Source organism: Mytilus trossulus, chromosome 1 (assembly GCF_036588685.1).
Source record: "Mytilus trossulus isolate FHL-02 chromosome 1, PNRI_Mtr1.1.1.hap1, whole genome shotgun sequence".
NCBI classification, from domain to species: Eukaryota; Metazoa; Mollusca; class Bivalvia; order Mytilida; family Mytilidae; genus Mytilus; species Mytilus trossulus.
The window spans coordinates 54,314,671-54,458,849 of record NC_086373.1 but is presented as its reverse complement, the minus strand read 5'-3'; the positions used below and the strand labels follow the sequence as shown (position 1 = coordinate 54,458,849).

At 31.8% G+C, this 144,179-nt stretch overlaps 4 protein-coding genes across 7 annotated transcripts; 1 reads left to right on the top strand and 3 right to left on the bottom strand.

Moving 5' to 3' along the window:
- Positions 1 to 32,978: 32,978 nt before the first annotated feature.
- LOC134727505 (uncharacterized) lies at positions 32,979 to 40,181 on the bottom strand. Of its 2 annotated transcripts, XR_010108759.1 has the most exons (3): positions 40,035 to 40,181; positions 33,615 to 39,473; positions 32,979 to 33,053 (listed from the first exon to the last, which is right to left on the bottom strand). XR_010108759.1 is itself a non-coding variant. In XM_063591889.1 (2 exons), exon 2 carries the CDS (start codon positions 39,367 to 39,369, stop codon positions 33,883 to 33,885), a length of 5,487 nt encoding a protein of 1,828 aa, XP_063447959.1. In that variant the 5' UTR covers positions 39,370 to 39,473; positions 40,035 to 40,181; the 3' UTR covers positions 32,979 to 33,882. The 2 variants fall into 2 exon arrangements, 1 of the variants encoding a protein (XP_063447959.1); XM_063591889.1 differs by having other exon boundaries at positions 32,979 to 39,473.
- Positions 40,182 to 44,821: 4,640 nt separating this feature from the next.
- Positions 44,822 to 78,915, bottom strand: LOC134727494 (guanine nucleotide-binding protein G(i) subunit alpha). The gene is made up of 9 exons (XM_063591877.1): positions 78,599 to 78,915; positions 70,824 to 70,866; positions 67,560 to 67,701; positions 58,236 to 58,393; positions 55,594 to 55,722; positions 54,043 to 54,172; positions 50,613 to 50,766; positions 49,032 to 49,227; positions 44,822 to 48,154 (listed from the first exon to the last, which is right to left on the bottom strand). Exons 1-8 carry the CDS (start codon positions 78,714 to 78,716, stop codon positions 49,037 to 49,039), a joined length of 1,065 nt encoding a protein of 354 aa, XP_063447947.1. The 5' UTR covers positions 78,717 to 78,915; the 3' UTR covers positions 44,822 to 48,154; positions 49,032 to 49,036.
- Positions 78,916 to 83,372: 4,457 nt separating this feature from the next.
- On the top strand, positions 83,373 to 101,253 carry LOC134727479 (TBC1 domain family member 22B-like). 2 transcript variants are annotated; one of them, XM_063591870.1, is made up of 12 exons: positions 83,373 to 83,593; positions 85,572 to 85,628; positions 86,221 to 86,435; positions 88,276 to 88,464; positions 88,838 to 88,908; positions 89,934 to 90,062; positions 91,668 to 91,733; positions 94,946 to 95,066; positions 95,592 to 95,774; positions 96,228 to 96,355; positions 96,666 to 96,761; positions 97,600 to 101,253. In XM_063591870.1, exons 1-12 carry the CDS (start codon positions 83,514 to 83,516, stop codon positions 97,732 to 97,734), a joined length of 1,470 nt encoding a protein of 489 aa, XP_063447940.1. In that variant the 5' UTR covers positions 83,373 to 83,513; the 3' UTR covers positions 97,735 to 101,253. The 2 variants fall into 2 exon arrangements, with proteins under 2 accessions (XP_063447940.1, XP_063447933.1); XM_063591863.1 differs by lacking the exon at positions 91,668 to 91,733 and adding an exon at positions 90,946 to 91,011 and having other exon boundaries at positions 83,384 to 83,593.
- Positions 101,254 to 104,526: 3,273 nt separating this feature from the next.
- Positions 104,527 to 128,621, bottom strand: LOC134727461 (glucose-6-phosphate 1-dehydrogenase-like). 2 transcript variants are annotated; one of them, XM_063591853.1, is made up of 12 exons: positions 128,269 to 128,621; positions 122,917 to 122,954; positions 121,204 to 121,312; positions 119,699 to 119,907; positions 118,615 to 118,776; positions 116,856 to 116,981; positions 115,961 to 116,054; positions 115,609 to 115,735; positions 114,468 to 114,557; positions 113,692 to 113,900; positions 112,510 to 112,679; positions 104,527 to 107,565 (listed from the first exon to the last, which is right to left on the bottom strand). In XM_063591853.1, the coding sequence occupies exons 1-12, from the start codon at positions 128,488 to 128,490 to the stop codon at positions 107,466 to 107,468; spliced, it is 1,656 nt and encodes a 551-aa protein (XP_063447923.1). In that variant the 5' UTR covers positions 128,491 to 128,621; the 3' UTR covers positions 104,527 to 107,465. The 2 variants fall into 2 exon arrangements, with proteins under 2 accessions (XP_063447923.1, XP_063447916.1); XM_063591846.1 differs by lacking the exon at positions 104,527 to 107,565 and adding an exon at positions 110,358 to 110,799 and having other exon boundaries at positions 128,269 to 128,615.
- Between the last annotated feature and the right edge of the window lie 15,558 nt (positions 128,622 to 144,179).

Here is a 144,179-nt window from a genome sequence, read left to right as displayed (position 1 = left end):
ATTTAAAAAAAAAGTGTTGAAAGGAAATACTGGAATCCGAAGGATCAATCCCGAAATCCTGAGCTAAAAAATACCCAATCCACACCTCCCGAAAAGGTCCTCTAGAAAAGGTAATACTTATACACACCAACAGATGTTTGGAAAAATTTTCTACTTATAAATTCATTTACTTAGTATTTAAAATTCATCACCATAATAACATATCAACCTTTTTAATAGATATAAATAATGTTTAAATAAAGTATAACGTAATATGCAACATTAAATAATCTTACAGGTATCTGTTATTTAAAAGATAACTTTTCATTCAATCATTCATATCTTTAATTCTTCATACCAGTAATTGATAATAAATGTATCCAACGCCAATAAAACCTGGCCACAACACCTAGCCAATACTGAAGGTGGCAAAAAAAAATCAACAATAAATCACATATTTTTTTTTTTAGCATGGAAGGAGGGACAGAATTTATACTTTCCTACTGGTGAATATTTCATATACCTGAAATCTTTAAAAGATATTTTACATGCCCACATGCACTATTCAGCAAAAATAATAGTACTGTTGTTCACATAGACAAGGGTCTGGATGGGGTGTTCTGCATTTCTTTATCATTTAATCTTTTAGTTCATTGGTCTCTATTTTTTTTTATACTTTTTGTCCATAATTTCTCTTTCCTTAATATATAAATTAGCACATCAATAGTTCAAAATGATTATGACCAGACCTAAGGCTTGCTGCTAGGTATATTTTGATTTTTTTTCTGGGATGCATAGGAAGTCGTCCCAGAAAAAAAAGTAGTCTTGTGAGACTTCATAATTATTTTGACTAGCATGTCATTTGCTCTATTTTTTACTTATTTTATGGTAAATTTTCTCTATTCTTGTTCCTATAGTAATAATTCTCTAATTCTTTATACGTTTTAAAAGTCATAGTTCCCAGTGGCAGATACAGGGATTGGAATCGCCCTTTTTTGGGGACGATCAATGCATTTGAATGGGGGCATATAGTTGGAACCCCCCTTTATCCTGGGGATAGTTATTTTTTTCCTATATTTTTATTTTGTTTGTTTTTTGTGTTTTTTTTCACACTATTTGGGTTCAAAGATAAAAATATTAACCTTTTCACTATTCGAGACAACCAAACAAATCAGCACATATGCATTACACAACTGTAAAACTTTAATTAAAATTTAAATGCTAACATTGACCTGCCAAAATTGAAGTTTTATTCAAATTGAAGTCTCACGCTGGAAAAGGGGCGTTTATTTACATGTGGTCTACGGAAATTTACTGGATTTTTGAATCGAAAAGAGGCAATTATGTAGCCATAACCCGATCAGATCAATAAATTATGATATGGATAGTATTAATATCTTTCTACTAACCATTAAAAGTAATACTACTAGGATTTTCGTGAGCTCAGAAACCTTAATCTGTTGAAAAATGGCGTCGATTTGTGTGCTTCCTTTTCGCAGCCTCAGTTACAATTTGACACGGAGTGATGGGTATTTATGCAAATATTGAGGGACTCCTATCATCATAGATACTATTTTTGGTCATTTTATATTTAAATAGCCAATAGGATGCAAATGTGTCAGTTATTTTCAGAAGGGGGAAACACCCGCCATATTTTTATCTCCCAAATTAACAACGTCACTTGCCATTTTCAGATGTTCATTTCTTGTAAAATAAAATCTTCTAAGAAGAAAAAATAGCATGGTCACCTGTAAAACTTACCTATATAACTAATTGATGATGAAATGACACAAGTTTAATTGTCTTTAATGATAAATTTCTCGAAAAATCACACGTACACGATGTAAACAAATTGCCGCGATGGCGCGATACTGTCGACCTCTATGAAAAATCGCGATTGTCGCCCTTGATTTTGTGGCAGTTACGTCATACAGAAGGAGGCGCAGAATCGATCCGTGGCTTTCCCACTGACCAGTATCTGTAAGGTCTTATATTATTACAGATGATAGCCTACGTTTTCTGCTGAGAATTGTCTTTAAAAGTAACAGTCATGTGATATTCAAGTCTTGTTTAGTTTTCTATGTTGTGTCATGTATACTATTGTTTTGTCTTTTTCATTTTTAGTCATACTCCTTCAGCAAAAGTTACTGATGAAAGTTCATCGTCAGATTGTGAGTCCTCGTGTTCAAACTGGTATATAGATGCATCAGTTAATGGGAGAGAAAACATTGGCGTAACTGATCACAAATCTCATAATTCGCAGTTTATGTTCGATTTATTAGTTTGACTGTCCCCCTGGTATCTTTCGTCCCTCTTTCGCAATGATATGAAATTCAAATGTTGGACGTTTCCAAAAATGTAAGTTTGATATTGAAGAATGAAACATCGCCCTCGATTCTTTGACGTGTTTTCTAAGAATTTGATGCTTCTTCTTTTCATATTTTTTTAAACAATTTTTATTTGGTTTGCATAAAACAAAGTATCAGACACAAGTTTTCACAACTTAGATAGCCCTCTTCTCAGTGTAATAAGTTATCATCTATGACGTCTTTCCATCCGTCGCATTTACCTTTAGGCAAGCGGGGACATTCTTATATTATTTGAACATACCTTAGAAAGTTGTGCTTCCGTTGTAATAGAAAAATAGTATTAACCTCCTAAATATATTGTTTGTATCGCTAAATTCAATTTACAATTGAAGCACGGTTAATAAAAATGTCATGATTACCTTTACTTCAAAATTTTATTAATATCTAATCGGGAGATTTTTTCCCATGTTGACCAAGCTGGAACATTAGGTTGAATGAAAGGTGAGACAATTAGATTGTAGGAGGATTCTAATATCAATACTACCAATTTGTAAGTAAACAAAGGATGCAAAATATCCTTAACAATAGTAAGTGTTTTGTAAATTGCGAATTTGTATTGTCAAATACAAAGTGTTATCCTTAATTAAGTGTTATCCTTAATTTAAACCTACTGTTTCCAAATATTATAGAGCAAATAAATTTTAGATATGGATTAAAATCTTTGTCTTATCTACCGTATACATATTTGACAAACATTTCCATTCGCTTGGTCTATTGTCTTAAACTAGACGGAAAGTCCCTAATAAAAAGATTTAAAAAAAAAAAAAAAACTCCAACAAATCAAACGAATGCTTTTTGTGCAGTAATTTTTAACAAAATCGTGTGTTTAACTTAGTTGTATAGCTAGCTGAAATTCGCGCTAGTATGGCAGTTGCAAACATCTCCATTATATATTGGCAACGATGGATGAACAAAGCAAACAGACGCAATAGGTACAAAAGTCAAAAATGGGGGTACATCAATCAACATTGTTATAATCTTAATCATGTTTATTTGGTAAAACTGAAAGACAAAAAAATCACAAATATCTAATGTAGTACAATAATGGGATGTTAAAGTACAGAGCAACGTCAAAAAAAAAATAGTAACAGTTATCATCTTAAAGGCGAGGCTAAGATACTATATCACGTTCTGTTATAAGAGATGAAAAACAACAGCAGTACCTGTAATCTGTACGTCAAGACCATCGTGTAATATTAGTGAAGTAGATGTGAATTCTTTATCAACATTAATTTCGGATATGAGATCATGGTTGGATGTACCAAGTCAGAACTATAGTTGTTTACTTCGCAATGTGTTCGGGCTATTCAAATATGAGTTAAGAATTTCAAAAGTGGCCGCCGTAAATGTAAAAACAATGAAAATTCTTCAAATTTAACGAAACTTTTTACCGGGTTATCTGGCATCTTGGAAACCAATGACAATGATTTGGGGTCCGTTTTGGTGACTTTTGTGTTAGCATCCAAAAATAAAGGCAACAGTAGTATACCGCTGTTCAAATCTCATAAATCCATGGACTAAAACAAAATCGGGGTAACAAACAAAAACCGAGGGAAACGCATTAAATATAAGAGGAGAACAACGACACAACACCGAAACGGACCAAGCATCAGACAAAACACCACGAGAATAACAAATATAACAAGAAAACCAAATACATGAATTTGGGATAGACAAGTACCGTGCCACGTCTTATCTCAATATCTAAAAAATAAGAGAAAACACAAACGACTCAACGTTAAAATACAACACACACAGAAACGAACAATAATATAACAATGGCCATCTTTTAAAGGGGGATTAAAAGTGGTGGGTTTAAACCTGGTTTTATGGCATGGCAAACCTCGCACTTTAATGGCAAAGTTAAATATAACATTGAAATGACAACATAATATTACAGGACTACAATACAAATAAATAGGAGAACATATTAGACAAAGAAAAACATGATTAATAGATAACAAAAAGCATCAGGTTTAAAATTCAATAAGTCAAAACAAACGCGCCTTTTCCACACAAGACTCACAAGTGACGCCCAGATATAAAAGATCGAAAGTGAAAAAAGTACAAAGTTGTACAGCACTGAAGATCAAAAGTTGAAAAGGTTTCGCCAAATACGGCATTGTTTTTATGCCCGGGACACAGGATTACATATTTATTTATAGTGAATTGGGAAACATGTTTTGCAACTTCAATAAACTCCCTTCCACTTTGCGGGTAATTTCTTCTTGAGAGAGTTATTTTGGTATTTGATTTATTACCACCGTTCATTTTCTTTGAATCGTTATAGAATCGGGATAGGTTTTCAAAGTTCTTCTCGACTGTTAACTAGAAAATCAAACTAGTGTACCGTATATTACCACACTCATTCAAGCTTAATAACGCAAGTATTGTAGCCTGCTTGGTGCTTTTTTTTTTGGGGTCTTTGTTTTTTTTAATACTTTCAATGTCCTGACACCAACAAGTGCCAAAATTTAAGGTGACTGCAATAATTTGATTTCATCAGATTATTATTATTTTGAGTTCAAATGTGTTTTCGCTACGCGGATATTCATTAATAGTTTTTTTCATGTACGTGCAATCTGCCGCCTGGAAAGAGAGTTATTCTCTTGAAAGATGAGAAAAATACTGGGAACGTGAGAACTGAAAAATAAAATTTTGTAGCATATCCATCCACCATAAAAATCAGTGGTTTAGTTAAAGTTATCCAAGAATTTACTCATTGGAAAATAATCAATGATTGACTGTACAATACTGACAGGGGGTAATTATAAAGGTGTTATATGCATATTGTTGATATTTTTATATATTTTGATTTATAGTTTAAGGTGGTATGGGAGTCTAAAATAAAAATGATAGTATTTGTTCATACTTTGCCAAAACGTAGTATCTATTGATATATGTTAAAAAATATAATAAAAATGATAGGTCACCGCGCATTTTCTCAAGTTACAGGACGTGACAAAATGACACATTTTGTATGGATTATACAGGAAAAATCACCATTTTGGGATTAGAAACTAAACAAAATGATAGAATTGTTAAATACTTAAGAAAAAGATAGCTTTCGGACAATGCTTTGAGAATATCAAAAGAAAAGATAGGGTCACCGTACGTTTTTCCCGGTTAAAATACAAAATAGGGAAATTCCATGTAGATTTCTTCAGAAAATGCACTGTTTCAGAGTTACCTCCCCTTAAAATGCCAATTTAAAAAAAAAAAATTATAACAACCAAAATTAATCAACATTTGCAAAAATATTAATATTTATAAGTTATATTCTTATAAATTGGTTCTTTTAAATGAAAATTCACATTAAATATCTGCATTCCTGCATCAAATTTTGCTGACTTGATAGAAAATCTGGACCTTTGGTTCTCTGTTTTTTACAATCAAAGATGGAGGAAGACACCCATACCACCTTAAAGGCTTTTTCCCTAGGCTTTTAACACCACTATAACATGTGAGGCAAATGATTCATTCACCTCTTTTGCACTCGAGAGGTCGTTGTTGTCTTACCGGTTATTATCGAAACGCGTTATATCGTTTTGACGCTTGTCACTACGACAAACTAACGGAGGCGGAAAGAGCATGTGGACGGTACCAAAGTTAAAGAATTAATGTTTGTAATGGGAGTTGTGACGACATGACGAACAACAGACCTGATTGACAGGTACGTGTCCAAAGCTAAATAAGATCTTCAGTATTAAATAACCGTAAATTAAATGTTTTTGACCATGCAAACTGAGACGCTGTCATTTGCAATTTATTTTTCTATAAAAAATATAGATATGACATCACAATTTTTTAAAAAGATATTGTGGTATCATTACTGAACAGACAAATGACAGATTTTTATCAATTTAGTACCATTTAATTCAGACTTTTTACATTTTTGTTTGGTTAACGTATTTGTTTTAAAAGCATGACCTTTTCTGATGATTTAAAAACATAACTTGTGTTCCTTCCCATTTCATTTAATAGTGGTCAGTGTGTTTATGTTTTCAGAACAAGATTTTTTTTAACAATCGTTGCAAACAAATTGAGACAATTAATCATGCATTTTTTAACACATGGTTGCATCCGCTAGATATCTCTATATAAATCAAGACTTTATACTAATTATCCGACGTAAATTGTAACTATATTTAAAAAATAAGTTACAAACATATTTTGTAATAAATGAGGGTAAACTAATCTAATAACGTGTTTTTGTAATAGGAGATAGTGAAATGGTTATGACACACATGATGATGTTTTCCCGGTCTTTAAAGTGCTTTCGTCTCGTTTCTTCTCCGTTTTACTTTTACCACTCGCAACTTTTAATTTAGTTCCTGATAGCTGGGGAATTTAATACCTCCACAATTTTCCTTGGATATCAATACTTGTGTAATTTTACTTTTCCCTGGCAACCGGGAACACAATAAAACTACGACATATAAATCAATTAAATCACCTTGAAAACCATGTTTACCTTGGATTCAAGCGTTGAAATGACGGAAGGAAAAATCCGTCCATGTAACAGCCAACGTTACACCAACTCCCTCCTTCTTTCTTTATTAAAGCAGATCAGTCAGTATTTATACAGCATTAATGCACATCCAACACCTTTTTGTGAAAAGCAGCAGATTCGTTAGCCTTAAATTACGTGAAAGTTTTCACTATCTACACTACGATACAATCAGCTGTCATATTTCTGACTTGGTACAGGCATGTTTATGTGTAGAAAGAGGTGGATTAAACCTGGTTTTATATTTATAGCTAGCTAAACCTCTCACTTGTATGACAGTATAAAGTTCCGTTATATTGACAACGGTGTGTGCTCAAAACAAACACTTGTAGTAGGTGAAAATGTCTAAAATAGGCTAAGTAATTTTACTGAATTAAATTGTGAGTTTTGAGAAGTGTTATTATTTTCAGTTTATATTTTTATATAGGAAGAAAACAATTTTACATTAAAAGAACTAACATATAACTTAACTTTGCCAAATAAGATTATCTTATAGAACTTGCATTTTTTAATTACTATTCAGCCTTAACAGTATCAGGTCTTTAATGAATAGTTATGAAAAGGTGCACTCTTCAATGTAGCTGCACGTTGTCGTACTTGGATACTGTACAGATATTAGCACATTTCATTAATAAATTCTACTTTCTTTAAAACTACCAGATGAGGTGGATTAGGTATTTATTGCTGTCTTATTTTTAAATTGTAAATATAACGTTATACGAATAAAATTTCTGAAGCAATGAATGGAGCATGATGACGAATGAAAAATTACCAATCTGAATTTTCCTTGGAGGTTATGATTATTTTACTTAATTTTAGTTCTAAATACACATTATCGCTATGTGTCCGTCATTTTGCTACTCGGGGAAAATCTCGTTTTCATAGTTCTTAGCACGCCTCGTCCTTAAAAAGATGTTATTCGAATGCCACATTGGCGGAATTTTGTAACGCAAAATACGAAACCGTCAATTTTGCCGGGAACAATATTTTTGGCTGAACATTAAAAAATAAACAATATATCATAACACCGAAATAATACAATTTACAAAATACATACGCTTCCTTGATAATTATTTTCATAATCTTTCAAATTTTGTTAACATGAATCAAATTGAATTACATGATTTAAGAGTAAATTTCTGAAAATCAGTTGAAAAGCAAACGAAAACTGCAGTAATTAAAAACGTTTTTCTAGGATGGTTTAGAAAATAATTCATAAAAACCATAGATTTATTTGATTTTTTTTTAATTCCCTATTTTACAGGGTATAAATGGAGCAGGCAAACACCTCGCAGAGTAATTATAACCTTTGCTGCTGTTTAACTTATCGTATTTGTCATTGGAATCGAAATAAAGCACGCAAGCCACGTTATTGATAAATAAAGGCAACAGTAGTATACCGCTGTTCAAAACTCATAAATCCATGGACAAAAAACAAAATCGGGGTAACAAACTAAAACCGAGGGAAACGCATTAAATATAAGAGGAGAACAACGACGTAACACACACAGAAACGGACCAATCATCAGACAAAACACCACGAGAATAACAAATACATGAATTTGAGATAGACAAGTACCGTGCCACGTCTTATCTTAATATCTCAAACATAAGAGAAAACACAAACGACTCAACGTTAAAATGCAACACACATATAAACGAACAATAATATAACAATGGCCATCTTTCTGACTTGGTACAGGACACTTTTAATTTTTTTATTACTTTTTATTGAACCAGGCACAACCCACGAAGTCCAGAATTAAGCAGTTGTTATCAAATTGTTCGTTTCTGTCCATGATAGGTTCTTTTTAACATAACTGATAAACGCCATCCCTATCAATAAACTTATCATAGATACCAGGACTTAATTTTGGATGTACGCCAGTGCGCGTTTCGTCTACAAAAGACTTATCAGTGACGCTCGAATCCAAAAAAGTTAAAAAAGGCCAAATAAAATACGAAGTTGAAGAGCATTGAGGACCAAAATTCCTAAAAGTTTTGCCAAATCCAGCTAAGGTAATCTATGCCTGAGGTAGAAAAGCCTTAGTATTTCAAAAATTCTAAATTTTGTAAACATATCATTTATAAATATAACCATAACAATGATAATATCAAATGCATCAATATAATAATAACGTTGTGTATTTTTAAAAGCATCCAGATGAATATAAGTAGATCCGGTTCTTCTTCTTAGGTTAATAGTTCCGGGATTTTAATTTTGTACGCCAGACGCGAGTATCGTCTACAAAAGTCTCATCAGTGACACTCATATCATAGGTTTAAATTAATAAAAGAACATGCTAACAATCTATTATTTTAAAAAATCCTCTTCTGAAGTGCTGTGATATTGAGAATAAGTAAATATATTTGTTTGATCTCAAGTGAATAGTAATCACATTCTTATTAAGGCAGTAAATCTGTCTTATTTTGTGCATGACTCTCAGTTATTGCAAATTTGGACAGAAGCTTGTTTATGATCAAAAGTTACTAGACTAAGGCTTCTAAGTACAATCAAAATATAGTATCGAGAGGAAATTTGTAATAATATTCGCCACGTTTTTGGCCTGTGACTTACAGAATTTCCCATTTCTCATCAGTAACATACGCTCTGCCCCTTCGTATGGTGTTCACATATCACAATTGATACATTATTCTCGTGCTTGTTCACACTATACGATTAAAATTGACACTCCGTAAATTTTATGGACACTATTACGAATTAGTTGATCCATACGATGTGTCTTTAACCAAACTAGCTAAGGACATTTTTACCACATGGTAGATTGTGGTTTGTCATTACGTCGTCTAATCTTTTAATTACCGAACGTGACTGTATTGCTGAGTGTGAATTCGCATTACTAAAAGACGTGTTACGGTACTTGTCTATCCCAAATTCATGTGTTTAGTTTGATGTGTTTGTGGTTCTCCTCGGATATTGTATTACTTGTTGATCTCTTTTCTATTATATTCATGTGTTCTGGTAAAGAAAATTAATCACCGCCTTCATTTATTAGATTTGATTTTGTTCAACGTTTTTAGTTTCTTATCCCGATTTTGTTTTTTTTGTCCATCGATTTATGAGTTTTGAACAGCGGTAACCTACTGTTGCCTTTAATTAAATGTAATATCAGTATATAGTTCTATTATAATCTTAAATCAATCCTAATTCTATCTTACTTTTGAAATATAGTTTTTCAAATGTGAAGTCATTTTTATACTGTTGCTGAAATTCAAATGTGACGTAATTTTTGTGCCTTTTCACCACTTCGTATGTGACGTCATTTTTATGATTTGTTGCGTTGAGGAAAATGAGAAACGACGCATTTAATATGTGATCATATGTCACAAATTTCTTTCCAACCATTTTGCGGTATCGTAGAGATTTTCACATCCCAACAACCTTTCATCTTCCCGAAAAGAACATCATCCCTTTGATTTGCATGATCTATCAGGGCTATCTCCTCATCAGTGGTCCAGTTTACCCCTCTCTTGGTTTTTTTTAATGCCATTCTGGAGGCACTGTCAACAGAACTTACCTTGACAGACTACTTAATCTTCAAATCTCACCTGCATTTTCGCGGACTTTAGCACTTTTTTCTTTATTTTTTTATGAATATTTGTCATGCAAAGAGGATATAGCATCCACAACCTCCGGATTCTTGAAAGGATTAGAAACTCTAGTACTCATATTAGATCGTAGTTTTTTTATGCGCCTCTGAATGCATGATCGAATAGCTTTGATCCTTTCAGACAAAGTGTCCAGTTCTGGTTCGTCTGATCGCGCTTTACCCATTTTCTTGCATAGTTCTCAACTGCATCCATCAGTAACTTGAAATTTCCTAAAAATTAAATCTTGTCAAATGTATGTAAGTTTATTAAATATGAATTTTTATACTTAAAACATCCTGAAATCTCTTTAAAATGTCATAGGTCTTTTACGCAATCATGTATTTTATTACTACCACTGGGTCGATGCCTCTGCTGGTGGACTATTAGTCCCCGAGGGTATCACCAGCCCAGTAGCCAGTACTTCGGTACTGGCATGAACATACGGATTTTTTGTGTTCTTAAATTTGCTGTTTCAAAATATTAGAAATTATTATAAATTAAGGAATGCATCTCCCTCATGCCAAGCTCTGGTTCCTTTCTAGAATTTGACTATACTTTTTTTTTGGACCTTTTGGATTATAGCTCTTCATCCTTTATATAAGCTTTGGATTTCAAATATTTTGGCCACGAGCATCACTGAAGAGACATGTTTTCAAAATTGGTACCGTTGATTTTATGTCATTCAATTTGATTGGTATTTTCCTCAATGTATATAGATGTTAACTCTTAACTAAGGCCATAATTGTATTATACTTCACTTAATTCAAAGCTATATATGTTATTAGGCGATAAAATAACGTTGACTGGAACTTATGCGTTCCACTCCATTTATATTAAATGCTACATTAAAATTGACAGCATAGTCAGTAATTGACTGACATTTAAAATACCAAAAAAAATCGAACTCCGAGGAAAATCCAATACGGAAGTCCAGTATCAAATCATCAAACACATCAAACGAATAAGAAACAACTGTGCAGGCATTTTCTTGTGTAGATAATGGTGGATTAAACCTGATTTTATAGCTAGCTCAACCTGTAACTTGTACGACAGTCGTATTAAATTCCACAATATTGACAACGATGTGTGAACAAAACAAACAGACACAATAGGTAAAAATTGGGGTACAGCAGTCATCATTGTTTATTTATTTTAATCGCCATAAAAGAAATATATTAACAAACAATTACTATGGCACAATGACACAACATTTAACAATGGCGGGAAAAAAGAGCCATGTCATTTGTTAGGGGAAAAAAATAAAAAAAGGCATAAAGACAATAAAAAATATAAAAGCCATAAAGACCATGCATATAAGCTAAAATAAAGACTTTATAATAGAACATTTATTTAAAGACGGGATGTACAAGTGCTGAACTACGTCATGTGTTACAAAGACGCGCCTAAATGCATACAAACAAGGCATATGGGCTAAAATAAAAGACAAGAATAAAAGAATATCATAGAATAATGACGAGAGCCACATCAAATGAATACCACCAAAAGCTAACTAAATATTAAAAGTAATATGCATAAAGACAAATAACAGAATTCAATAACTCGTTGGCAAGATGATACTACACGTCAGTAGCCAGAATGTATACTTCCAGATCGTCATGTACTATTTGTGTACGGAATATTTATCAATATGGTCTTGGAACCTTTCAATGAACTTTTTTTTAGATAAAGGACGAGACGTTGTTTGACAAACCTCTAGTTGGCGTATTGAATTTTAAACCTGATGCTTTTTGTTATCTATTAATCATGTGTTTCTTTGTCTAATATGTTCTCCTATTTATGTGTATTGTAGTCCTGTAATATTATGTTGTCATTTCAGTGTTATATTTAACATGGCCATTTAAGTACGAGGGTAGGCATGCCACAAAATCAGGTTCAACCCACCATTTTTTCCCCTTTAAAAATGTCCTGTGCCAAGTCGGGAAGATGGCCATTGTTATATTATTGTTCGTTTCTGTGTGTGTTACATTTTGACGTTGTGTCGTTGGTTTTCTCTTATTTTTTAGTGTAAATTCACATTGCGATAAGACGTGTCACGGTACTTGTCTATCCCAAATTCATGTATTTGGTTTTGATGTTATATTTGTTATTCTCGTGGGATTTTGTCTGATGCTTGGTCCGTTTCTGTGTTGTGTCTTTGTTCTCCTTTTATACTTAATGCGTTTCCCTCGATTTTAGTTTGTTACCCCGATTTTGTTTTTTGTCTATGGATTTATGTGTTTTGAACAGCGGTATACTACTGTTGCCTTTATTTATCAACTTTTTTCTCAGACACTGGTGACGTTTTTCAAAGTCGTGAGTAGTTGATGCATGCACTAGAATACCGAATAATGCAGTTTAAGTTGGTATACTGCTACTTAAAATTGATAATTTTAAAATTAAAACCGCCTTGTGTGTCATAGATACTACAAATGATTTGACAGCGTATGCTAAATACGAATGTGAAATTGAATAATCTGTCTTCATAGAGAGTGTCTGAGAAACTTCAACTCATTAGATTTGAAGTGAAAGTCAAAAGCCAACCAGCATCTGACAAAATAAACTATTTAAGCTGAATTAACTTAGAAATTTGTACTGTAAAAAAAATTATATTTTCTGAGATATAACAATGACCATGAAAATAAGCTAAAGGCTATTACTCAAAATTATTTCTTGCAGCGCTGAAACTTGGCCATGTACTTCGTGCAACAAGGAATCCTTTAGCAACATACTGCTGACTGGTGGGAAACAAACGCATCCTCAAAAGTTGTTTAATAGATTTAATGCCATGTCTATCCATTTGACACATAGTTATCATACAAATATCCAATTACAACATGAACACGTAATTCTTGTGTGATCGACCTCCAGTGGCATCAATTGAGAATGACAATACCAAATCTGGGAATTTGATGTGAAACCAGAGATAATAAGTTTTAACTATGCACATCATCATCTAAGCTGCTGCCAGAAAGATAACATCTGTTAACCTTTCCGTGTTTTAGACTTTGTCAGTTTGTTTTAGATTTGTGAGTAAGACTGTCCCTTTGGTATCTTTCGTCCCTCTTTTATACACGATCATCAAATGGTCAATGCCCCTTACGTTCTGAATCCCAGTATATCCACAGTCCGCCTGCTTCTGCCTTTGAAAACTAATAAAAAGGTTGTCGATCTCTTTTCAGATCCTGGTTGATGTTGAGAAGAGAGCAAAACGTCTAAGGCATTACATTTCAGCATTTCTAGCATGCTGAAGTGGATTATTTTTGGTTGAAAACATAATACTGTATATACTGGTCTGCCTTATCAACCCCACCAACGAAAAATGTATCATCACAGATGATCCATGAACATGGTATCATTTGTCGTTGAAATACACTCAGTTACTTACTCAGTTACTTGTCTCACATTTCTCTGCAATGCATCAACGGAGAAGTCAGATATGCTTGAAAATAGGTTAACATTTTATTCTAAAAACAGCATCTAATACTAATACATCATTCAGTCTGAAATTGTGTGCAAACGAATATTTTCGCCGTCCGGTTTTTAGTCATGATAAACATTAGATCATCTCTTCTTTTCAATCTTTCCACATGCCCCAGTTTTATAGTTTGGAATTAAGTCTGTACATAATGTAGTAGACTTGACTAACATATAATTAGGTTCACCTAGCTGTGGGCTTGCTCACTGTTGGAGAAATGAATGTATCTCGTGTTTTGCATTAAGCAATCCCATTACTTTTTCAGAGCAAGGAGTTACAAGGATGATATATGTGGTCCGTAAGGATTGTATTACTAGTTTTACATAGATACACATTATGTAACATAACACAATAAAATTGAGAATGGAAATTGGGAATGTGTCAAAGAGACAACAACCCGACCAAATAAAAAACAACAGAAGGTCACCAACAGGTCTTCAATGTAGCGAGAAATTCCCGCACCCGGAGGCGTCCTTCAGCTGGCCCCTAAACAAATATATACTAGTTCAGTGATAATGAACGCCATACTAATAAAGGCTTCAATAGTTAGTGTTATCATCGGGATTCCTTAAGTTTATTTATGTCTTGTCTCCTATATGATGAATAGCATGATTTCATTTGTTAACAAAAATGAGAAAACATCCTACGACTATTTGGCTCGAATACTGTTGAGCTTTATCCCCACATAGTAGAAACAGGTGTGGCGAATCCCTTTATGAATCGAATTTAAACAATGTAATTAAAATTGACAACAACACTTCAAATGATCAGTAATTTTATTAATCGTGTCTACTTGTTTCGACTGCCAGGCAGACGTCAGTAAAAAAATATATATAATAAGATAGCATCTACTGCAGTACCCGAAGTAGTGCATATAAAGTGACGTAACAAACAATAAAGGTAGGTATAAGTAACGGTTAGTCGATTGTTCATCATTTAATATATTATTCAAGTGAAGGTGTTTTTATACCCCACACAACGAGTTGCGGAGGGTATAATGTTTTTGACCCGTCCGCCCGTCAGTCCTGTTTCTTGTCATCGCAACTCCTCTCAAACCACACAACAGAATTTCATGAAACCTTTTCAGATAATAAGGACATACTATGTAGTTGTGCATATCGACGGGAAATTGCGATTCAATTTTTTTTCTAGGAGTTACGCCCCTTTGAACTTATTTACTTCAATGTACTTCTGCAACAGTTTGTCATCTCAACTCCTCTGAAACCGAACAACAGAATTTCATGAAATTTTGTAGATAATAAAGACATTCTTTTTAGATGTGCACATTGGCAGGAAATTATATTTTCTGGTACAATTTTTTTTTTCTTACACTTATTTGATTTCTCCAATGACAATGTGGGGCCGTGGGGTATGTGAGCGTGCTCACTAAGGTTCTTTTAATTCGTAATAAATTACCAAGTGGTGATATTGTTTACATTTTAAGTGTCCTTTTAGTAGTTGTAGTCATTCGAGGTGTACTGTATCCAACTATGTTTGTTGTGGTTTGTATTCTTTCTGGGGTTGTTCTTCTCCATAAAAAATATTGGTTCCTGTTGTTTGGGTTTAGTTCTCTCATACCCTCGTATTTACTTCGAATGTGCTGTTGAAAGGAATATATTCCATCTGGAAAATCGTAAATGTTCTCTTTCTCAATCAGTAAAACTACAAGTTTTCAGCAGTACAATATTACTCTCTCTACCTCCAGTTAGTGTTTGCTCTTCCTTCACCCAGCTTTTCTTTTCTTTGTTTGTCTTTTTACATCATTCCATTTCTTCCTTACCTCATCCATTGATCTAGGGACATCTGAAGTTGCGTTGACAAAGGTTTCTACCTCGTCCGATGACTTTTTTTTCTTATTTAAGTGATTGTGTCACTTAATTTAAAACAAAATATACATCAGAATTCTAATGCACTTTCAAAATGAGGCATTTACCTCTTTTTCTGTGAATCTAGGCTTTCGCTTCAAAGTTCTATCTTTCTGCTCCAATTCTTCATAGTGTTCATCGTTTTTTCTCTTTCTAATAAACTGAACATCATGTATATTAACTCGCATGTTAGATGTTGGATAACTTTTGTCTTTTATTTGTAACAGGAACGTATGTTATTGATATATCACCGTATATAGGTCTACCTTTTTGTACAACCTGTAATAGATATCAGTATTGCATCTCCAAATAATATATAAATTGAAAACAATTAAGACCTTATAACTATTCAAAGCGCATGCTATTTACACTAGCATTTCAGAAAAAAAATATATAGCCTGTCTTGTCTTTGTCTGGTATACTATGGCTTTTTGTCCCGTCTTACACATAGCCTTCTTTTTTGTGGTCCTCCTGACGTCGTCCAATTTTTCATCCACATTCATATACATCATAGATGTGGCGTTTACGGAGTTTTGAACCTCAAACCATGCCGATTTCTTCTTTTTGTTTGTCAAAGTGTCACGTGAAAAAAGTGTGTCTGGTTGACACTGAACCTTCTCTATGAGAACATCCACCTCCTTTTGGGAAAACGTTGGCTTTCATTTTCTGTCATTTTCATTCTCCATCTTTGTCCCTTCTGGTTTTTACAAAAATATGACGTCAACGAAAATAACGTGAGAAATTGTCGAAAAAGTGACTTTTTGCGTTTTCGTGGATGTATCAGTTTGGATACAAAAGAGAAAATTGAACTCAAGCTGTTCATCATAAACTGATACACATGTTAATAATATTTATTGTACCACCCAACTATAGAAGTTGTAAATATTATATTATTATATTACCCACGGAAATTCCTTCAAAACAGTAAAAAAAAAAAAAAGAGAAAAAAGAAATCACATCAAGGCATCATGCTGAAATTACCCCGAAGTTGTGACGTCAAGATCTTAACTAATATTTTTTGCATTCGAGGAATGCAGATGGGCTTTCGTAAGTAATGCGAATTGTGTTTGAATATTTTATTTCTCTATGTTTTCATGTATACTCAATTATTCTGCCTCGAATCGCGACATTTATATAAATTTTGAAGGGATTCTTCAAAGGAAAATTCAAGAAAGAAGAACAAAACATATTTCATATGAAATCAAATGAAAAGTGTTTTTCAGTCACATATTTCAAAATATATTGCTACCGTTCTATGACCAACGAAATATGTATTTGTTCAATGATTGAACATTTAGTTTGTTTCCGTATTATAAAATGACCTTACTGGCAATAAAGAGATATTACAAACATACAGTCATGTATATAACAGACATTCAACCTAATAGTTATGTTTACAGGTTAAAATATACATAAAAAGGACTAAAAGTAGATGAATTTGGAGAAGAAAAAAAATATTGCTTAATGGAACTGAAATGATTTTGAAATTGCTAAAAGATTATTTACCAATCATCCCTAAAGTAACATTTCTTTAAAATTGTTAGGGTTATTTTTTTTGGTATTTTGTCTTTTTTCAGGGTTCGTTTCCGGATGGTTATTTCTCTACATGTTGGTATGAAACCACGGTGATACCAGAATTAAATTTTGACAGTTGACGATCATACTACTTTTCAGTTATTATACCCCACGCAACGAGTTGCGGAGGGTATAATGTTTTTGACCCGTCCGTCTGTCAGTCCTGTTTCTTGTCATCGCAACTCCTCTCTTTTTCTCTCGCCCCTTTGAACTTATTTACTTTAATGAACTACTGCAACAGTTTGTCATCTCAACTCCTCTCAAACCACACAACAGAATTTCACGAAACCTTTTTAGATAAAAAGGACATACTATGTAGTTGTGCATATTGACGGGACATTGCGATTCAATTTTTTTTCTAGGAGTTACGCCCCTTTGAACTTATTTACTTTAATGTACTACTGCAATAGTTTGTCATCGCAACTCCTCTCAAACCACACAACAGAATTTCACGAAACCTTTTTAGATAATAAGGACATACTATGTAGTTGTGCATATTGACGGGACATTGCGATTCATTTTTTTTTCTAGGAGTTACGCCCCTTTGAACTTATTTACTTTAATGTACTACTGCAATAGTTTGTCATCGCAACTCCTCTCAAACCACACAACAGAATTTCACGAAACCTTTTTAGATAGTAAGGACATACTATGTAGTTGTGCATATCGACGGGAAATTGCGATTCAATTTTTTTCTAGGAGTTACGCCCCTTTGAACTTATTTACTTTAATGTACTACTGCAACAGTTTGTCATCGCAACTCCTCTCAAACCACACAACAGAATTTCACGAAACCTTTTCAGATAATAAGGACATACTATGTAGTTGTGCATATCGACGGGAAATTGCGATTAAATTTTTTTTCTAGGAGTTACGCCCCTTTGAACTTATTTACTTTAATGAACTACTGCAACAGTTTGTCATCTAAACTCCTCTCAAACCACACAACAGAATTTCACGAAACCTTTTTAGATAATAAGGATATACTATGTAGTTGTGCATATTGACGGGAAATTGCGATTCAATTTTTTTTCTAGGAGTTACGCCCCTTTGAACTTATTTACTTTAATGTACTACTGCAATAGTTTGTCATCGCAACTCCTCTCAAACCACACAACAGAATTTCACGAAACCTTTTTAGATAGTAAGGACATACTATGTAGTTGTGCATATCGACGGGAAATTGCGATTCAATTTTTTTTCTAGGAGTTACGCCCCTTTGAACTTTTTTACTTTAATGTACTACTGCAACAGTTTGTCATCGCAACTCCTCTCAAACCACACAACAGAATTTCATGAAACCTTTTCAGATAATAAGGACATACTATGTAGTTGTGCATATCGACAGGAAATTGCAATTCAATTTTTTTTCTAGAAGTTACGCCCCTTTGAACTTATTTACTTTAATGTACTACTGCAACAGTTTGTCATCGCAACTCCTCTCAAACCACACAACAGAATTTCATGAAATTTTGTTGATAATAAGGACATACTATTTAGATGTGCATATTGGCAGGAAATTAATTTTTCTTATACAATTTTTTTTTCTTACACTTATTTAATTTCTCCAATGACAATGTGGGGACGTGGGGTATGTGAGCGTGCTCACTAAGGTTCTTTGATTCTTTAGTTGTTTTAATAAATTAGTTTTCACAAATTGAAATTGTAGAGTCATTTCACTAAAAATGTGTAAAAACACCACCACAGAATTGTAGAATTATTCAATAGATAACACTTACAGTTATTGTTTACGGAATGAAACAAAGTGAATCAAATTAACGGTACCAATTGTCTTGCACCAGATGCGATTCATTACTTAATATTTAATAGTCACCAAGATTAAGCAAGCAAATCGTAGGGATATTCCTCGTCAAACAATACAAATTAAGACGATACTTAAAATGACTAGCTTTGGACAATTATATCCTAACTTAAAAAATCGCCGTTATTACAATTACTAGTGATGTGCTTTTAAACTACATGTATGTAATAATCGGACGCGTATAGAGAAACAATAGAGACCTTGTCGGTAGATCGGTATAGCTATTTGCTAATAGATACCTAAATAACACGTTTCTCTGATTACTTTTTTGTATAGAATTCGGATCAGAAAGTATAATCATTTATACCAAAAATTTGTATTGGATTAGCGTTTGAATACTGGACGCAGACCTTTATAGTTCTTCTCTAAAACTGAATGGTATCTTTTATTGTATAATTAAATTAAAGACTCTGGTAACGAGTTAAGTATATTACGTCAACAGAAATTGAGTCCGAATATTTACTTTAATGACTCGAAAAAGCTTATTAGATAAGCAAACATTGAAATTAATGTATCACGTTGTTTTTACAATGGAAAAGGTCGGAAAACTCCTAAAGTTGCTTTATTAGAGTAGTTTGGAAGTTGGCTTTTGGCTATTTGTTGCCTTATGCCCAGTTGAACCACAACTTTGTTTGTTGTTGGGTATTTATTGTAAAACCTGTTATCTATTTTTCCGACGAGTCGTGTGTTGGTTGTAGGGCTTGCTCATTGTCGGAAAAATTAATGTTTCTCTTGATTTGCATGAAGCGATCCCTTTCCATGAACTTTCAAAATAAAGGGTCTCAAGGATATAATCATTGGGTCTGATTTTATATCTAGTGAGGCATTGCTGTCCGTTAGGAAACATTATCCTATCAGTGCTCTCATTTATTTAGTAGTTGTGTCACATATTGGGATATATTTTCATAAGGGCACGGTTGTTCAAAGGTGCCGTTAGGCTAACGATGTCGTTAAAGTGTTTTTAGACAGTCGTTAAATCAACGTAATCATTAAGTGTTCAAAATGTTTAACGCTTCTTAATGCAGTTAAACTTAATTACTTCAACTACATCGAGTAAATCCCTAACGCAATGTTAAAGATGGTCGTCTTAGCTCACTTTCATGTATAAGATCAACGCAAAGAAGACATTTCACTAAACTACACTGACACAGAAATAAAAGCACGTAACCGATTTGGGAGGGAATGTTTTTATAATTACTTAGTATCCAATCTAGTCAGGGACAAGTTATCTCATCAGTGTAGAGCAACATATGATTACTGAAATTTCTTGCCAGTATGTTAAGGATATCTGAGTGTAAGGAGCGTAAGATGATGATGGAAGTGTTTAACGACCTTGACTTGATAAACATCTCTCGCACGGTCGGATCGGTGCCCGAAGACGTTTCAAGAGCATTTAAATATTTTCTGCAGTGGGTTAGGAACGCCATTTTGGTTTTGATGAGCTGGGCATCCCGCTAACCACGACGATGTGTTGTTGGTAGATGAATCATAGACTGTAGAAAATGACTGCAAATTGCACAGTTTATAATTCCAAAACTACGCTACACATAGTCGTCGGACGTCTGGGCAGCATATGACACTCTCCCATCCACAATTCTGAGTGTCGCTGACTGAATGATCCTGAATCATCGGGATTGGTAATGAGGAGCGTAAGTGGATGATTCAATTCTTTATATACAAAAGACTACTAATGACACAAATGTATCATTAGGAGTGCGCAAAGTTTTAGAACACGTCATGGTCAAAGATATTTATAGCGAGGAAATCCCATGAAATTGAAAACTCTTTGTCAAAGCAGGCGATCGCTAGCGTAAACTTATTTCTGCATTTACAGGTTAAATAAACTCTTTGAAATTTCAAATAAAATAAATTTAAGAAAAAAAACTTAATAGAATTTATAAAAATACCTATCATTATTTTGTAATTTCTTGGGAACTAATGTGTGAAGTTTTTGATGTGTAGATCTCAAGCGTTTCCGTTCGTGTTTCCTATTTTCCCTGGTTCAGAGATATTTATAGTAATATAAATAATCTGTTAAAAGCTTCGATGGCTTGTTAAACTATTGTTTACATTTGTATTGCTCTTACAATCATAAAGTGAGTTTTAAGTTAGACAGCAACCATTTGATTTTATGGGGGGATGGGGGCTATGGTTTTTTTTTTTGGAAAAAAAAGTTTGTTTCCAGTTTTTGACCCTGAGAAAAAAAAATTGTTTCACCCTCACCTGCCACTATATGTAATGCTAACATTGAAAGAAAAAAATTGTTTTCGACTTGTCGCCAAAAAAATAGATTGTTCTTCGCCAAAGGCGGAAAAAAAGTTTGTCAAGAAGAAAAAAAAACATAGCCCACCCCCAGAAAATCAAATGGTTGCTGCCTTACAAGGTTTGAAGTAGCCGTCAGTTATGACGTTTTAATCCGACCTATCCCGGGACATTGCGCAGTTGTTTGTGTACTCCCAAAATTACCCGACGGGAAGTACAATATAACTTAAGGTGGGGGGTGGGGGGCTTTAACGTCAACCACTACAATGCCCCTTAAGACCAAATTGGCAACAGCCAATGCACATTAGTTCCCGAGAAAGTACAAAATACAATTAAAAACATGCATTCAACAATTATAACAATTTAAAACAAGTAATTAATGTTCATCTAGAGAAACTTCAATGTACCATCTCATCATTACAACGGCACATCACTATCCAACGTCATGGTGTTGAATTTATACTATAACTGGTTAGTATAATAGTTATCAAATGTAGAGTGGGGTGTTCATTTTCGCCATATCTTCCCATGTTTTCTTCAGTTTATGCTCAGGACTTTATGTGTTTGAAGTATACTGATATTTCTATATGAAGATAACTTCAAATGCAAAATATTCTGAGCTTGAAAACGTGTTTGTTTTGAGTAAAATCATCCGAAAAGTTGGATTAAAGGGTGTTTGAAATTTCCTAATTTTTTTTGGCAACAGGGGACACATATTCGCCGTGTTTACATATCTATTTAAAACCAAATAACTGCAGCTTAAAACAATATTTATCAAATAAATATCATTATAGACGAATAGCAGACATTTGAAAGGTGTAAAAAACTGAAATTTAGGGCAATCAGTCAAATAGTTTCTAAGGAATGCTTCCTTGAAGTCGTTTTTGTCATTCAGGAAATTGGCTGAAAAATCGTTGTTCATTTTTCGGTCCTTAGCCGTAAGTGCCGAAATTTAGTCTCATTTTCAAAAATAATCATTATGAAAATATAACTAAACGGCATATTTCGTCCATTTCAACCATCCTTTGAAGTTTTTACACCTCAAAATCATAAAACGGCGAAATTGTGTCCACGGCGAATATGAGCCCCCCCCCTAATCTATTCCTAGGATAAGAAAATCATTAGTTTTTTTTCGAAAAATTCAAACTTTTGCAGCAGGAAATTAAAAAAAAATGCCCATATAATTGATATGCATGTCAACACCGAAGTGCTGACTACTGGGCTGCTGATACACTCGGGGACGAAACGCTCACCATCAGTGGCATCGACCCAATCGTGTAAATAGTTATCAAAAGTACCAGGATTATAATCTAATACGTCAGACGCGCGTTTCGTTTACATAAGACTCATCAGTGACGCTCATATGAATATAGTTAAAAAGCCAAACAAGAACAAAGTGGAAGAGCATTGAGGACCCAAAATTCCAATTAATCAACAGTAAAATATATACAGCAATTATAGTCACATTTGAAATTAACCATTCATCATTATAATATAAGGCATACGGCACACGAAGAACCGGAATGCAAAATTGTCAATGTAGTCGGTGATAAAGTCAAATGGTTATTAACTTGAATTTACAAAATAATTAGACGATATGTTAGACTGTGACGATGATGATGGGTTTTGAAGAGTTTACATCTTTTGCGTCCTCCTCTTATATTAGAAAGAATCCATGGTTTATAAAGTTCTTAATATGCTCAATCACCTTCTTAGTTTTACTGCGACATATTCAATTCTGAGGTCGTTCTTCTCTACATGAACAAAATGTTTGACTTGAGATCCGCCCTTCTCCTAAGAATACTGTGGGAGTATTGAATCGGGCACTTATACTTCTGCATAGACGATATGTGCCTCTCTTGCCAGTGCCTAGAATATTTGGTTTTCGTCGAAAATCTTCCCCCAAAGTCGTAATCTGCAACTGTACAACGCATGTCGGTAGAATAATAAAATTCCAACATTTTTTTCTTGATCAAAAGTTTCAATTCCTCAACCATTACATTAAGTGATTCTTCTGTAGACATTTATAATCAGCTGAAAGCAAACATAATATAAAATCATTGAAATTATCTGTTTCTCGCATCAAGATGGTTCATCTAGTACACTTAACAGCAATTATTTAAAGTAAACAAATGCTTAAAATAGTCCGTAAAAAGCACACTTTAGAGCATACGATACAATTACAGTTGATTTTACTGTTTTTGATTTAAAACTCTTCTGACATGTAGTACATTCAAAAACTATATGTTTATGAAGAGTCAACGTGGCGAGATAAATCAAATTTGGTGTAAAACACCTTGTTGCATTGCTGACATTTTTCCATTGTATCCCTGTGTTTTTTCCTATGACGACTCAGATAGCATTTTTCTGTGAATTCTTTATAACAAACGTTTCATTTCTTGGGATTTAGTTCAATTGGGCTATTTGGATTATCTTCTTGTTTTTCTAACAAGTCAGCACTGGTGATTAGATCTGTGATTTTCAAATCTGATGCAAGTACTTGCACTCCTAAATAATCCAACATTGTTTTGTCATGATTTAAGTTCATCTGAAATACAGACAACAGAAATACTTCATGAAATTGTATATGTATATGTATTGCCTTATTATGTTATTATGGAGAAACCATTTAACTTGAAAAACGGGGGGGGGGGGGGGGGTAAATAATCATTTAGTTTTTTTTGAGAACTCCGTGGAAAATTAAAACGGAAAGTCCTTAATCACATGGTAAAATCAAATGAAAACATAAAAAACGAATGGACAACTTATATCCTAAATAATATTTCTTTGACAGCTGTATGCGTGACCAGAACACGTGTTTTCCATCGAATTGGGGATCGGAGTAAAAAAAAAATTAGAATAAAAAGCATAACCCCCCTCTCACCTGGAAGTTGAATTTTTCGTTTTCTTTACATAATTTATTCAGTGTTTATTTGTGGTATGATCAAAGTAAAGAGATTGGTTATTCAACGCTTAGTCTTGGCTTATTTATTACAGTACTATTAGCTGTATTCTGCTTTCATTAACAGTTACCGTGCAATATGCTTTAATTTTATGTTATATTGGGCAATATCATTAATTCGTATATTTTAACCAATTTGGTTTGTTCAGGAATAGTCACTTGTTAAACTATATTTTCGACGGTAAAAAATCTTCAAATACATTAATAATATAACAATTATTGACCTCGTCCTCAGTCAATTTACTTCTTTCAGATCAATATATCCTTGTATCGACCTCATACAAACGCCATATTTGTATATTATAACATAAAATTTAGGTCACGGTCTGATGAACCTTCCCGGACAGACATGAAACCAACACATATACAAAAGATGTGGTTTAATTGGCAATGAGACAACTCTCCACAAAGAGACCAAACGACACAGAAATTAACAACTATATGCCAACGTACGGCCTTCTACATTGATCAAAGCCAATACTACAGTCAGCTATAAAAGGTACCGACCTGACAATGTAAAACAAACGAGATAACTAAAGGCCTAATATATGTACATTTTACACACCAAATATTTGTTTTCGTATTTCAAATAGTATATTACAAGAGGAACAAACCACAAAACTTGACCAATGAACCGTGAAACTTTTTTATTTGCTGTGGTAGTTATTTGAATTTTATGCCTTGATTTTATTTTTGTATTTTGTTTTTATAATATTCATTTCTGACTTTGCTACTCCCATTATATTTTAAAAAAAAATAGCTCGTTGGAACCGTTCAAAATTGGGCCTAAGCCCCTTTTCTACAACTAACCCCATATTTCGTACTCTTTGGATCAGATCCTCAGAATATTTGAATGAAAACGACATTAACTAGAAATATTGCAACAAAGCCCATTACAATGCATCAGTGTCCATGGACAAAGAGAGATAAATCTTGTTACGGGGATATAGAAGTTCCTCGTTGTCAGAAGCACCTGTTTACTGTTACCACGTGTTTATTTTGAAATGTTAAAAAGGTGGATATGACACCCATTCTTATGTTTCATGTAAATTAAGTGCTATAGATAGATATTATTTCCTTGAATTGGACAATACAAGTAGGTCATGTTAATCATATTTTTTATCTTACCTCCTTTACATTTCTAGGAATATGATTGGTTAAAAGCGACCTCGTGGAGACCGTGTATATTCAATATTAGGTTAGTAGGGAGGCGGGGCTTATTTTAATACACGGTTAGTAGTGAATTTGCGACTTGGGCACTGTCTGATTATTTAAAATATTGAAAGTTCTGTTAAATATTGCTATATCAAGGTTGCTATTATAGATATTTATCGTTTACATTAGGTTTTTTTGGTGCAGATCAATTGAAGAAGGTTCTTAAAATTTAACACCTGAACACTTTAAAACAGAAATAAAGAGATGTGTTATGATAGCAAATAAGACAACTTTAGTCTAAATTAAACAAATAAAGATTGTCGGTAAGATAAATTCGTTACATAGTGTGCTAGTGACCTAATATGATATTAGGTCACTAACACACTATGTAACTAATAATATTGATAGTTGATATAGGGTCTAGTCATAAAATTATTTGCTGATAAAGTAGCCCGTTTTTGATAGAACTCCTTTTTTTTTATTACAAACATAGGTTTTCAGTGATTGCGAAGAACAAACATCATTAAAAAAAAGTTCTAATTGCATATTGCATGCACATGGTTAAGTCAATAAGCAAGTTTATTTAGTTTCAGAGCTAAATTGAACGAGTCAATTACTTCAATTTTTTTGAAATACTAAGGCTTTTCTACCTCAGGCATAGATAACCTTAACTGGATTTGGCAAAACTTTTAAGAATGTTGGTCCTAAATGCTCTTCAACTTTGTACTTTATTTGGCCTTTTAACTTTTTTTGATTCGAGCGTCACTGATGAGTCTATTGTAGACGAAACGCGCGTCTGGCGAATATACAAAATTAAGTCCTAGTATCTATGATGAGTTTATTATCAAAACTGTATCGTATACCCTTAAAACCGTTATATAGTCTGGTCAGTACCGGGGCTGCATAACAGAATTAGGTATCTAGATTCAACGTTAGTAATATACACAACTGAAAGCTTGTTTGTCCATGGTTACCAATTAAAAAAAAGGTAAATAGTACTATATACATACATATAAACCATATTACCTATCCTAACCAGTGTACATGATGATTTAAAGTGGTCTACGTGGACAATATTTCCCTGGACGAGCCCTAAATGAAAACGGGAGTAACGTTTTGGATGTGTAGATCGTCTATCTCAAGCGTTTCCCGTCGTGTTTCCTATTTACCCTTGTTCAGAGATATTAATCATTTAATTAATCATATTATTAAAGTGAAATGTGACAATCTGCGGTACAGAGATCACATATCCGTTCCGTTCAATACTTTGTAACACTACACTCAATATTAAGTGCCGTATTGCAAAGCATGTATGGAACGGATATGAACTCTGCGCCGGAGATTGGAAATGGGAGTGAAGCTTAGACATAGACATAGAAATTGCCAATGTTTCTGATAACATCACCAAGAAAATCAAAGTTAAAAAGAAAAGAAACGTCAAGTTCGTTAGATGCTATAATTGTCAGTATCTTGGCCATCCTGCTAACCAGTGTCAGATCAACTGTGGATCAAATTCCTGTTCGGAAACTTTCTGTACAAAGCCAGCGACCTGTAGAAACTGTGAAGGAAACCATAAATCGTCATCGTCTCACTGCCCAACCTTCATTTGCTTTATCAACCAACATAAATTTAAAAACTGTATTTAACCATATGTATATATTCAACATGAAAATCCTTTTCCTTAATACGCAATCTTTTAAAACAGCAACTGGACTCAAAAAACTTTGTGAAAAATATAATGTTGACATTTTATGTATAAATGAATCATTTGAATCTGAAAAAAAATCCACTCTTATTTGGTGATTGGAAACCAATTACATCACCTAGACCAAACAAAGCAAGGGGATGATCTGCAATATTATTAAAGCCAATGAATCATTTCATAGGACAAAGACAGGAACATTTGGAATTACAAGACATTGAACTGGTCAGTATTGAAGTAAAAGACAGCAAAAACAAAACATTTCATCTTTGGGTTCCGTATATCCCACCAGAAAAACCAGAGTTGATGAAAAAGCTGTGTACACTTATTCAACAACAAAATTTAAACAATTAAATATTGGTAGGTGATCTGAATTTTAAATCCTTCGAATGGAACAATACAGTTGAAAATAAACATGGAGAATTACTAGAACAGTGTATGACAACAGCTAAGCTGATTTGTGTTAATGATGAACAGGCTACAAGAAGAGCAAGTACTTCTGTATTATACTTATTTCTAATTTCAAGGCAATGATGTTAAAAATTGTATAACCCTAACTCATGAAAAGGTTAAATCAGACCATATTGCAGTTTTGTTAGATTTTAATGCAGGTAATCCTCATGAAGAAAATACATCAGAAGAGGAATATTGGAATATAAAAAAATGTGATTGGAATGCATGGAAAGAAACGGCAAAAGACTCATTTTCAAAATTATCCTTTGCACAAAATGAAAATATAGAAAGTAACTACAACCGATTTGAAGAAATTTTAACAAACTGTATGACAAAATGCATTCCCTTAGTCAAACCAAAGAAAAAGACAATAATACAACACCCTCCATGGTGGATTGATGATATCAGAGAAATGAAAGCAAAACTTTACAAAGCTCAAAAGAAATTTAAATTAAGAAGTACACCAGAAAATTTTGAATATGTTGTAAAAGCAGAAAATGATTTGAGATGACAAAAAAAAGGCCCAAAATAAATGGTCTGAAAACTTGTGTGAAAAAAATTGGAGAAGCAAAATTTTTAAGGGAAAAATGGGCGAATTTCAAAAAATTAACTAAAAAGAAATCTGAAAATTTTGTACATCCATTGCAAGGAGATATTGGAAATATTCTTTTCACTGAATCAGAAAAATCTAACATCCTTAAAAATACCTTCTATAAAGGTTACCATTTAAAAGCAAATAATTTGAATCAACAATTATATGATGACATCACACAGCAATACATCAGCATTAGTACTTCTAATCAAGAAGAAAATACAGATAACAACAAGTACAATGATTGTATTTCAATGGAAGAGTTGGAAGGATTCATTAAATTAAAAAAAGAATCAGCACCAGGTCCAGACTTCTTTTTTACTGAACTTTTCATCAATGGTGGAAGCCAATTAAAATCCAAACTTTTGGACATCATTAACCAGTCATGGGAAGAAGGAATTATACCATTAAATTGGAGAAGAGCAAATGTCAAATTTATAAAAAAAAATAATATATATAAACCAAATTTCAATTTACCATCATCTTACAGACCTATCAGCTGAACTAGTGTAGTGGCAAAATTAATAGAAAAAATTATAACATACAGGTTAGAAGGATTTGTAGAAATGAACAACATCTTGGACCAAGAACAAGAAGGTTTTCGACATTTTAGAGGTACAATAAATGCCTTATTATCTTTAACACAAGCTATTTTTAATGGATTTAACAAAGACAAAACCACTATTGTAATTTTTATCGATTTTGAAAAAGCTTATGATAGCGTTTGGAGAGAGGGTCTAATGGTAAAGTTGTACAATGACGGCATCAAAGGAAAAATGCTGTTATCTCCCCAATCCTGTTGAACATTTTTATAAAAGATATTTTTAAATCCGTGTCTGCAGACTGCTGTAAGTTTGCAGATGATGCAACTATTTGGCATTCACATTCAGATCCAAAAGTTATTCAAGAAAAATTGCAAAAAGATCTTAATCAAGAACAAAAATGGGGCAATGATTGGAGAATGAAATTTAGCATTCAAAAACAGAGTACAGTATATTCAGTAAAGAAAGTTCAAAATATCAAACTAAAGCTAATTCTAAAATACAACCCTAATCCAGTTATACTTGGATTAAAATTGGATGAACAATTAAATGTCAACAGTCACATAGATTCTACAGTGAAGAAAGCCAAAGATCTTTAGGAATTATAAGCGAAATCTAGGGAATAGCATTAGTACCAACCAAGACACTTTTTCAAATATATGACAGCTTAGTATGTTCAACTTTTAATTATGCTAGCAGCATTTGGCAATCCAGCACTTCAAGTCATCTTGAAAAATTTAATGAAATACAAAGAAAAGGGTTAGCATTGTGTTTAGATTTACCATCTCACTCATCTCTTGAAGCATTAGAAGTACTAAGTGTAACATTACCAATAGATTTAAGAAGAGAAGAAATGGCCATCAGAGAGTTAGGAAAAATTAATTCATACAGTAATAATGTCCCAATTAAAAGAAAGTTTGAAATTTGGAAAGAGGAGGAAAATCCAGACAAATTTATATCACCATTAGGGAAAATGTATCAACAAACAGAAGACATGAGAGATACAGAATTGGTTGATATAAACAGGATAGAACCACAGTATGAATACCAAGGTCTAGTATCAGTCATTAGAGCCCTTGACTACTGGCGTAACATAGGCAGTTCAAAATCAAGAACAACAGTCCAAATAGAGGAAGGGAAACAAATTATCTCTGAACAACTCAAATCTTAAACACCAAACACAGCAGTCGCTTTTACAGAATGGTCATGTTTGGGAAAGCCAGGCCCCTGCAGTGCAGGAGCTATAATTTACATCAAAGATCAAGAAGAAAAATTAAAAAGACCTGTCTCTAATAAAGGAGCAATCTTGCTAGCCGAACTTTTTAGCAATAAAAATTGTACTGGCTTACATAGAATCTTTTTCAAAAGCGCAAATTGATACTTTAACTTTATTTTCGCACAGTCAGACCGCATTTGGTATCTTAACTCTTAATTGGAAAAGTGACAGCTATCATCGAACCATTAGCGAAATCAAAGGAAAAATAAAAAAATTAAACGAACATGGAATTTTAATTAACTTAAACTGGACACCAGGACATGCCAACATAAAAGGAAATGATGAGGCAGACTCCCTGGCAAAAGAAGCTGCTAAAGAAGCAGAAACACTAGCAGTTGATGACATAGTATTTACAAAACAAGATGTAAAAAAGCAGCTAGAAATTCAGTTACAAAACAATGGCAATGCAGATGGCAAAACAGTAATGCTGGACGTCATTATTTCAGATTTCATCCTGAAGTTAAAAATAAAATAAAAAAAGACTTCCCGTTAAAAAAAAATGTACAACATAATCAACAGTTTACGAACAGGTTATTCTAAATTAAATGCATACCAATTTATAATAAACCAGCACATCAACTCGGAAACATGTGATCACTCCAAACAAAAAGAAAATGTTCAACACTACCTTTTTGAATGTGATCTGTATTCAGATGCCAGAGACAAATTATTTCATCAAATCTACTTCATAACAGGACAAATTCCAACAGATTTAGAAAATTTATTAACAATCAATTTGCCAAATGCAGAAAATACCACTCAACTATTAGCGGAGTACATAGAGGAAACAAACCGTTTTAGTGGATAATTTGATACAAATTTCTTTTAAATTTTATTGTTTCATAATTTTTCATGTCATTTCGACTACCTAATTAACCTTTTTTTTTTCACTACATACATTGATTCTATAATATTTTTAAAGCGCCACCTGCAATATCTAAGTACAAAGGAGAAACTACATATGTGATTATAATTTTACAAGAGAGGATAATTTACAAGAGATATTACTCTATCATCACGACATAGATTGAAGATTGAAGCTTCCAATGGCTACGTAAGTTCCCGTTGTCTACCAAAGTTCAGGGATATTAGACAAACTATAAAACCACGTAAACATGACGTTGTTTAGTTAAAAGACATAAATGTTTGAATATAATTTACAATGAATATACAATGGAGGCTAGTTTACTTGTTATTGTATCAGTCCCCAAAGTGAAGGCCAAAAGATGAGCGTCTTCTCATTTCAAATCCTAAGTGTAAATTTCCCTGAACCCGGTGAGTGATGTCATACTTCTAGTTCCTAGGGACAACGAGCCTGGCCGGGCACGTGCAAGTATCAGGCAGTCCCGACAAGAATAATTACTAGTTCATGGCCGGTGTCGACGAAAGAGTTGCGGAACTATAACTAATACTAACTTTAACCAAATTCACCAAATAAATGGGGTAAACAAAGTGACCACCATTATACTCCCCTTCTCTTAATACATTATGTGCCTACATATTAGTCCTAAAATCTATGAGGCATACTGACCAAAATTCCAAATACAGACACATATATTTAGCCACTAATTAATAGATTTACTGTAAATGTCATACAATAATCCTTTAGAAGTATCGATGGTTTATTAAACGATTGTTAACAATTATATTGTACATATAATCATAAGGCATTTGAGTTGTTTACGTTCTTACCAAATATCGATGTTCGTTTCAAGGTTTGAAGCAGCCTTCAATTTATGACGTTTTAATGCGGGCTATCCCGGGAGTACGCGCAGCTGTTTGTGTACCCACAAAAAGACCCCAACGGCTCGGGACAACAGAAAATGTTCCCAATGGAAGTACAATATAATTGTACTTGGTCTAGAACGTCAACCACTACACAATTAATATAAGTTTCAATGCCACCAACTCAACTGAATGGGACACTATCGTTCATTGCATTTAAAAATGATTTCCTCAGCAATGCTAAACGTTGATGGTGTTGGTCCACTTCCTGCCTTGTCCATTTCCTCTCTGGAGTAAGTGATTTCTATTCCTCTCCACGACACAGATGTCTATACTTGTAACTGAATTCTGCTTCACTTCTGAAGCAGACAGCCACTGGACGTTAAGCAACCAACAATCAATCAATCTAAAGCAGACAGCTAGATCATTCACCTCCTCTGATATTTTTCCAGACCTAATTTTTCTTTTGAGTGGTTACTTCAGTGATGAATCCCCTTTCAACAAATACTTCAACTCAAATTAGATTTGCCTCAATTAAGGTGAAGTTAGCTTCGCAATTTCTTTGCGGTGTTTACAGACAATTCAACCATCTTTGTAAAAAGGAAGTGACTATTTTGTGCCTGGTGGGTAACGATTTTACTATTAAAAAAATAAATTCTAAAGATCCACTGCTAAATCTCAGATCACAATCTCTACAAATTTGCAGCAAAATTAAGATCTTTGATTTTTCTACGTTCTCATACCAGGCAGAAAACCTTAGTCGTATTAGGCACAACTTTTGGAACTTTTGGACCTCAATGCTCTTCAACTTTGTACTTGTTTTGGCTTTCGATTTTTTTTTCATCTGAGCTTCACTGGTTAGTCTTGTGTAGACAAAACGCTCGTCTGGAGTATTAAATTTTTAACCTGGTACCTTTTGTTAGCTATTATTCGTTTGTTTCTCTGTTCTGTATATTCTCCCATTTATTTGTATTGTAGTCCTGTCATGTAATGTTGTCATTTTTAATGTAATATTTAACATTGCCATAAAAGCTGGAGGTTTGGCATGGCACAAATCTAGGTTCAACCCTCCATTTTTCTTAAGATGTCCTGTACCAAGTTGTTATGGCTCACAAGAAAGACTAATAAGACGTCAAATTCTTTACTTGATAAACAAACCTCCGGAGAGGGTGAAAAACTGAAAAATACAAAATAAGCAATTCTTACTAACAATTAGCACTACAAAAATTTAGCATAACAGTACACAATAAAGTATCAATACTAAAAACACAATATTTGGTTTTAACAATGTTTAAATAATCTTTTTTTTTCTCTTTGTCAAATGCAATGTTCAATATTCAACTTGTGTTATACAATGACTGTCATAATAGTCTAAGCAAATTCAAAGTTCATAATAGATGTAATAAAATAATTCAGTTACATAAAAAAACAGTAGCACACGTGCTTGTGGTTACAGTAGAAAATAGTCGCCTTTTTTCATGAATCGAAGTGAGCAGTTTACAATAACAAAAACCGCAAATTAAATACTTTTCAAGAGAAAACATCTTAATCAAAGCAAATGAAATACAAATCAGCACACTGGATTTAAGAATTAATGTAAAAAAAAGGTATGATAAACAGTACATGTAAAATGACCGAAAAGAATGTTTGTCAACTGTTTAGGACGACTTAAAAATAGTACACTTGTCAAAAAAGGTTTATACATATATAAAGAAAAATATGCTACATATTAACTTACGCTTTGGTGTCGTGAAGTTACAAATTTCATGAGAAATTGTACAAAATTTTGCTTGAACAAATTTTCCAAACGTGCCGGATATAAAAATAAGTGTATAAATCAAGAAGATAAAAAACAAAGACGTGAACTCCGTTACATTTCCGGAAACACGACACTCCCCTTCTGATTTTTAAAAAAATCACCACAAAAAATACAAAATTTATGCTTATCTAGCAATATACATGTACTGAACAAGAAGATGGTATAAAGTTGCAAAAATAACTGACTGTCATTTTGAATCAGTAAGAACGAGAGGAATGAGTTCAACAATTGGTCTTATGAATGAACTGGGTTTGTTGTCTCTAATAGTTCGAATTTCCACTTTTCGGATTTTCATGTCAGCACTGGGGAAAACTTTTGTTACTATTGCCATCGGCCACTGTGGTCTTGGTAACTCTCGGTCCCTCATGAGAACTATGTCTCCTATATTTAAGTCCTTTATCGGCAATTCCCACTTTTTCCTTACTTGTAGTGTATGTAAATATTCTTTATTCCATTTTGACCAGAATTCACCTGCCAGTCCTTGAACCATCTTCCACTGACTACGTAGCATGTCCTTAGTTCCAAATTGTAGCATAGATTGTTCATCCTGTCCTTTCTTGTGTGTTAAGAGCATAGACGGAGATAATACTTCCGGGTTATCCGGGTCAGTAGAGACAGATACTAACGGCCTTGAATTCACAATAGCACTGACCTCTGCCATTAGAGTAACTAAAATTTCATGTGTGAGTCTATTTTTCTCACGAATGAGCATGCAATCTAAAATCCTTCTGCTCAAGCCTATCATCCTTTCCCATGATCCACCAAAATGTGAAGCATGCGGAGGGTTGAATTTCCATATAGTTCCGTATTGTGATAGCATTGTATCAACAGTGCCTTTTTCAATGAATTCGGCTGTGATTCCTAAATCTTGTATTGCACCAACAAAATTTGTTCCTCTGTCTGATCGAAGAATTTTAACAGATCCTCTGATAGCAATGAAACGTCGATATGCATTGATAAAACTGGCGCTACTCATTTCTTCTATGACTTCAATATGTATCGCTCTTGAAACCAAACATGTGAATAATATTGCCCATCTTTTCTGATTGATTGATGAGCCTCTAGTTTTTCTATGGATGATTTGGTATGGTCCAAATGTATCAATTCCCACAAAGGTAAAAGGAGGTCCTGGAGTGAGTCTATCTTCCGGAAGGTCAGACATCTTTTGTACTTTAAACTGACCTCGCAATTTCTTACATGTGACACATTGTCTGATGATTGTAGAAACTAACCTTTTACTGCCTATAACCCAAAAGCCTCCTGAACGCAAGGCTCCTTCAGTCATGTGTCTTCCTTGATGACATGTCAATTCATGATAGTGACGCGTCAGTAACACAGCTAAATGATGTTTCTTTGGAATAATTATTGGCTGAAGATGTAGCTCAACATTTTTTGCATGTCGTATCCGTCCACCAACTCTAAGAATATTATGTTTGTCTAACACAGGTGAAAGCGACAATAAATTTGATGTAGGAAGTAACTGACCAACAGAACTAATTGCATTGATATCATTTGAAAATGCCTCTGCTTGCACTGTTTTGATGATAAATTGTTCCACTTCTTGTCGAGAAGGTGGACTCTCTTGATGCAACTTTCTAATAAAGGCTTTGAGAAACTGAATAGCTCTCAATAGACTTTTCCAAGATGCAAGCCGAGAAAACCTGCTTGACAATCCTACTTCCTCATTAATGTCAGTTTTACTAGTAACTACAGACGGACGGACTTCTTTATCATCATTTGGGTCGACAAGTGGATACATTTGTTTTCCAATATCTGAATCTTGACTCAAGAATGTTGGTCCCTGTAGATAGACTGAACTGGGTAAATCTAAAGTATTAAGACTTCTTGTTGCTACATCTGCTGGGTTCAGATCAGTTGAAATGTAGCTCCATTGGCTGGGAGAACTTGATGTTCTTATTCGGTTTACTCGGTTGCTCACATAAACATAAAATCTACGTGTTTCATTAGTTAGGTAACCTAAAACAACCTTACTGTCAGTATAAAAATGAAAATAAGTTGAGTCTAATTTGAGTTGTTCTTTCAAAGTATCTGCAATCTCGACTGAAAGGACAGCTGCACATAACTCTAAGCGCGGTATTGTGTGGCCGTGTACTGGCGACACTTTAGCTTTGCCCATCAGAAAGGAGACTTCACTTTCATTTTCACCAAACAATTTCAAATAAGCAACAGATGCTATCGCGTCCTTTGACGCATCACTGAATACATGAACCTCCAAACGAGTAGAGTTTAAAAATGATATGTCTGAATATCTTCGTGGTATTTGTAAGTTTTGAAGATGAACCAATGAGGATACCCAATTTTCCCATCTTAATTTCAAATGATCAGGGAGATCTTCATCCCAATTTGTAGGTCCAGATTCTGACATCATCTCTCGGAGAATTAGTTTTCCATTCATTGTAATTGGAGACGCAAACCCAATAGGGTCAAATATGCTATTAATGACCGACAAGGCACCTCTGCGAGTGTACGGCTTTTTCTCTGAAGACACTTTGAATGTAAATTGATCGACAGAAATGTCCCATGAAAGTCCTAGGCTGCGTTGTACAGGAGGAGTTTCAGATCCAAGGTCCAGGTTTTTGAGGTCCGAAGATAAGTCTTCCGATGGGAAGCTTTGAAGAACATCTTTACTATTTGACACTATTTTATGGAGTCGTAATCCACCACCATCTACAAGAGCCTTTTGAGATCGCTTCATAAGATCAACTGCGGACTCGACATCTGGGCATGACATCAACCCATCATCAACATAAAAGTTGTTATAAACAAAGTCCTGAATGTCATTATCTGCATTTTGCACTGCTCTCCTTAAACAATATGTGGCAACAGAGGGAGAAGGGCTATTCCCAAAAACATGTACAGTCATTCTGTAATCAATAAGAGGGCGATGAACTTCATTGTTTTCATGCCATACAAAACGCAAATAGTCTCTATGTGAATCTGTTACCTTAAAGTTGTAAAACATTTGTTCTACGTCTGCTGTCACTGCTACAGCCTCTTTACGGAATCTAAGTAAAACACCTAATAAATTGTTTGTTAGATCTGGTCCTTTTATTAAGACATCATTCAATGAAGTTCCGCTAAACTTAGCCGACGAATCAAAAACAATTCTCACTTTTCCAGGTTTTTTGGGATGATATACCCCAAAAAAGGGAAGATACCAACATTCATTTCCTATGGGTAGATTTGGTGCCTTCTCAGCATGTTTGTTCACAAACATCTTATTCATGAATTCAAGTATATGCTCTTTTTTGTTAGGGTTCATGCGAAGACTACGTTCCAACGAGTTAACTCTCTGCACTGCTTGTACTCTATTATTAGGCAACATAGGTCTGTCTTTGCGAAACGGAAGAGGTGCAGTCCACCGATTATCTGATCCTTGTTTCACTTGAGAATCCATCAATTCTATAAATAGTTTATCCTCGATTGAAGGTCCAATAGTTTCATCGTAAGGTGTTCTCTCAAAGATAGATTCAGGTTTTACAGTAAAGGCATTTGCACAAGGTTGAAAATGAGAGGTGCGTCCATCTGGCAAAATAAATGTTTTGTTTACAGTTACAGTGTCTGTTCGGTGAATCTGACCGAGACAAGATTCTCCTACGATCACCCACCCTAATGGCAACTTTTGAGCATAGGGTAAGTTGTCACCTCCCAAGCGTTGATCAAGAACGTGATGGGCTTGAATCACATCTCTACCAATAAGTAATTCAATTTTGATATTCTGGTCAATGGGTGGTATGTGCGACGCTATGTTGTTAAGATGTTCATGACTAGCTGCAACTTCTGGTGATGGTATCTCATCACGGTTGTTTGGTATGTCATTGCATTCAATAAGTGATGGAATGTTTATAGAAGTACTATGATCTAAAGCTTCAATTGTATAATGTCTTGCTACTCTACCCATTGTAGATACTTTGCCTGAGCATGATGATAATGTAAAATTTATATGTTCAGCATTCTCATTAAATATATCGAAAAACTTTGATGTACCTAATGAATGAGTACTTTGATCATCTATGATTGCATATACCTTTTGAGCCATGTGTGTTTTATTTTTTGGATAAACATAAATTGGCAAAATCTTAGCGCAAGACTTGCTACTACTCAACGGATTTCCACAAATCTTTGTACAAATAGCTGATACATGTGATAAGTTATCAAGCTCCCCTTCGTGAATCTTCTCACTTTCACAGTCATTTATAGATTGAGAGCCATTATATGGATTTATGTTTTGGTCTTGTTGGTAAATGTGCAAAGCTGTTGGGTGATTTGAACTTTTACAAATATTACAATGTATATTTTCTCTACAGTTTCTTTGCAAATGTTTCTGAAGACTGCAGCAACGAAAGCAAAGCCTGTTTTTCTTTAACAAGTCCATACGTTCAGTCATTGGCTTTTGACGGAAAGCTCTACATTCGTTAAGATCATGATTTGTGCCATGAATAGGACAACCTTGCTTTTCATCTATTGTGTATACATCAGTTTTTCTAGTAGATACACGCAAATTAGATTGCATATTAGCAGGATTAGAAGTTTTATTTGTCTGAGGAGCAAACTGAAAACTGGGATCTGTACGCCATTTTGCCATGTCGTAAGTAAAGTCAACAAAGAATGAGAATGGCGGGTACAACATGTTGTGTCTTTTCTTGTATTTAATAGCTTCTGTTGACCATTTTTCCTGTAAGTTATGAGGAAGACAACTTACGATCTGATTAACGCCAGTTGAGGAGTCATAATAAGCGAGAACTTGTGAATATTGTGGATTGTTTTTAACAAATTGGATTTCACATAAAATGTCATATAGTTCATACAGGCGTTCATAATCTTTGGCAGTATTTGTTAACTTTGGAAAGTTAGCGAGTTTGGTTTTTAAGCATTGCTCAATCAATTCTGGACTTCCATATCGAACATCCAATCGGTCCCAAATTTTGTGTAAGCCACCAACATGATCACTAGCACTGGCAGCTTTGATACTTTCTGCTTGTCTTGCTGAATCTGGACCAAGCCATTTTATGAGAAGATCCAACTCTTCTGAAGGAGTCACACTAAGTTCTTTCATAACATCTTTAAATGTCTCTTTCCAAGATAGGAACTGAAATGGGCTATCATTGTATTTGATAAGTCGTGATAAAACAATATCCTTCCGAGCCATCATCTTTGTGATCAAATTACACAGTTCAATTTGTGAATTATTGTTGTTAACATTAGGAGGCACATATGGTGTAGATGTGTTTGCATATGTGCTAAGTTGTGGAGATTGCTTTTCTGGTGTATTCACTATCGCAATTGGTTTTGTATCTGGTATATGTAGATTTTGAACATATTCTTTTGTTCTTTCTTTTTGAAATTCAGATACAGAGTCTAGATCATCATCCTCTCCTACCATGGACTCATTTTCCAATATTCTGATCTCTGACTCCAACACCTCAGTCTCTTCTTTAATCTGAAGGATACTTAATTCTGCCTCTAGGGCTGCCTTTTGTCTTATAAGATCAGCCTGTTTTGCACTGTATTTAACCTTCGTCTCTAATTGTGCTTTTTTCCTTAATATATCAGATTTACTCGATGAGTGACTGTGATTTGAAACTGAACGACTCGGTTTTATCTGAGTAATGTCTATCTGTTCATGCTGCTTTAGTTCTCGATAGGTTGCCATTGTCACAACTGGTCGAAGCTTTTTCACTGTTATGGCTCACAAGAAAGACTAATAAGACGTCAAATTCTTTACTTGATAAACAAACCTCCGGAGAGGGTGAAAAACTGAAAAATACAAAATAAGCAATTCTTACTAACAATTAGCACTACAAAAATTTAGCATAACAGTACACAATAAAGTATCAATACTAAAAACACAATATTTGGTTTTAACAATGTTTAAATAATCTTTTTTTTTCTCTTTGTCAAATGCAATGTTCAATATTCAACTTGTGTTATACAATGACTGTCATAATAGTCTAAGCAAATTCAAAGTTCATAATAGATGTAATAAAATAATTCAGTTACATAAAAAAACAGTAGCACACGTGCTTGTGGTTACAGTAGAAAATAGTCGCCTTTTTTCATGAATCGAAGTGAGCAGTTTACAATAACAAAAACCGCAAATTAAATACTTTTCAAGAGAAAACATCTTAATCAAAGCAAATGAAATACAAATCAGCACACTGGATTTAAGAATTAATGTAAAAAAAAGGTATGATAAACAGTACATGTAAAATGACCGAAAAGAATGTTTGTCAACTGTTTAGGACGACTTAAAAATAGTACACTTGTCAAAAAAGGTTTATACATATATAAAGAAAAATATGCTACATATTAACTTACGCTTTGGTGTCGTGAAGTTACAAATTTCATGAGAAATTGTACAAAATTTTGCTTGAACAAATTTTCCAAACGTGCCGGATATAAAAATAAGTGTATAAATCAAGAAGATAAAAAACAAAGACGTGAACTCCGTTACATTTCCGGAAACACGACACAAGTCATGAAAATGGCCATTGTTGTAATTTAGTTCGTTTCTGTGTGTGTTACATTTTAATGTTTTGTTTCTGTTTTGTCCTAGTTCTCCTCTTATATTTGATGTGTTTACCTCAGTTTTAGTTTTTAACCCGGATTTGTTTTTTGCTCAGTCAATTTATGAATTTCGTATACTACGGTTGCCTTTATTTACACTACTATTCACCATGCTTAATTGAAAGTTTGACATCACATTTTATTCAACAGAGCTTTTTCTATAAAAGTGGGAATCGAAGATATAAATTTCTTGTGGGTTATGATAATTGTTCTTTTGTGAAGAGCCGTATACTGACTCTATCAGAAAATACATTAAAAATTATTATTAAAATGCTGCACTTTTTAATAGACAATATTTTTATTGAGTTTAAAGAATTGATATTTCAACAAAAAGTCGGTATTCCAAATAATGTATAAGTTTTGCACCCCTTCTGTCCGTCTTGTTTTTGTACTCGTACGAAGCAGAATTCATTCAGAACCCTCTTAAAGACTAATAGAAATAGCAACTTGCAAAATTCTTTAATTTTAATTTAATATATATTGATGATTTTCTATCACTGAATTACCCATATTTCAGTCAGTACTTGTGTAACGGTTTATTTCTTCCTCTGTGATATCTTATCCTGTGGATAATTTGTCTCAGTAAAAATTTTCCAGGCATGTAATTTCACAGGTAGATTTTTTTCAGAGTGAAAATCTATCTGTGTTATGCGGATAGTATGTACCTGTACCAGTATATAATTGCCGTACCATATTTCACAGAATCTTGTGAAAAAGAGTCCTATTAACTGCAATTTAAGTTACACAATCAATATATACCCAACTATAATTATAAAATATTTCACAAAGGTAGATCAAATTTGCATAATTTATCAATCAAAGGGAGGTAATTATTATGAGCAATTTATATTGTAAATTCCTGAATCTATTTCATATTGGATTTTTTTTCTTAAATCTTATTTTTTATATATAAAATATTATAAATCATTTGTAAAAAAAGGTGACTTACAACATGATTAACATTACATGTAATAAGATAGATATATTTCACAGATAGATACTATTCAGCTGTTGAAATTGCTTTGTTCCAATATATGGTTATGCTATGATTTATCTGATCTACATCTTTGACCCCAGACAGAACTATTTGTATAGTTAAAATATCATCATACTCAAATTCTTCCATTACTGTTAACAGTAGTAATGCTGTTATATTTCTACCTTTTCTTTTTTAAGTCATGATATTATTTCACAATTATGATATTTGAAATTACTTCTGGTTTTCTTTCTTATGTTTCATGATAATTTTCTTTATAAAAGAGGGATATTTACTAAATATTTCAGGACATTTTTTCACTGATAATTTGTGAAGTTATTTCCCATTATAGTACAGTTTTGTTTTAACAATTTAGCTTTAATTCAAATACACTATTATTATTTCATAGTATTTGTACAGGTTAAGTTTTTTCGAATAACTATTTAATAATTTAACTACCCAGAAAGAATTTCATGGCGAGCGAAATATTTTCCTCCGGATAAAAAAAAAATAACAAAAACTACTGTGACATTGTTTCCTCAGGATCAAATTTCACCCCAATATAATTTTGACTTACACTTGCATCGCATATATCCCAGTGAACTTGAATAGGGATACAAGTGATTCAAGAAGGACTGATTCATATAATGATCTGTTTCCTCAATATGGACACAGATGGACGACTTCACACTAAAATCAATGACATTGGGATCATATTTACTTCCAAATTACCAATTTTCCATTACCCAGCAGTAACATACCCTTTGCTCTGTCATCTAGTGTTTCCAATTTGTTCACAGTAAAGTGACCTATTATATACAGCAGTGTACTTCTTCCGCAGAATCTGCTCAAACAGAGTTAAGAGAAGGAAACATTATGACTTATACTGATTATAACTATATGTGTCTCAGTATTTTGTACATCCAACATTCATTTATTTATTTTTTATGTTTCTGTTATGGTTTTAGTTGAAAAATGTGTTGTGTTAATGCTTGTTGTCCAAATAATATAAAATTGACTTTCAATACAATCACTATCCTATTCATGAATATGGTTTTTATACCAAGTGTGAATTTGAATTGCTATGAGACGTGTCTCGGTATTTTGTATATTCAACATTCTTGTATTTTTTTTGTATTTTTCTGTTTGATGTTGTCTTTTTCACTCGTGTATGTAACAATGTTTTAGATTTTTAGATTTTAACGAGAGAAATTTATGTATTACTGAAAAACTATAACACCAGGGTTTTCGATATCACAAACTAGTCAAAACATTTACTAAATTTTATCATCGGTATAAGGACATCATTCGTAAATATAGCTCAACATGCAGACTTCTTATAAGTTCAGGTATTTCACATCCAATTTTTTATGGAAATATTCTTTATAAAGCACAAAAATGTCAGTATTCACCTCAGAAACTAACAAAACCTTTAAATAGACTTATCAAGAAGGGATATAGTTACGATACTGTTGTCAGGTCATTAAAGATTGCTTTATTTGGCGTTAATATTGATTCACTTGTGGGGTCTTTGCGTCGGAACTAAACACATTTATTCAAAAACCAGTTGTTGGCTTGACACGGGTTATGTTCTTCTCATATATGTTATGATGGTATGATACTAAACCCCTAACAGGAAGGATTGTGCCCGAGATTCATATGATGAAATCATAGTCTTTCAATCAGTTTAACTGAAGTCTGGAGCTGGCATGTCAGTTAACTGCTAGTAGTCTGTTGTTATTTATGTATTTTTGTCGTTTTGTTTATTTTCTTTGGTTACATCTTCTGACATCAGACTGGGACTTCTCTTGAATTGAATTTTAAATGTGCATTTTGTTATGCATTCACTTTTCTACATTGGCTAGTGGTATAGGGGGAGGGTTGAGATCTCATAAACATGTTTAACCCCGCCGCATTTTTGCGCCAGTCCCAAGTCAGAAGCCTCTGGCCTTTGTTAGTCTTGCATTTTTTTAAATTTTAGTTTCTTGTGTACATTTGGAAATTAGTATGGCGTACATTATCACTGAACTAGTATCTATTTGTTTAGGGGCCAGCTGAAGGACATTTTCGGGTGCAGGCATTTCTCGCTACATTGAAGACCTGTTGGTGACCTTCTGCTGTTATTATTGTTTTTTATATGATCACGTTGTTGTCTCTTTGACACATTCCCCATTTCCATTCTCAATTTTATTTTTGTTTGTAGTCCAAAAAACTATAAAAGTGCCTTTCAATAACAAATATCATTGTAATGTAAATTGTTTGGAAGTGTATTGTGTAAATAGTTATACAAGTTCCAGATTGCATGTTATTGACATATGCACATCACTGTTTTGCATGGGGTTGATGGAATATGTTCAGTTTTCATGTTGTGTCGTCTATTATATTATTTGTTTCTCTGTAATGAATGTTCCTGCCTGTTTTTTTCTGCAATATATTTCTGTCACCTCCTGTTTTTTAACGATATTTTATAACATTGTCATAAAGCAGTATGTTTAGCTAGCCATAATATAAGGATTAACCCACCATTTCTATTCAAATGTCCTGTACCAAGTCAGGAAGAGTTTTTGTAACATCTTATAAATTAAGTCTCAAATGAAAAATCGCTATAATAAATGCACCCAATAATTTCTAAATTTACAGTAGTTTGTTTTATAGGTGTTGTCAGTGCTTCTTTGTTGCACTTCGGTGTTCCTGTTGTTCCATTGTTTTCCTCTGTAAATGTGTTTCCCTCGGTTTTAGTTTGTAACATAACTTTGGAACACCTGTATATACTGTTACCTTTTATATAATGCACATGTCTGAAAAGTTCGAACTATGTGTGCACAGAAATGCAAATTAAAAGATACAAATAAATGACATAAATATGTCTTTTATTGTCAAAATTTCGACTTTGTATAAAACTGAAATCTGTGTTCATACTAGGGTTAGATGCTTCTTGTGTCTGTTTCTAAAGCAAATGTTCATTGGCATGTCAATGTTTAATTTTATTCCTGCTTCGAGAAATTTATTAAACTGGACACAACAATTTTACACCTCAACAATGAAGAGAGTACAAGTGTTGCCATTGGTTGAGAATGGTGTCATCAATAAGGGCAGGACTTTTATCTATCAGCAGATGGCACATCATTGTAATCACAAATGTTGGTTTAATCACCAAGGGTGGAGAGGGAACTGGATCATAATCCTGTGCTAGAGAGGATAAAATATGATGGATTTTCACAGAAATCTGGTGTTACATGTCAGGTCAACAAATCGTGAAAATAGTTTGCTCACTAGTTCTCATCAAATTCCAAATCAAAAAATTTGATCAAGGCATTGATTATGCATACCAGTATCTGCAACAATAATGTTTAAACTGCAAATAATTGGGGATTTTGTTGTAACATGTGAACAGCGAAATTAAATCATCAACGAAAAACAAATTTTCCTAGTCTTATTATCAGACTTTGGCGAAACCAATAATTCAAATATCCAAAAATACAAATTTTCCTATCCACCAAAATTGGTACCCAAGAAAATCTACAGTACCTTCCACTAGTCCTAAAGAGATATTAAAGACATATCACAAGACTTTATGCTTTATTTCTACATCCATGAGTAGTACAACATTCACACAGTTCACTGATAATTCACAATTGTTTGCACATTTGAACTATAAGTAATAGAATTCAATTATAGAATTTTCAGTTATCAAATATTTTTTATTCTAAATCACCAAAAATATTGTTTCTAACTTTTACCGCTTACATGAAAAGCATTTAAGCAGACAGAAAAATTCCCAGCAGAATATTTAGATAATACTGTTAATATAAAAATATAGACAAAAGCTGTTTTTCTAAAAATATCCAAAAAAAAATAAGCATGATTTTTATTTTTTGTCTTTAGTATACATCTATTAAACGAAATGATTTACTAAATTGTTGATTTTGCTCTACTACTGTTCCCTAACCCGAAAACTATAACTGTAGTTAAAATTAACCAAACCACTGGTCTATTCCATCCCATTTCTTTTATTTCCTGTAGAGTACAGGTATTAACTATGTGCAATGATTCAGTGATAATCAAGTATTAAAACTACTTATCTTAACATTGAAATTTCCTATCACTATCAAATAAACCCTATAAAAAATAATTATTTTTTTCCAAAGGCATTTCAAAAGTACTCATTACATTTACAAAGTTCAAATTAATTATCACTTGCCATTTATACAATTTACTGAACAAGGTCAAAGGCATTTATTAAAGTTTTGGAATGTCATATTATAAGTAGATTATATTGTATAATGAGGGATAACATTTCTTTCTTTTAAAAATAATTATGCAAATTATTGAAATGTTGCAATTTTAACTCATTATCTAAAAGTTTTATCTTTCAAGTATATAATTAAGGAATAACATTTTTTCTCTTTAAAATAATTATGCAAATTATTTAAATGTTGCTCAACATCCAAAAGTTTTACATTTCATGTATATGTCAATCCAATAATTTAAAATACTTCAATTCTTTTGCAGTTAATGATCACATGAATTCAAATTTATTTTCCCATTTCATTTTATTTTGCTCATCTGGAATTTAGAGCAATACACATTCCCCCAACACAAAAATGACAATACCATTATATTTAACATTGGTTTTGTCTTGAATAATGATATATAAATATCTCTCGAACTTGTACAAAAAGTACTGGTATAGTTGGAATGATATAAAAAACCAAAAGAACTTCTCTTTTCACAAAATATAATACAGTTTCTAGTTACATCTTCAAAGAAATCACTTCTATCAATGATATCATGGAAATCACTTCAATCAATGATATCACGGAAATCACTTCTATCAATGATATCACGGAAATCACTTCAATCAATGATATCACGGAAATCCAATGATATCACGGAAATCACTTCAATCAATGATATCACGGAAATCACTTCAATCAGTGATATCACGGAAATCACTTCAATCAATGATATCACGGAAATCACTTCAATCAATGATATCACGGAAATCACTTCAATCAATGATATCACGGAAATCCAATGATATCACGGAAATCACTTCAATCAATGATATCACGGAAATCACTTCAATCAGTGATATCACGGAAATCACTTCAAATGATGAAATCAAATAATTTGAAGTTCTCCCTTGGAGGGTTTTCTGTCCCTACAAACAAAAATAATATAGTAGACTTTACACAATTAAATAACATTGTTTCAAAATGAAAATTTGTTCATATATTTTTACTTTTGTTCTATATTCCTTTAATGAATACACTTTCTTTTATCTATACCTGAAAAGTAAATATATTAGAAATAAAAAAAATCATTCGTTTTTTGAAAATATACAAAACCTTGAAGTTTATGAATGACAAAAAAAGAATTTCTAACAATACATATCTCTGACAGAAGTTAAAGATAGAAACAAAGAATTATTCAATATAAATATACAACAGATATTTACAATTAGGAATATTTAGTAAAGAAATTAATAATAATATTGCACTTCTTCTTAATTGCCTACGTGTGTATCAATGCTCAACTTTCAAAAAAAAAATCCTGACAATTTTAATATCTTTTAAAGTAATCTGCAATGCAAAACAGTGGAAAACAGAGATCTGTTTATGGCAGTAACCATGTTAACAGATGTTTTGTCATGGTGGTCTTTGTCAAATAAAATAAAAATATAGTATGTTTCTCTTCAGAAAAGAAACACTGATAGCATGATTTTTCAAAGACATACAAAGCAAGTCATGGCACTGTAAGCAATTAAGATGGATAAATATATTTTTAGGCAAGTACATTGCATCACAACATCAAAATAAGTAACTAAAACCTTATGACATAAGTATATCAAAATAACTTTTTTGTTAATATCTGGTCAAAATCTGATAAAATTCATTTACTGCATTAACCGTTCAAGTATATATTATAATCCTGACATGTTTTCGTATTCAAACTAGCGTTTGCAGATTTTTTTATTTATTTTTTCAACATAGATAAGATCCACAAATATTCAAACTGTTACTAAGGGAATAGTAAGCATTTTTTTTTATGTTTATGTATTATTCAAATTTATTAATGCTGAATTTAAATACTTCTCGCAATTCTTAGAAGGAGAAAAATCAGCAATAATAAATATATGGATGCAACATCATTTTAAAGCATGATATTAATCGTGTACGGTTATTGTTTGATCTGTTTGTGTGCAATATAAGCTAAATACTTTGTTCTAGGTTCTAAGTGATAATTCAAGTTTACAAGACATATCGGTAGGTTCCAGGCTCAATGTATTTATGAAGCTTAAGTCTAATACCAATACTTATGTGAATTATGTATATGATCTTTTTATTTTTCCCTTTCAATGATATCTTAAGTAGTTATATATAAGGAATGAAGTTGTATGTTTTATACCTTGCTCCCTGCATACAAAGTACTATATTTGATTGTAACCATTGTTATAAAAAAATTACTTTAATTTTCTTTCAACTAAAGAATTTTGAAACTCTGTCCACATTTGTATGAAAATTGAAATCCATGATTTTGATTTAAAAGTTAAAATTTATCGATGAAAGAACAAAATTCATCAACTATAAAAAATAAAATGTCTCATAATTTTCTTAGCTATTCAATAAAAGAACACATAAAATATATTTTGTAAAAATATAGAAACAGAAAAAGAAAAACAGTAAGGTAAAAAAATAATCTGGTCCCTTTTCAGCAATGTGTACCCTTTCTGATATAATAAATAGAAGGACTGCACAACATATACAAAATGAGCATCACTGTTTATGAGCATGTCTGTACATGACTATTTACATGGTTTATATACACAAATATCATTGTCTACACATCTCCTCAAGCCTTATTGGTTCTTTTTGTCACTAACTGTAAGTATCTGAAAAAAGTAGAATAGAATATAAAACATTAGTCTTTTTTTTTCAAAAAAATCTATTCAGGTAATGCAAACTATTAAACATTGTTAAAAACATATTGAAATGTATGATAATCATGATAATGCTCACACTTGACTTAGTAGCAGAAATTGGTTATGATGTATGTTAAAATGCATAACGCTATAGCATGCTCTCCTTAATACTTGATTCCAATTTTCAGAAAGTCTTCATTTGTAGTTCATGAGAAACATGTGCCAAAAATTTTAATCACTTTTAATATGTGAAAACATATACGTATTATATTAGCAGGAATTTGTTTTGTGATGAATCTGAAGATATATACATTATCTAGAGAAACATGCTATTAAATCAAACATGATATAAAATTCCAGGAAGCTATGATTTGTAGTTCCTTGATAATGCAACTTCTATCATATCATCAAGGCATTAAAACTTATAAATTCCACACATCTCTCTATTCAATTTATAATATGCCATATGTGTGAAGCAGAGTTGAATTATGTTTAGTTGTAATTGTTTGTTATAAACATTGCAAGAAATATACATGCATAGTTCTTAACACAACTCTAGTGCAATGTAATATTTTACTGAGAATATAATTAGTATTCTTCAAACCATTCTTTGTGACATATGGGAACGTTTCAAGATAACATATTAGACTCGTCTTTTATTAAAAAAAAAGTTTTTAGTATGATTTTTTCTTGTTCACATGCGTTTTACATCTATTTTTGGAAATCATCCAAAACAAGTTTCTTGCTTTTTTGAGGATTTTTTTTTTCTGTTTATAAATTTTGTTTTTGAAAGGTTTACTTCTCTAAGTGTGGATAATCTTAAGTAACGTTTTTTTTAAATACCAACCCTTCTTAGAAAAGTCCACAGTCTTTAAGATTGTTTTTAATGATGACATCAGTGACCGCATCAAACACAAACTGTACATTGTTTGTATCTGTTGCACATGTAAAGTGGGTGTAGATTTCCTTCGTATCTTTCCTTTTGTTCAGATTCTCAAATTGTAACTGGATATAGGCAGCTGCTTGTTCATAATTATTGTCACCTGTAAAAGAAATATTTCAGATGTTTTCTCCAGAAAAATTCTAAATCAAGAAAACTCGCTGCATAATACAAGGATGCACAAGATGAAATGTGTGGACTACTTAACTGATCATGGCTAAAAAAAATGTTTAGTCTTTTAAGATTAAGACCTCATAAACATTATCAATGAATAATCATTTTTGTGATTTTAAATATGTTGTAGGGTGAGAAGATAGTATTTATCACACATGATAAACATTGGTTTCCTTGCTAGACAATTATTGATGTGTAATAACACATATTTCATGATATAGTTACCTCACTTTCACTTTAAAATCTTTTTTCAAAGTTTTATTTTGTTATTTTAATTTAAAATATGTTATTTTGCAAAATATTTCATTTTCTTTAAATTTTAAGTCTTTGACTACAAAACTCTTTCTAAGATGTGATTATATGCACTTTTCACAATTGAAAATGAAAGTACATTGAATTTTATCTTTGATTTCAAAGTTATCTCCCCTAATACTGAATCACTTATCTAAAGAAATGAAATGAGACATAAAATAGTGTAGCCATGCTAATTTTTTATAAATTTACAGTGGATAAATTCATCTTTATGTGTATATCATTTTCATTATTTGGACAAAATTGTATTCCAAGGGCACTGAATTTCTAGGTTTGATACCTTTCTGTTTAAAGCTTACAGGAAAAAAAATGCACTTTGTCAAATATTTGTTATTAAATTTTTATGGACAAAATCCATAGTGATGTTGTTACATTTCAGGAAAGATTCAATAGCTATTGCTAAAGATGATGTGAAGAAATACTTTCTTGATGTCCGTCACCTAAGTAAAGGAATCTGGATAAAAACTGATCTGAAACTTTTTAATTTTGAACACATTTTATGTGGTTTCTTAAGATTCAGTAAGAAAATGATAGTAGGGTCATAAAGATGTGAAAACTATAGATGTACTTTCACATTGCTTTCCTTGTACCATTAATCAAACCCTTCAGAAAATTACCTCAATTTGGTGAATATAACTTATCTATAAAGTGCAAAATAAATTTTGATGGTTTATGGCAGGAATGAGGCCACACTTAAAAATAATTTGCTTAGCCCAAACCGTACCCAAAGGTAGAGACAGTGGGTAGGTAGGTGGGCATTTTCTTTCTTTTATTTTTCGGCAAAGAGAAATTGAAGTGTCAGATGTGTTGTAAATCAACATGCCCATCTGATTAAAAAAGAAAATCACATCAGGACAGTAAAAGATTTTGAGAAGGCAGCTATTTTCTGGATAGGTAGGGTTAGGGCAAAATACGTCTTCTTTTGTATGGCCTGACTTTTATTTCAATATAAAACACTGCATATATATATCAGTAAATTTGCATCGTGGCTGAATGACTTACCTGCAAATTCAGGGAAACAGAGTGTAAGTTTGGATTTCTTAATTTTCTCTTCAAATAAATCTTTCTTGTTGAGGAAAAGGATGATTGATGTATCTGTAAACCATTTGTTGTTACATATTGAATCAAATAATTTCATACTCTCCATCATACGGTTCTGTAAATATATAATTCTTTCATTAAATATATCTTTTGGATTTTAAATATGCACAAGCTTTAAATCTTCCTGTATTCATTAATCACAAAAAAATCCATCTTAAACCTCTCTTGGTCGATGACCTCAGATGGTGATATGTTTCAACTTTGTTTTCTGTCATTGAATTGGTTTTTTTCTCTCTCTCTCATCCTGGTCGTAACACTTTGCAATGTATTATTTCCCTTTAGTTATAATATTATATAATAACTGTCTTTTGAAAAGGTAAATGTGTGGTTTCATTGACTTTTAGAAGACTGACCAATGGCTATAGTGAACATTCATATTTTAAATAAACCCCATTTTTTTTTTCAAAACAAAAGAAAGTAATTGTTTTATTTCATTTCCCAAGAAAAAGTGATTTTACTGACGATTATTTACCAAAACCAATTGTTACTTGCAGGGTTTTAGCTAGGATTTTGAGGGCTTTAGTCACTTTTGCGCGTGATAAAAATCAGCCTTATTTTTTATAATAGCAAGGGGTCTAGGATGTTTATCAAACTAGCTATACATACATGTATATGTCCAAGTCCTTCAAGGACTAGTCTAGGATCTTTGAAGACTTTAGGATTGCTAATATAGGCAGTTATTGGCAATATTGCATGAATTAACTGATGTGATGCTAAGATTTAAAGATAAGAACAGGGATCTGGTAATATGGTTCACAATATCACTTCAGTAATTTTCAGTGGACAACCCTGATCAACAAAAGTTGGGTGCCTCTATTTTTTTAAACCACTGCACAAATGAACCTGTAACGACTTTTTCACTTCACAATCATTTATATCCTTGAAAATACGTTTAAATCGATATTTGGAATAAATATCTTTAATATTGGATAGAAGGATCTGCATCTATACTTAATGTGACGATTCTAATGACTGTAGACTGTAGATCACGTTTACTTTCGATTTTTAAACGAAATGAAATGAAAACGGGAAGTGACAATTGAATAATAATTTCAGAATAAAACCTGATTCATCTACGAACTTTTACGCATGTGCAATACACAGCACAGGAAGCACCTGTTTGCAAGTGAAAATATTAACGTTTTTTAAATAAAGTTCATTCTTTTTAATCGAAGTTGCCGAAAGTTTTTGATGAATATTTATATCAAGTATGACGAAAATACGTTCAAATGACGAAACTACGACAAGCAAACTGCAAATTATGATCGTAAGGGAAATATTGAAATTAAAATAAAATTGAACTGTCCGGGAAGATTATCAAATTCTTGAAATTGTTCAAATGACGAAAATACGACGGAATTGTGAGAAATGATTAAAATGAAATGCTGACTTACTGATTTAACTTAAAAAGATTATTATGATGGTCAATTATGAGGTTTAATAATAATTAAGGGATTAGTGACCCATCTGATTGGCAATAGGCGGATTACTTGTCTTCACAACTTTTAATACCTTTGGTAAACGTTAATTACCTGAGGGTCATAAACTTGTCAGAAACGTAAAGACAGGTAGAATTCAAGTAATTTGATGTGTAAATATTTTTACACTTTCCAATAACACTTTCCAAAAAAAGTGACAAAATTGATATAAAACACTTTCGTCATTTCAAAAACGTTTTCGTAAAATACGAAAGTGACGAGCGCTAGCAAAATCACTGGTTACTTGGTACATTTTGCAATTATTATACAGTTAGAAGCATATTATGTTAGGCATGGTGATTATCCCTTTTGTTCAGTTGATTATGCTGTTTATTTAAAAGTACAATTCATATAAAAAAAACCTACAACGGTAATTCCACTGTGGAATAATAAAATTTATTTTCTGTCTGCTTTTTATATATAATGTGATAATTTGAACTGTTTATGTAACTATAATTTAAACTGTGATTTTCAGGTGTGTTCTGTAACAATTCAATTAAACTTTGAACTATTCTTTTTGCCATTTGACAAGAATTATTTCCCTTTATTTGCTGTTTTAGTACTTTAAACTATGTTATCTCTCCATGTTTTCAGGTAACAATATTTAGAACTGTGTAATTTCACTATGTTTTCAGTAACACTATTTAGAACTGCGTTATTTGGTTATGTTTTCAGTAACACTATTTAGAACTGCGTTATTTGGTTATGTTTTCAGTAACACTATTTAGAACTGCCTTATTTGGTTATGTTTTCAGTAACACTATTTAGAACTGCGTTATTTAGCCATGTTTTCAGTAACACTATTTAGAACTGCGTTATTTGGCCATGTTTTCAGTAACACTATTTAGAACTGCATTATTTGGTTATGTTTTCAGTAACACTATTTAGAACTGCGTTATTTAGCCATGTTTTCAGTAACACTATTTAGAACTGCGTTATTTGGCCATGTTTTCAGTAACACTATTTAGAACTGCATTATTTGGTTATGTTTTCAGTAACACTATTTAGAACTGCATTATTTGGCTATGTTTTCAGTAACAATAATTAGAACTGCGCTATTTGGTTATGTTTTCAGTAACACTATTTAGAACTGCGTTATTTGGTTATGTTTTCAGAAACACTATTTAGAACTGCGTTATTTGGTTATGTTTTCAGTAACACTATTTAGAACTGCGTTATTTGGCCATGTTTTCAGTAACACTATTTAGAACTGCGTTATTTGGCCATGTTTTCAGTAACACTATTTAGAACTGTGTTATTTGGCCATGTTTTCAGTAACACTTTTTAGAACTGCGTTATTTGGTTATGTTTTCAGTAACACTATTTAGAACTGCGTTATTTGGTTATGTTTTCAGTAACACTATTCAGAACTGCGTTATTTGGCTATGTTTTCAGTAGCTTTTTGGAACTCTGTTATTTGGCTATGTTTTCAGTAACACTATTTAGAACTGTGTTATTTCACTATGTTTTCAGTAGCACTATTTAGAACTGTGTTATCTCCCCATGTTTTCAGTAACAGTATTTAGAACCGTGTTATTTCACTATGTTTTCAGTAGCACTATTTAGAACTGTGTTATCTCCCCATGTTTTCAGTAACAGTATTTAGAACTGTGTTATTTCACTATGTTTTCAGTAACAATACTTAGAACTGTGTTATCTCCCTATGTTTTCAATAACAATATTTAGAACTGTGTTATTTCCCCCATGTTTTCAGAAACAATACTTAGAACTGTGTGCTATGTTTTCTCTAACAACACATAGAACTGTGTTATTTTCCTTTGGTTTTTTTTCACAATACTTATAAATGAGTTATTTTGCTATGTTTTCAGTATCAATTTTTTGTTATATCCTACCATTTCCTGATCTTCCACTAATGTCAAATCATATTCACTCATGGCTACAATAAATATAATGGCTGTTACTCCTTCAAAACAATGAATCCATTTCTTTCTCTCTGATCTCTGACCTCCTACATCAAACATTCTGAAATGAAAACATCAAATTTAACAAAATGTCAAAATTACTTTTCATATGCTGTGAAATATTTTGTTATAAATGTGATTGAAGAATTAATTCACCCAATTTAACATACTGTTGATTCATTATTATTCGTTGGATACCAATTTTTGTGGATTTCATGAGAACAGACGAACCACGAAATTAAATGTTCAACGAATACCAAATTTTCTATAGGCGTGTATGCAGAGCTTACCAAAACCACGAAATTAAATATCCACGAACATATAAGTTTTCCTCAATCCACGAAAATTGGTATCCACGAAAATAAATGAATCCACAGCATTTCAAAAAGGGTTTTTTGATTATATTGCAATAAATTATTCTAAGGAGTACAGTCAGTTTTAATTTAATTCTGATTCTATCAACACATTATCATAATGTATCCTAATATACAGCACTTTTTCTTTATACATAAATTCAAACCATTTGAACTGTTGAACTGTTATAAGGTCATCAAGTTTACGTTAATAAGGAAAACAATAAATCAAGACAACAATTTATTTTCTAGTAGTTCCAAGGAAAGATTTTCTTGTCTTCAAATTGTTACTGTTTCACATGTTTCACTTCCTTGTTATTTTTCTGACAGAAAAAAATGAAAATCTGTAATTATACAAAATTTTCGTTAAATTTTCATGATTAATTACTCCTATTGTATTTGCTGATACCTGTAGAACATGGCATTTTCATTATGGGTGGAGATTATGAGGTAAAATGAAATAGAAAAACTACTTTTATGGCAATTTATGCATATAAATTGTTGGGATAGTTATTCAGATGTATGAATGAAGTATTGTGCATTTCATTGATAAATAGATACAGATGATGACCATCATGTCATGGCCTTATATTTTTTGGTTTACAGTCCTGTCCATGACATAAACAAATATTGGGCAGTATGATCAAAGGGAAAATGTACAAATTGCTGAATAATCTTTATATCCTATATTTTTTATACACTAAAAATTATAATGTAATGGTAATGGGTTTTTGTTTTGATGTTTTAATACAAATATATATTTAAGCAATATACCCACACCATTTGAAGGGGTGGTATAATCACTATAACAATTTTTAATCAGAGTTAAAGCATTATAAAAATCATTATACATATATCAAAATATGAGCAAAGAATATTTACAGTGGAATTATTCTTCAACAAGCTTAGAAAGGTTTCTCGCTGCATTGAAGACCTGTTGGTGACCTTCTGCTGTTGTTTTTTTATTTGGTCGGGTTGTTGTCTCTTTGACACATTCCCCATTTCCATTCTCAATTTTATGTAACTATCTTCTTTTTTTATATGTACATGTACAAGGCCTTGGGCTATAGGAAATGAACTTGTCAAAGATATAGTACTGTACAGCATCTATAGTGTACAAGTTCCTTACTTGAAATGTAGATCTTTAAATGTAAAATGTGTTTCTACAATTCCTGTGGTTTTAACTCTGGTTCGCAATACATCCTGTTCTGTGGGAATATATGAAGGCTGAGAGATTCTATCTAAGGCATTCAAATAACTGCAAGTAAAAAAAAATTAATACAATGTACTGAGTTTTTAAAAACTTGTTAAAATTAAATACATGTACTATCATGACTACAGTGTCTATAATTAGGGTAGTGCACTTTTATTGACATAAACTAAACATATCTTTTTATTCAAACATTGTTGCACGTTTTGCACCACTGAATCTTTATTTCTTATTATCAAAAGTATTTGCGTGCTGAAACAAATATTTATGACCCCTTCTTTTATTTTATAATAGGGTCTGGATTTATTGGAAGCACAATGATATCATACAAGCATGACCAACACAACGGGTACCACGTGTGGACTAGGACCTGCTTACTCTTTCAGAGCACCTGAAATCACCCCTAGTGGGATTCATGCAGCTCAGCCTTTAGTTTTCTATGTTGAGTTTAGTGTACTGTTGTTTGTTTGTTTTTCTTCTTCTATTAAGCCCTATTATTGTCAGTTTATTCTCATGAGTATGAATGTCCTGTTGGAATCTTTCTCATAATAACACATGCTTTGTTTGATGTTGACTTCCAATACCTTGTCTTTGCTTGTATACGTAGGGTGTAGGTAAATAGGGATTATTTTTGTTTGCCTTCAACATAAATGTAAGCTATATGTTTTAGACAAGAAAATGATGTAAGAGCATGTTTAAAAAACTTAACTGTTTGTGTCTTTTTTCGGGTAGGCTGTTTTTTAGGTGGGTAGGTAGGCAACATTAATAAATTAAGCCAATTGTAAAAGTCTTATAAAATCTTATATATTTTTAAATAGTTTTTGAGAACTTTAACTTGTCAATGATAAAGCTATGAAAAATCAAGAATGAACATATTCCCGCCAACATGGCCAAAATTCCAATAATTAATATCTCGAAAACAAGCACATTGACCCCTATATTTTTTTGGCTTTTTTTATTCCTCAATCAAGAAAAAAAATGATAAATACCCTATCAATATATATACTAAGTTTTATGAAAAGTTATTAATTTTGAAACTGAGCAGCAATCTTTCTTAAAATAAACTTCAGACCTTTCCACCATGTCCAACATGTGTTCTCCAATAAAAATAAAGCATAACAAAATAACAAAGAAAATTCTGTATTTTTTTTAAATAAGTTACATAAATAATACTTCCTGGTAATTATTTAAAGTAGACAGTACCTTTGCCTTAATCAAAGTTTAATCAAACATTTTCTGAGGTGGCAGTCATACTATATTTAGTATTGACGCAAAAACAACTAATTAATTAGAAAATAATCTTCGTCAGAAATGATGTAAGGAGGAAATAGATGATTATACAACATTATATGTAATTCCTCAATTGAAGTTTTGGTTTTTCAAAATGTTCAATGAAAATAGATTATAAAGTAAATAGATTATAAATGGTAACAAAACCTTTCAAGCAAATATAAATTTGTTAATGAGGAGGACAATTTCTTCTAAAAACATTAGTATTTTAATGATCAACAATTTTCATAAAAGTTAAATATGAAAAAAATATTATCTTTTCATAAACTTAAAATGGGTTTGGTTCCTTTTACTTATTACTAAGCAAACTTCCTGTTTAAATTGATATATGATATACATGCACATGTATCTACGAAATAAAGGACATGTGGTATGCAGGACTGATAGGTATTTATCCCTAAAATTCAACAAAAAGACAATTTGTATGTGAAACTCTTCCCGTTAAATCTTAATCTAGCCACAAGTTTTTTCATAAACAACCTTTGCCTAGTTACAGAAATATTTTTCATTTATTTCATCAACAAAGAGAGATTTTTATTGGATACAATGCAAAATCACATCAATTCAACGATACAAGCATAAATTTCTTGTGAAGTTACATTTTTTTTTTAAAGTGAACTATAATGTACAATAGTCCACAATTGAACAACTACTCATCACCGGGTTTAAAAAAAAACAATTAATAAAAAATTAAGTGCAATTATTGTTTATACTTTAAGTGTACCATATGATAACACTTTGAGCATCTCTTTATAAGATTTATTTTTAGAATCTATATAAAATAATATTTTGAAGTGATGACTACCCCACAGGTTTTTGTTAATAATGATTTCAATCATTTGGCTTTCTAAAATATGTTTTCAAGAAGTTTCATACACTAAAATTAAATATAGAATGAAAAGGCAAGATTTACTTAGACTTAAAAGAGGCTAATCAAATATTATTTGAAGTGACAGTCATACAAGTTTATAAATGACACATTGATTTTTCCTGGCAAAGTGGGTTTCCTTACTTTTATCAAGATTGTCATTGTGATGATGTTAAGAAAGATGATGCTGATCTTGTGACGTCACCAAGAAAAGGAAGATGTCTTTAATTACATCAGTTTAAGAGTTCATAAGCTATGTATTAATAAATCTTGAAAACATAAAAAATAAATGATTCGAGAAACCTATAGCTACTAAAGGACCCCCCTTTTTCCAAATTATGGCTACATGTTGCAATATTTGAACAACTGTGGCAAAGGTCATCCTGACAATTGCATCACTTACTATTCCGCTGAATCATTTAGTTGGTATTCTCTTGATCGACTAAAACATTCCGTTACTCCAGAATCTTTCCAAAGTCTTTTCATGATAGCTGCTAGTTCTGGTGACAGCTCACCCTCGTCAGCATTACCCATTAAGGCAAATAACTGTCTAGCATCATCCTGAAAATGATCAAATAAAGACATGAAACTTCACAACAAGAAACAGAAGATGTACCAAGAGCTACAATGGAAAGTTGATAGACATTCGATGTAATACCAGATCACATGCACAGTAAAGCATGCTCATGAAATCACATCATCGACACATGTGCAGCTTGATTCCAAATGTCTAATTGCTCTTCATTTGAAGTTTCTATGGAAAATGCAATAACAATTGTACTTGGTTAACTGGAACTTGAGATGAGTATTAAGTTGGATACCATATTATTTCAGAAAGTTTTGATTTGTTCCATTACAAATTGGCAGAATACAATTTTTCAACTGTGAATCCTTAAAGTTAGAATTCGAAAATTTTACATGTCAAATGCATGTATTAAATCTTAAAATGCATGTATCATTTAGTCCACAGTTTTTTTTTCTGTTGTACATGTTGTAAGCTTAAAATCAGTTAACTGCAAGAATTCTTTGATATAATACATTCTTTGGTGTTTTGACTTTGCCACATTTCATATTTTGTAATAAGACTTATTTCTATTGTTCACTTTTTACTTTAGAGAACAGCCCGGATTTTCACTGATATTTTATCTAAATTTCTTTTTTTTCTATGGCCATTCTTCAAGTTGGTTTCCACATAACAAAATGCAACTAAATCAAACTAGGACAAACTGGGTTTTCATAAAAAATATATATAACAGGCTATTATTTGAACTTGGAATTATTTTTAATTATTGAATTTGCTTGATTTCTTGTTATTGAAATTTTTAATTAATTCCATGTTTATTCTGTACTGAAATTTTCTGTGCTGCGCACAACACTTGCTATTACAAAGAAAATAGTATATTTTCAATAGAATGTCTGTGCCGCGCACAACACTATCTAACCAAAATCCATTGTATGTATTAAAAGTGTTATTTATAACCACTCAAAAGATTATAATACCAAATAGTCATGAAATTTATTTTAAATTTTAAAAACAAGAAATTATGCAAATTCCATAATTAAAAATAAATTCCAAGTTCAAATAATAGCCTGTTATATATATATACAAAATGTTATAATCCAATAGTCAGCTCCATTTAATTTCAATTTTACATGACATAATTCTGGTTCATTTAACACACTGAATATTTCTAGCCATTTAGATATATAATACAAGTGTATTTCACCCATTATTGACTAAACCAAACCATTGGACTTGTTTCAATATTACCATGTTTATATGCCATATTTAATTTTGTACAGAAGTTTTTTTACCAAGGAATATTATTTAACTTTTCTATTTTACAGGAATTTTTAATTTCATTTCCTTTTGATAACATACAAAGAAATTTCTATCAAATATTTTTTATTGTCAATATGGCTCTTCTTCAACTTGCAAGTATATAATTTTTAAAAGTGTAAGTAAATAGTCCTGATATTTATTTAGAACACATTTACAAACAGATTAAGTTTTCACACTCCTAATTCCTTAAAGAATTTGATACAAACAATCATAAACTGTGGTTTAAATTTCTAATCCAATCCATCTATTATAATCATTTTGTGTTATTAATATCTACATTCATACATGTCATAAGGAAGGAAAAGCCTTTTGTATAAGGTACTATGTCATTTGAATGATCAAACAGGAACTCAAAGGGAAATTACGTAAATTCAGGCCCAGGATCAAATATCCTTATGTATGAATGGAGCTTAGAATAGTGTGTTATCATACAAAATAGATACCCGATTTAAAACTTTAATAAAAATTGTATACACAAATAAATGTCGCATATGTTTGTGTTTTATTCACAAATTACAATGGCCAAGGCTCTTCCATATATACTGAAAGCTACTATAAACATGATAAATAAAACACACAAAGTTGAGAAAAACATGATGTTGCTAGCATATGGGTTTCTAAACCAGAGACTTTCTAACAGATTGGAGTACTTTATTAAGTCTAGAATAATCTGAATTTAGTGCCAAAAGTCTTAATGGGAATTCTGACTGTTTAGTCTATCATTTCTTCTTTTGATTTTGCACCCAATTTATCTCAAATTTCAGTGAAAACATGAATAACTTAAATTTGATTTACAAACTTAATTTTCTAGAAAAAAGCTTTTTATTACATTTTTTTCTCTGACAGGGTCTTTGGGCAGCTTTCAATTCTTTTTGTCGTAAATAAAAGTTTGAAAGATATAGTGAGAAATTCTAATATCAAGACCTCAAAACAACCAATGTATTACTTTAACATTTACATTTATAAACAAGTGTTAAATATTCTGAGTTGACAAATTCCACTAGCATAGAACATTTTTTGATAGTTCATGTCTAGATAACATGTCATCTAAATATCCGCAAGTTTTGTTGATATTATCAAGAGGTGTTTCATATGGTTTTAAGTTTTGTCAGAAGCGGCTAAATGGTGTCAGATCATTAATGGTAAAGGAGCAGGCCAGGACGATAGTTAACACATATCTTTGTCCTTATTGTCTCGATAAAAATATGTTTTGCCTCATTTGCATTCATACCACCATGACAACATCTCTTCTTTTTTTTTAATAATCTCAACTAAAATCTTGACCAATGAATAATCCAATGACTCAAAACAACTAAACCAAATTTTGAAAATATATATTCCAAAACTCTGAACAAAGTTAGTTTTGTGACATAACTAATACAGTATATACCTTTTTAAAACAGGCTAGATGTATTTCACAAATTTGAATTAAATCTTAAACAGGTCAAGTAATTTTTTAGTAAAAGTAATAATAAACACATGATAAAGGACAGAAATATTTGTGGTTAAATATTTACTAAATGCAAATCTTACAAAGAAATGTATAATATTTCTTGTGTACATGGTGAACATGAACTAATGAAGACCGAGAACCTTGTAATGTTCAATCAGATGCTGTATGACTGTACATGTACACACTAGAATTTGTAATCTCAACACTTTTGAATTTGTAATCTCAACACTTTTGAATTATCTTGCATTTGTCTAGGTAATAGTATAATCTTATAGCTATGACAGGGCATATATGTATGTCTTGCATTGTCCTGTGTGATTTTTTTAGAAGCAAGTATAATGAGGAGGTATATCAGGTATATTGTAATCCACTTGTATGACTGGAAGCACAATTGTAACAAATTTAAATTACTTATTTATAATTTGGTATGAAGTGTATTCATTTTCTAAAAATGTTAACATGTACTAATTGCTTGTTCTTTATACTTGTTATATATATACATTTAATTTAAATAACATAAAATAGTAAATGATTATCATTTCTGTCACTGTCTGTTGACATCATTAGAAAACTAAAACATATGACATATTTATAACCTAATCACAAAATGCTCTTGGAAGGAACCTAAGAAACTTTCACGGATCAAATAGTTTTCCAGCTTTTCACCTGCAATCATGTACATTTGTCATGTTTGTCTAATCATTTGAAAAATCTGGCCTCCCACATGACTTTCTTTTTTAATATGTACATTGAAAATGCTCTCTCCATACCACTAGGGCCTTAAAGGGTGTACAGAATTGAAAAAAGAAAGCAAATGTTTAGGGTCACGAAAAAAAAAGAAGTAAAATTATAATCTCAATATCCAACCACACCTGTCACTGTGAGTTCAAGGTCAAGGTTAACTATACCCTGACATATTATGTTCTTTTAATGAAGTGGTAACTGAAAAAGTAAGCGTGAATGAATTTTGTTTAGTGACATACAATTACCTCAGGCATAAATAGTTACAACTGCCAATTTTATATATATATTGTCATGATTTTATACATTTCTAGCCATAGTGTTAACCACAGGATTTATAAATTGTGTACTAATGATCTGCTATGCATGCTATACACGTCGTTTATTTATTGCATAAGTAACATAAATTGCCATATTAACACTTTTTAAAAATCCAATTTATTTGATAGAAATCTGCATGTAAATTTGTACATACACACCTCCTGTGTATACTTGTATATAACTTCACAGTTGAAAACTACTCATTAATAGCTAAACACCATTTTACATTATAATGATGATTTTCCTTTACAGAAAATGACAGAAGTTGACATTTGCTACAAATCACAGTCATAAAATTCATCCCCTGGGAATTTCCAAACATACTAGTCAGCTAAAATTGGAAGAAATCAATTTTGGTATAATTCTATTGTTTATATTCAGTTCTTTTTTCTGTTTTTCTGTAATATATCATTTTAATTAAATTGTCTTTTCTTTTTTGATTTTTTCTTCACTGTTTGAATTTTTCAAATGATGAGATTTACTGAACAAGATACCTTAGGGAAGGATTGTTGAGTTCCAATCTATACAATTTTTCTGATTAGGAGAATTCTTCTGACCTCACTCTTATTTTTACACCAGTAACATGTTCTATGTACATTATTTATACTCAGTTCTTCTCTCATTTTAATATTTAGTGCAAAATGCAAAAAGACAAAATTTATGACTTATATCACAGTGTTCTCCTGAAGGCCCTAAAGCACTGTGGTACCCTGGTGCAATATTTTCTGTCATGGTGCTTTAAACTAGAGTGTATAGGGGCAATGGTGCTTTATTTTTTCAAAAAACCAGTGCTATGCTTATTTCCATGATGCAGTTTTAAAAATTCTGGGAGAACACTGTGCGTCTCAAGTTTTGTTAACCTATAGTACATGTATTGTAATACACATTAAAATTACACTCTATAGATGAGATTTCCTGATTAAATCTTTCCTTAAATGTAGTAATGTCAAGGCTTTACATTAAAAAAGTTTTTTTTAACCATTCCACATTCACTACTGAATACATGTATGTTTTAATCTCAAACTAACATGATGATGCAAAATCAGTATCCCTCCCAATGTAAAATTACAAATTGTATGCAATATCGTTAATCACAAGGGCTACATAAGAATTTTCTTCAGAAGTGTATACACAACTGGATTATGAAGAAAAATCTTCCTTCACAACTTTGTTTTTCTTAACAATTTCAAGGTTTAAACTTTCAATTATTGATCATAATACATGTAATAAGGTTGCATATAATACCACTTGACTTTTCTTTATCTATCTTCCTGTTAGATAATGAAAAAAAGGTATATGAACAAATAGTTGTACATGGCCTTTTAACTTACAAAAATCACCTATCAAAATCCATAATAAAAGCAGACTTTTCCAACATTTTCCCTTCAAACATGTTTAAAAAAAAACATTTTGAAATTTAAAGTCCTCTTTGTTTTCTTTGTCTTTTTAAAAACAATGAGCTATTATATCTTTACATTTTAAACAAAAGTGAAAAAAAGACAACTGAATTTTTGTAAGTCCCTTAATGGTTTTAAACTATGTAGGGTTTCTAAACAGTTTTTCAAATTCTACTATAAAAAGAATTGTGTTGCCACTACATTCTTATTCCAATGTTTGAAAAGATGAATTTTTCATAAGGGCACCAACTGACTGTAAAACGGGGAGGGCCTAGATCTGCCTATACCTGTGCATATATCTTATTCTTAAAATACTTAAAATGTATACATAAATATAGCGTAGTAAAATATTACTTCTATCTTCATTCTACAAGCGGGACAGTCTTGTACTCTTAATCAGTTGTAGTAAATGTAGTACTACTGGTGATGACACTTACAGGCTTTTCATTCTAATAATCTTTCAATGGAAGATCATAAAACCATGTAAAGCAGTGTAAATTCTTCAATAATTACATCTATTTTTGGCCATGCTGATTGCTTTTACTGAATAATTTATGATGTAGATAATTCGAGAATGAATAAGTCTCAAAGCATTTATCATAATCCTTTAGAACACATGATCTGGTGTAATGATTTAAGTCTATTTCAAGAAAGACTATAATGTTCTATCCTAACTTATAATAAACTGATAAAAATGAAAATAGAAATGGTAAATGTGTCAAAGAGACAACAACCTGACAAAAGAGATATATTATATGCACACATATGTTCTTTCATATAACTGATGTTGAACATGCACAATTAATGTAGTTTTTCCAATGTTTAACAGTAATTAATATGTATATATCATCGTTACTATCTTTTTAAGTTTCTAGTGACAGGACCCTATCCTAATATGAATTACTTTGAAATTATGCATAATTCAACAAAAATTCCTCAGCCCTAGACATTGCTAGATAAAGGACCCTATCCTAATATGAAATAGTTTGAAATCATGCGTAATTCCACTAAGAGAGGGAGGTTTGTGCTATCTTTTTTTAACCCCATAAAATCAAATGCTTTTACCAAGCATACCAAGTGAGATATCTTGTCAGTGATTGTTGGCTTTTTTCAAAACTACCTCTACCCTTTTTATTGGGAAAATATGCGTCATTTTCATCAAATTGGGAAATTTAAAATAAACCATGAGTTTTGACTGAAACTTTAATTTACAGACCCATTTTCATGAGTCAAACCCTGCTTTAAAATAAGACTCCATTTTGTGAGTGATGATACATAAATAGACCCTAAAATGTGCACATATAGTCATTTTAGGCAAGAAAATTGTTTAAATGAGTGTTTTTCAGTTTGTATTTATGCACAATTACTACTGAGACTGCACTGTTTGGGAAAAAAGTGGTCTTTTGGGGAATAATTTTAAGCCATTTTTTTTCAAATTGGGATTCTTCTCCAGGGGAAAAAGCCTTTATTCTCCACTAATTTAAGGCAAACAATATCACTGCAACTTGTTCATGTTGTTCATTGTTATGTGTTTGTGAACATGTGTCTCAGCAATCAGGGATTTTTGGGATTAATGTGCTGGTGTCTGAATCATTTCCATTCTCAATTTTATCTTGTTTAACTATATAGCACAGGAATGACAGAACACCATTATTCTGTTTTCCCAAAGTGATCTATTTTTTTCTTCAAAACGTTACATTCCTAAATTGCATAAGAACAGTGATTACCATGCATTCCTATACATGTATGTAAGAATAAATGTGTATTCCATTGTACTGTTAAGAACAACATTGATCTGGCAATTACAATGTAAGACAGTAATTTCTTAACAGTCAAAGATCAGACATAAATAAGTCAAAACAACTTTATATAATTACTATGTCCATTTGCTGTGATGTTTTAAATTCAAGATCAAATACATGATAAATTTAAATCTGGTTAATGGGCAGCCTTTTTATCCATCTATATTTGTAGGTCAATTGAATTGTCAATTGTTTGCAAAATTTTAAGCTGCATGTAGTATTTAGACATACAGTCTCCGACACAAATTTGTCATATAAGAAGATCATTTTATAGACATCAAATGGTTGATTTCATAAAGTACAAATTCTTTTTCTTCTTGCTTATAGACAAAATTTGTAATAATGAAGCAAAAAAGAATTTCATTATGACAAGATGAAGAAATCAGTTTAGACTGAAATTAGTGAATCTGATCCAGTAAAAAAAACATGTGCTTGTTGTGACTTCAGGGAACTTTTAACAGACAGATATGGTATCAACTCAGCCAAATATTAATTAGTAATTTTATATTTTTTCATACATATATACAAAAATATATTTTTTATCAAAATGAACTTCACGTTCCCTTTCAACAATCGATATATAGAATTCCCAACAGCTATGAATTACTTAACAAAAGTTGTCAAACTAATTGCTTTTAAAATGATGTGTGTGTATATCATAGCGCTATTGATTTCTATACAAAGCATTCAGTTTTAGGGTAGAGAAATAAAAGATTAGTTGATAAAGCCAGCTAATGATTTTCCTATTGTGACGATCCTTAATCTGAGAAAATTTGTACTAATTTTATTACTTTCTCTATACATGTACATTATTAGTCATTTTAATAAAGTATGCTGTTTCATAAAAGACAATTTTCCTTTTCCTCATGTTCGTTGTTAACATATATAATACACCTTTAGTTAGCATGATGATCTAGGAAACAGTATAGTTACATGTTTATAATTATTTATATACATGTAGTTTGTAATCAAATCCATTACAACTTACAAAAGGTTCAGGACTTCATGCCTGTTCTCGTAATAAATCAAAGAGTCTTCAATTTCTACATGGTGATGGACAAATATTTGTTGAACCAAAGTAAAGATCTCTACATGAAGCTTTACAATTTAGGTCAATCAGGTAAGATGGAGGTGTCATATAATAATGTAGTGACAGCAGGTGCCCTACAGCCATCAGTTAATGACACATCAGAATGTAAGATGATAATGGAAAAATCATATAAAATGGAATACACAATCTTTAGCTGAATCTGTCACAGAATTCTTCATTATGAAGAAAATGTACATGCAAGCTTTTGTTAATTCAATTTTACAATAAAGGAAAAGGAAGATTTTCTACATTTAATTGCAAATAGGATGACCTTTATTGATATAAGAAAATGCAGGTTGAAAAATATTTGAGGCTTCTTGTGTCCTTTTGAATAATATTGTATATATATCCAATTTCTCAACATGTATACATATATGCTCATCATGCATCCAAATAATTTTAAATATACAAAAAAAATATGGTAATTCTCTCTCTCTGTTACAACGCTGCCACAATGCAAGGCCATAATAAATAATAGGTTTGTTTGCCCAAACGCTACCTACCCAGAAAAAAGCTGCCTACTCAAATTCTTTTATTATCCTGATTTGAAGAGGGTTTTTTTAATCAAATAGGCATGAAGACTAATAAACATCTGATACTTCAATTTCTTTTTTTGAAGAAAGAAAAAAGAAAATGCCTACCTACCTACCCATTGTCTCAACCTTTGGGCAGGGTTTGGGCAAACCAAAATATTTTTAAGTGTGGCCCAATTGATTCAGGTCATCCGTATGCTTATTCCCTTTCATAAAAGCCATGAAAACTTTAACAACAATTTTAAGTTGAGCCGCCTGTTGTAAAAGTAGCATATATATATACATGCATGTATAAAATATTGAAATAAGCTTGGTCTCCATTTTCCTTATGTATGTATGGTTATAACCTTTACAAACCTCTCTTTATTTGTAGTAAATAAAATATGTTGATTACACTAACATTGTGTTATTATAAACAATTAGCAGTCTGAAGTGTGCTAAAATGGATATCAACATGACCATGATGACCAGTATTGAGTTCCCACTATAGGTTAAATATACATATGATGGTCTGTACTGTACAACAGTATATAAGGTATAGACTTACAGCTCTATCTGGGTGACCAAAATCAATTTTCAGTTGTCCCATTGCTCTAATAATGGCCATCATTGACTGGATAGTGTTACTGTAGACCACTGGTTTATACTGCAAACATTCTTCTTGGGAATAACCTTTTTCATGTATAATTCTGTAATTGATAATAAGTGTATGTGTAAGTACCATGTGTGTAACTTAAATAACTAACATTTGTAGACTACAAGCTAAGTCTGGCAGATCCTAACATGCCAAATGGACCAAATTAAACATGTTAAACAGAAAACATAATTGTGTCAAAATTTCATATAGACTGCATACATGTATACATATCATGTATATATCAATTATGAATAAATTATTTTATTATTATATGACTTTATAAATAAAAAATGTGTACCCTTGCCCATAGGACATTGATCATTCTGATGATGCTCCATCTTGCATAAAAAAAACGTTACAAAGGGACATAATTAATATTCAAGATTAGTAAAAGTGACCATACCCAAATTTGAACTTGATCTCCGAGTTTTGTAGTATAAATATGCATTACATGCATTATGTACAAGTTCATAACATTTGGAAGAGACAAACTCAAATTAAGGAACATAAACAAAAAATTCAGCAAAATCAATTTTTGCATTTCAAAAGGCATTATAACCATGATAACCATGATATCTCAAGAACGGTAAAAGTGACGCCACCAAAATTCAAACTTTATCTGAGTTTTCTGCTAATAAGTTTTATAACACTTGGTTGTAGCAAACAAAAGTCAGAAAAACCTTTTTTTGGTATAGGTGTACATGTGGACAAGGGTAAAACTTAATCATATTAATGGCCCTTCTGATCACATTTTTCTGTGACAGTGTATACCATTTTCATAAATGAATTAGATCTAACATTTCAACTTATTAAAGTTAGCAGCTGCCAAACAGATAATAATATTAAGGATAACATAATAAGTTAAATACATAATGTATCTTGGAACAGATACTACTATTCATGCTATTAGTAAATATAATCACTAGAAAATTGGAGATGGATAAAAAATATTCATATAATATGTAACAATTGTTGACTTTCGATATCAGTTGATAATAACCTCATCAAAAGTCAATAATTGTATAATATTATATATATTATATATACATTCACATTGTATAAAAAAGATAGGTATTTATATAGACATTTATGAATACAGTATCACAGTATTTCAGCTCTGGATTCGATGTTTTATTTAAATGGTCCAATCATCATTTCTACTTTATGAATTAATTTTAACTTTTTTCCTCCTACATACATGTACAAGACCCATTGCATTGTTACTAGAAAATATGTGTCAGAACTACATTTTGTACATATATAATCCACTTTAAATCTGTTACAAGTAAATTTAAAGATGTACAGGGACTATCTTATCATGGTCAATTTTCCAGGAAATTGAATTAAAAAGAAAAGTAATTACAATTCAATGAATCAATAATTGTCAATTCTAATTATATAAGTTATAAAGTTTTAAGCATGATATAGTCATGATGGTATTGGTTTTGTTCATAGTCATAACTTTTTAAAATTTGTAACCTGTAGTATGCTTAATTAATATCCTGTTTGAATAGTTTTACACCTGTCATTCTTTAGCCCTTTATAATAGCTTGCTGTTTTTGATGCGAGCCAAGGCTCCATGTAGAAAGCTGTACTTTGACATATAATGGTTTACTTTTCACAACTTGTGACTTGGATGGAGAGTTGTCTCATTGACACTCATACTACATTTTCTCATATCTACATGTATATACATGTTACTTTTTGTATGCTTCATTTAAAATCTGCTGGATATTTGTTTCGTTGGCAATCATACATTATGTACCACATCTTCTCACTTTATTTTTGTAAATAAAATTATGCATACATGTACAAATTCAATGTATAACAAAGCTGAACATTAAAGTTGATACATTGTAGGTACATGTATAAAGTATTTTAATCATATATTGTGTTTCGACTAATGACTTCAAGGTCGCTTATAATAACAGGAAATTCAACTTATATGTATTATCAAAATCTATTAATGGGCATTTGTTCAAGCTCTATATATCCCATCATGGATATTATCATTTAGGAATACATGTATTTATAAATTAAATCTACATTTACTATTTACAAATTTAAGTTATTTGTCATAAACATGTGGTCTTTTTGAAACCATACTTAATGAGTACTAGTAAATTCTCAAAATGACTGACAGATTTTCTTTGACATGTTTGAAAACACTACTAATATATAGATCACAACCACACATGATTATGCTACATGTATCAGTTGTTTAAATATGGTCTTATTAAATGTACAAATGTCCAAAATTATAGCGTGACTGAGGAATAGAAATATGGTCACTTGGTCTTCTTCTACAGGCAGTAAAAGGCTTGCAAAAGTGGGGTGTCTGTTTGGTTTTGCAGTATGTATCAAGTTTGCAGTCACATCCGGTAAGAATGGGGACGTTTAGTCTGATGCCTCATGAACATAGTGCCATGCTCTTTGCATGGTAATTAGAACCATTACAACAACTCTTTGGGGGTCCGTACTCTGTAGTAGGCCTATTGCAAGGCAAAATTTCTGTCCCTATTCAATTTACCCTCATTTTCCAGTAGCAGTTCAAATTTCCCCTACATTGCCACATGTGGAGCAGGATCTGCTTACCCTTTTGGAGCACCTAAGAATACCCCTAGTTTTTGGTGGAGTTCGTGTTGTTTATTCTTAAGTTTTCTATGTTGTGTCATATGTACTATTCATTGTTTGTCTGTTAGTCTTTTTCATTTTTAGCCATGGTGTTGTCAGTTTGTTTTAGATATGAGTTTGACTGTCCCTTTGGTATCTTTTGTCCCTCTTTTTTGTACCATCATCCTAGAAGGCCTCTTTTATTTCTACCTACTAGTCTCCTACCTATTGTTAACTTGTTCTCATCCTGAACATGCATGAAATATTTGCCACTGGAATGACTGTACGTTAAGCAACCAACAATCAATCATTCAACAAAAATATAGCTATTAGCAGACAACTGCAGTTTGATAATTACAAGACCATTTATATGTTTTGCATAGACCCAGACCAGCTTCTAGTTAACCATGGAGATTGGTCATTCTAGTAATTCCTTACAATCATGTAAATAATGATTAACTGTGATAAAAAAATCCAAAAACCAGTTACCTGAACAATTTATAAGTAATTAAATCTATCTTCATCATGTGCCTTTTTTGTTTACATTACTAATAAACTTACTTCATTTGTTTAACTATTGTACTCTTTCCAGATTCACCAGCACCTGTAACATAAATAGATAAATACATTGTACATGTCAGGTGTAATAGGAATTTTCCTGTTTTTTTCTTCTAACAGTCAGAGATCAGACTAAAACTACAACTTTAGGACCATTTTATTTATATATAATTAATTATGCATTTCTGATGTTGTCATGCAAGCTTCGTCCAAAATTGTTTACAATTTTTTAGCATTCATGTAAATTGTAATCTGCTGCCATTGATGCAGAACCATACATCTCTAAGATCCATATTTTTTTTCTATTTGCAAACAATAACATGATAAGCATGATAAGGACATCAAGCCTAAGAGATACATGTATTGTAAGGTTCCACAGCTGCATTGTAACATGTATTTTACTTTGGCCCCCATCCCAGATCCAAAGTTTTTTTAGTGTCAATGCAAGATTTAATACAATTTACAAACTTGGACACTTTTGGGATTGATGGTTGAGATAAAGGTAAAGGCCTGTATAATCCCTGCTCTATTAAGTTTCCAGCACTTTCATAATCCTCATTCTGTAGGGTAGTATAGAAATAATTAATGTTCCGTAAGTACATAATCGTAATTGCCGTATGACCGAGTGAGGGAGGGTGACCCATTGGCGGATCCAGGGGAAGGGGGGTTGGAACCCCCTCTTTTCTGGCACTCAATGAATTTGAACGGGAACATATAGTTGGAACCCCCTTTGTCCTGGGTTGGGACCCCCCTTTTTTAAATGGCTGGATCCACCCGTGACCATACTTTAAGATTTTTATTTACCAAATATTTTGTGCAGTATAAAATACAACTTTTTCACCTGCTCAACATGTGTTGGAAATTTCTATGGCATAATGCATGGATTTTTGTCACTTGGTGTTGGAAGTCACATGACAGATTCCTCTGAAAACCGTATCCTTGAACTGGCCTATATGTTCTAAATATATACGTACATACATATTGTAGATGAGTCTAATAAAATAGTTTATTCTTTATAAAAATGTTTGTCACCTTTTGTCAACTACAAGATGTACATGTGTATAATGATGTTGTCAAATTGTATAGATTATAAAGTGCTAATGAGAGAGCCAATTTCACAAATTTACACTGACAATGTTAAACACATCTAATCTGTATACATGTACATTGTACATCAGAAAAATTATGAAAAAATACAGAAATCTTTGTCATGTTTGGTACAACAACAAAAAATGTAATAATCATGATAATAAACTGGTTTGTGACAAATTTACCTTTTTCTGTTGGAGATGAAGTTAAAGTTAGAGCCAGAAAAAATGCCAGCTATATATGACATTCATATTTTGTTTGAAATGTCTGAATTTTTAAAATTTCAAGCCATCTTATTTTAATGACAGCAAGAATTCAGATTTCTCTTAAACTACATTTGTAAATTGAAACAGAAATCAACATGATCAATTTAATTGTCTTTTACCTGAAATCATTTACAATCATGACAATCAAATAATTTAATAGATACCATTTTGGTTTTCTATCAATTTCAATATGAACATCACCTGGCATTGCTAGGTGTGAAAATTTAATTACTAAAACAATGGGCCTCCAATAAAAGTTGACAGTACATGGGTTAGAAGTAATAAAATTGATATGAAGACTCCCTTAAACAATAAATTATTTCCTGTCTATATCTATTTAACTGTTAAAAAACCCTTCTTCATGCTGGATGTGAAAATTTGAAGCAGGGACAAAAAGTTTTTATCTTTTACTATAGTATTATGTTCACATTAATCAATGTAGATATATACCTGTTTGAATTTACAATAGAATTAGAAATGAAAGCATTAAAAATGATTTGAACACTTTCTATAATAATTAATTATTAATTGTAATTATAATTGACCAAGAAGATAGTGGTTTTTAAAGTAATGACCACTCAAAATTTCAATCGACCAGTATTTGCCGGTATTTCCCGGTATTTACCACTGGCATGGTCAATACATTTTTGTACTAGTATTGACCGCTTTTTTGCCAACCTTGGAACATACATTTAGTATGTTATGAACATTTAAGAAAGGAGCCTTTAACTCAGTGGTTGTCGTTTGTTAATGTGTTAAACTTTGTTTTTTCGTTCATAGTACATGTACATATGCTCAAAGTACATGTACATGTATATAGAAAAACGCAAACGGGAAGCCTAATCTGACTTAAAATTTCGTCCAATGACAGGACAATATCTGGATGCCTTTTTTCTCCCAAAATAACTCAATCTGAATAATCATATGAATGGATGACAAATGTGACTATGTACTGTACCTATAGGACACAGAAGTTTTGTTAATTAATTTATTGTTCAAAGAAGAGAAGCGACACACAAAATGAGGTCTTCGCGTTTAATAGTATAGAAGTGATTATTTCAATATTTGTAATGTAATGTACATGTATTAGGCTTTTTTTCTACATTTTGTATTTGTCATATTTGTTATAATTAGTACAATTGAAACTAATTCGATGTAATCTAAACTGTAACTGAAAACTGAAGTGTTTTTTTTTAACTAGTAACAGCAATAGGTTTGTACTGTACATATTTTAACATCATCGTTCTTGCAGAAATTCCTTCTTATTTTAACCAATTGTTTTAATAGTCTTATAAAAGGTTTCTTTCAATAAATTAACTTTATGTCAAAATACTAAATTATTTGACCCTAGTCTGAATACATGTAAATGTGTTTCCAATTGACATTGTTTTATTTCAAGCCTCTAGGTCATAGCGATTGTTTATAAATTTGCCAAATAGGTACATGTAATTGCTGTTTCAAATTGTCAGACCAGATACATTGTACTTTCAACATGTCCAAAGGTGTTATTATTGATTGCATTTCAAACATTGTCCTTAGACAATGTTACATATTACAGTCTGAATTAATTTTAAAATCAATGACTCCTCCCAAAAGACCTTATCACTACATTGTATTTGAGAATCTGTGACATCATGGACATTAACCTTAGAATCTGTGACACTTGAATTTTGAATTTTATTGCTATTTGGAAATCTGTCCCGCTTGAACTATTTAACATCATACAACAATCGCTTTTCCAATGGATTGCAATGTGGCATCAGATATTTTGTATTGTGATCACATGAATATTTTTTCGAGAACCTGTGTGTTGTCCAGTAATTTCAGACAAATTATAGCAATTAGGTGTACCTTTAGCTTTGACGCCTTATGTCAATAGTTCAAAGCAAAAAAGTGTAATAGCCTTTATAGAGGGTGGTAAAGGGTTATTTTCGTGCAACCTGCTTTGCCATTTTTGTCGAGCCTTCGACTTTAGTCGAAAAAGCGAGACTAAGCGATCCTACATTCCGTCGTCGGCGGCGTCCACAAATATTCACTCTGTGGTTAAAGTTTTTGAAATTTTAATAACTTTCTTAAACTATACTGGATTTCTACTAAACTTGGACAGAAGCTTGTTTATGATCATAAAATAGTATCCAGTAGTAAATTTTGTAAAAATAAAATTCCATTTTTTCAATATTTTACATGTAAGTGGACTTAGTTTTTCTGCGGGGAAACTTTACATTCACTCTGTGGTTAAAGTTTTTAAAATTTTAATAACTTTCTTAAACTATCCTGTGTTCGTACCAAACTTGGACAGAAGCTTGTTTATGATCATAAGATAGTATCCAGAAGTAAATTTTGAAAGAAAAAAAAATCATTTTTTTCCATATTTTACATTTGAATGGACTTAGTTCTTCTGCGGGGAAACATTACATTCACTCTGTGGTTAAAGTTTTTAAAATTTTAATAACTTTCTTAAACTATCCTGGGTTTGTACTAAAATTGGACAGAAGCTTATTTATGATCATAAGATAGAATACAGAGGTAAAATTTGTAAAAATAATAAATCCTCTTTTTCTGTATTTTACTTTTAAATATGGACTTAGATTTTCTTCCAGTTAACATTGCATACATGTAAAGTCAGCAGGTAAAGTTTTTAAAGCATTAATTATATTCACACACTACAGTACAGGTAGGGACTTATTTTTATGGAAGCCTTAATCCGTCTAGATGTCAGACTGGTCGGACAGTTGTCCCAGAGTAATAAACACCTGCTGTGCAATATCCAAGTGGAAGGTCGTAAATCAATCTGTACCAGCTTGATTAGAATTAAATTTTACCTGTACAGATATATGAATAGATAAATGTAAAATATTGTTTTGTATTCAAAGAGAAAGAATTGAAATTAAAATTAAATATAAGAATTTAAATTAAAAATTGAATATTTAGAATTAAAATTAAAAATTGAATATTTAGAATTAAAATTAAAATTGAATATCATGAATTTGGGATTTTTTTTTTATAATTTGAAAATGAAATAAAGACGATTTTTAACAATATATTGTGTTGCCAATTATTATAATAGTTTTGTGCCAATAAACTATTTTGTATTTGCATTTGTATTTGTAAACCGAAAATATTTCATCTAATTCAAAATAATAAGCCTAATAACAACCAAGACTGTTTTCAATCGAAGTTGAAATCAAATTGTTGAGACATCAATCCCGTAAATTATACGAGTTTTCATTGATGGTTATATTATTTCCCCCTTTTAAGGTCCTGTTCCTTTATATGTTATTATTAGAAACACAATTTTAAGTATAAGGCCAACATATCGTATTTATAAAATATGTATAGGCATTGTGAATAAAGTTATTTTCCTTTTGATACAACTTTCCCCGTCGGAGCCTCTACATCAATTCACACCTGTCAATCATTCTCGCAAGTAAAACATTTTGGTCAGACAGATCACTCGTGCTTTCTATTTTGACATATTTCCCGTTAATCTCTTTGAAAGTCAAACAATTGGTTTCTTTAAATACAATATTTATAACGCCGTGATCATATTTCGATTCCTATTTTTTATTTAACAAAAAATCGAAATATTGCCTTTCTATTTTCATGTCTCAGTCGACTCTTTTATGAAAATCGCCTGTGTTTTTATTATAAATATATTTTACGAATCGATACACGAAAATCAAAATTTAACCTTATATAGTTTATTGAATAAATGCACATTTATACCCCAATGGGGTTGAAGGTTAATCGTACTATTCATGATCAGCTGTCTTTACTTTTTCGTCGTACTTCTAGTCATTCTATAGCTCGCGCAGTCCGTAAGAATTTTTAAATCGATGTTGTCCGAAGTTTAAAGGAGTTCTCCAAAGTAGAATATTTAAATGGGAATCCGGGAAATGACTGATAAAAATAAAATAAAAACTAGTTAAAGAAGACTAAATCTTGTTTTGATTTTACATGTATGTAAATCGATTAAATTTCCATTCTGGTCCCTCAAAACTAACTACTGTCAATCATTCCACATCAAATTTAATCATGAATGGATTTTCCCACGGTCGTTCAGTAAGGTCACCTGAGTTTACTGTTACGACATTTCCCGCCATATAAGAATCTCGTGCAGTGGACAAAATCGATCTTTAACATCTTTTATTAGCATTCAATAATATTGTGAGTGGAGTCAAGTTAAAGTTCAACCACGTGCACACGCTGTTGATCACTAATATGTGTATCATGCAATTATCTTTTCACGGCAAATTTTTCTTAACAAATTGCTGTTAAAAATATATAACATAAAAGTTTCCTTTTTACATGGATTGTGCGTAAATTAATATTACCCAATTAATTTAAGTTCGAGATTTCGGGATTAACACTTCGGGATCTGGGAATTCTTTTTTTCGCGATGTCGGGATTTTGATTTATTTATATTCGGGACCTTGGGACTTCGTGTTTTTAAGCCCAGGATTTCGAGATCCGGACCCTATTTACACCCTACCCCCAAATGCAGATCAATTATATAAATTTAACATAATGAACAAACACGGAAATCTTAAAATAAACTTATGTCCGGGAAGAATCAATATCTTCTTCAGTTCTAGTGTTATTATTTGCGTTATATTTTATTGATACATCTCCAACTTTGAAGTTTCGGACAATAAATTGTTTACAGTAAAAAGCAAAAATTACAAAGAATCAGCAATCTACTAAATAATATACAAGTATTGCCTACTGTAATTATTTTTTATATCTCGGAACTGACCCAACACAGACTGAATTGAATATTAAATACATATTACAGAAATATTTTGCATGTGGCCGCGTCAAACTAACCCTGGAGACAGCATTCTGCTAATGGAATTACGAGTAAAACAAAAATAACCGTAAGCTTCCAGAAATAGAATACATGTAAAAATATTAATGTTTGAAATTTTATGCAAACAAATAAGAAACAGATAAACAAAAAAAAACAAAAAATAAACAACAAAGAACATAGAACAAAAATAATTTTGAGGAACAAATTAGAAAATAAATAGCAGTTGAAATATAAAAACCATAATTAAAAAAATAGGCTATTTTTATTAAAACAAAGTTTTCTCCAGTACTTCACCTGTAAAAATATTTTATGTCAAAAACGATGTAATCAATAAAGTGACTGAGAGGTTAAAATTACAGGTAACCTGATTCTGAAATCAGTGAACCGTAATTCTAGCAGCACGGATTAAGATGAAAGGACAAATATATTGCCAATCACACCTGGATTTGTTGATTGATGGCCATACTACCTACCATAAAAATGTCCGATTATTGATATCCGACTAGTCGGATTAAGACATCCATAAAAATAAGTCCCTACCCGTACTGTATGCTGGATTTTTACTAAACTTGGACAGAAGGTTCTTACAATCAAAAGATTGTATTAAGAGGAATATTTTTATTGATTTTTTTTCCTCATTTTTGTTGAGCATGCCATTCACAGCATAAGTAGGCGAGACACTGGGTTCCGCGGAACCCTTACAAATTTTTATTTCACGTGAAGCTGTGAAAAAGGTTCGTTATTCACCATGTTTCGTTAAAGCTGTACTGCAAACAATTTCTAATTATTCGTTCATCGTGAAGTGCCTAATTTTATTTCCCGTTCTTCCATGCAGATACAATGTACCCCCTCTGTATAGGCGTCATAATTATGTAACCGGAGAGCACGAATTTCATTACAAAATGGCTTGTCTCCACCGGGACTCGAACCCGGGATCTCTGTGTTACAAGGCAGCGTGCTAACCGACTGAGCTTAAGAAGAACTTCCTTAGCTCAACCCCTTACGACTGACTAAGTATCTACTAAGTTTTCTAAGGGAAGCAATCCTGTCACACTTCCCCAACCTCAAGAGTCATTATACTCTATAGCTATAATGATGATATTCTCATCTTTTTTTATATTTATATTTTAACCTGGCTAGGTAATTCTTCTAACCGTGGGTTATTATTGTTGGGCGCCTATGTAACCGGAGAGCATGAATTTCATTACAAAATTGCTTGTCTCCACCGGGACCTCTGTGTTACAAGGCAGCGCGCTAACTGACTGAGCTTAAGAAGTACTTCCTTAGCTCATCCGCTTACGGCTGACTAAGTTACTACTAAATTTTCTAAGGGAAGCAATCCCATCACAATTATTTGGACATATTTGGCAAGGCAAGCATGATCCACTGACCACAGAAATGTGTATAATTTTAAATGTTGTCAACAGTGAGCACTACTAACATGATTCCTTTTGGTCTATCGTGATTATGTCTATGTACTATTTTAATTTAATCATTATGTAGCATCATGTTTTACGACGCAAGACAAAGTTGATATGACAAGGCGCATGAATTATTCGTCAAAATAGTAATTCGCAACAATCAACCGTTTTCCGTGTTTCAGAAATACTTACCTAATAATAACAATTTTACTTCTCTCGCTGCCTTTTCGCCATCTGCACGAAGTGTTTTGTCAATTTGTTTTGATCTTTCCGATGCCGCTTTGTCGTCGGAAGAAGTAGCACACCCCATAGTTTATTTGTTATGTTAATCCAAAAAATACACCATAAATTATTTAATAAATCCAATGAACCAAAAGTATGTGTGAAAAATGATAAGTAACACCCAAATTTTAAGAAAACTTCCTGTAAATCGTTGACATTTTCATCGGTTGTCTGATGCTTTTTGAATAAACTCCCCGGATGTGGACGGGCACCTTGTCGAGACTTGAACGAGATTAGCTTTTTAACATAATTATAGGGACTTTCTCAAAACATGTCTATGTTATTTTTATCAGCGACATGTCTGACCCCTCATGTCTTACTTTAGGATCAATAAGTTTTATCAATGGAGACTAGAAACTTTTTTTATTCATTATATCTGTATCTTTCAAATTTATCTGCAAATCATTGTATTTCCTCTTTTATGGCGTATATCACAGGCTATAATATCAAATATCCCAACTAAAATACTGTCAACCGGATGGAATGTACCATGGATCAATCGAGAGATCAAAACAATGATCAGAAAAAAAAACAAAGGGTTTACAACAAGGCAAAACGTACCAATAATAAAAAACACTGGGAAGAATTTAAGCTTCTAAGAAAAACAGTAAAAACTAAATTAGAAGAAGCACATCAAAACTAGATATCTAAACTATTGGAAGTAGACGAAGAGGGTGAGAGAAAAACACCTGTTGTTGGAAAAAAGTTTTGGCAATATGTTAAATAAAAAAAAGAGACTCATGTGGAGTAGCACCACTTATTTCAAACGGAAAACTTATGGAAGACAGCAAAGGGAAAGCAGAAGCACTTAAACATCAATTTGTATCTGTTTTTACTGATGAAAATACATCAAGTCAACCAAAATTAAATGGCAGCCCATTGCCTGATATAAACCATCTAGAGATGTAGAAGGAGTAAGAAAGCTACTTAGTAATGTCAATCCGAAAAAAGTAAATGGACCAGATAACATACCAAACAGAGTCCTAAAGGAATGTGCTACAAGTATATCCCCATACATAACAACATTATTCAAGAAAACATATGATGAAGGGACTGTCCCAAACGATTGGATTACAGCTATCATCACAGCACTTTTTTAAAAAGGGAGACAAAAGCTTGCCAGTAAATTATAGACCTGTTTCATTGACGTCAGTTACATGCAAAATCATGGAACACATCATTTTCAAACACATTATGCAACATCTTGAAAAATATGACATATAAGTCGATTACCAACACGGCTTCAGACAGAAAAGATCATGCGAATCTCAATTAGTAACAACAATTGAAGATATATATATCGCAAAACATATAGATAAAAAAGAGCAAGTGGATATGCTAATATTAGATTCCAGCAAAGCACTTGATGTAGTGCCTCACATACGGCTTCTGCGGAAACTAGAGCACTATGGACTAAATGGCAAAATAATAATAGGGTGGGTATTTAAAAGGCCTGGCTCACACAACGACAGCAGTGTGTAGCAGTTGAAGGCGAAACATCTACAAATGCCTTTGTAAAATCAGGAGTACCTCAAGGTACAATTTTAGGTCCATTGATGTTTCTTTTGCACATCAATGATATTGGGGATGACATCAAGTCAAAGTTGCGTCTCTTTGCAGATGACAGCCTATGATACCTAGCAATAGACTGCAAAGATGACTGTAACCAACTACAAAAAGATTAAGATAAATTGATTGACTGGGCATCTTAATGGCAGATGAAATTTAATGCTTCAAAATGTTATGTTCTAAGAATAACCAACAAGAAAAAACCTATATTACATAACTATCATATGCATGGCCAAGTTTTAGAAAAATGTAAGCCAAAACCCATACTTAGGAGTTCAGTTTACCAACAATCTGAAATGGGATATACACATCAATAACATCACGGCAAAAGCAAATAAATCATTAGGCTTTCTGAGGAGAAACATCTAATATTTAAATTACATACTTGCATTGGGCAAGGACAACCAGAATTGCGATGGGGTTAAAAAGATTAAAGGCGCTGACCCTCCCCTAATCCCTGTCACCGTGGTGTAACAGTACAATATATGAACAAAGTAATAACTAGACAATGCATGTGATGCCATCGCAATCTAATCTGTAAGTAACTTTACTATATAAAAAAAAAAGTCAACGTGAGACTTTCTTTAAGACAGTATTGTATCTGGAAGACAAAAAATGATGCGCACGCAGATGCAAAGTGTTAGTTTAAAAGACACACAGTTAGCGTGGGATCACATAGGTTTAAATTTCACTGTAGGAGAAGTTATCCGGAAACGCTACGCACCTCTCATGCAAGATTATACTCCAAAATGATAAAGTTCAACGATCTCCCAAAAGGACAAATATTGATAAAAATCAAAACCCTGATCACATGCACTCCTTTATTATATATACAAACAGCCAGCAAAGTTAAATCTTCCCAGCATTCAAACTGTAGGAAGAGTTATCTTGGATAACTATATGTATACCCATAAATTAATGGGAAAGACAGACGAAAGGAAGGACGGACGGACCGGGGAAACTATGTTTCCCCCAACTTCGAGGTGCGGGGCATAAAAATCAGTTGAAAAGTGCTTATCTCATCAGATCGATACAAAGCAGAAAAAACATCTAACAAAAACACAGAGTACATGGACGTGGCAGTGTATTTATACATCATAACAACAAAAAGACACACGTAAGCACAGCTCTTAGGGAACAGCTAGTCCAAAGCCAACTAAAACAAAAACAAACAATCATGCAACTAGGACTGAAAGACCAATCAGTACACATGCAATAGAAATAGTGTATAGACGTCATCAACAGTCAGAGAAAACATGACATTGTCATTAGTGATGATTGTGCAATCCAAATCCCTGGCTTTATAATTTACGAGTAACACATAGAATATGTTCGTTAAATAAAAACCGTCACAACAGACACGGGCATAGTGAACTAGTTTTTGTCGAGCCTGCGACTTTTGTCGCAGAAAGCTCGACAAAGGGATAGTGATCCGGCGGCGGCGGCGGCGGTGTTAGCTCATTTCTTATAAGCTTTATATTTTAGAAGGTGGAAGACCTGGATGCTTCATACTTTGTATGTGGATGCCTCATGTTACGAAGTTTCCGTCAGTCACGTGTCCAATGTCCTTGACCTCATTGTCATGGTTCAATGATTACTTGAAAAAAAAGTTAAGATTTTTTGTAATGTTAAATTCTCTCTTATTATAAGTAATAGGATAACTATATTTGATATGTGCGTACCTTGCAAGGTCCTCGTGCCCATCAGACAGTTTTCACTTGACCTTGACCTCATTTCATGGATCAGTGAACAAGGTTAAGTTTTGGTGGTCATAATGGTCATATAAACGGTATAAACATATATATGGATATAAAAATAGATAGGGAACTCGTGCAATTTTTTTTCTAGGTTAGTATCAAATATATATATTAATCATCGTGTTTAACCTGTATAAGATTTTTTTTATTGTGTGGATCAAATCACTTTATGTTTCACTTTCAATGTTGGCATATTTTTTTCTATAAAAAAACGAACAAGCACAATGCATGCGCACGTTATCCATCTCTAGCTAAAAGGGGGGGGGGGGGGGGGTTGAAGTTCAAATGAATACGGATCCAATGATGTTGAATTAATCACACAAGTCAATAATTCATCGGCAATGTTTCTTAGCTTAATTTTGCAAAATTGAACCATGATGGCTGCAAAAAGTGAATTATTATGTCACTTTTTCACTTTCATTCATGATCGAACGAAAATTTGAAAAATCATACTTTAGATATTTTATATATCTCGTCGTTAGCGTCCCCTTAAAATGCATATTAGTAAAAACTGGACAATGATTAAAATGATAAATGAAAATTAAATAAATAAGGAACCTGCAGGCTGATACGAGCGCTAATTAGAAAGTACGTTAATGTAGTTTTCGTTTTTTCTACAAAAATGTCTTACAACTATTAGTAAAATAAGACATTGTTACTAATACTGTATCGATGACTGTCATAATAAATTACTTTAAAAAAATATCTCATGAGATAGCATGAGACTTCTATAACACATAGTCTCACAATTTGTTTGACAGTTGAGACTATATACATGTACTAGTATGTCTTTAATGTGTTCTAGTAGTTTCGGGTCGTCCGTGTAAATTTAGTTCTGCTGCTACTTTAAGAGATATTTAACTATATAAATATCCATCAAACTATTGTATTTGTTACTTAGAAAACCACTTTGAATAATATATGCCGTAAATACGAAATACGTGACAATATTATTTTATTTAGTTTAAATGGAAATTTATACTAATATTATGAACAATATAGAGCTTTCAAATAGAAATGAGATGAAATGAGATTTTAGGAAAATTTCCAATAAATGCATCTGTTTCAGCGTTGGTGAAATTTTTTTACCGTTTACCTTTGTTTATTATTTCAAAATTCATATACATTTCATAAGACATGTCTCTCCCTCATCATTAAAATATTGTTTTTAATTGGTGCCGAATCGACTTTAAAATAGGAGGTCGTGTAAGTTATATAATTTTTACCACATATCCTTCAACCAATTTTGTGTAGTAAATATTGCTGAATTAATTAATTATTAGGCAATTTATTTTGTCGAATTTAGCAATTTATGTAAAAAAAAAGTTTTGAGACGGCCATTCAAACATCGAATGGACCACGAATTGAGAGTAAATCTCAATCATCGGAAGTAAACGTCAGCCATATAATCAACAACTTTCTGTTAAAAAGGAAAACTGAATTTTAGTTAATGTTGATGATATTATGCATCACACCGGCGTAATTAGACGTCACAGGAAATGTCTGCTATCAGTTCTAATCCTGTGAAAGACACCAACAAACAAAGCTTCTGGAAGAAAGAATCAAATGTTCCAGGAAGGTACACCGCACAATTTTTTTTACTGTTTTTAAAATAGAAGCGTTTGTAACTTTTCCTGTCAACATGAGCTCTGTGTATACTATTGACTTCTTTTTGTTGGCATACTATTTATTGAAACTTACAATACATACATAAATAACTACATTTATAAAGATGCACGAAGGCAAAATATTAACCAGATTATTTATTATGTTACTGTTATTTTATGGTCCAATATGGCAATAAAAAATATTGAAATCCAGGTCCCACTCATTCGCAACCAGGGTCCCTCTGCACCTAACATGCTTGCATTGTTTTAAAGGTTGTGGTTTATTTTGTGTTAACTTACATGACTTTCTATTGAGACATTATACATGTTACTGTTATATAAATAGAATTCTTTAAGTGCTCTTTACAGGTTCTCAGATTTTTTTTGAAAATGCACTTACCCATCGGAAAGTTATCTTACAATTTTTAACTAGATTTTGTCCAAAACTGGCTTTGTCAGCATTGTCGAACAAGAATATGACGCACACCAGAAAGTTCCACTTACTTTACCTGATTGGAAACTGGTACCTGGCATGGGTGGAAGCAAGTTAACTCGTACCAACGGAAACTCGTACCATGTTAACTCGTACCAAAAAAGTTAACTCGTACCACTGGGAAGTCGTACCACTTCAAACTCGTACCATCAAAAATATATTAAAAACTACGAATATTTTATGGTATTTTTTTGTAAACTTAATAAAACTAATGTTGAATTACTTGAATTTTATACTGGGTTTTAATAGACAAAAAATACGAAAGTTTGTCTAAAAGCTTTATTTTTTAAGCTGATCTTTCAAAGTAATTATAATCCAGAAGAAAGTAAAACATTGCTTTAACTGTACCTTAAGTTGAATATCTATATCCAAATTCAATTAATTTAATGCTGGTAATCCATGATCACAAATCGAATGCTATGTTTACAATTATTGAAAGCCATGTGCTTTTTGGCGGGAAAATTCGGGAACAGGAAACAGTTACATTTCATTGTAACTTGTTATTTATAAAAAGTAAGAATTTCATTTTGGAAATTATTTTGATTAACTGCTAGGATTTTTTCATGAAAAATTAATTTGAAATGATTAAAAATTAAATTCAATGATTATCAGTAAAAGTTTAAAAAAGAGTCTATTCAAAGGAGACATCAAAGCAAATCTGCCGCAGTATTTTCGATCCAATAGACAGGGAACATTATCTACAAATTGGGAATTGTACTATAAATTATATACATTTTACAGGCTTGAGAAATATTGAGGGAAAGTAAATTATATAGATCATCATTAAACACCATTTAAATGCATTTAAATAAGTTGGTACGAGTTAGCAGTGGTACGAGTTTGCATTGGTACGAGTTTTTGTAAAGTGGTACGAGTTGACGTTGGTACGAGTTTACAATGGTACGGGATAACTATAATTCGCATGGGTTTTTGCTTACCCCATGATTTATTTACTTTCCCTGGAATACTGGTAATTCAAATGCCCTGCTTTGAAATAATTTTTTCATAATGAATATTGTCATTCATATAAGATTATCTTTCAGGTTTTTCATTTAAAATCTTCATTGTTTTTACTCTTCATCCCATGCCTCATACCAATTTAAAAATTTCCGAAATAGAAACGATTTTGTCAGCATTTTGTTTTCTAGTCACACTGTAGTGGCAGTGACATTCACCAGTATTATCATGATTATCACAAAGACATATTTATATACATGTACATAGTTTACTTTTATAAATTGTTATATATATTTGGATGGATAGTTGTCTCATTTGCACTCACACCACACCTCCCTTTATCTATATACACATACATGTAGCTTGTATATGTGTATCTGGTATAAGTACTGTGGAAGTCAGGTCTTATAGTTGTTATAAATTTTGAAATCTTTGAAATTACCAATGTGTATTCAAATATCTTTAACAAAAGCAAAATTATAATGTCTCTTTTCTTTCAGCATAAAACCTGTTTATGGAGCCCAACATCCACCTCTTCACGAGTCAATACCAAAAAAGTAAGTTGTTGATACTACTGAATACACACATTTTTATTTTAAATATTTTATGTCTAGTATAAAACATTGTAAAATAAGGAAGTTAATAAATGCAATGTTTTTGTGACCAACACTGCATACATGTATAAGCTTAAAGAAATATTTACTTTGCTGAACATTTCAGAGGCGGATTTAGGAGTGGGTCCGGCCCCCCCTTTTGACAAAAAAATTGGGTTGATTATATAGGGAATCACTGAAGCGTGACAGGAGTGGCCCCCTCTTAAGCCGCCAGTGGGCCCCCAGTTATGAATTTTTTTAGATCCGTCACTGCATTTGGATTAGTTGTTCATCTATAACCATGAAATCTATGAAAAATAATTTGGTATTCATTGAAAAATAATGAATCCACAGTATGAAATGTGAAAAAGGCAAAATGTATGATTGAATTTTTGGAACCAGTATAAATTGATATAATTTTTTCTCTCAATACAAAAATGGAACATTTGATTCATACGTAAATAAAATTAATGAATGCAAAATTTATAGAAAATCATCTTTAAACTTTGAAACAACATCATCATTATTAATTGCTTTTTTGTTATTTTATTGTTAGAGAAGAGAAAATGAGAAGTGGTAAAAAAGATGCATTTCATGACTTTGAGAACAAAACATCGGATGCTTGGGACGATGGGGACGATGACTTGCTGCTGATGTCAAACATTCCTATGTCAATACGGGACGTCCAGTCAACAGCCAGAGCAGTAATAGACAATCATAGTCGTCAACAAAAGGCCAAAAGTGAAACACAGCGAACAAATGCATTAAAAAGTAGGCTTAATATAATACAAAAAATATACACCTATTGAAATTGGGAGACAGTCAATGATTAACATAATAACGAATCCCTTATAAAAATTTCATGGGTAAAGTGTCTGGTGTACACACGAGTCAAACATGTTCATCATCATCATCATGTACATGTAGAATACATACATGAAATTCTGATTTGAGTTAGCCAATGCATTAAAACCTTACAATTTGCTTAAATTATGCTTATCATGTAAGACTTATTTTAGAAGACTAAAATCATTAAACAATTCATCAGATACATGTAGTGACGATAAAGTTCACTCAGGGATCTCCATGGCCTGTCTAACGATGGCGCCTCGCCATCATTCAAATGTCTTGCCCCATTGTCAAATTCCTGGACCATCGTGAAATTGTCTTCCACCATCGTTCAAAACTGTTATTGTTTTATAGCTCGACGCCATTTTTTTTAGCAATTATAATCCAATGCAAGTAATTGCATAACCCTAGGCTTTTTATATTATAATCCAAAACAGTTTCTAACGTCTGTGGGATATCCGGATGAAGATCGCTAATCACTTGTACCTGAGCTTGTACAGGAAGATCAACAAATCAGACAGGGGAATACTATCGAAAGATCAACAATTGATTTGTCAAATTATTCAACTAAGTTTCCGCAAATGCTTATGATAAATTAGATTAAATAAATTAATAATCCAGTTACAAGGAAAACAGTTTAACAAGTCGAACACATGCTTTTTTTTTACTTAAACAATCAGCATCCCCCTTTTTAAGAAGTACAAAATAAGACGTAAAACAGTAATTATTATTTCATCACAAATAACTCGAGTACTGCTGTAAGGGTACTATAGAATTACTTTAAAAGTTAAAGAGTGAAAACTTAATATTTCCTGTAAAGATATATTGTATCGTTATTCCGAATTCATTTCGTAGTTTACAATCAAATTGATACATCCGCGTTTCCGTTTTTTATTCAGACTTGAAAGATGCATGTTGCATAGCATCAATTTTCTAGATAAAGTCATTAAAGACCTTTTCATCAGTCAACATTTGCTTTACAAATCTCTTTAACCTATTACATAACCAGTACAAATGGTTTTGTTGTTGCTGCAAATGAGCCATACCAGTAATGCCTAATGGGTTCATGACTTATGAATTTGACAGTGTCCGTGAAAAATAAGCTCCACATGATTTTTAATCCCCATAACAATTACCAAAAATAGCAAGAAAACTACATGGGGACCTTCATGACAGCTTTTGGTTATTCTCTACTAAAGGGGGGACCATGAAGGCTTGGCAGTTGAACGGTTACAAACGGCAATTATTGAAAATATTCATAATGAAAATTCAAATAAACATGATTTAAATAAGCAATGAATTAGCATGTTCACCGTTCCTTGTATGGAAAGGTGAAATACTTTCAATTGCACTTCACTATATGGTGTAGACACGGTTTGTGATGGTGAAAGTTCCTCCATCGTTCAATCTTCATCCATGGAGATCCCTGTCATTGATTCTTCTTTTCTATGTCATGTATGTTTCTAGGTGGGGTATCATTTAATGAGCTTTGCTCATAATAACATTGTTCAATGTTTGTGTTCTGGTTAAGTTTATAATACAGGCATGCCCAACTCAGTTGAACCATGAAAATCACCAAAAAGGAGATAGTCTTGTTAACCTCTGTTTGCAATGTGGAAATATTAGATTGTTTTATGATCTATGCATACAAAGAGAAAATGATAAAACATAGAGTATTTTTAGGTAGTATATTGATAGATCCATTGCGGACATGATGACCACACAATAACTATAACGATGTTACATGTAAATGTATTTTTAGGTCATGTGACAGCTGTTCCTTCAGCATTATCAGGACACGCAGGTCCTGGGGTTGGTGTCCGTCTAAATTATGGATGGCAGCCACCCAAGTCTACACCTATCAAATTCTCTAAACCAACAATTCCCGACAGAGAGGCAGCAAAGTTAGAAAAGTTTAATTCAGTTTTGGCGGGACCAAATACTGATTTAGGTTTGTGTGTTAAAAATAGAAAGCATTGATATTTTATATGCACGGTACTTCATATAATCATGCATAGGTCAATCAGAAAATGATCTCTTTATGATGCCTTAGCATTCTTAAAATCAAACAGAATTAACTGTTAGTAAATGATTGAATCACTCATGGCTATGTGTCATTTAACAAAAATTATGAAACTGCACTGAAATAAGCAGAAAGTAGGAAGACAAATTTGAATGTACTTGTATTGAAGTATTTAGTAACAATCAAAAATAATGTCGAAAATGGTTTAAAACATGAAATTCAAGCACTTTTAAACATTTTAAAGTAGTATCCTGCATGCTTAATTGTTTAATTATAATTATATAACATTGTATATATTCAGATGAATTAAGAAAGTTAAGTTGGTCTGGGATACCAAAACCTGTTCGTCCAACTTCATGGAAGATATTATCAGTGAGTATATGCATTGTATTGATTGATCAAGAAAATGTTTATGTATTTTAATATCATCATTGTGTATAATACCTGATTCATATAAAGGTGAAGATGTTAGGACCGTGCAACATAATTGTCTGAATTTCTTAAGTTATGTACCATGTGTACTGCTTGAAATCTCAAACATACATACCATATAGAAATAAGAAAATGTGGTATGCTATACTACTTTAAATTAGTATGGCGTTCATTATCACTGAACTTGTATATATTTGTTTAGGGTCCAGCTGTAGGACGCCTCCGGGTGCGGGAATTTCTCGTTACATCAAAGACCTATTGGTGACCTTCTGCTGTTTTTTTTTTTCTATGGTCGGGTTGTTGTCTCTTTGATACATTCCCCATTTCCGTTCTCAATTTTATGATTGCCAATGAAACAAGTATCTACCAGAGACCAAAGAAAAAATGTGTAAAAACTGTATGGCACTTTACAGCCTTAAACAACGAGCATTCTCCATAACATTTAGTAAGCTATAAAAAGCCACAGCATGACAAATTGTGAAACAATTAATGAAATAACCAACAACCTGAATTAAGTGAAATATGTATGACTTTTACATGCTCATCACAGTTCATAGTTAAGACCAGTGACATACTTTAGGGTAGCACAGACCCTGACAAAATAGAAGATATCTCTTTTAAAATTAAAAAAAAACCATTCATTAATCATCTAAGATCTACGAGCTGTCAGAAAATGGAAATTCAAAACATTTTTTCAATATTCATAGATATTCACAGATAAAAGAATGCATATTCCAAATAAATATATATATGCTATGTATTTCCATTAAATCAAAAATAATGTCACCCTTTATTAAAAAAATTGTACTTAAATTCAGTGTTTATTCCAAATAATAAATATGTGAGCATAATTCTATTGTTATTTTTTTGTTCAATTATCTATAAGGAAAGCATTGATAAAAGTACTTCCAAATTCAATTGAATGTCATACATGTAGTTGAAACGACCAAAATTTGTGTTTTCAGGGTTATCTTCCTTGTAGTGTAGATCGAAGAGCTCCAACATTAGAGAGGAAACGCAACGAATACTTTGGTTTTATAGACCAGTATTTTGAAACCAGATTTCAAGAAATGCATGAATCAACATTTAGACAGGTATAAAATTTGAAGTCATACCTAATAGTAGATATAAAAAAGAAGATGTGGTATGAATGCCAATGAGACAACTATCCACAAAAGACCAAAATGACACAAACATTAACAATTATAGGTCACCGTACGGCCTTCAACAATGAGCAAAGCCCATACCGCATATAGTCAGCATATTGTTGAACATATTTTGACTAAAAGGAAGTAAAATGTGTGGCATTAATATTGGAGTACAATGAGATCTTTGGAATCAGCAAAGTATAACATTTTGTTCAATTGTCATTAACCTTCATTTTAAGCCTCTAAATGTCCATTTTTGTCTGGTAAATGTAGGTGAAGATAAATGCGTGCATGAAACATGTTTTAACCTATGGATTCATTTATTTTCGTAGGTATTGAAATTGTGATCGAAAAAAACTTGCATTTTTTGTGGGTATTTGCTTTTTGGTTTTGCCTATCTCTGCATAAAAAAACCTATAGAAAATGTTAAATTTGTTGAACATTTAAACTTGTAGTCCACCTGTACCCACAAAAACCATGAAATTGGTATCAAACGAATAATGAATCCACAGTACTCTGAAAAAAGGGTTTATTGTAAAAACAATTTTTGTGAAGCAGTGATGGAATAAGATTCTATATGGCATATTAAGAATACTAATATTGCAACATTAGATACAATTTTAGATAAAGATATTTGATGTCTTGGTTCCCCAACTTTGAATTAATCTTGCTATCAACTAATTATTTTGAACCAGCAACACAAAATTATTGGTTTCATTACAATGTTAATACTGGTAGCTGTTTAAATAAAATATTACTTTTAGACACACATTGAAAAAAATGACAAATTACATAACCTATAGATTTTTGAATGAAATACTACTTTCAGATACACATTGATATACCTAGAATGAATCCTTTAATACCTATATTTCAACAATTACTTGTACAAGAAGTAAGTTTTCAGGAACCTCTGTTGTCATGGTGATGGCCTTGCCCATGTCTGTATGTTACCCATGTGACATTGTCACATGGTAGTCGTAAGACTTGCCTTATTTCCTTTATTCAAGCATGTCTTATTTGGATTATAGAAAATATTAAAGTTTTGTTTAATTTTTCTCTGCAATTTGTTAGAAATTTTCAATACTGGAATAATTCCATATAAGGCATGTTTGTTACACAATAGCATGCTGTATGTCACCTTCTGTTTTTAAGCTATCATGAAAACTGTTTATTTTTGTGGGTACAATTTTCTTAGCTTTTATTGTGCTCCTATGTTTTATCAGCAGAGGCAATAATAGAATACATTATACAAAGACTGCATGAGAAGGCGGAGACATTATATGCGTTAATAGAGAGATTTATTCAAGTCCATCTTGCAATATTTGTATAATTGTTGTGAGTAATTTGTTTTACTTCTTTATCAAAAATGAACTTGATGTATTTTTTGTAAAAGAAAAAAGCTTCTGTGGAGTTATGTCCCCCAGAAGTTGTGATTTTGATCTCTGTTATAAAGATTTTTGGCATATAAGGTCAAAGAGAATTGTACCCAACTGAAGTAAATATTTTTCGTAAGGTTTAATAAGATTTTCACGTAAGATTTTATTACAGATATTAAAAGATATACCAAGAATGACCTCGCTAGCACATTTACTGCAGCAAAAGGTCGTTCAAGAAGTGAGTATATACAGAACGGGTGTGTGTAACTTTAGTTTACTAACCCTTACTGACACCCAGGACTAACAGAAGTCATTAACTAATTATCACAAACATATAATTATTAACACAAAAAAGAGTAGATAAAAAATTATAACTTCATACTCATATAGGTCTTAATTCGTAGATATATCTTATTTTATCTCTAGTAAACATGTGCACATTTACTTCCATACTCCATAGAAAATTTTCCTTTTGCCACTGTTTTTCCAAAAATTGCCACGCTTCATGAAAGTGTTGGGCAGATTTTCGTATTTAAACCATGATAATGTATCCATTTGTCTTAAAAAAAATTTTGATTTTATTATGAATTTATTTTGAATCTATTTTGAACTTTTTTTGGTTAAGATATGATTTTTTCAAAAAAAAAATTGTGTTTTTAGGGGGATAAAGATTGCATAAAATGCAATCAAAACCCTATCATACCGACTTGATATCTTAATCTTCCAAGGCTTTTCACTACCTTTTTGATACACAAAATAAAGTGCATTGATCTTAACATTCTATACATCCTATCCATGAACATTTTCAGTAATTTATCACTGTGATATATGCTCAGATATTCCAGTCAGAAAATAATGCTACACATATTAAGAAAATTACATAACTTTTACAAGGTGCAGGAAACTAATATCTGTTCTAAAAATATCAATGATGTCATTATTAAAGCCATCTTTAAAATTTGGAGTTGTCTCCCTTTGTCCAGAACTTTAGTTGAATCAATTACAACCAATGCTTTATTCAATGAAATATTTAGTAATTCTACTTCCCACTGATAAATAAAAGAAAATTTATCATTCAGTGCTACAAGCACTTTGATTAACAATTGTGTTTATGCTATATATGTCATAGATGGGATTTGCATAAAAGAAATAATTCATGGAAGCAATAGATTGTTGGGAATTTACACATGGCCTGGGCCATGGAATTTGAATTTTATCTTGAGTGTTAGCTGTGTGTGTGGCTGTTCTTTTTTTAATTCAGGTTCGATATAGCTCAAACATTCATAAAATCTGTAGCTTGCATGTATTGTTTCGTTAATAACCGCTAGAAAAAAAATCTGTTTAATTCATTAAATTTTCAAACCAAACATTTGCCATTTTTAATTTACATGTTTTTCTTGTAAGCTACCGTCAAATCCAAAGTTGACATTTCGTAATTATTAAAGTAGCCGCCATGTTGACTTGCTGAAATCAGTAAATATGCGAAAAATGCAAAAGAATAGAAAATAAAACAAAACCTACCTTATAAATCAATTTTAATACAATATTATACAAATTTCGATGGTTCACGTATCAGAAAACATTCAACTGTAGCGTTTTCATTTGAATGATGTCATGTTTTGAAATGACTTAAATGCGTCAAACACATTAAAAGACTTTCGCAGAATTTATTTTATTTTTATTTTGTTGTTTTCTCCGAGCTCTTGTGCATTACTTCTTTTAATTATGCATCCATTGTTTTGGAACTGAAAAAGAATCATGAATTATGATCAATGAACTTTACTTTGTGTATAAAAAAGGTAGTGAAAAACCTTGGAAGATTTAGATATCAAGTCGGTGTGTTCCAATACATGTGGATTTACGTCGGAAGTATATTGTAATTATAGATTATCGTTGATTATCTCAACGAGATTGATTTTCTCGCTTGAGCTGGTACAGCCAAAGTGAGAAAAGCAATCGAGTTGAGATGACCAATGATAATCTGTTTATCGCTATTTTACCTATAACGACGTTGTCAATTTCAATGTCAATTTCTTTAGCAACGCCACATGGCCTCCTTAGTTTCTAGCAATAATTTTTTCCATCTCAAGCGAGGAGCATGATATGAAAATTATCACAAAAAAATATCAAAGGAAAAATGCACAAATTAGCAATAACATCTATTATTATGTATATCTCTGAGTCTGCGCTAAGTATAGATATATGGAGAATTTTATCACAGTGTTGTTTACAAAGCGAAAGAAGCACATCATATTAGAATCATAAATTACATGGATCTCCAATATTAGATTTAAAAAAAATCATGGGGTGTAAAAAAAGAAATTAAGTTTTATTTAACACTTATAACATCTACTAGTGCATTTTCCACCATGATTGATATAAGCGAAATATTTTAATGTTTCTATAAGCATGGAAAGGGATTATATGATTTGAGTGAATATTGACTGAAAAATGTTGCAATAGTTATAACTTTGCTCTGACAGTTTAAAAAAAAAGTTTCTAATTGCTAAAGGGTGTTTTAATCATTTAGCATTGTTTCAGAAATCAATTGCATATTGCATATATGTTTGAAAAAAAGCTTGAACAAATTATTTCCTATTTATATTAAGATATATTATTTTCCTGAAAATTCAAACAACTGTAGATTTACTAGTAGCTTATAATGTATGCATGTATGTCAAATGTGGTGCATGGTGTATGTATTTTCATAATTATCCATTATCAAATACTTTGAAATATTTAAAGTTTACGAAAATTAAAATATGTTTGCTTGTGTTGTTATTTCAATAAAGGGGGTAACTGTAATGTTGGTTTTATACACTATTCAGTTATTAACTAAAAAATTACTAATACCTTTGAGACATACACAAAATTTTGCTTTCTACTAGACAAAAAAATAAAACTCAAATATGTAATAAAACACATTTATTAATATTGATTGTCATATCTAAGATTAAATCCATATGTATATATATACAGATACTTACATGATTGAAGGTGATATTCTGCAGATAACAAAACTTGTATTTAAAATGAAGAAATTTTGAAAGTAAATCAAAGAGGAGTTGACTTAAAGATTAATGATTTTTAGCAGTATTTATCTCCAGTTTTATCTACGGATTGTATGACAAAACACAAAATTCATTGGTATTTGTCCATGTGAATTATGTGTCATGCAATTTTAAGAACATGAAAAGAAACAAAAAACAGCAATTTTGAAGTTAAAACTTTTAGTTATGATATTTAATATCTTGCCTTTTTGCTTGTTTTCTATTTATGAATTTATTTTATAAGCATTTAACTGTTTGTTTAGGTGTGAATCATTTGCACATTCCTTTTGAAATTGAATTGAAAGCTAAGCTACTGTCATTTGTTTGTATTTTTTTCAATCATGTGAGGTGGTGTTTTCTATTGAAAGATATATGTACTTATTTGATTTTTTCTCTTCAGATCTTTGAAAGAATACTGTATATATGGGCTATACGACATCCTGCCAGTGGTTATGTTCAGGGAATCAATGATTTAGTTACTCCATTCTTTGTTGTATTTTTGTTAGAATATATAGATAATGGTAGGTAAACTGTTTCTGAATGAGTTTTCATATAGTCTATAATAATTCTGCAGTTTATATTGAAAAGTAATAGTCTTTTATAAAACTGTTTTAAGGAACTGTTGCATAGAGTAGTCTTGTAGTATTTTTACCACTCTGGTCACTTATTCCAGTTCTTTTTACTGACCCAAACCATGTTATACATTCTTTGGAACAAAGAGACAAATTTGATTAAATTTAGATTTTTTTTTATAGATGATCATCTTTATACATTGATAAATATAGAATCAATTTGATTTTGCCATATACATATACTCCCATATTAAGAAAATAATTGTACTCATACATAAATGCAATTGTTGGTCAAGATAAAAAAAAAAAAGTAAGATTAATAAAGGCAATTTCAAAGATTACTGCAAATAATATATCCTCATTGGAAGTAGTTTGATACTTAACCCGGTTCATTTGTTGTACAATGATTAAATCACGGCAAAATGTTGGATTACCAATAATATCATCTTAAAACAAACCCATTGTTTTTTCCAGATTTAGAATCTGAGAACTGTGATCTGACTGAGTTACCACAGGATACTCTTAACATAATAGAAGCTGATAGCTACTGGTGCATGTCAAAGTTGTTGGACGGCATACAAGATAATTATACATTTGCTCAGCCTGGTATACAGATGAAAGTTAATGCTCTTAGAGGTCTCATAAAACGAATTAATGGTAAGTACATGAAGCAAACATTTGGAGGACTACCTGTTAATTCTTTTACTACAGATTGCATTTTTTCAAAAGTGTAATACATTGACTCCAATTGGATTTCATGATAAGGGACTCAGGTTTACAAAAGAAGGATATAATTGCACATCTCAAAAATAAGTAAAACTTTTCTTTGTATTATTAATACAGATTTAGAAGGGGGGAAAAAATGGACTCAGAAGTTCATTATGTATAGAAGATACAAACTTCAAAATAAAGCAGGAAAAATCTTAGAATTGGTTTTAAGTTTGGATATGTTATGTTTAAATGCCATCCATAAGTTTAAGCTACTTTTTAATTTGTCTCCAATTGTTATAGCTACTAGTATAATCCACATGTTTCTTAATTAACAATGACAACCTACTTTTTTGCTGTTTGTATATTATAGAACATTAAATTTCTTCTGTTTCTTTGCAGTTCCTTTATATGACCATTTAGAAGAACAAAATGTAGAATTTTTACAGTTTTCCTTCCGATGGATGAATAACTTATTAATGAGGGAAATTCCCTTACGATGTACAGTCAGACTCTGGGATACGTATCAGGTACAGTACAATAAACTTACATTAAGCTAAAAAGTTCTTGTTAAGATATCCTGTTAGTACAACTTTAAAATAGTGGATTAAATATGTTATTCAATCTGTTTTATATGTTTTTCATACTCAAAGTGTACAAGAAAAGAATATAAGGTGGATTTGCATGAAACAACAAACCCATGAAATGTTTAAAAGTAATCAGCATAACTTATGACCATTATTTTACTGTTGTTTTTCATTATTGAAGTAATTGTGCAGTTTATATAAAATGAAAAAAGTCAGACCTTCTAATATTGAAGTAATTTTGTGTTATTTTCAGTCTGAACTGAATGGGTTTGCTGATTTCCATTTGTATGTTTGTGCTGCATTCTTAGACAGATTTTCAGGTGATTGCTTGAGAGAAAAAGACTTTCAGGTAGGAAACTATACTATGTAGCATTAAATTTTATCTAATTATTCATTTAAAAAAAATTGTTTGTCAGAGATTAGCAACCATCTAAGTGTGTTACTAGGAATAGCCCTCTGGAAGTGGCTTTAGCATTTGATGTCATTTCTGGAATATAATATCTAAAACTAAGATGTGGTAGATCAGCAGTGAGACAACTTGTTACCATAGACCAAATGATATAGAAACTAGAAACTATAGGTCACCATATTGCCTAGAACAATGAGAAAATCCCATACTGCATGTAAATAGTAAAATCACAAAAATACTGAACTTTGAGGAAAATCTATTCAGAAAGTCCATAATCACATGGCAAAATCAAATAACAAAAGGCATAAAAAATGAATGGACTTCGTTCAGGCATTTTTAAATGTAGAAAATAACAAATGGAAGTGTTTAACGACATTGACTGGTTACACAGCCCTTGCATGGTTGGTTGTAGAAAAGGGTGGATTAAACCTGGTTTTATAGCTCTAACCCTCTCACTTTAATGACAGTCTCATCAAATTCCGTCATATTAAAATTGATGCGTTAACTAAACAGACACAATAAATAAAATAGTCAAAATACGGTTTCATCAGTCATCATTGTATAACAATTTTTAAAAAAAATTTAAAAGTTTTAAATCAATAGAACATAATTTAATATCACAGAATGCTCAAAATTAAAAAAATAAATTACTGTAACAACTATTATCATATAAAAATCATGTTTTGATATGTTATTTCGAAAAAATGTAGATTTATCTTCATAATTTACCTTCATTTTATGTGATCTGCCATTTAGTTCATTATTTTTTCAATTTCAGGGAATATTAATGTTTCTACAGAATTTACCTACACATCATTGGCACGACGAAGAAATAGGAGAACTTTTAGCAGAAGCATTCAAACTGAAATTTATGTTTGCTGATGCTCCAAATCATTTAAACAAAAAGTCATAGCATTAATTAACTTGTAGATTTTCTTGTTTAAAAGTGCTAAAAATAGAAGTACTATAGAAGGAATGAAATGAGCCGGGGTTAGATTGTTACTTGATTCTCTATTATGTCATATCTGTCATTCTAGTACTTATGTTTATTTTTATGCTGAGCTACATTTATTTTTTTAATAATCACTATTATTTGCAATTGTTTAAATTGATTTATGTCTCAACATTCTGCCAATATTTCAAATCTTTATTGGTAAGTTTATAAATGCATGTAATAATTAGCAATCAACATATCAAGGTCAAGTGTAGTAAAAGGGGATTGAAACATCTTTTTGAAAACTAAAATATTTGTTTAGTTTAAAAGTGGCATTAAGGGAAGCATAAAAAAAAACTTACTGTTAGTGCTGCATTGTAAATAGATAAATAAGGACCGCTATTTTTTCTTTCCTCTCACTTTTGTAGATTCACTATTTTTCTTAAATCATTCAATTGAAGATGTTCTTCAGGAAGTAAAACTGTATATCTAAATTGCTTGAAATTTTAATGATGTTCATTTCTTGTTTTTTTATAACATATAGAATCATATTGAAAACAGTGTGGCTGTGGCCTTTGATTGACAACCTAAATTATCACATTGACTGAGACAGATTATGTGAACGTTTGTCTGTAACAACTACTGCTCACTATGTACTTGTTAAAGACACTTAAATTGTGGAGTCACCAAAGGTTCTCAACCATTAAATAAAGTAATTGGAAAAAATAATCAGGAATAACACGATATTTTGATTTATATCAATAATATAAATCAAAACATGAAGGTTATTCCTAATTAATTTTTCGAATTATTTTACTATTAAAGGGGTAACGAACCTTTGATGACCCCACAGTTTAAATTCTATAATAAACAGTAGTGAGCAGTTGTTGTTACAGACAAATGTTCACATAATCTGTCTAAGCCAATGGGATAATTTAGGTCGTCAGGCAATGGCCACAGCCACACTGTTTTGAATATGATTCTAATTTGCCATCTCTAAATATTTGAACTAAGCATTCCTGATATTATGAAGCTGAAAATTTTCATGATATAAAGTTCTTTTCCATTTTGTAATTATAAAGATAAAATGGTTAAAATTATCTGATAAGTTTCTCATACCCTCATTTTTTGTGGACATTATTGATTATTGTCTTCTTTCAGTGTGTTATTGAAATTGAGCTTTTTTGTTAATTCCTTGACAAAAATGTTTATACTAAGATGAAAATGATTAAGCTATTTTTCATTTATTTGCATTTTTTTCTTAGATCGACATTTATGTCCTATTTGTTTTTTCTGTGTTTCTTGTTTTATAGAATTTTCCTATATCAGTGGTTTTATAAATTCATGAATAATTCATTACACCAATCTCCAGATTTCTTCCATTGAAGAAAATAAAATGTTTTCATGTAAATTGTTGGTGTCAAGTAAATAATTTCTAAAAAGGAAAAAAAAAATACTGTTCCATTTTTACCTATACAAAAAACATAGGATGCAAGTACACATTTTATTATAAGACTTTGTTAAGTTTGGGATTTTATTTGCCAGTTATTTGTGTATTGTTTTCTGCCTTGTGATATTATTGTGGTGTACAACATTCTAAATATTTTCAAATATTGTCATAAGTTTCAATGTGACTCAGATACCTTTAAGCTTCCTGTTTTTTTTAAAATTGTTATTAGTTTGATGATAAATTTGTGTGGTCTTTTTTAAATCTCTTATTTAACTAACACTTCTTATGCTGTTTAACATTTAATGATTGCAAAATTTCGATGAAAACAATTTTTTGTAATCTTCATATATTCAAACATATGAATTGGAGAACCATTGTTCTGCTATCTTATTTCACTATATTCTTTTTTTTTTATGCCCCACCTACAATAGTTGAGGGGCATTATGTTTTCTGGTCTGTGCGTCCGTTCATCTGTCTGTCTGTCTGTCTGTTCGTCCGTCTGTCCCACTTCAGGTTAAAGATTTTTGGTCAAGGTAGTTTTTGATGAAGTTGGAGTCCAATCAACTTGAAATTTAGTATACATGTGCCCTATGATATGATCTTTCTAATTTTAATGCCAAATTAGAGTTTTGACCCAACTTTTACGGTTCACTGAACATAGAAAAGAATAGTGCAAATTTCAGGTTAAAGTTTTTGGTCAAGGTAGTTTTTGATAAAGTAGAAGTCCAATCAATTTGAAACTTAGTATACATGTTCCCTTTGATAAGATCAATCTAATTTTAATGCCAAATTAGAGAATTTATTCAAATTTCACGGTCCACTAAACATAGAAAATGATAGTGCGAGTGGGGCATTCGTGTACTGTGGACACATTCTTGTTTTTTTCGTTTTTTTCACTATATTCTTGATTATTACTGATAGAGATAATGAAATTGTCTTTAAATTACATTATGTTGATTTAGGGAGGGATGTTGTGACATTATTAGGGGGCACAATGTGTATGAATCTTTTATCTGGCAGATGAATGGACATATTAGTAATGAATGAAGTTGTAAATGTTTTGTCTGTGATAAATGATAGTGAGTGAAAGTTTTTGATTATAGTGTAATATTCATATGGCATTAACATGATTAATACAACAGTTGTACAAGATGCATTGAATGTGTTTAAATTTGAATTATAAAGCAAGGTAACTTAAGAAATCATTGTTTGTTAACTGATGTATAATTTAAAATGTATGTCAATGTTGGATTGAAATACTCGAATGAAGTAAGTTTTTGTGTGAGAGGGAGAACTAAAATAATGTCTAATTAATAATAATGCCAAAATGGCATATTCATTTCTGCTTCAACAGAAAATAACACATAAATAAAAAAATAACTAAATTGCAGTTATTCATAAGTCAGACCCTTAATTTTATTGCAAACCAAATTGTTCCATGTATATTGCTTTTATTTTGGGTGTAGATATTTATTGTTTATTAAAGACAATGTATTTATCAAAAAAAAATCATATTTGAAAAAGAGTTAAAAAAAAATTTAGACCTTAAAACGTGTTAAAAATTTCTGTTCTTTCATGCAATGAATTCTTTGAAATTTAACGGGAATAATTTTATATAGTAGATGTATTTTTGACTGTAAACACTGCATTTTAAAGATTATTTGCATTTGAAATGTCTTAAAATCACTTCATTTCACAATTACTTTTAAGATATGTCTGTTCTCTATACAAATTTCTGCATGGAAAACTAATGAATTTAGAAATGTATGGTCAATTATGAGAATATTTTCCAATGGAAAAGTGCATTATCTTTCTAATGGACAGTTTATATATTTATCTTGATAAATACAAGCAGTAAATCTTTTTAATTTATGTCTGAATGGACAGAAGATATAGAGATTATTTTAAACCTTGTAAATATGAATATTTGTTATGAATGATGCTGTAAATAGACTGAAAGTTATTTTTTGGGATAAATATATTTTATTTGTAACATATATGCTACATTTTACATTCAGAAATCTAGAGAAAAATAAATTTATATTGAAATATGTCTGTCTTATTTGCTTGATGCATCTATCTGGATCCTTAAATTTTCCAGCATTCCATCTGGAGTTGACAAACCTTTAGAAATGAATGCTAGAAATGAGAATTCTATGGAGAAAATGTATAATGGTAAAATGTAAACCTGTTCAATACAAGCCACATTTTTTATGCCTGATCGAGGGGCATTATTTTTTTGGTCTGTGTGTCTGTTCTTTGGACTGTTTGTCCTGCTTCAGGTTAAAGTTTTTGGTCAAACTAGTTTTTGAAAAATTTGAAGTCCTATCAACTTAAAACCTGTGAAATGATCTTTCTAATTTTAATGCCAAATAAGAGTTTTGACCCTTATTTCAGTCCACTGACCATCTTGTTTTCCTTCTGGTTTCCTATTTACTGGTCAGTTTCTCAGCAGGTAAATGGTAACACCTGCATCTTCAGTTTTCATTCAGGATATCTAAATTTATAAGCAATTTAAACATATTCAATTTATCTCCGTTTTTTTTGTGACAAAAATGTCAGTTATTGATATGGGGATGTATGGCGGGCAGTCGGCAGACAAATGTTGTGTGTGCATGAACTGTTCAACCAAAGCTTTTAAAATTTTAATATGTTGTTACTGACAACAAAGTGGAGGGCAAGTTCAATAATGACGACTTTGAATTTTACGTTTCTGGAGTTATAGTTCTTGAAAGATTGAAAAATGGTGTTTCCAGTCCTGTCCGTGCATTAACTAATGAACCGTTTAACCAAAGCTTTTAAAATTTTAATATGTTGTTACTGACAACAAAACAGAGGTCAAGTCTAATAATGGATTTTGAATTTTATGGTTCACAAAATTGAGGTCAAGTTCAATAATGGTGATTTTCACTTTTTCTGTTAAGGAGTTATGGTTCTTGAAAGATAGAAAAAATGTGTTACCAGTCATGTTGTTGCATTTACTCATGAACCATTCAAGCAAAGCTTTTTAAAAAAAATTTAATACCTTGTTACTGATGACAAAATGGAGGTCAAGTCTGATATTGATGATTTTCACTCTCATTGTGCATTGGCTATGGTTCTTGTGATATTGAAAAATGTTAGGAAAAATAAATATTAAGAAATCTGGTTTGCTATCGCTCTTGTTATTCTACTGCCTAATATATTTTTAGATGATGGACAGGATCTAATACTCAAAAATTTAAGGCAGCAACCTCACAAGTTCATGCCCATTGGCCACAATTGTTCATTGATATGCTCTAGACTTCATTCATAGAACCTTACAACAATCATTATGTTACAGTATCCAAATTCCAGGCATTTTGCAAATGCAGGGGAAATTTCACAAGTTTTCTTAAGAGACTAAGTAATACATGCAAGTTGTGTATGTATAATTTATGTCCAGGGCATCTTTTTCTAACTTAATGAATAGTAAGTAAGCATAGTCTATTGTCAAATTGTTCTAAAACTTTGGAGAAATAAAACAAGTCAGCTGTTATTCGATTTTATGGATTTAAATTTTTTACAGTAATTAACTACACAAGTATCTACAAATAAAAACAATATGTAAACTTTTTATCTGGATCTTATATAAAAGTAGGTGAAGAAAACTTAAAAATAGATGCAATTTGGTTACCTTGGATTGCATGCATGTGGTACTGGTAAAAATAAGTTTCAACTATTTTATTTTATTTTCAAGCATTTACTGTGTCTTTTTAATTCATTTATTTTTGTGGGTACCAATTTTTTGTTTGTTGAGGTAGGACTGCATTCCTATTCACATGATCATTATTTTATTTAGTGGTTGTGACAAAGAATTTAGAATGTTTGTCCTTTGTTAAACTTTTTTATAATTGGTTTATTTATACAAATGAAAAACAGTAAAATTGGTATACCACAAATAATAATGAACCCATACAATTAAAGTAAATGAAATTAACATTTATGGTGACCTTTTATTATTCATATCTGTATGTTAAGTTCTCTAGTTGGCAATCATATCACAGCTCCTTTATAAATTTTTATTTGAAAAAAAGACACAAAAAAATTGTAATGAAATATGATTTATTGTTAATGATTCATAATAGAAATAAGTAGACTTCTTAACAACAGAAACTACAAGTACATCAAGAAACATATATAATACTAATAAGGTTAACAGTTGGAAGCCAAGTGTTTATTAACATAAATTTTACTGTCATATTGGTCAACATTGTAAAAATTCGTGTCTGAAAATGAGGCAAAATTACAAAAAGACCAACATTGCAAAACCAAGAAATACTTTAAAATCACAATATATTTCAATTATGCTGAAGTTTTATAAATCTTCCAAATATAAAAAAATAATAAGACTTATTTTACAATTCAATCCAGTTGAATAAATTGTATACAAAAATAGATCTCTGCTTTAATACTAACTGATTTTACCCTGTTATGCGTTCAGTTGTATCATATTATCACATTATATATTATGGCAAAAGTAAATGTTTGCGTTATTCATTCCTTCAATTATTGTAAACAAACCAATTTTCACAAGTAAGAGAATAATGCAAGAATGGTCTGGAATATGTCAAACTTAGATGAAATTATCAACATAAAATCCAGTAAAAAATGCATGAACACTCTTATTTACTTTTAACACTGCAATTTCTTTTTGGTTACTTTTTTAGTTTAAAATTGAGAATGTGTCAAAGAGACAACAACCAAACCAAAGAGCAGATAACAGCCGAAGGCCACCATTGGGTCTTCAATACATTGAGAAAATCCAGCAGGTGTTCGCTTTGATTTGGTTTGGGTGTTATCAATTGACAAATTTTAATTTTGACTTTAAACAGCTTTTACCCTCACTCAGAAGTATCCTCTTCCCAAAATGCTTTAATTTCAATATTTCATTTGTACTTGCTCTATTAAACAAAACATATACAAATATTTATAAATGGTGCTGTCTATGAATTTCTGTAATAAATGTATATATATTGTTCAACAATAAAATCCAAAATGACAACATGACTGATTTACTACATGTATAATTATAAATATGATCTAATAATAAATCTGCTGGAAAAAAAATATTTTTATCAATGGAATGATATATTTTCTCCTATGGAAATACATGGAAATAATGGATGACTTGTTCAAAATACAAAATTGTGAATATATTATCAATTCAACAAAATGCAAACAAAACCCAAACAACAAGTAAGCTATAAATATAACTGTAAAAGCAAAAAATAAAACAGGTTGAAAAGGAAACAAAGACAGCTAATAAAAGTCTAGCTTTTTGTACACTGATAACATTTCTATTTTAACTGGATTTTTGTGTCAGCCTTCAATAATTCCTTTGGAAATTGGTACAAGAAAGAAAAAGAGATGTGGTTGTGATATAAGCATGTCATTATTGAAATACAGGTTTTGGCAAACATTAAATACAAGCATCAGCATTACTCATAACACATCTGAATATATTCAATTTCCTTTTTTGTATAATACATCTTGTATATCTTTTTGTATAAGAATGCATTGCTAGCAAAAATAAAAACCAAAATTGTTATCAAATTTGAAAGTGTTTTTTATGTATTACGGAGTACATTGTATAACCAACATTAGACACACTAAAAGTTCTACTGTTATAAGAAGATTTCAGCTGAAGATCTATTTTAAATCCCTATGTTTTCAACCTTTAAAATAACAGATAAAAATAAATAATGCTGTAAGTTTTTGATTCAAATTAGGTATTAAATAAAAATATCAAAATAAAACAACAAAAACCTGGAAACAACAATATCACAGTAATATACTAATACTAATACTTGTACTAATAACTCTGATAATAATTCTGAGAAAACATTAAATACTAGTGGCATGCCAGAATTTTTATTGACACATCAAAAAGGATGTTAGCAATAGATGCAATTTGATTGGGAAGAATCTTCTGGGTACCTTTTTGGGAGTTTTTAAGCTATTACAGATGTAAATGAAATTCACAGCATCTTGATTATGATTAGAAAAAAAAGGAAAAATGTTTATTAATTCTGCTGATCATGATGTAATTGATGGCACAAATATTTTAAGCATACATAATGTAATAAAACAACTTTAATAAAACAAAAGTAAAATGATCCAAGAAGATGACAGGTATTTATTAATGTGTCAAAAACTAAACAACAGTAGAAAACTTTGAGTGATCAAAATATTGCTTTTTACAGTAAAAAAACGACAATTGACATGGTTCTGAACATACACATGAACATGTGAAAAATGAGGTATGTTAAATGGAAATTTATCTACTGGTTCCAATCTGCTAACACCAGTAGTGTCAACCAATTGATTAAATTAACCAGCCTCATGAGTATTCAATACCACAACTTTTTTCTACTTTTCACAATCAAAAAGTTGAGAAACAAAAGGTGCTACCAAAGAAATTTTTTATCCTCAAAATCAACAAAAGCCTATTTTGGTCGAACAACAGCTAAAACAACAAATATACATTTTTGTACAACATAAGGGAATGTCCCTCCATACCAAACACAAGAGACTGCTAGTGTATATACTATTAAACTAACAGTTCTATCAACAAAATCCCTAAGCATCTTGTAGACAGTTACAATTTGAAAGAGGGAATAAGTGTTCAATATGAACAGATAAAGAGATGGACAAAGGATGACTTAGGATGGCAAAATATTCCAAAAATTATGCAAAACCAGTGCATTATTGTAAAACTTCAGACATGAAATATGACATGAAAAATGTAAGCTATGGTTATGTGATTAGATAGTATTCAAATCAAAATCTGTGTAATATAAGTGGTATATATCCTGGTCACCTATTGTGTTGACAAAATTTATAGACATAGGTCTTCAAATAAATACATTGTGTAATAATATTTAAAGTCAAAAATAGAATTGGACAGATATAATCAGCAGGGTCTTTTATAATGCTTGTCACAATCTGGACAGGCATCAAGGCAAAATTACATTTCTTCAATTATCAATATATATTTGGACTAAAAAAACTTTCACACATATGATCTACATTAATTGTACAGTAAAAGTTAGTTTCTTAAACCTTATTTAAAAAAAAAGTTAAAAAATAAACATCTAACAGACAAAACTATAAAGACAGCAAACCGTTCATTTTTTTTTTGTACTTCGAAATATGTTAATCCCTTTTTGAGGAACATTAACACTCAATGGTTGTATGAAAATCCATTAAAATTCTTTCCATTATATGCTTTTGGGTTTTATACACTTTTAACGTTTAATTCAAAGTTAACTTTACAATCAGTATAAAAACATTAAAATATAAGATATACATTTCATAGAAACAAATTATATGTGTAACAGAAAACATTGCAATATAGTTTGTAAATAAATATATATAAACAAATCTCATATAATTTTTGGCTGGTGAAAAAAAAAAAATTCAAGGGTTAAAAAACATGCAGAGATTCAGATTTGACAATTGAAAATTTGTTCATCAAAAGTTATAAAATCTGGAAATCAAACAATAATTTATATATGATGTCTCAAGTTACAAACAATTAAATAAGTAAAAAGTCTTTAATAACTCTCATTCTAGCAACATATATAACTATAGACTGTCTCAATTATCTCCCTTTACTGTTTTGAGCAAAAGATCAAATGTGCCTTATCTCATAGATATAAACTATTAATACTGTAGTTCATGACTTATTCTTCTCATAAATGAAGTCATTGAATAACACGTTTCATTAAATTAATTCATATGTTCAAACAATAAATGATTTTGGAGTTAAGGTTCCTAGTTAAAGATATATTCTTTGTAACCATGGCACTAACATATAGCACTTTTTGTTCAACCTATGTTTAAACTATTATAAAACTAGCACTTTATACATGTAATACAAAATTTGTTATCTCAGTTTTTATATCATTGGCCAAATAATGTCATGAGAACAATCATTGATAATTTTAAGATAAAATATTTTTATCTTGTCAGTTTGGATGGGAAAACATTCTACTTGTAACTGCAGATAAATGAGAAATTCATGTATTTCAACGTCTGTTTTACACACACCTGGTTATAACTAAACACTACTCCTTCCTGTTCTTTATATATACAATTTTGAATGTATTTTTAACAAAGATTCTGAATAATTTATATCACAGATTGATACCCTGTGAGTCTGGAATCGTTAAAAATTTTCATTGCTGCCTCTCCAGTAATAAGTACTGTCATTTTTAACTTTGATCTGTTCAGAACTTTACAATTTGCCAGCAGGTTCTGGCTTACTCCATTTGTATGTTCCAGTGTAGATAAAATCCCTGTCATGACAAAGTTTGTCACTTTCCTTTGGACCACGGCTGAAAAATAAAACATTTTGAAAATATGTTCATACTTGCATGAAATTGAAATAAATGAATCTAAGTCTATTCTTAGTCTACAAACAAAACTGCTATAGCTTTTGTAAACCGTTTGGCAAAAGGAGTATACAATAACACAAAAATATCCGTCAATACTTAACTATGATACCAAAGTTTCCCCAATGATTTATTGACTGATTGATTGGTGTTTAACGACACTTGTGCTATTTCATGGTTGTTAGTTTTTATGCTGGAAGCCAGAATGCAAGGAGAAAACCATAACCCTATATATTTAAGATTGGGAGTCAAAAACCACTGCCTCATACCGAATTTGAACTCATAACCTCAGTGTTGACAGGGTAATGATACAAATCTGTCTCTTTGGCTTTATAAACTTTCTAAAAGAGGGTTTTAATGATACTGCATCCTCTATAGTTGAAAACAATACTTAAATGTTTTTCATGTTTTTCTGTAGTTTGTTTTGTGAATAGCAACAGATCATTGTGTTGCTGTATGAAATCTTCTATGAATAGACGATTTTCATATTACAGACTTGAAATATATTTTTTCAACAGGTTATCTTCTCTGTGGTTGGACATCCGGGTACTTGGTCAAGCAGGAGCAACGTAGCTTCCTATGCTTAACTTAATCACAAGAAAGCAGTAAATTTTCCCCAATAATTGCACAGTTTATATATATATGATTTTACTTCTTTTGGTTGCTCGTAATTGACAGAGTACCAGGATGTCTTACCACAGAGTTGTTATTCTGTCGAAAAAATATAGAAGCCAGAGTCAAAAGTCAGTAACACGAGAATAGACTATTACAGCTAACAATATCAGGATTAGGATGGCATGACTTTTATTTAGCAGGATAAGTAAATTGAGATAGCTTTCATTAATAGTACAATTCTTTCTATACTTTAATTTTCTATCAAAATCCTTTTATAGAGTCAAGTCAAGTGCTTCTTCTGTTATTTTTTACTGTGTGTTCTTAAACGTACCTTTTGTTAATTTACTGATTGACATAAAAAAAATGGGGGGATGGAAAATATCTTCACTTTTTTAACACCACCACATTTCCCTATGCCTTTCCCGAGTCAGCATCCTCATCAGTAGTGGACAACTAACTAGTATCAGAAGTGGGGCTTTCCAGTTGTTAGTGTACAAAAAAACAAAAAAAACGTGTTTTAAGGTACCGGTAACTAAAAGGTATCACTATTGAAAAGTAAATTTTAAGACCTGCAAATTGAACTTAACCAGTTTTTAATGGTCTATGCTGTTGTGTTGAAGTTTTAAAAGATTTGTTTATACAGCATTATAGTTATCATATGGACATTTTTGAAAACCAAACTTTTTACTTGTTTGGTTTTAAAACTGTGTTGATCTAGTGTCACTGATGAGTCTTATGTAGAAGAAAAGCATGTCTGGAGTATCAAATAATAAGCCTGGTACCTTTGATAACTATTAAGGTAAGTAAAAGGCATAGCTCTTGAACATAACATAACATTAGAACAAATGAACAAGGTAAATACAAAAAAGTCCCAACTTCTAAATTGGAGATAAAAACTAAAAAAATCTAGTTTGTGTTGTTTATTTGTTATTGATATGTAAAAAATACTTGGTATGTAAATATATTTATTAATGATAAATGAAAAGTTAACAGAAACAATATATATCTCAGAAATTTATAACATAATAGAATATAATTTACCAAGAACATAAAAGAACCATAAATCTACATAAATGTTAGTTTTTCCTTGTTTTAATTTTAACCAGATCTTTGGTAATAAATTTTGAGTTATTATGATTTTAAAAAGCTTGATATATTTAATAGACAACTATCTATCATTGAAGACTTGCATGTTGCCTTTTTTCATTGAGTTCAAACTAAAGACTTTAAAATTGTTATTTGCTGCTTTTCTGCTAAGCACGAGGCATGAAAGTGCAAGAATACTTGGCTCAGAGTAATAAAATATCCAGGCAGGGTGACATGTGTGTCTACAAACAGTTACTTTGTGGACTAGCACATTAAAAATCTGGTCTAGTTCAAAATAGGGTTAATTTTACAGATTAATGTTAAACAGCCATCCATCCAAGCTATCTCATTGATATTTACCATTATCGCCATTTTGTGCATTTTTCCTTTGATCTTTTTTTGTGATAATAGTCATATCATGCTTCTCGATTGAGATGGAAAAATTATCGCTAGAAACTAAGGAGGCCACGTGGCGTTGCTAACGAAATTGACATGAAATTGACAAAGTCGTCATAGGTAAAATAACGATAAACAGATTATCATTGGTCATCTCAACTCGATTGCTTTTCTCACTCTCGCTGTACCAGCTCAAGCGAGAAAATCAAACTCGTTGAGATGATCAACGATAATCTATCATTATCTCCCTTGTTTATATCTAATATCTTATTCATACTATCATAATAAAGATTCATATGTATAGAGCCAATAAAAACATTAAAAATCCTTTGAAGTTAAAATTCCTGGCAAAAAATTCCTTTAACTTTAGCTTCAACAATGCCAAAGTTATCTTTTCTCAAAAATAGTCTGTGTTAAAAAGTTGGGAATTAGTAGAATTTTTTAATGTACAAAAGACAATTAATAAACTTTAGGTAACTACGCTACAGTACATTCTATATATTTTCTTATTCCTGCACCATAACGGATAACAAGTACATGTAAAACTATTTGAATAAATATATGAAATATGATACAACTATAAAGTAAGAGATAAATGGTTTTTTTTACTGTTCTGCTCACATCAATGTGTCCTACTAAGTGCTCTATCTACCTACTATATTGCAAGTTGTATTCAAAAGAGAATAGGATAGAATGAATTTAAATATTTTCTGAATAAGTAGCATTTTTTTCAGATTCAATATTGAATTGGTTTCTCAGTGAATACTTTTTTTTTAAATCAATTTCACATGTATGAAGATACAATTCAAATTTGAAAAGAAAAGAAGAATATTATGCCAAGAAAAAGCTGTGTCATGTCTTCATGCTTCATTTTAAGCCAAAATATAAATAGAAATGTAAATAACATATCACAATTTGTAGAAATCTATAAAAAATATAGTTCTATTCTCATTGTTCAGGAATGTAACAAAAACGTTTTATAAGCCTGCTTTAGTCTCTTTAGACTCTGTCCATCTGTAAGTCCCTGTGTACTTGAAATCCCTATCTGCCATGAATTCATCTGATTCTTTTGGTCCACGACTGAAAGGACACACAGAAAAACACTACACTTACAACAACCAAACCAAATAAATCCAACACCAAGATATACAAGGGTAATATATAAAACATACAAGAAAAATATTGAGATACCACTGGTATGATTGTTCAATGCTTAAAAGCCGCAAAAAGTTTATCATTTTAAGTTTATTCCATGCAAAATATATTTAACATAAGTACTGCGGATTCAGTAATATTTGTGGGATACTAATTTAAATGGATTTTGTGGGTTTAGCTAAACCACCAAATTTTATGTTTAACGAAGAACAAACTCTTTCATGGAGACTTTTGATATTAAAGTCATGAATTTTTAATAAGTCCAAAAATTACTTTTTTTCTAAATCCACAAAAAAAATGATACCCACAAAAAATAAATGAATTTGTAGTATATCATAAATTATACCAATTTGACTAAAAATACAAAAACTCATATATCATTAAGTAAGTATAAACTGATGATTTATTCTGAGAAAATGAAAAACTATAGCTTTTTACATTTTTCTCCTATTGTTCATGTATATTTGATCTTTTGTGAAGAAGCAGTGAACTATATATAGTGGTTTAGTTTAAAAGAAGAAAACTGATCATGTAATTCTGTTTTTTAGAATCTAAATCTCAATGGGTGATGTCATTCGGTTAAATATCCAAAGAACAGGATCTTGTTAACCAATCACTACAGTTTGGTATAAACCATTGAAAATATTACCCAGAATGCATTAGATTCTGAAAACATGGAAAAGGTGAATTGCTACTGAGTAAATATAAGGATACAACACAATGACATTTAATAAAATCACATGCTAGTTAAATATATTTTTTTTTCAAGAAAAAACAAAACATTTAAAAAAGGTTCATGCTAGTATTGGATATAACTGCAGTTAGTATCTTGAAGAGATGTCAGGTGAGTTGAAAGTTGTGGTGTTTTATAATATCTAAGATAACACAGAAAATGGAAAATGTTCAAAGAATATAAAGTTTTTGCATGCATCTTATTATATATAACTGGTATGCTGATTAAATAGACAAGGTTACTTATGTTACACATAAATGATATATTTAAACATAAAAATATCCCTTGACAACAATAAAAGTACAAATAGATATAGGAAGATGTGGTGTGAGTGCCAATGAGACAACTCTCCATCCAAATAACAATTTAAAAAGTAAATGTTTGTTTAGTGAATATATTCTTGATGTCAAAAACTTAAAACTAATAATAAGTCGTAGTCTTTGACAGGACTGATATTCACAGCAAAAATAGACATTTTCAAATCTATATCATGCATGCAAGATTTCTGAACCTTTTCATTGTTTCTGTTAATTTATCCTTCTGTATACACTTGGTATAAATTTAATTGTTATCTAAAATACTTTATCTTAGAAAATACTTTGTACCCTTGGGTAGTAAACAATGTCAAGTCCTTTTTCCATGAGTGATATAACATTTCAAAAGTCCATCTCCATTTTTTATATTCAATTCAATATTCAATTATATTTAGAAATATTAGGTCATCCATCTTTAATAGGAGTATGAGAATATGATAATATATGGTATGAAATGACAAAATCTGGATTATTTTCTCTTGATAACTCTTTCAAGACAACTATAATTTTAGCTGCTAAAAATTCTATCAAAAAACATTTAAACACAACCGTCTAAAGCATTACACCAAAACACAAAAATCATCTTACCTCCCATAGACATAAGTAATAGGTTTTGGCTTCTCTGTTTCAATCTTGTTAAGTAATGGCGTAAATATTCTCCAGGCTTCATATAATTCATCAGATCTAACAAAGTTTATCTGGATACCAGAAAATACATCTAAAATCAACCTCTCATAGGCATCTGGAAGTTTGAGATCCTGTTAATTATAAAGTAATTGATGTTACAGATAAATAAGAACATTTGGCATGATTGCCAATGAGACAACTCTTCATCAGAGATCAAGGTCCTCGGACTCAGTCATAAAACTTGACTTAGTACTTGGAGAATAAGCAATGTACTTGAAACACCAAACGCAATAATTTGATTGGTTGATTTCTGAGTCTTAGTAGGATAATCATGCTTAAAAGTTTTATGACCACACGACCAAATAACATAGAAGTTATCACATTTCTTGTTAAAATCTTTCTACTTCAAGGCTGTTTTTTTATATTAAAATGGTATAAATTAGTCTCTTTCTTCTATGTAGTGTTCTGCCACCTACCTGTTAAGAATTCTTGAGGTTGTGCATTTTGATGTGAGTAAGACTATACTGTTGTTTAAAATTACTGTACAGTGAGCATCAGTCATTTAAATATTTCCCTCAAATATCAAAGTACACAGTCTCATATCACTTATTTCATTTTAACAAGATTAAGATGACAAAATTTTTCTTCATAAAGATAAACTCTACTATCAAAGCAATTATCCCTGTTCTAACAACAGCACACAAGCTTTGACAGACCTATCATACACTAACATTCCATGATTTAAGAATTCAAGTACTGGGTACATTAGTTATCTATCAATTATATCAAATGATGAAAAATTAAACAATTGAATATGTATGTGAATCTACTCCTTTCTAATTTTACATAATATTTTCTTATATTTAAGTACAAGTATGGAAATAGATTAGTGTGCAAAGCCTGTTTTGATGATTGTCTGTTTTCTGTCAACAAGAGTTTCTTAGTCTTTTATGTTATATTGTATTTCACAATAACCGCCTATCTAAATATTAACCACTACCAACACTAAAAAAATAATTTCTTTTAATACAAGGACTGCAAATAAGTACATGCATTGAGAGTTGCGTCATTGGCACTCATACCACATCTTCCTATATCTATTCTATAAATTACATCTTTTCATTTTAATATTGTAGAACTTGCCTTGTATCTAGAAGAGTAAGAGAGATCCAGCTCTGTTTCCTCACAGTTAAAAGACATCCCTGGTGACTTTGCCATCATTTTCAGATATACAGCTTCGTCTGGCTGTACTCTTATCACCAATTCATTCCTCTTTACCTCCCCATCAGGGAAAATATCTCCAGCAACATCTTTGAATTGTATCCTCACTTCTGCTTTCCTTTCATTCAATGCTGAAGAAGAACAGTTTAGTGTTATTACTGTACAATTCATTATGTATGAACCAGGTACCAAGAAAAAAATGAATTTACATTCTTGAGATTAAAATTTCCATTTATCCTTCAGTCAAAATTAATCCTAGATGACATTAGGTATTCAGTTTAAGTCATTTTTGCTGCTATAGCTCATAACTTTGCAGTGTATTTAAGCATCCCCATCTTTTAACTGTTTAGGTCTGAGCGCTACTGATGAAGTTAAATCCAAAGAGGCATTTTGGAAGCGCACAATTTTAAAGTGTGCACATGGTGTTATATGACTGAATCAGAATTTTTTAATGTTTTTAACTCCTCAAAAGTAAAAGCAAGGATTTGTACATTATCTATTTTGAATGTAACCATATTCTTAAAACTGAGCAGCATTTCAATGATAAGGTCAAAAGTAATGTCGATAAATGGAGTACAGTAACGGTTTGTCTTAAGTTCGAATAATTGTCTGATGTTTCAAGGTTGCAATTGAGTCATTCTTTGCATAAATCTTTCTGATGAAGACTATCTTCCCATTTTGAAAAAATATAAACTCACCTTTCCCACATCTAAGTATAAATGGTACACCATCCCATCTCTCATTTTTCACATGCAACACAGCAGTAGCAAATGTAGGAGTTACAGACCCTGAAAATAAACAATAACTTTGAGAACATATAAAAAAAAAATCTAAAAAGCTTGTTTAATTTAATCTGTACATAAGTCAACACACGATTGATAATTTCAAATACACAGCATTTTTAAGTCGAACTTCACTTTATTTTCTTTGGTTACATCTTCTGACATCAGACTCGGACTTCTCTTGAGTTGAATTTTAAATGTAGGTATTGTTATGCGTTTACTTTTCTATATTGGCTAGAGGTATAGGTGAAGGATTCAGATCTCATAAACATGTTTAACCCCCCGCATTTTTGCGCCTGTCCCAAGTCAGGAGCCTCTGGTCTTTGTTAGTCTTGTACTATTTTAATTTTAGTTTCTTGTGTACAATTTGGAAATTAGTATGGCGTTCATTATCACTGAACTGGTATATATTTGTTTAGGGGCCAGCTGAAGGATGCCTTCGGGTGTGGGAATTTCTCGTTACATTGAAGATCTGTTGGTGACCTTCTGCTGATGTTTTTTCTATGGTCGGGTTGTTGTTTCTTTGATACATTCCCCATTTCCATTCTCAATTTTATTCAAAAATATCAACCAGCACTTTTCAATTTAGCAAATTATGTAATGATAAAAATATACATAAGAAAACATACTTCCAACATGAGATAAACACTACTTCTACCCAAGATCTCCTTTGATTCATATTAGACTTTATCGCACCTCAGGTAAATTACCACATTGTGATTGATTTAACACCATCACGTGGTAACCCCCTATGGATGCGTAGGGGGTCAGTAATTTCACAGGGGGTTCATGACTTCACGTCTACTGGTAAATGATGATGTCATCTATCAATGTTGTTGTGTTTTATTATTTATTTTTAAACAAAACGCAGAAAAAAAGTCCAGTGTGCAATAAATTTGTTATAGGTCAACTACTGACCCCCTACAGACCATAGAGGGTGAATTAAATCCATAGGGGACTCTGCCTACGGCCTCACCCACTATAGATTTTACTTACCCTCTATGGACCCATAGGGGTCAGTAGCGAACCATATAATTTGCTATGGTGTGACAATTACCTTTAGGAACAGTAGGATCGTCAAGGTAACCTTGACCCTCGTCTCCTTTACCACCAGGTTTACCTACATATTGGCCTAAAATTGTATCTTTTATATCTACTGGTTGGATGCTTTTCAATACTTTAACCTGAAATAAAAAAAATAACCATTTAAGCAGAACCTCTATTTTATAATTTAAGTTGAAATTTTTATACCCTCTTTTTGTGTGTATAAAACACACTTATGTATAGTATGCAACTCCTTTTTCACACTTTTATACTATATCAAATTCTAGCCAGGTACTTAAAGATTTACAAGCCTGCAAAGGAATAAAATGAACTTCTATAATCAGATATCCCAACAGATAACAGACCTTTTCATTACGTATGTCCTCAGCATTTGTAGTAGGTGGTTTTTCCATTGCTACCAAGGTTAGTATCTGCATTAAATGATTCTGCATCACATCTCTGTAATATATATATATTATTCAGATATATTACCATTTTACAAATCAACATCTCTTTAAAATATACATAATTCAAATATATACACATTTTACAAATCAACATCTCCATAAAATATACATAATTCAAATATATACACATTTTACAAATCAACATCTCTATAATATATACGTAATTCAAATATATACACATTTTACAAATCAACATCTCTATAAAATATACATAATTCAAATATAACACATTTTACAAATCAACATCTCTATAAAATAGAAGGACGCCTCTGTGTGCAGGAATTTCTCACTGCATTGAAGTCCTATTAGTGACCTTCTGCTGTTGTTTGTTTTATGGTCGAGTTGTTGTCTCTTTGACACATTCACCATTCTCAATTTTATAAATTAAATATATACACATTTTACAAATCAACATATGTTTATTGGAATAACAGATTATATTTCCAATTTAACATTATATATAAAATAACATGTTTTCTTTGACAAAAACATAAACAATTCTGAATATATGCCAAAATTAAAATTTACTCATCCAAATTGATATGTATGAAGGCAAAACAATCTGATGCTATTATGTAAGCTTCTTAAAACAACAAAAAATAATTTCAAATTAACATCTATAGCTAAAACCCTTCCCTCGTTCAATGCTATCTGGACAATTGTTTTTTGTTTTATTTTTGTGGTCATGATCTGTCTCATTGTATATATATATCAAATATCCCGCAACCTTTTTTTATTCATTAATGATTTAACATAGATAACTATAATCATTTAATAATTACTGGCTTTATACCTGATGATTCCAAACTCATCAAAGTAACCACCTCTTCCTTGTGTACCAAATGGTTCTTTAAAGCTAATAACAACAGAAGCTATTCCATCTCTGTTCCAGACAGGACTAAAAATTCTGTTGGCAAATCTGCAAAAAGAACACTAGCTATGTATATAAAATATCACAAATATTTCAATGCATGAGGCAGAAAAACAATATTCAAACTTATACATATATTCTTTCTCTACATTTTGAAAAGGCAATGCAAAATTAAACAAGTGAAACTGGGAGCTACTGCTCACTGATGATACCCCCGCCGCGAGTGGATAATATTAATAGTGTAAAAATATGCAAGTGTTCGGTAAACAGGAAGTTGTCGAGTGATGAATCTGAAAACGCATCACACGGTATAGCTGACTTATATAAATCCTGAAACCAAATTTCAGAAATCCTTGTATTGTAGTTCCTGAGAAAAATGTGACGAAAAATTTCAACTTGGCTATCATGTGTAAAATCATACAAGTGTTCGGTAAACTGGAAGTCGATGAATGATGAATCTGAAAACGCATCACACGGTATGGCTGACATATATAAATGTTGATACCAAATTACAGAAAGGGTGGATGTGTAGTTCCTGAGAAAAATGTGACGAAAGTTTCATGGGATTGATTGACGGACGGACTGACAGACAGAGGTGAAACAGTATACCCCCCTTTTTTCAAAACGGGGGTATAATGAAGTTTTATATTCACCAATCACTTTTAGAATAGAAATTTTTATGTATTAACAGGTATGTTCTTAACCCCAAACTATAGGCTCTCAAGAGCCTGTATCGCTCACCTGATTCTACCTGGGTTTTTGAAATCATATAAAACAAGAATGTGTCCAAAGTACACAGATGCCCCACTCGCACTATCCTTTTCCATGTTCCATGGACGGTGAAATTGGGTAATAATCTAATTTGGCATTAAAATAAGAAAGATTATACTATAGGGAACATATGTACTAAGTTTCAAGTTGATTGGACTTCAGCTTCATCAAAAACGACCTTGATCAAAAACTTTAACCTGAACGGACGCACAGACGGACGACCGAAAGGAGCCACAGACCAGAAAACATAATGCCCCTCTACTAAATTAGGCTACAAAGTAACAACACTTGGCCAGCACCTCATTAAGAAAGGAACATTTATGATACGTTTGGTTTCATTCCATTCAGTGGTTCTCTAAAAGAAGTCATTTGTATGCATTTCCCATAGGGTCCTATGTTAAACTAAGTCCCCCGCTGGCGGTCATTTTGAATGATGGATCGGCTACAAAGTAACAACACTTGGTCAGCACCTCATAAGGAACATTCATGCCATGTTTGGTTTCATTCCTTTCAGTGGTTCTCTAGAAGAAGTTCAAAATGTAAAATGTTAACGACGGACGACGGAAGCCAAGTGATGAGAAAAGCTCACTTGGCCCTTTGGGCCAGGTGAGCTTAAAAATGAGAAGCCTGAAATATTTAAAATGGTTTAATTGAAAAAGGCTGTCACTAACAGCAAATTTGACTAAGGAAGTTGGAGTTTGAGTATCATATCCAAAATTGTCTACCCTGCTATGGGTTATTTAGCCCCAAGTGGAATAAGCCTAAGCAGGGTTGGTAATTTTGGATATCTCAAGACTCATAGGGCTGTTTTATTATACAAATAATGGCATCACCTGCAGTGAATAATAGGGTTAATAGCTAGCAGAATTACCAAACTATGCTGTTAGGTATAAAAATCTAAATTACATACCTTAAAACCATGAGATTCTGTACCATTTCTTTCCCAAGGTAATGATCTATCCTGTATAGCTCCTCCTCTTTAAATAATGCTGACAGATGATTGGACAATCTGTTTGATGATTCTAAATCTTTTCCAAAAGGTTTCTCAACAATCACTCTTGTCCATTTATCACTGAAATAAATTATTGTGCAAATCATTGACAGATTAAGATTTCAGATGAATAAACAAGGAAAAATTAATGAACCTTAAGTGAGCATACTCAAATACCTCATCCTTTAAAACCCTTTACTGGAAGTTCCATATAATTTTAATTTGGAATTATTGAAAGCTTATCATCTGAAAAACAAATCCCAACCCATTTTAGAGAAGAAACTAATAAACAAAATGCTGCAGGCTCAACAAAAAATGAACCCATTCTTTCATGAAATTTTGAAAAAGGTCGTGAATTTCATGTTAACGGTAAATTAAAAATTAAAATTCCACAATGACTTTTCCGTGAAAAAATTAAAATAAATCAGGAAAGACTTTTTGAAATTAAGTTCAATCAATATTAAATTTTTCAGATTTATCGATCTACATCAGAAGAGACTCACCTCTTTGACATGCATGTAGCTTTCAGATTGAGGGTGACAGATTCATACGCAGTTGGTTGAAGAGCTAGATAAAGCCTTACCTCTTTGACATACATGTAGCTTTCAGATTGAGGGTGACAGATTCATACACAGTTGGTTGAAGAGCTAGATAAAACCTTACCTCTTTGACATGTTCATGTAGCTTTTAGATTGAGGGTGACAGATTCATACACAGTTGGTTGAAGAGCTAGATAAAACCTTACCTCTTTGACATACATGTAGCTTTTAGATTGAGGGTGACAGATTCATACACAGTTGGTTGAAGAGCTAGATAAAACCTTACCTCTTTGACATACATGTGGCTTTTAGATTGAGGGTGACAGATTCATACACAGTTGGTGGAAGAGCTAGATAAAACCTTACCTCTTTGACATACATGACCTTCTTGACATACATGTAGCTTTTAGATTAAGGGTGACAGATTCATACACAGTTGGTGGAAGAGCTAGATTAAACCTTACCTCTTTGACATACATGTAGCTTTTAGATTGAGGGTGACAGATTCATACACAGTTGGTGGAAGAGCTAGATAAAACAGTCTATTACAGCTGCCTTTTTGTTCAATGGCTTTGTTCAGTTTTGAGAAATCACCAGGAGAGTCGTAACTACCAGCTATGTATTCATTGATCTTGAAAAATTGCTCTACCTTCTGTTCCTCTCCATTTTTAACCTAATAAATAAAATCACAAAAGTATATTGAGAGAAGAATTATCAAATGGTTAGAAATAACATGCTGAATAGTGAGAAATTGCTTACAAATGATACCAGTGAGCTACAAGTATTCTTCAAACATAAAGTTGGTGAGCAATGGCTGTGAAAACACATCACAAGCTATAGCATACTCACATAAAGGTTGCTTTAAATTTGGAGAGCTTTCTGAGAAAAAATATGACAAAAGTCAAAACTATAGCATATTACTTTTTCACAGATATTTATAGATTATTATTGATCACCTCAACAAGATTGATTTTCTCTTTTGAGCTGGGACGGCGAAAGCCAGAAAAGCAATTGAGTTGAGATGACCAACGATCATCTGTTTATCGCTATTTTATCTATGATGATGATGTCAATTTTATGTCAAATTCCTTAGCAACGCCACGTGCCTCCTTAGTTTCTAGCGATAATTATCACAAAAAAAGACAAAGGAAAAATGCACAAAATAGGGATAATATAAAATATTTGAAAATTCAATATTTGAGTAGACATACATCAATGATAGATACTGTTAACTCAACATCACAACACAAGAAAAATCATTAAACTGATCTAGGAGACAACATACAGTCTTCAAGAATAGAAGAGACATTTTAAAAGTGTCTTTTCATAAAGCTTAAATATTTCCATGAGAGACTACTGAAGTTTTCTCAACACCAAGCACCTTAAATGTGTAATAAACAAGAATGTGTCCATAGTACATGGATGCCCCACTCGCACTATCATTTTCTTTGTTTAGCGGACCATGAAATTGGGGTAAAAACTCTAATTTGGCATTCAAATTAGAAAGATCATATCATTGGGAACATGTATACTAAGTTTCAAGTTGATTGGACTTCATCTTCATCAAAAACTACCTTGACCAAAAACTTTAACCTGAAATTTGCACTGTCATTTTCTATATTCAGTGAACCATAAAATTGAGGTCAAAACTCTAATTTGGCATTACAATTAGAAAGCTCATATCATAGGGCACATGTGTACTAAGTTTCAAGCTGATTGGACTTCTATTTCATCAAAAACTACCTTGACCAAAAACTTTAACCTGAAGAGGGACAGACGGAGGGACGCACAGACAAGAAAACATAATGCCCCTCTACTATCGTAGGTGGTATAGAAGGTGGGCATAAAAAACTACTGACAAAGTTCTGGGCTTTGGAAATGCACATACAATGCAACAGAACCTAAAAACATTCTAGTCATCTGCTTTGCTTTTTTTATTTATATATGTAGCACTTGTGTTTCTGTTTACCTTCATGAATGGCAGTGCTTTCTTTTTGATATCTTCCACAGTAAGTTTACTTCTGGAATAACCAATAAAATAGGTCTTTGGTGGTAACAGTCCATCTCTAAACAGCCACCTACAAGCATTAAATTTGTTATTTACTTTTTGATACAACTAAAATGTGCATTTGGTAGAAAGTCACATATAAAAAAAAACTTTAAGCTTGTAACTGCTATTTACATACATTTTTAAGATTCTACAACTCTGTAAAGGAATATTCAATATGATATTAATTTGTGTGTCAAACAAATGTGTTGATCTCTGCACAGCAACCTACAAACATTCAATTTGTCTGTTGTCTTAAATTTATATAAGAATGAATGTCAGAAATATTGTTTTTTCTTTTCTTATTTCAAGTTTATATCATCACTCCTGCAATTAATACACTTGAAAATGTATTAGGACCAGTCTTATAAGATATTTATGTACATTTGTATTTCTAAATACAAATGTTTTACCCAAATTCAAACATATTTGCTTTTAAAATATTTCACTGAAAAAAAAACCATTACATTGTATTATATGAAATATTTATAAGCAAAACAGCATGCATAAAACTTTTTATAGAAATTTTCCATATCAATTCAACATTTACAATAAAGATTATTTTTTTCCCCACGATGAAAAGTTATTTAAAAAAAAATAATAAGGAAAAAACAAACAATGGGTTACAAAATGGAATGAAACACTATCTTATTACAAATTATCATGTTTCGTTTTAATTTTAAAAGTCACGAAAATTTGAAATTGAGCTAATTTTATGAACCACAGCTAAATCATAAATGTTTGAAATATCTTTTATTTTATTTTTTTCAATAACATTATTATTACTTTGCAAACAAAACAATTAACACTGAGACAATGTCAAAGGTTTTCCAAAAACTTTGATCAACTCTATTTTTTTTCAACAATAATGGAGCTTTATCATGTTCATTGTGCACATTTGTCACCATAGATTTTTTATGCACATGTCACATGTGCCATTGAAAAAATCTCTAGAATCAAGCAATTTTCATTATGATGCATCTATAAGCAGAATTACAAAAAGGTAGGATTTAATAAAACATGAAAAATCTAGTTATAAAAAGAAAATGTGGTTGCAATTGAGACATATATACACAAAGTTCAAATAAAGTGGATGTCAGCAATTATAGGCAACCGTTCTGTACATATAAAGTGAAGATATTCAATAGACCACTTTCGAGTTCATCCGCCACCGGAAAAAACTCGTCAATTATACGCGCTTTTATCACCGTCATTTGTGTGTTTAGGGGCGTCGTCACTTCCCTTCTAATGTTGAGCGAGTGGTTGGAAAACTATAATTCTATATTGTACGAATTATTCGGCAAATTGAATTCTTAAAATTGACAATCAACAATGCTGTCATTAGGGAATTGTCAGTAAGTACCTACAGAGCAACCATTATTTCTAGTTTATCCTGCACAAAGATGATCACTAAGATGCTTGATGAATGTAAATAGTGCAGGGATACAGGCGACCCCCTCTATCTGGTAAATGACGTCATAAAGGCGTGCATAATTGATGAGTTTTTGCCGGTGACGGATGAACTCGAAAGTGGTCTATTGGCAAGTTTCTAAGACACAGCTCTCTATAAATAGCACTTGCCACTAAGATGTCTTTTTTGTGTACCCTATAGGGGTAGGTTTGTGAATTACTTACCAAAGTGTTGGGTATATTTTCTTCTTTGCAAGATCTCCCTACAATAAATAAAAGTAATACAGCTTCATATACTATTTTCATGTTAACTTTAATATCTTTTTGCCAATATTACACCAAAGTTCATTTTTATAATATAATTTCCTTTATTTCATCGTAATGGATAATATCTGTTATCTTACTCATACTTCTTGCTGCTTACAGTTTCTCTCCATCACAGGCATCTATTTATATATTGGATCATAAGACAAAATATGAAACTGGCAATAAATCCGGAAAGGAGTTGTCTGATAATTTTGGAGGAAATAGTAAAGTAGATGGATCTTGTCATTCAGAGCATTGACGTTCCTTTCAAACATATTTTCTCTATCTTACATGTTATAATTTCATTTAGATTCTAGCAAAAACAGGTAAAACAACAGGAGTCAATTTCACAAAAAAACCTTACGATCAATCTTAGTCTTAAGTTTTTTTGTGTAATCGAATCCAGACAGTCAGACAGTAGGTTGGGCACCTCTAACTCTTGGGCCCTAATTAGTCATAAAACACACATACTTATCCATGAACAAATATCTAAGAGGTGAAATCTATTTTTTATTTACTTATGTCTTGTATGTCAACTAAAACCTTTAAATATTCAATCGTAACTACTCGGTCATTCTCGCTACGCAGTACAATAGTTTATTTCTTCGTGCAACCAGAAAGGCCGAGTTGTTCCGATTGTTAAATATTAAAACAAACTACTTTAATTGACCTTTCTTTATTTCAAAACAAGATGTCATGAAATTAAATATTTTATTACTTTCAACTTTTTTAAAGACTACTGAGGCATATGTAATGAAATAACTTATCAAACTTCATGCATGCTTAGATCTTATGTTGTATATGACATCCTGTTACTAACTTCCTAGTATGTACCTAAGTATAAGTGTGTCATTGTGTATGTAAAGTAGGACTAACCACATGGAAAAAAATCTATTACCTTAAGGACATCTGTATGGAAATAAAGAAGAAATGAGGTGTTTTTTCTCCCTGTCAACTGGTTATTGATTTCACTTTTAGTTTTAATCATCTTATATCTGCGACATTATTGAATATTTCTACACTTTAGTTAATCATTTACAAACTTCATTACCATATAAAACCAATAATTTACTGACTTTGAACAGTCGATTAAAATAAAACTTTTACCATAAGGATTATATGGAGATATGGGATTGTAATTGTCCATGAGACAACAACATCAAAACAACAAACAACAAAAACTAGAGGCTCTAAAGAGCCTGTATCTCTCATCTTGGTCTATGTGCATATTAAACAAAGGACACAGATGGATTCATGACAAAATTGTGTTTTGGTGTTGATGATATGTTGGTAGACCAAACTTTATTAAACAATCTTACTGCTCACAATTATGTCTATCTGAAATGAAATTGGCCCAGAAGTGACAGTGTAAAATATTTTGTAAAAATTTAAAAGCAAAATTTACAAAATTTATGAAAATTGTTAAAAATTGACTATAATTCTAAGTATAAAGGACAATAACTCCTTAAGGGGTCGATTGACCATTTTGGTCAGGTTGACTTATTTGTAGCTCTTACTTCGCTCTACATTATTGCTATTTACATTTTATCTCTATATAATAAAATTCAAGATAATAACCAAAAGCTGCAAAATTTTCCTAAAATTACCAATTCAGGGGCAGCATCCAACAAGAGTTGCCCGATTGGTCTGAATATATCAGGGCAGATAGATCTTGACCTAAAGAACAATATTATCCACATCAGATTTTCTCTAAATGCTTAATTGGTTTCAGAGATATGAGCCAAAAACTGCATTTTACCCTACATGTATGTTCTATTTTTAGAAATGGCGGCCATCTTGGTCGGTTGGCTGGGTCACTGGACACATTTTTAAATAAAAACCCTAATGATGATTGTGGCCAAGTTTGGTTTAAATTGGCCCAGTAGTTTCAGAGGAGAAGATTTTTGTAAAAGTTAACGACGATGAGTGATAGAGAAAAGCTCAATTGGCCCTATGGGCCAAGGGTTGAAGTCATAAAACTTTGCTCAGTGCTTGGAGCACAAAAATCATACTCGAAACACCAAATCCTGTATTTTGATTGCTTGATTCTCCAGTCTGCATGGTCTGAGTACAAGAATCTTGCTTGAAAGTTTTATGACCTTAAGGCCAGGTGAGCTAAAAAGGGCAATTTTCAAGAATGTGTTCTGTTTTCCAATTGTTTTGTCATGTATAAAAATACACAAAACAGGCAAATTTCTGTACTGTAAATTAACTTATTTTCAAGAGAATTTATTTTCACAAGTAAAAAAAAAACACTAATAAAAAATACTTCAATATATAAAAATTGGATGTTTTCTTTTTAAACTGCATCTGATAAATCAGAAAATTGCGAAATTAAATAACAGCGAAGTTCATTAGAAACGGTAAAACGCAAAATAAAGTATCAGCAAAAATAAGTTGGTTTACAGTACATACATATCAAATGCAACTTTGTGGCAAATTTTTTGAAAAAATAATGCTTTTTATTTGATCATTGATCATGTTGATAAGTTTATTTTTTACAAATGTTTTAGTTTCTGACGTTATTCATAGAATTCATTATTCAATTAAAAAAAAGATGATCAGGAAGCATAAATCATCATTTGTAATTTATCCATAACTGCCTAATAACAGTGCAAGCTGTTTATATCTTGATAATCTTCTGATGCCAAAAAAACATAATAAAGTTTCATCAGCTGCAACACAAACCACACTGGTCACTGTCAGCCAAGTTAAATACTGTAAGCTTTAATTTATATGCTATAATTACAACCATATATTTTTTAAGATGTAAGTCCGCATGCAATACTTCATCTTAAGGGAGTCTCCCAAACAAAAAACATGGAATAATATCTCATGAATATAAGAGCACAAAAAGGAGGAGGGGTCAACAATGCTAATTAATTGTCTTTTCAAAAATATTTATTCATAAATACAAATTTGCATATATATTTGCCACCTTTTACCTCAGCCAATGTCTGAAATACAATTTTATAGGTTCAACTTCAAGTAAATTTTAAAGTAATATATTTGTGTAAATAAACACGCTACAGTACATCATGTACATTGTACTTTTAACTCAGTTTTGTCCACCCATTTATGGGCCTCAGGTAAGCTTATTTATATAACTATATTCCATGTATACATGTTACCCTATTAAAATCAATAAAGTATTATTACAGAAGTGAAACTATCTTCCTGTTCTGTTCCCTTTGTAACCTGTGAAATTTGTCAGGGGAGAAATGCATTGTTACAGTATTGAAAGTGTTCTAATATGGGTTTTTTTCCAGTTAGGTTTGAAAATCATGTTCCTGTATGGTATTTTATAAAAAAGAAAATATGAAATGTCCTAAGTAAGTAAAGGTGAAAGCTAATAAAGAACATGAATCACACAGATTCAGCTACTCTTAAAATTCATCTTGCTATAATGTTTAACATATATATATGAAATACCTGGGAAAGACTCCTTCATGTGAAAATAAAATCTAAAAGTACTAAGTTGTCTTTAAAGCTTGAACATGAAAATTCTACAAATATCCAAGTCAAGCTGTAATCCAATAAACGTGTACATGTCACATTGTGTATGTTGTATAAATTTACACCCAGAAACCTACACAAAATTCTGTATACCATATGGTTTGCCAATTACAATGTATATATATATATATTTCAAATAATTGTGACCCTGACAGTTTTGACCTCAAATCAATAGGAATCTCCCCCTTATCATTTGCTTATAATAATACATTAAATGTGATCATATATATATATGAGTAAGGTTGCATTCCATGTGTAGTCTCATCTAAGTAACTATGACCTTGACCTTTGACATGGTGACCTCAAAATATAAAGGAATCTTCTCACATTATCTGACCACCATTGATATTCAAATTACCAGTATGTTGCAAACAAATATTAAATATTTAGCATGTTTAGTTACATGTTGCATCCTGAAACTAAATGATGTGACAAAGAAATTGATATATATGTAACCCCTGCTTATGCTGCTAAGTACTATAAACATGATAAAGCTTCTTGCTTGCATGAGGAGCTTGAAGGGTCCTTCACAGTGTATCCCAAACTCTGTCTGACGGTCAAAATATCAGACAAAAATTCAATCAGTCAGACAGAACTTTATAGATTTTTTGGTTGAATATATAGTAGAAAAAGTTAAAATTTCTCTTTTGGTCAGACAAACCCTAAAACAGTTTGGCATAGGCTGGCATTCATTACCATGATTACTCTAATCTTTATATTTTTATGTGATTTTTTTCTATTCTTTATACTTTTTGCACATTATTCTCTACTCTTTATATTTCAGCAGCTCTTTTCCTTTATATGATAAGGATGGGGTAATAGAATCCAAAGGACACCCCCTATACTTCTACCATTACACGGCCACCATCATTAAGTTGATTATTTTGCCACTTTTGGATGCGCATTAAAATTTTGACAAGAAAGAAGTATTAATTGATAAGACTTTGTGCTATTCATCATATATCATGATACAGATCACAGTTTAGAATATCAAAATCTTTGTTCATGTATCGATGACTGATGTACAAGGTATTTTTAACATTACAAAAAAACATTCAAAAGTTTGACTGATTGTAAGATTTATAATAATTGTTAGGAACTTGTTTTGATACAGAATATTGAATTATTATTAAACTTTAGATTGACTCATTTGAATATATTTGCAAGTTGATTAAAAACTGTACTGTAGTACTATTGCTACTACTAGTGAGGCCCCTCATGGGGGGGTCCTAGTAATCACATAATCACCATTTTTTTGCCAATATAATCACATAATCATTAAATATTTGCTTATCTTTAGTAATCAAATAATCATAAAAAATACAGTCCTAGGTAATCAAATAATCATGAAATATTTGGCTTAATAATCAAATAATCATTAAAAAAACGGTCAAGTAATCACATAATCAAAAACCCCATGAGGGCCCTCACTAGTAGTGTCAAAATATAGGACAAGAAAAAAACACTTTTAACATATAGAAATGTATGTGTACATAATATGTGCATTGTCATTACCTGATTACAGTAAAGGTAAACAGTGTGCACAATGACTGTCAAACAGGAATATTCTTATGTATCTTCATTTGATCTAATTTCTAACTTGCATAGCGCATCTGGGAGATCAAATTCAAATATCTTACATACAACTAACAGAGAAGAGTAAGAAAAAATGCAGTAAAACTGAAAGCATTTTAACAATGACATTTCAGATCCATGTCATCGTTTTTAGGGACTAAAATCACAAAGTGTACTTACTGATGCACCTAAAACAACAAAAACATGAGATGCTGCTCCACCCTCATAGGCTAATTCATCCCTCAGGATGGAAAGCATATCAACTTTCCCTTGGACTGCCATTTTTCCAAAATACTCGTCTGCTACAGGAAGTAAAATGTCAACTTCCGTTTCCCTAAAAGTGGGCGTGTCACATTGAAGACCCCTCTGTTTTTCTAATTCTTTTTTGTATTGCCTGTACATTAATTTCTGCGTCTGAAAGCTGTTGATATCAATGGTCAATACCTTCACATATCAAGGGTTTAATCCATGATCCGATTACTGACGAATGTCCCTAATATTAAATGATACAAAAAATTAACCGATTGCGTGACCTTTATTTTAAAAACACTTCAACTTCATGTGTTATATATTTAGATATATATATGTTTTATATATGTGTAATTCAGTTTTATATGTTTTACGGAATTGTACAAGTGATGTCCGGAAACGCCTTTTTGTTTTACTCTCTCTCTTTTATTAAATGTCGTTGACGTAAGATGTGTTTTGTTCATGAGCTAGTCGCAACCCCAACACTTATATTATTAAGACGAGGCGATATCGTTACATGGTGGAGTGACCCTAAAAAGAGTACATATAGAGACGTTTTACTGAATTTTTAAGAACATTTATGCAGTTTTCGACACATATTTATTTATTTTCTGAAAATGTTACGTCCGTGTATATCATATATGTAGACCCCACACACGAGGACGACACACGTGGTTGATTTGTCAATACAGATACATTACGAGAGCATTTAGACCAGTGAATTATTCGAACAAATATTCATTTTAAAACTATATATACAAACAAACATAGAGATATTTATTTTAAAACATTGGATCGCCATTTATACATAGATGATTCTTCCCCGTGTCAGAAAACATCAGGGACATCCGTGGGTATATTCAAATATATATGGTCTTGTATAGACGGAATTACTTGGAATAATATGAGATTGCAAAAATAAAGATTTATTATAGTATGTATTGCCTGTATTTATTTCCATTTATGTAGAATGTGAGATTTATCTCATTTCTGCTCGTCTACGTACAGCTGAGCGTACAGTATGTGAGATTTTTCTCATTACTGATTTTTCCGTGTGATATATATATATAAAACTGTTTTAAACATTGTATTTTTATTTGGTAAATGTCGGAATCTGACAACGAGTCTGTATTTACAGACGATTTTCTATTACATAACCAAATAACAGATGACTTAGAACCCGATATTGGCTATTTATTGCAACCATCGGCTTCTCCACTACAATTAAATACTTCGTTCAGTTTGCTAAATGTAGAGACGCCAGCTACTCCTGTCTTGACAGCATTTGATCAATTTCAAACCTCAGAATTTACCAATTCTAGTACGCCAAATACCGTAGTTTCTCCAACACTTGACGACGACGTTCAACCTTCCACATTAAATTTCAAACATAATTCTTTTCACAAAATGGAAAAGTTAGCCAATTGCCGTAAATTTGGGGGATACCCACATGAAAATGCATTTCAGTTTTTGAGTGAGTTTGAGTCCTATGCCGTGTTACATCATATAGTACCGGAGGAGGATGCTAGAAAAATTGCCGCTTTTCATTTACACCTTTGTGGCCCAGCTCTTACTTGGTTCAATACTCTTCCAACCGACAATAAGCAAGTATGGCAAACTTTTGAACAGGTTTACAAGAAGCAGTATATTGATATTGATTTTCGAAGTCCAACTATACTTCTTGAAGGTGAAATATTTGAAACATTAACACTTTCAAAAGGTCAATCAATTGATGATTTTTACGCTCAACTACTTGAAAAAGCAACAATTTTGCACAAAAGTGATCACGAAATATTGATTAGATTTATAAAGGGTTTGCCTGATCAACTCGCCTTTTTTGTTAGGGCAGGTCAACATAGTGATAGCGCGAATTGCCTAGCAGCTGCCAAAATGGGCGAAGCTTACGGTTATCGAAAGGACGATGCACTACATGTAGCTGCTGTTAGTAAATCTGCCAATAGGATACCCACTGTGGCGAAAGATGTAAACAATTATAACACTGATGTGGTGAGTGAATTACAAGGTCAAATAAACAGCCTAACTCAAGCCGTATCAAAACTTGCAACCAATTTTTCTCAGCAAAAAGACAATACTCGTGATGTACAAGGAAATGATAATTTTTCTCGTTCACGAAATCGAGATCGTCAGGTATATCAATCTGACCGTGGTTTGTGCCGTAAATGTCATGCGCCTGGACACTTTGCGCGTGCTTGCAATTGGAATGAACAGGGTAATATAGATTTCTCTTTTATATGTCATATTTGTGGACAAACGGGCCATAAGAGTCCACAGTGTGTAAACAGTTCGGGAAACCGGATGAACCCGGGGTTCACAGGGCAGGACCCCCGGGGTGGCATGTAGATAAAATTTCTGTACACGAGTCTGCCTATGTTAACATTTCTGATAAATCGGTAAATTATTCTGAATCAACTGAATCAACAAGTGACGACGATTCAACATTTGTTAGTAAATTTTTGTATATGCCTGTGCGAATTGCAAATCTGGAAATTTCAGCATTAATTGATACAGGTAGTTCAATAAATGTCATGTCTTCGCAACTTTTTAATTCAATACCAGATTCAATGAAGTCCGAGTTCAGTGCTACGAGTGACAAAATTACTTTGGCGAATAATCAGACAGTGCAAATTTATGGAACTGCTAAGGTTAAGATTTCTGTGCCTCAAGGAAAGCACTGGATTCATGTATATATTTTAGTGCAAACATCGCATCCTTTAATTTTAGGAACGAATTATTTATATTCCAAGAATATCGTTCTTGACTTTGGTGATTGTCGCATAAGATCTAAACATTTCAAGGTTTTAACTCAAAGTCCCGCTTCTATACCTCCGAATTCAGAAGTCCTTATTTGGGGACACGTAAATGGAAAAGTGCAATATGGAATGCAAGGTATATGTACTTCCAAAATATCTAAAGACCGAGGAGTCATAATATCAAAAGCTGTAGTGACAGTAAATCGAGAAAAACAAGTCCCGATTAAAATTTTGAATTTTACTAATGAAACTGTACATTTGAATAAAGGACAGATTTTAGCGGAGCTTGAACCATTTTCTAAGGATCATGTATGTATGCCTTTGAGTGAAAATAATGACACTCATTTTGTTCAAAATATTCAATTGTCGACTGAACCGGTGAATAAAGATACTGAGATCGACTCTAAATTTATGTCTTATTTTAATATTCCCGAATACTTAACTGAAGTACAGAAATCGACATTGATTGAATTTTTACATTCTAATAAAGAATTATTTGTAACCGAGGAAACCCCTGGCTTAGGCTTTACCAATGTTGTTCAACACCAAATATGTTTGAAGCCCGACTTTAAACCGAAACACCAACGTTCATATCGTTTAACACCGGAAAAGAAGGATATTCTAAGACATCATTTAGATGAACTTTTGCGACAAGGTGTAATTGCACCAGTAGAGGAAACAGAAGATGTTCCTATTACAAGTCCGGTGGTACTTGTGTCGAAAAGAACGTATCAAAAAGACAAAGCAAACGCTTCATCGAAAGAGACTAGTTTGTCAAAATTTCGTTTCTGTTGTGACTTTAGGTATTTAAATTCCATGACTCAACACTTTTCATATTCAATTCCTGATTTACAAGATCTCACTGAATCGTTTTCTACAAAAACACCGAATTTTCTAACTTCAATAGACTTATCATCTGGATTTTTTCAGTTACCGATTTCAAAAGACAGTCAACGTTACACAGCCTTTAATACCTGTTTTGGTACTTTCAAATTTTTAAGATTACCGATGGGACTGAGCTCATCCCCAGCATCTTTTCAACTGTTGATGGATAAAGTACTTAAAGGATTAACTTTTAAATCATGTTTGTGCTATCTTGACGATATCCTTATTGCATCCGAAACATTCGATCAGCATATTGAAGATTTACGGAACGTTTTTCAGAGACTTTCGAATGCTGGTTTAAAGCTGGGACCCAAAAAGTGTAGCTTTGCTCAGAACTCTTGTATATACTTAGGTCATAAAATTTCAAATAAAGGAATTGAGCCGCCACCGGACCGTGTTCAGGCCATCGTTGATTATCCTATACCAAAAAATGTGAAAGAGTTGCGCCGCCTTGTTGGTTTATTTAATTGGTTTCGGAAATACATAAAAAATTTCAGTGCTGAAATGGAACCTCTGACGAGACTTTTAAAGAAATATGAACGTTTTAGCTGGACCGATGAACAACAACGTGCATTTCAGAATGTTAAATCACTTCTGCTAGATTCTCCTATTCTGGCCTTTCCAAACTTCAATTTACCATTTAGACTTGCTGTAGACTCTTGTTGTAAGGGGATTGGTTACGTGCTATATCAGAAAATGAGCGAAACTGATGAGATTCGTGTTATACGATTCGGATCTAAAGCACTTAGTAAATGGCAGAAATCATATGGCCCAACAAAGCTAGAATTACTTGGCATGGTTACCGCCGTTTTAGAATGTTCATCATACCTACGAACAAAGCCTTTTGTTATAGAATGCGACCACCAAGCATTGAAACCGCTATTTAGCAACCAACTGAAAGGCGCCATTTATGAGCGATGGATTGCTATTTTGCAGCAATATAATTTTGAAATTCAATACAAACCTGCGAGGGAAATGCAAGTTCCGGATGCTTTGTCACGATGCACGCAAGAGACTAGTAACGCCTTCGAAAGTCCAGACGAGCAAGATCCGTACTTCCCATATGAACCGGAAAATACAGGTCAAATAATTGTTCCAGGAGGTATTCAATTGACCACTTTATTACATGACTCGGATACTAGCGACAGTAAAAATTTACAAGTGAACAATATTGGTATGTCTTTGACAGTTCCGATGTACACCGTCGATAATAGTGTTCCACGCAAAAATGTATTATTACAGCCACAAAATGAATATGATGCCGACACTGAAGACATTGATCAACAGTTGGCACGTGTAGCAAAGAAACGTAAACCGCGAAAAACGTTACAACTTTACCCACGAAAGAAATATAACGTAGTGAAAAAATCAGAACCTTTGAATAAACTGACAGATTGTGACTCAAAGCATAGTCAAATATCGATTTCTGATCAGTTGAACCAGTTTGAAAAAGTTTATCAACAAATCACTCAGTCGACTAATTTACCAAAATCGAATCAAATATTTGATCAAAGTACTGATAGTGCTACTTCTCAATGTGATGCAACATTTTTCAATCAAAGCACTGAAAGTTCTCAAAATGAAAAGTCAGACAAAATATTTAATCAAAGCACTGCAAGTGATAATGTACAGGATTTAGACAAAATATTTGAGCAAACGACTGACGTTAATGAAACGCAGGTTACTTACATTAGTGAAAATGAAATCACGAACAATTATACCAACAAACGAGACTCTGATACTGGTATTGATAGTGATCCAAATGTAAATATTTTGAAATCGATTGACATTTTTAGGGAAAAGGGATTTAGTATAGAGTCGATACATGAATTGCAGCGCAATGACACAAACTGCAGCCCGTTAATTCAGTATCTTGAAAGAAACAAACTACCAAAGCTGCAGAAAGAGGCCCGCAGACTTCTTTTATTAATACCAAATTTTCACTTGATCAATGGAATATTATTTCATACACGAAATAGGAAATCAGTGCGTGCAAAAACAATGAATAATTTTCAGCTAGTTGTCCCGGAAATTTCACTGAAAACAATAATTGCATTACATCATGATTCGACATTAGGTGGACATTGTGGTATACAAAATACTCTTGATTTAATCCAAGAACAGTACTATTTTCCGAATTTGAGTGAAAAAGTAACTGATTATATTCGTTCATGTCATGAATGTCAAAGCAGGAAAAATACCACACTAAAATCAAAAGCGTCCATTACATCATTTCCTACGCCGTGTGCACCATTTGAAGTTTGGGAAATGGACCTTCAATATGGACCCGTCCCCGTCTCTCGAAGTGGCAATTCTTACATTTTTACTGCAATTGACTTATTTAGTAAATACATGTTTGCAGAGCCGATACCTAACACTGATCCGTTAACAGTCGGAAATGCTCTTTTTAAATTAGTCACGCAATTTGGAGTTTGTCGAACTATCGTTAGTGATCAAGGATCGGAATTTATTGGTAAATGTTTCCGAGAAGTTTGTCGTTTATTGGATATTATTCAGGAATATACCCCTAGCTTCGCTCATCATTGTTTGGGAGCATGTGAGAGACCTCACAGAACTTTATCGGAAAGACTAACACCGTTTATTGTAAAAGGAAAACCATGGGAGGATGTTTTACCGGGAATAGTATTTTCGATGAACAATACGCCAAACCAAAGTGTTGGATTTTCGCCTTTTGAAATAGTGTATGGGAAAAGACCCCAATTTCCGTTGTCTTTGCATATTAAGGACACAGACTTTTCGTCTGTACCTAAAGATTGTCATGCGTATCTCAAACAGCAATGTGAAAAGTTGAACCTTATACGTACTGAAGTCGAAAAAAATGCTATTAATTCACAAGTTAAAATGGTTGACCGAGTAAATAAGGACAAAATACCAAATATTTCATTTAATGAAAACGACTATGTTTATTTGTCGAAAGAACCAACCGGGTCAGGACAAAAATTTAAGAATAGATTTGCAGGTCCATATGTGATCTCAAGAGTAAATAGTCCTCATATGTACACCTTAAAGGACCCAAACACGAACAAAATATTATCACAGCCAGTGCATATCAATAGACTGAAATCTGCGTATGTGAGAAAACCAAATCCGTCAAAATATTTTATGGACCCTGTTCATACGAAACTAGACGATGTTGAAGTGCAAGATTATACATCTATGAATGAGGATAATACGCCTGTTCAGGAAAACCAAAACACCAATTATGACAATTTATCTGATAATACAAGCCAATCAGACAATATTTTGATTGTTGAAAATAGTACAACCATGTCTCGCCCAAAGCGCACTAAGAAATTACCCGCTAGGTTCAAAGATAATAATTTCATTCATTTTAGTGAGGTTGACGTATCTAGCGATTCCAAGTCTGCAAGTCAGTTAAAAGTGAAAAGATTCCTAGCGCACAAAATAATGAATGGAAAAAGAGCGTATCTTGCTCATATAGTTGGTGAACCAGCCCAACACGCTATGTGGCTTCAAGAACATCAGCTTGGACCGAAAGCCAAGGCCAAATTAAAATCTCGACCTCCGCCAAAAATTTAAACATTTTTATTGTCATAACATCATCTTTATTTAATTAGCGTCCACCATTTATATACTCGTTAGATTTATCTCATGAGTACATGCGCGAAACAACTCACGGTAAATATATAATATATATTCACAAGTAGACTATTTGTCTGTGAGAGTTTTCTCATGACTACATGCGCAATATAACTATATATTCACAAGTTACTATTTGTCTGTGAGATTTATCTCATGACAATTTAATTAAGTAGCTATGTACAACGTAACATTTATCGAAATTTGGAACATCAACTCATGATATTCATAATTCGTCAAGGATCTGTGTGATATTTTTAGTGCCGTCTGTATTTTATTCTACCGCAAACTTACTTGTGAGATTTATCTCATAGTAAGATATCCGTTTACGGGATATCCGTAAATGAAGACCAAGAGGCAAAAGAGAAAGATTAATATGAACATTTATTGCATGTTCCCTATTGTATTTTGTATTTTTATGCATTGATGTGTTTATTATATATGATTCCGGCATCACTTACATTTTTGCTACTTAAATATGATTATTGAAATATCGTATTTTGTATTCATTATTGATAACATGAATAATATTGTTTGATTGATTAACATGTTTTTGTTTTGTATTGAAGCTTTTATTAGACTTTAAGGGCAGTTAGCCTAAATTACTTTTGAAAGGCAAATTCATTGACTTTAGAACATGTAGCTAGAGGATTTACTTGTTGTTTTTCACTCTCCGTTTTGAATTTAGAATTATGACTATCGTATTTGTATGTAATTTTATAAGTTCGAAAGTTGCAAGGATTAGTTAAAGACTTAATCGAATTGTCAAAACTTTATAAAGGAAACTACACTTTATTTTATGAAATGAACATTGTTTTTTCTGTAGTGCTGATTGTTTATGAAATAAGTTTAATAACCCCAAAACATGGAAATTGGAATAGTAAGGCATAGATAACCAAATGAGATTGTATGAATATCTGTCAATGACTTTTATATGTTAATCACGAATAACCTGAGTAGTATTGCTGTGAGTAGTATGGTTCACGAGAAATTCAGAGTGCATGAGAGTTTTATGAGCTGAGCTTGAATTGTATTTTTGTGTGAGACTCTTTGAAAGTGTGCATATTTTATCACGTTTAGCATTTATCTACAAAATAAGAGTAAGGACTCTGGTGATTTCATAGTATTTTATATCATATGATATTTAACTGTCACGTTCATGACGAGCAAGATATTTTTATACATGTAGTACTCCGCAATTTGTTCCAAGATGCTTATTCCACCAAGTTATCCATACCAGCTACTTGTTCGTTAAGATATATTTTGAAAGATAGAGAATTTTGAATATTTTGAAAGTTAGAAAGATAGTGTTGTAATATTGATCATGTATTTTTTTATTTGATTGTGAATCTGAATTCCATATATGCAAAAATTCATTGGGAATTTTCTTTCTGCCGGGGGATGTTATATATTTAGATATATATATGTTTTATATATGTGTAATTCAGTTTTATATGTTTTACGGAATTGTACAAGTGATGTCCGGAAACGCCTTTTTGTTTTACTCTCTCTCTTTTATTAAATGTCGTTGACGTAAGATGTGTTTTGTTCATGAGCTAGTCGCAACCCCAACACTTATATTATTAAGACGAGGCGATATCGTTACACATGTCATTATCTAGAACTTGATGTTCTCACGGAGAATAGTTTCATATTGATTTTATATATACATTATCTATTTACTGTTTCAAACTGTTTATCGATCCTTAGTTACACTTGTAGTTGGTAAAAGAAGTCAGAAATGTATATCTTGGCGTTCCTTGTTTAATTATTTTTTTGCAAGAATCAGCTGATATTTCAGTTAATAATAATTTCATTAATTGTCATTAATTATTTACAATGTTTGTGGCAATACAAGTACAAATTAAAATAAAAACAAAATACTATACGAAAGTTAATCCATTAGACCCGAAAAACATAAGTGATAAATTTACGATATTACAATATTCGATAGTTACATGTTACAATACGACCTCTGTCCTCAGTTCTAATTAATGAACTTTTAATAATAAAAAAAAAAAAAGCAAATAATTCTAACATGTCTAAAGGAAGTGGAAAAACTATTTTTTAGATCATCAGGATAATGAATAAAATGTTCATCACCTAATTGTATATCATTTTATACATTTTGTCTGATATTTTCGTTTACCTTGCAATAGAAAATAAAATGAACTTTTTAATGCTTCAGGGTTTACTGATATAACTGCATGGAACTGTGGTCTTTAAAATTGGTTTCCTTATCCAAATCTCTAAAAATAAATATTCCAAATCATGCAAGGTGGCATGATGATCCTGGTATGTGAGTGGCTTATTTTAGAGTGGCTACTTTGTGGTTTGACCTATCAAAATATTACATGTTAAAAGAAAGTTTCTCATACCACATGTTATGGTAGATTTAAACAAAAACTTGGTCCAAGGCATTTAACAGAAACTAATAGGCAGTATGGTTGCTTATACGTGCTTACATCCACTTTAAATTGATTTGAACTCTGGTGCAGAGATATATAGCTGTCTCATTGGCAATAATTCCACATCTCCGTATTCCTGGTATTTTGATATTGTACCGTTAGATTCGCCAATCTTAATGCAGACTTGTATCCAAGCAGACTTCGAATGCATCATATATAAACAGCAACTATAATTGCTGCTTTTCTGATATGGGTTTTGTTTCATAAGGAAACTTTCATCATAGTGATACTTTACTGATAGGTGTTTTCAAATTGAACATGTGTTATGTCCAACTACAGTCTTATTGGATCGAGGTAAGCTGTAATTGCATGCACGAACCATTTGATCAAGACCAAATACAACTGTGTGAAGATATATACAACGCGAGGGTTCAAAAGGAAAACATTCTTTTCAGTACACCTATGAAACAATCACTTAAAATTACCTCTAAGAGCTGACCGATAACAAATATGATCGAAGGAAGAATAATACATGTTCAATATGAAATCACGTATACCGGTATTTCATGACACCTGACTCTGAATCACCAACATGCCACGTTAGTCTAATGTTATGCTGTAATACCACTGTCTCTTGCATGCAGAATAGAGTGAGAGTTGAGCGCTGATTTACAGTTTAACCCGTCCCCGTCACATTCTTTATGACGGTTGCTGCTGCAAGCTAATACATTGTGGTCCAGTTTTCCATTATCGTTTTTCTTAACTTAAATCTTGACAAGGCCGTTATTTTTATCTTTTGAATTGTGAATTCGCTGGGTCTTTTGTCGCTTTCTATATGCTTTTAACTTATATATGTCATTTATGGTATCTTACTATGCATTATATGTTTACAATTGTGTTGTTTTCATAATTTTTGTGTTTTTGTATTGTACTGTGTGTGTGTGTATTATATTTTGTTATAAAGTCGATTTGAAAAGCTCACTAAAGCTTGTGTTATGTAGTTTATTGAATATCGACTCTAAATAAAACTTTGAATCTTGAATGGGTTTAGCTCATTGTTAAAGATCGTTCGGCGACCTTACTGTAATTTTCCCATAATTATCTGAAATAGATATAGCGGTCTAATTGACTGACAATCATAACTTATTTTGAATCTCAAAACCAAAGGATTGCATGGTATAAAGTTCGAGAAAATTGATGGTCGTTGCTCTATGTTACGAAGTTATAGTAATACAATTCTTGTGTAATCCACTTTCTATCTTACAGAAATATACAACTATAATTCGTTTTTCTCATTTATAAACAGAGTTTGAGACAAAATGTTACCATGAATACAGTATTTTTTTGTTTAAAGTCTTTTTAAAGACAGAGGTAAGTCTTGTCTGGGTTTTCTTAAACTTCTTGTTTTAGAGGATATGTTAAAGGGACCCAATCAGAAAAGTTTGAATTGCTAATGGAAAGAACATTATCGTGCAATATATCTGTATGTGAAATTAAATTATCAAGCTTTTTTTTTTCTTCTTGGTTTTGACAACTGTCTGAAGGAACTGCGACTAATTATCATATGAAAATAAATAAGAACAGATCGACAAGGAGATGGGCACAGTTCGTTCTCGTTGTTTCTATTTTGTCGTTGTTCTCCTCTTATATTTGATGTGTTTCCTACCGTTTTAGTTTGTAGCCCGAATTTGTTTTTTCCTCAATCGATTTATGAATTTCGAACAGCGGTATACTACTGTTGCCTTTATACTGGGCACTTGTTCTAAAGTGAAGCATGTCTTACCTCTTTGTTCACTATTAACAAAATATGCTGTTTTGTATCCCAAAATTTATATATAAATTTATAACGTATGCGAGACATATATACCTCGAACTTGACAAACACGGTCATCTCAGTACTAGAATCTATGACAATTGAGACGATTTTAATTTTGAAATTATCAATTTCACCCATATTAGTAGCAATATACCAACTGTAACTGCATATCGGATTTACATCTGCCAACTTATTCGGTATTCAAGAGCTTGCAGCTCCTACACATAGTTTGTAAAACGTCACCAGTGCATGAGCCGAAATTAAGTTGATGAACCAGGGGTATGTCAAAGAACGTCTCGTAATTAAAAAAAAAAAAGTTCATCGGAAGGTACAAAGAACTTGATGATAAACATTCCGTATCAACTTTACAAATAATACACGATGGTCTTGAAATTTAGATTCTTAGTACTGGCGTTGTTTATCATCTTAATAATGTGTTATATTGTTCTTTTATTCTTTATCAATAGTATGATACTGTTTAGTCTGTTTTTATTGATATCCGCCGTCATTGTGTTATTGTTCTATGATAATTCTCGTATTCTTGACTTTCATTTTTGATCATGTGCTTTGTTTATATGCCTTTTGGTGTTTTTTTGGATGTGGCTCTGTACTTAAACATCCAGTTATTGTGCTATTGTAAAACATTTTTGTATTCTTGTCTTTCATTTTAGCTAATGTGCTTTGCCGATATACCTGTTATGTTTATTTGATACGTATATGACGTGGCTCTGTACTTATACATCTCGTCATTGTGTTTTTTACTATGGTAAATTTGTGTATTCTTTGTTTTAAATTTTGCTATTTATGTGCTTGGTCTATATGCCATATTATATTTCTTTGTTACATATTGGTTTGTTTTTATAGTGATTAAGATTAAAATACAATGTTGACTACTGTATTCCTATTTTTGACATTTTAACATATTAAGTCCATTTGTCTTGCGGTTCACACATCTTTTGTCAATATGTATGGAATTTGACACGACTCACATACAAGTGAGAGGTTTAGCTAGCTTTGAAACCGGAAGAAAATGCATGAACCAAGTCAAAAATATGACAGTTGCACGGTATTCATTCGTTTGATGTTTGAGCTTTTGATATCGCAATTCGATAAGGGACTTTCCTTTTATTGAATTTTCCTCGGAGTCCAGTATTTTTGTGATTTTACTTTATGCTACCATTTTTATGTTGAAAAGCATTGTGGATTATTTCTGTTAGATGATTTTTCAATTGCACATGGGGTATGGTGAGAACCCCTCCTCCCCCCACCCCTCCAATGGTAGTATGCATAGTTTTGATAAAACTTATTTCAGAGAAAGTTCGAATTTTTCAATTATCCAGAGTTTTTTTTAGGTTTGTTAGAATCCACACATGACTAATACCACGACGCGACTTGACAGTTTCACAAATTTTGGAGAGACTCTTTCATAACAGACAGAATCGTTCTCAATCTAATGGACAAATTCTTTAGTCATACATGCAGATGAGCCGGCTGAATTTAACACAAAAATAACCCACACATAGTTGAAAAAAATGGGAAGCTACAGTTACAGATGTAGCATTTATTACTTTCTATAGTTCATGAACTAGAAAAAAAAACCTTTTATAAGTATACAAGATTTTTTTACAAATTTACAATAATGAATTCAATTATCATAATGAAAATAGCAACACAAAATTAAAATATCATATATATTCATTAAAACACAGCACAGAAATTCTAAAACAAAAATCATAATAAAGCCTATGATCTAGCTCTACCAACTACGTTTCTGATCTCATTTATTTTTACAAAACTGTTAAAACAAGGATTTTAATTTCCAGTTATAATTCCAAATGGAATCTTAACTCATAACCTTTAGAATATTGACCCTAGCATTGCAGTTATAAGAAGTTTTAAGAGAATTAATTTACACGCGCCTCGAAGGTAAAAATTCCAGCAATAAGTTTTTGAAATCCTTCTGAAAGGCAAAGTTTCTTACATAGCCTCAAACTTCACCTTTCCAGTAATATAGTCTTATTTTTCCATTTATCACCATTTATTCACTTGTCAGCAAAACCTACATACCTTTTTACTATACAGAAAACTACTTATCAGTTCTACGGTGTTAAAAGTATGATAACGGAAAGTCATTAATCAAATGTCAAATTTAAAAGCTTAAACACACCAACTGAATGGAAAACAACTGTCCTACTCCTGACTTGATACAGTTATATTCTTATGAAGAAAATGGTTGATTAAACCTCGTTTTAAGTTTGCTAAACCTCACGCTTGTATGACAGTCGTGCAACATTCCATTACATTGACAACAATGTGTGAACAAAATGAACGGACAGAAGTAAAAAAATATAAAAACAAAGTAGTTCAGCAGTTAACATTGTTTTATAATCTCTATCAATATCAAAAAGAATATGCCAAAAAAAAAAAGTAAAACAAGAAGACATATTGACAAAGCACAGAAGTAAAAACAAAAGACAAGAATATAAACATTCACCATAGCATAATAACACAATGAAGGATGTATAAGTAGCGAGCCACGGCAAATGGATATTACCCCAAAAAGATTAAACAGTACACGTAATAGTTACTGTGACACGTAATTAAGATGTTAAACAAGGAATCTATACTTTAGAACCATCGTGTATTATTTGTGAAGTTGATGCGGAATATTTATCATTAGGGAATGGGTATATTCCGATGAACCGTTAATAATAAGAACGAGACGTTCTTTGACACAACCCTGGTTCATCAACTTTCTGATCAGACTCTGGCGCCGTGTTGGTTAAGAATTCATTGTTAGTAATTAGTTTTTTTAGGAAAATATCTGTGTACCTTAATCTCACTTTCATTTTCATATTTAGCCATGGCGTTGTCACGAGTTTGACTGTCCCTCTGGTATTTTTTTTGGTCCCTCTTTCATGTATAGAGATGTATAAAAAAAAAAAAAGAAGATGTGGTATGATTGCCAATGAGACAACTATCCGCAAGAGTCCAAAATGACACAGACATTATCAACTATAGGTCACCGTACGGCATTCAACAATGAGCAAAGCCCATACCGCATAGTCAGCTATAAAAGGCCCCGATATGACAATGTAAAACAATTCAAACGAGAAAACTAACGGCCTTATTTATAAAAAAAAAAAAAATGAAAGAAAAACAAATATGTAACACATAAACAAACGACAACAACTAAATTACAGGCTCCTAACTTGGGACAGGCACATACACAAATAATTTGTCGGGGTTAAACATGTAAGGGATCCCAACCCTCCCCTAACCTGGGACAGGGGTATAACAGTACAACATAAGAACGAACTACATATATAGCCTAGATTCTTTTAGGATACACTTATCATAGATACAAGGCTTATGATTTTGGACATCAAACGCGCTTTTCTGTCACAAATGGCTCATCTGAGACGCTCGAATATTACAAAAAGTTAACATATAAAAGTCCAAATAAAGAATCAATTTGAAGATCATTGAGGACGAAAATATTTTTTGCAAAATACATATAAGGCAATATCTTCCTTGGGTAAAGCACATCCTAAGTTTTAAAAAAAACACAATTCTTATAGAAATTTGCCGAATTTCAGAACTGTTTGAGAAACGTTTGAGATGCATATTGAGTAATATAGGTGCTGTTGCAAGCCTTGGAAGAAGGTTGAGTGGTTACAAACTAACGGCCTTATTATATAATTTATTTTTTTAACGAAAAACAAATATGTAACACATAAACAAACGACAACCACTGAACTACAGGCTTCTGACTTTGGAAAGGCAAATACATAAATAATGTGGCGGGGTTAACCATGTTAGTGGGATCCTAACCGTTCCCTAACCTGGGATAATGGTATAACAGTACAACTTAAGAACAAACTAAAAAAATCAGTCGAAAAAGGCTTAACTTATCAGATGGACAAACAAAGTCATACAAGTGGACGTGGACGTGGCCGTGTACTTGTACATCCCGACAACATTGTGCTTTTTATATGAGATGAGTACTTGTTGCCATCCACAAGACATCCACAAGAACTTGCTGTCATTCAATGTTAAGTCTAAAGTACTTTGATTATGTATGGCTGCGATTTGATTTCGATCATAGAGATAATAGAACATCAAAACAGGTAAACAAGGTAGTACCAACAACGAACAATTCAGAAATCTTCAAACATCAAAATGTCAAATCACAAAAATACTGAACTCAGAGGAAAATCAATTCGGAAAGTCCATAATCACATGGCAAAATCAAATAACAAAACGCATCAAAAACGAATAGACAAGAACTGTCATATTCCTGACTTGGTACAGGCATTTTCAAATGTAGAAAATGGTGGA

Bases quoted from the DNA above. Each gene is read 5' to 3' on its own strand.
- LOC134727505 (XM_063591889.1), bottom strand. From the start codon at position 39,369: ATGGCAACCTATCGAGAACTAAAGCAGCATGAACAGATAGACATTACT.
- LOC134727494 (XM_063591877.1), bottom strand. From the start codon at position 78,716: ATGGGGTGTGCTACTTCTTCCGACGACAAAGCGGCATCGGAAAGATCA. The intron at 55,723-58,235 runs GTAAGTGATGCA...TTTTACTTGCAG, and splicing joins CTAAATGATTCAGCGGAATA to TTATTTGAATGCCTTAGATA. The intron at 50,767-54,042 runs GTAGGATATAAC...ATATATTTACAG, and splicing joins TAGTGGAAGATCAGGAAATG to AACCGTATGATGGAGAGTAT.
- LOC134727479 (XM_063591870.1), top strand. From the start codon at position 83,514: ATGTCTGCTATCAGTTCTAATCCTGTGAAAGACACCAACAAACAAAGC. The intron at 88,909-89,933 runs GTGAGTATATGC...TTGTGTTTTCAG, and splicing joins CTTCATGGAAGATATTATCA to GGTTATCTTCCTTGTAGTGT. The intron at 96,356-96,665 runs GTACAGTACAAT...TGTTATTTTCAG, and splicing joins GACTCTGGGATACGTATCAG to TCTGAACTGAATGGGTTTGC.
- LOC134727461 (XM_063591846.1), bottom strand. From the start codon at position 128,490: ATGTACAGGCAATACAAAAAAGAATTAGAAAAACAGAGGGGTCTTCAA. The intron at 121,313-122,916 runs GTAAGTAATTCA...TAATGCTTGTAG, and splicing joins AAAATATACCCAACACTTTG to GTGGCTGTTTAGAGATGGAC. The intron at 110,800-112,509 runs GTAAGATGATTT...GTGTCCTTTCAG, and splicing joins ATTACTTATGTCTATGGGAG to TCGTGGACCAAAAGAATCAG.